Consider the following 110,188-nt stretch of genomic DNA (forward strand, 5'->3'; position numbering starts at 1 on the left):
AAACTGGGGCTGTAGGGGCCCTACACTCAACAGTATTGATGGATATTACAGCATGTCACTGAAAAAAGATATTGCAGAATTTTGAGCAGCAGTGTTATGGAAGTGGACAAAAAGCATGTGAGGAAAAACACTTGTCCTGAGACAACATTTTTGTGAACCAAGAGAAAAATCCTTCCAGTTCTCAGGAATAAAGGGAGTGGCAGCTCTTAAAAACGGAATTCTGCCACTTTTACCAACATCTCCCCTCCAGATAAGGAGTTCAAAGCCCTCTTCATGGAAGTGATGACAACTCAAACCTTCTTTGGCACAAGACCCTGCTGATTCACTCAAATATATGCTGATCATGTTCCACCATTTGTGCCTTATTCATACCCCAGGACAGATAAGGAACTGGAAGAGCCAGCTCACCTTACTGAAGCCAGAAGTGTCCAACAACTGCACAGCTAAAACAGGGTATTTTATAAACCTGTTGTACTAGTTTGAAAACAAACCAGTGGGAGGCATCAAGTCAATATAACAATTTAATAGGGAAATCAAAAAACAGGCAGAAAACACGGGGTTAAATTGACAGAGTCAGGATACAACCTGACACCCTGTTAGTCAGAGTGGTCGTAGCAGTCCCATAAGATGGTGGCTGCAGTCCTCCCGAAGTGATGGATGTGGTTCTGTCGAAGCAGTGGTCCTGTAGAAGGGTCTGCTCCTCCTCGGAAGGTGGTTATGTAGCTCCTGTCCTCTAGAAATCCAGTGGAAAGGGGGCCTGTGGTGTTCAGAAGCTCAGATTATATCCAGGATGGGATGCTTGGTTCCTCTCTCTGGGTGGAGCATCTCACAATGGGGTAATGAGTCATGAGGCAAAGTGTTGATGAGGCTCATTAACAGAAGATAGTCCGGAGGGAGTTATCTCTGAGTCAGGCGGCAGGACAATGATGGGCCATTAACAGCAAGACAGTCTGGGGGGAGGAGGCAAGGAAACACTGCCCCACCTGATTTCAACAGCTCATAAGGAGGATAATAGAATACACTGCAACCCAGGACACCTGTTCACTCACCAGGATACAGATCCTACTAACTTACTTGGGAAGGGATGTTAAGATCCCCAAGGCAGCAGTACACTCCTGGAGAACTCTTGATTCTGTCTAACAACAAATACACTAGCACAAAGTCTAGGAGCGTTCATTTATAATCTTGGAAAGACTCTAGATGTGAAACTAAAGATGCTAATGTGAGGAAATCGTTCACCAGACTCTGTATTTCTGGGTTTGCTGGGTTTTGACTTTAAAGCATAGCAACTTCTTTTTCCCCAAAATGCACAGAGTTGTGCAGAAGGGAAGGAAAATCAACACTAATTGTCAGCAAGTTGATGCTGAAGTTTACAGAGGCGAATCAGACTGTTTCCTTTCCACAGCAGCGCTAATTATTGTCCCAAAATCCAGTGATATTTCTAAGACTGGGATGCAGTGCTTATCCTGCACAAGAATTTCATCAAACCACTTCGAATTGCTGATGTTTCACAAACCTGTGATCAAAGATGATCAGTGGCAATTGATCAACCTTATCTCGGGCGACCCCCACCTCCACCCCTCTCTACACTAAGTTTTGGATGTAATGAACCAGGAGCTGGAACACTGCCATGAAAAGAACAGCTGCCCCTACTCCGTCTCTTGCACAACATGGATAAGCCGGTGAGCGTCCCCCCGTAGCGTTTGAGACGCAGCCGGTATCGCGTACCAGGCCAGCCTACGCACTCCATCGGCACAGACAGCACCTTCCCCTCACCTCACTGACTGCTGTTATCTTGGAGAATCTCTGCTGGGACACCACCACTGGCATTTCTGTACAGCTTTGAAGCTGAGTAACGTTGCACCATGTACTATTCCAACACAGAAGGAACAGATCTTTACAGCTTGCAGGCCACTACTCCCTGGTGTTGTTTAAGCAATTTTAAGAGGTACAAGCTATAGCTGATAAAAACACCAGCACAGTAACAAAGCAAACAAAATAAAATACTAAAATTAAAAATAATACAAATTTTAAAATTAAAAAAAAACCACCCACCAAAATCCAAACCCCAGAGTTATGTATTTGCAAGTCATTTTTAAACCAGGAATGAAGTCAGCTCTGTAGAAATGATTGTGAAAGCCAAGTCAGTAAGGTCACCTAAAGCAGCCTTCCATGTACCAGCCAAGGATCTGTTTTCATCATCACAGGAACAACAGCCTTGATTTTCAGTGTGCTGGTCTGCAAAAAAGTTTCCCCTCCTGCTACACACCCTGATTTTGAAAGATTTCTGACATCATACATGAACAAGGATCAAGAGAAACCTGACCTTCAGCAGCACAAAGTTACCATAGCCCAGCCTATGCTGAGCCTCTTCCTCTCAGTCTGCTTCAAGACAACTGAATTCTACTGTTGAAAATGTCCTATAAAGAAATTACCTGTTTCATCAGGTTTTCATGCCTACAGGCTGCAGAAGACAACAGCACTGAGTGCCAGAAAAAGAACACCTCTTTCTATTTCACGGAAGGAAATACGCACAAGCTTGAGAGGACTTTCCAAGCAAGCAGGATCTGCCCACCTCTATTCACCACTTGCAAGCAATGGGAAAGCCCCAGCAGAGGAGGCAAGACACCCACAGGACTGTGGACAGGGCCATCAGTTGTGCTCAAGTGCCTTTACTTGCAGAAATAGAAGTTAAAACCAGGGAAAGGATGAAATCCTGCTGTTTGTAAGGTCCACTATTTGACCCCCATATGACAGCAAACAGCCCAGTAATTTTGTAACTAGCTCAGTGGTAACATGAAGCAAGGTTCAATCCCTGGCTAAGCAGGATCCTGAAATCCTCAGGGGTCCCTAGACGCAGAGCATTTACCTGCCTGTGTTCAGTGTGGCACACAGCTCACACCGATGCCACCTACACACATCACAGACCATCCCACTCCATGCGCAGCTCTGAGGCGCTCAGGGAACAGCAGAGCCGCGTGCTCCTGCCCCGAGCCCCGAAGTGTGGCGTGCAATTCCACTCACTCACCTTCGTGTTCCATTGAGCTCACAACAGCAACATTCAAACAGCTTCTGAGCCACCTGATTTGCCATGGACTACTGTAAGAGACAATCCTCTGTGCTCAGAGAAAACTAAATACAGCAATTCAACTTCTCAGTGCAAGCCTCTGTGTGCCAGCTGCCAACAGCCAAAGAAGGGATCTTGGGGATTTAGGAGTCTTCTCATGGTATCAGTTTTTCATACTCAGGTTTGTATAGGACTACTTGCTTGGCCTTACATTCAAACTGAAAATAATTCTATGTTGGGCTGATTTTTTGGGGTTGCAGGTTTTGGGGGTTTTTAACCGTTTCCTCATAATAAATGCAAAAAAAAAAAAAAATCTGTATCACATCCATTTCACAGGTCATTTATCACAGCATCTGCTTAAGTGAAGAAGCTTTCCACAACAGCTGAGAAAACATCTGGATGGATAAAGGAAGACAATGATTAATTCTCATTACAGTCTCTAGTTTATACAGAATAAAGGATTATATTTCAAGACTATTGATCCAAGTCTATACACACTCATAGAAGTTTCTATCATACAACTGGCTTAAAAGGAAAATTTGCCCTTGCAGTTGATCCAAACCCTAGAGAGAAAAAATATTTTAGACACCTATACTAGAGATCAATATTAAAATACCAACTTTGAAATCAAAACTGACTGTTCTCAGCATCTCATTGATTGATGTGTCCTGTGGAAATTACATTAGTTCCAATTCAGCCCAGAGTTCTGAGCAGTATTTGATTGACACTTTGATGATAAACAATTATAAGAATTTAACAGTTGAAGAACGAACACATTTTCTGCTTTCAGAGTAGCAGAACAACAATAAGAAATATTCAAGAATGAGTGCTCCAACTCAAGTTCTCCATAAAGCAGTTGCAGTACCTTGAGAAAAAAAATAAAGACAAAAAATGAAGTTTGAACATTAGGATTTACATCCTCAAAGACTTAAAATATGTTTCTGCCTCATTCTCAAAAAAAGGTGAGATGAAATTACCCTGGTGTCTAAAAATAAAAGGCCCCCAAGCAGTTTGAGACTCTACTGCACAAACAACAGATAAAACAGATGCTGCTGCACACATCTTTGCCAGCTCTCAGTAACACAGGTACATTCCTCCATTTATTTCCCACTCCCTATATATGCAGAGCTTTAGGGATGTGAGAGTATATCCAGTAACCTCATTGCTGTTGCTGAATTCCGAAGTGTTTGCAAGACAGGTCCTGTATTTTTAGGGCTCTGTTTAAGTTCAGTGATTCTTAAAGTCATATCACTAAGTAATAAAACCAGCTGGCAACCACACAGACCTTGTCACTTGACTGTCAGCCAATCTGAAATAAATACAAAATAAAAAGTAAAAATGTAAAATATACAGGTGTAATTGCAGCGATTCAGCTTTCCTCCTACTTATCTGCCTTTAAATGCTGTTACTGCAGGGGTGCTGCATTAAAGCTTTCTAAACACAACACCATGGCCAGGATCAACAGGATCAGGTATGAACAGCTGCTTCCTCAGCTCAAACACAATTCACCTTTACAACTGATCTTAAAGGTTCCAAGGAAGGGACAAAAAAGGATCCCTGGACAGTCTCATTCCCAAATGAGACACATCTTCAGCTCCAACCCAAAGTGGTTTTAATCTACACCACATTCCCTATATAAAGGAAAACTCCAGAACTTGGTAATACAGACCAGAAGAGAGTAAGCAACAGATGCTGCCTGTCAGCATTGCAGGAGCCATGGCAAACCTGTATCCACACACAACACGGGGCCACTGCTGCTTGTGTTGAGCAGTTCAGAACAAGGCTGGTAACTTCTTACTTTAAGCGATGCTGAACTTACTACACTTGCTGATCAGTCTGCAATTTTCATTTCCTTTCAGGCTGTAGCAGATTATTTCCACAAAAAGACCATGTTCACTGGTATTTTAGCAGGCACCAGCTCAGGGACAGCCTTGTTCTCCCTGCTCAGGATGGGTTTTACTGTTTCTTCCCCTCTGGGATCACTGAAGCTGTGGAAGTTCAAGAAAGATGCCAGTTTTGCATTGCATTTGAAAATTGTTTTAATACTATAAAACTCATTTGTTCACATATTTTGTACAAAAGATGAGTTGCTTTCTCTTAATTACAGGAGAATCATTTCAAGATTGAGAATTCAGCTAAGTAGGTCCAAAACAAAACAAGACTGGGTTCTACTGGTTCTGGAGGGTCCCAGTTCAGCTCACCCAAGGTCTCTTTCCAGTTTGGCTCTCACAGTTATGGACCACCTTGATGGAAAATACCCCACATCATCATTGACTCTTCGGAGGCTTGTAGTGAATTCGGCACCGCTCGTTAAATACCTGAGACACCAAAACAGAAGAGCAAAAGTGAATCAGCCCCATCCAGGAAATGAGCAGAACTTCACAGACAGTTCAGGCAACTACCTCTTCATGTAGCACCCATCTCAAGCTGCCCAGCTCTGAGGTATCAATGAATGGCACTTACCAAGACATCCATCTCCATTCACCTTCTCTCCTGGCTTTAGTAAACCCAGAGTTTGCAGCCTAATGCTGGGACACTGCATAGCACTAAGTGTTCTCCCTCAGATAATGCAGACTCTTAATCCTGGCAGCCTGTTATCATCAAAAATGGTGGTTTTAAACATCATTTTGATGATGTTATCATCAAATTTTTTTGTTTTTAAAAGGGAGGGAAATAATCAGTGGAAGGCTCCTGAATGGTAGTGTTCAGTCAGGTTCACTCTGGCATTCAAATTTGGGTACTGCATTCCTGTTTTTCCTGAGCAGGCACATTTTAAATTGTCATGACAGCCAAGAAGAGGGGCAAGGGCTCCTGCAAGCCATGTGCACACTTCCAGTGATCTGCCTGCCTTTGCCAATGCTACCAGCATGCCCTGCAAAGGGCACACCACTCCTGCCTCACCTCTGGCACCTTCTTTGGGTAATATTTAGCCTACAGAACTGGATACTGAGGATCATGTATATTTAGCCTGAACTGCTGCCAGCCTGCCCTGAGGAGGGCCAGTAAACGTGACTATTTAAAGTAAGGCAGTCTGAATCCAAAGCAAAACACACAGGCTCCCACCAAGGCTGCAGGTGCTCTTCACAAGCCATTTTGTTATCTATCAGTTTTTATCCAAACTCGTCCAGCACAAGTCCTGAAAGTGACACAAGCACCACCCAACACCAAGCTGAGGCTCTGGCAGGTGTTGGTTGTCCCACCAGCATTCCCACAAGAGCGTATTTTGTCAAGCTGTCCAGGGATTTGGCAGACCCAAGTGCCTGTGATCATCAGGATATGAAGTTTTGCAAACTCTCCAATTGGCTTGATGTGCAAAGTGAGTGGACTTGTAATTTTGGGAAAGTTATCCAACACTTTATATAAATACACTATTTCAAGCTCTATCTTCCTACAGTCTTCTACAGCTGATCTTCTTATTCACAGTTCAGAACCTATGGCAATTTCAGCAAAAGCAAAGCTTGGAGCATGCATTAGTTACAGCATTGGTTCTCAACAATTTTGGAGTAATTTTCAAGTTCCTTTCAAATTTAAAAGAAACAGATACGTATTACAAACTGCTTCATACTGCAGAAAACAAAAGCTGTGATATAGTTTCTTTCACACACAGAAATTGTGCTGCCATTATGTTACCACATGGAGTAGACACCTCTGGAAGGGTTCAGATGAGGTAAAGGTTTGAGATCACTGATAGGAGGGAACTGTAGAAATTAAGAGCAACAGGGGGTTCCAATTCAGAAACATTTTAGTACTAAACAAATTGCACCATTTTTTGTCCGTTGTCTGTTAATGACATTTTAACAGCATGTATGTCTAAAAGGGTGCTGGAAATACTCTCTAAAGCACCACAAGGGTCTCTAGCATCAAACAACGCACCAGCTTGCTTGCTATCATGCAAACTTTTAAAGTGTCTTTAACAGTAACTCCACAACCTATGGAAGGAAGATCAACGCTGCAGTCTTACTAACACTGCCTCCTACTTTTAGGATAATTGAATCACAGATCTCCAGTTACTCAGGCCACTTAACTCCATTGGTCTACCTCTGAAGTGCTGTTCTCATTTTTCAGATATTTTTCAGGAAAATCAAGGGCTGAGAAACCTTAACATTCATGTTATTATGCAGAAGTTTAATTTTGCTGGCTTTTACATATTTGTACAAACCACTCCAACAATAAACTCCAATGTGGAGGTTCTGGACAGAGACTAATGCAAGTGTCTTGTTTGAAAATCAATTCCTTTTTGGTATCATCCAAATTCCACTGCATGCATTTCTGTAAAGTAGCATCCTTCTGTATGCCACTATTGCTACAGTCAGCCAGTGTTTAAAAAACTGTTTCCTAATCAGATTTTTCCAATCAGTTTTCAGTTGTTTAGGGTTAATGGAAATACACAGGTGTACTTTCCAACCACAAGTCTGCAAGAGTAAAACACCAGCCTGCACACCAATAATCACTTCCATGTAACATATTGCATTTGGTCCGCAACCATGACTGGTTCTAATTCCATTAGTGGCATTTTCACAGGCAGCTAAATGAGCCATTTATGTGTATATTCAGAGCACAGTATAGCAGAGCTGGAGATAAAACCCAGAAATATTTATCTCTTCAAGCCCCACTCTGAACACTGGCTGAGGAATACACTAGCAGGCTAAAGTACCCCTGCACCATGCATACCTCACTGTTTATAAACTCTCCATCTTCATGAAAAATTAGACAGTTCTGTCACCAGTAACAGCTTAATGCAGCTACAAGAAACCCCTGGGATCATTACTAAATCTGGTGCTTCAGAATGAATATTAGGGTGGGGGCTGTTCCCCTATAGCAGTGTCGCCATAAAATATTTGCCCCTAGTGACCTGCAGCACATTGCTGTCAAGGCTGTGTCATTGCTTAACCAGATCTGAGCAGGTTTAAAATTAAACTGAAGTGCATGCATAGCTTTTTGGGACAGTCCAGAGGTGTACTGATGGCACAGCATATGAGGAAAACTGTGTAAATGCTAATTTCATCAGCCTGCACTGAGGTTACTGAAAAACACCCAAGACTTAAAGCTGTATTGGTTTTACACTGGTGCAATCTAGGGGACTAAAATCATGAAGTTGGGATTAAAAAGGAAGGTGCAGCTAGTACTAGCTATTTGCCAAAATCCTTTTTGCATTTAGAGAGGAAAAGAGGTTCTCTCTGCCATATTGAAAGCTCTGAAAAGCTACACCAAACCAGAAAAGGATGCCAGATGTGAGATGCTGCAGTGACACAATACAGCCACTTCAGAATTTAAGCTTGGTGTTAAAATCACCAGATAGACTTCGGGGCCATCAATCCAGAGGGTGACCTGCACCCTCTGCTGACACAGGAGAGCAACGGCAAGGCTGCCCTTTGCACCAGGGAGTGTCGGTTCAGGCCTGAAAAAACTCCATCAGGAAAAGGTTCAGCTTCTACAGCCGTACCCTCCCCTGGGCTCTGCTCAGAGTTGTGATCAGCACCAGATACAGGCAAATGTGAAAGACCCATTTCTCTGATGCCCAGCAAAGCTTCTCAGAGAAGTTACCACAGAAAAGCCTACAAAGTCCTCAGCCACTGGGCAAGGGGGAAAAAGTGACATAGGGAATAATCCACAGTCCTTTCTCCCCCCAAAATCAGAAGCTTTTCTTCCCTTGGCAGTGCAACTGAAAAGCTTTGATCTCTGCATCAGAGCTGGGAAAATGACTGACTTTAAGCATTTGCCCCAGCACTGCCCTCATCTATTTCTCGTTAACCTGCTTCATAAGGCACCAGTCCCACACCTGGAGTGCAGGACTGTCTGTTGGGACAGAACATCATCACTGTTAAATCACTGAGTACCTTCCAGCTTCTGTCGTTTACCACTTCTTCAACATTGAGCTCCGACTGCATCAATTTCAACTGCAGGAAGTAACAGATAAAGAGGTTATTGTTAAACAGGTCTCCCTGCAGCCTTCAGTATTTACTACCATTGCAACTTTCCAGCTCCCAACCCCAGCACCAGGTGCACACCTCCTCTGATGGTGCAAACCAAAGGGCACAATGTGTAATCACCCTGGGAGCCTGGCCCTTCCAGTCAGCCAGTGCTTGGGGCACACACAAGTCTGCAAGGGCACAGTGAAGGCAGACTGGCAAAGCAAGCCTGGCAGTAGATCCTGGTCACTCGTGCTCTATTCCTAACTACTGCCCAGCAAGATTTGCTAGCAATTAACTGATTAACATTGATGGCTTCACAGGCATAAATAACTGCACCTAATTCAAGCACTCAGCACAGAGAATGCCAGGGCTGGGGAAGGCTCTGCAGCCTCGAGTTGCCACTCTTGCATTATTAGAGTCATACACGGAGCTGGCAGCAAAGCTAGGAACCCAGCTAGGATTCTGGATTTAAAACTAAGGTTATGAACAGACCCTCTCTGCTTCATTTGCCATCTATTCAGTGCACTGACCAAAAGGGGTCTGCAGTCTGATCACGTGTGCTCGTGCTGTCTGAACCAGTTCATATTTTATGCCATCACTGCAGAATAAATCAGCTCTACACAGATGCAAAAGCTCTGGCAAGAACTACCACAATACACAGTTGTTGAGCACTTACTTGACCCGTGAGAAGGGTTAGAACCTTTTCACACCTATTAGAAACCCCAAGGGGCAGGTGTGGCAGTTGTGTTCAGGTAATCTGGTCCTGAAGCAATAGTAGGAGATACAAGAATCATCTGCCATTTCCTCCCATATTTAGGATGTATTCTTGTTGGAGTCTTTAACACAACAGACTAAGAGTCAGAGTTTATCCATTTTCAATACATGGTTCCAATTAGAGGCCTGGTGAACAAGTGCAAGCCAAGACAGCAATCCCACTAAAAACTTTCCAAGTAAGATATCCAGGCACACAGAGTTGCTACAGCTGTTGGATGGACTTTCCCCAACTCAACAGGACTTCAAACTGTTTGAAATAACAATCCAGCATCCACAGAGTGACTGGATGACCAGGATAAGTCTCTATAAAATAAACACTCAGAGGATCTTTCAAAGAAACTGTTACTCCAAGTTCTCCCATTCAATGCCCCAGAAGTAATAATTTTGCATAAAGTCCTCAAATTTGTACAATAAGCAGGATGAGAGAAACACATATAACAAGGGAAAAAAGATCTGTATTGCAACCAACTGAATAGATATTTGAAATTCTCAGTCTTAAAACTAGGATGTGTTCTGTCAAGATAGCATTTCTGACTTGTAGAAAAACACACCTCTCATGGTGAGCCAAAAAAAAGGCAGGGGGATCACACCTCATAAGGTCCAAGTACAAATCTGAGGTGATCTCATAATTCTGAGATGTTTCTAAATCATGGATTGCTTTTAACATTTGAAGCTACCTCTGATCATAAAACACTATCATAATGACCCTCCCAGTGCTTTCAATGAGAAGTTTTGGGATCAGTAACTAAATGATTTAAAGAATTGGCTCTGCCAACAAAATTTGTAGAAAATATTAAGCTACCATTCTAGTTTTCCAAACTAGTATCCATCCTTGTTAGCAGTTCAGTAAGTGAGGCTTTAAGAATAAAACCACTCACTGCCACACGGTTTTCTCAGTATCCTTTTCCTTACAAAGGGGCCCTGGAATTGGGGTGAGAGCTTCGGTGGGGTTCCTTTCTCCATTTCTGATACTCAATCACCTCTGGTCACCTCTGGTAAAGTACACTTTCCACCCAGAGGCCAGAAGGTTGAGAGGGCATTGGCACATTAGAATTCTGTAGGCAAACCCAGAAGTTTCTCTCACACCATCACAAGGTACTCCAAATATTAATCCAAGAAATACCAAACAGCAAAGAAGTGGTGTAAGTGGAATTCAAGGTTGCCCAGGAGCATCTTGTAGAGGACAGGAAAAGTTAAGCTGTGCCTCAGTGGTGTCAGTCAGTGAAGGTTGGAATCCACCATGGGGAAGAACATGTGTTTTTCTATGGCATTTCTGTAAAAGAATCTCAGAAAATGCTCCACTTGCAGGATGAAAGCAGCTCTCTGCCTTGAGGCTTTGGGATAATAGTTCTCACAAGACCCAACAAGAACCTTGGAAAAAAGACTGCTTGACTCAGGATCCACTTTGGGTTCTCTCCATCACACAGGTCCTTCCATTTGGGAAAGATACCGTCTTCTTTCTCTATAAGTGATGTCTAGAAGGCTCCACCACTCACCTTTGTCTGCTCTTTCCTGAGTTGCTTTAATAATGCTGCATCTTCATGGGCCTTTTCCCTCTCTTCTTTGAGAGTTTTCACTACAGTAGAAGTCTGAGAGATGCAGTTTTTGATGATTCTTTCTCTACTGGTGTGAGCATCCATCAGCTAAGTGGGGAGAGAAAGAAAGTCACAGTGACTCATCAGAGAATAGAAACCTCTGAGTTACAAGTTTAAAAAACACTTTCTAAAGTCATGGTATTGGAATTCATAATCCACATGTAGGAAACAACACTGCTTTGAGCAGCAGCTACTCCCAACTCAGACTATTCTGTGGTTCTTGTTCTTACCAAGTTGATCAAAAGTCAAAGGTAAACATGAGAAAGAGCCTTGCACAGCAGTAGGAAAAGCAAGCATCCTTTTTAAAAGATCCTCAAAGGATCAGTATTGCAGAACAAAGAATTTCCCAGCATGGTTTTAAACTGAAGCAGTTGTTACATACACGGGTGTGTGGAGATGTTGAGCAGGACAGTTAGGAATACACAAAGCAGGATCTACCAAGGCAGTTTTCCTCACACACTGAGGATGCTTTAATGGCCACTGCACATGAGAAAGCAGCAGGAAGGGAGCTGGCAGTGGAAGGCGTGTGCACTCACAGACTGATACAGCTCTTTACACGTCTGGCCAGGATCAACTTTCCCCACAAAGGAAGCTGTTGGAATTGTAGTGTTTAATTCATGGACAATTCTATCATCGATCGTCCTCATCACCCTGAGCAGCTCCTGTATTAAAAAACAGAGAGAGAGATACTTGGTTATGAGAAAAGCCTACTACAAAAAAATTTGCATAGTTAAGCATTTTAATAGAAACTAAACAGGATTCCTTACAAAGAGTAGAAACACACCAAAGGAACAATCCCACATGCAGGAGTATGTGCTGCAAACCACGGAGTTTCCCTGGCAGCAAAGGCCAGAGCAGGGGTGAGTAACTGGTGTCCCCTGAAGTCCCCTGGCCCTGCAGGCAGCATGGACAGGCTGAAGAGCCTCTGCCCAAGTCCCCACCCCCGTTTCCAGATGGGAAACTGGGCACAACCTGCACCAAAACGGCAAACTTTAAATAAAACACCCCACCATTCCAGGGGGAGTGAAGCTGAGCTGGGGGAGGTTTAGATTGGAACACACGAAAAAGTTTTTCACCCAGAGAGTGGTTGGGCACTGGAACAGGCTCCTCAGGGAAGGGTCACAGCACCAAGCCTGATAAAGTTCAAGATGTGTTTGGACAACACTCTCAGGCACACGGTGTGACCCTTGGGGCGTCCTGTGCCAGGTCAGGAGCTGGACTCGATGATTCCTGAGGGTCCCTTCCTACCCAGGATACTCTGGGATTCTGTGTTCGAGGAACAGGCCGGTTCCCACCGCCCCGCCGGCCTGGGCCCTGCTCGCACCGCTGAAGACACGGCTGGCACTTCACGCTCCGTTAAACGCCGCGGAGGCGCCCACGGAGCTCCCGCCGCCCGCGGGGGCTCCCGCGCCGCGAGCGCTCCGTCCCGGGAAAAGGACCCGTGGGGAAGGGGAGATACCCGGCCCCGCTCCTGCCGGAGGGATGAGGGAATGGGAGCGGCGGAAGGCCGGACCCTGCTCCCTTCCCGCCGCATCCCGCCGGCCGCGAGGCGCGGGGTGACCTCGCGCGCGGGGCACGCGCTCCCGCGGGGCCGTGCGCCGGGAGGCGGCGGGAGCGCGCGGGGCGCCGGAGCGGGGAGGAGGGGGAGGCGGCGGCGGCGGCGGCGGAGGCAGCGCCCGGCCCAGCCCGGCCCGTCCCCGCCCGCCCCGCGCGGGTTACCTGGAACTCGGCGAAGTCCTCGCAGCCCGCGGCTCCGCTGGGCGCCGCCATCCTGGATCGGCCGAGGGCGCGGCGGCGCCCAATCCGGCGGGGAGCCGGGATGACGCGCGGGGCGGAGCGGGGCGGGACCCGCCGGAGCGCGGCCCCCGGCGCAGCGGCCCCCGACGGGCATCTCCACCGGCAGCGGCTTCGCGGCCCCTTCGCCTCCTCCAGCTGCTGGGAGAGCTTCGGTCGCCCCCACCGGAGGCGGTCCCGGCCTCGGCTGCCCCGAGCGTCCCGCGGCGCGGCTCCCTCCAATCGCGGGCCCGGGGCGGGGCCCAGCGGTGACATTGAGGGCGCCGAGCAGGGCCGAGGCAGCGCCATGTGGGGCCGCGCCGGTGAGTGAGGCAGGGAATGACCGAGCACCGGGACCGGGCCCGGCCGGAGCTGCCGCCCGTTCGCCTTCTCCCCGGGACCCCGAGGGGCCGCGCCCCGAGCGGGGTGGCCCCGGCCGGCGCTGTGGCGGGGGTGAAGCCGAGCGTGAGGGGCCGTATCTGATAGACTGGCGTTAAAAACAATGATAGGAGCGGGGCTGTGCCCACTTTTCTCTGAAGAGCTTGGAAAGAGTCCGGTTTCGTTGGGGGCGACGCCTGTAAATGTAAATTACTGTTTTTTCAGAGCGGGAGTGTGTTATACCTCGAAAGTAAAGGGCCTTAGGAGAGACACCTTCAGACAGCATAATGAAGGAAAAAAAGAACTCATTTTATATTTTTTAAAGTGCCCTATTTGCCTTTCAGAGTTAGTTTGCTTGTGTCCTTCGGTTTTTTTCCAGAATTTTTTCATTATATTAATTAACGCGTTGAAGTGCCTTCTTTAAAGTATACTTTTGTATATAAGGTGCCCTGGCCTTTTCTAATGCACTACAAAGTAACTGCCTGTTTGCGCTGCAAGATTCTGCTTTTTTGGCTTTTCCCTTGACTCTGTCAATGCTTTTGGGATGTGACAAGATTGGTAGAATGCTGGTGTGGGATCCTTGAAACAGCACCATCCAAAGCATAGGTATAGATGAGTTCCTGGAAATTGTGATGTCTAATGTGTTTTAGAAATTGCTGGTAGGATGCATTCTTTTTTTTTTCCTAAATGAATTTAATTGCATTGACATTTTTCTACACAAGGTTAATGAGCAAGCTCAAGGCATAGCTTATAGACAAGTTTTAATTTCTTTAGTAAGCTGTTACAACTAACTCTGGTACTTCTTGTTAAATATTACATTTGTACCTATCAGTTTTCTTTCTTGTTTTCCTCTTGTGTTAAAAAAACCCCCGAATGCTTCTATTGAAAAGCTGGTATTCCCACTTTCTACTACTCCGAGTTAAAGTTGGCCTCTTTGCTTCCTCTGCTTTCTCTTCCAGACAGGGCTGTTAAACTGCTGGGAAGAAATATTCCCTCAGTTCTGAGGATGACTGAGGGAGTGGACCTGAAGATAAGCAGAAGGCTGTGCATTAAACCCCAGCAAGACCTTCAGTCAAAGAGTAAGAGTCTTTGATAAGATCCTGGAATGTTTCCTGCTACGAAATACTCACATACCCATGCTGCAGTTATCAAACAGGAATTTAGCTGACATAGATGTTCATATGATTTTGTGAGAGCAAGTTCTGATCTCTAGACTGAAAAATGGAGCATTCAATTTAGTAAAGTCTTGTTTTCTGACAAAGCCAGGGGTCAGTATTTCTGCTTGTGACGGTCACAGAGCTTTCACTTTGTAGCAGATCACCAGGACCTTGTCTGGCGTACACTCCTACACTGAGGCTCTTCAGCTGTGCTCTGGAACTGCCTGTTCAGCCCCCTGTAAACTATTCATGTTTAGGAATGTTGTGTGAGCTAAAAGACTTGCAGTTTTTCAGAGTGCAGCCAGCTCCAACTGCTCCAAAAATTGAACGTGCCCTGCAGGAAAGAGTCTGAATTGGTTCATGTTTAAGGGTGGAGCTGGCCAGGGAAAGCTGAGGTCATGAAACATTTTTTCACTATATATGGGACAGTTACTTTGCTCCCTGTGTCGCAGGTTCCTTATGGCCCACCCGTGGCACACAGATGTGAAGCATTTGGCATAATTCTGTGTTAAAAACAGAATTCAGCTGTACTGGGACAAAAGGTATCCTTAAAAGTGTGATGTCTCCAGCAGGGGGCCGGTAAAGGAAGTCCCTTACATTTTTGTGAAGACAAGTGGGAATGGTGACCTACAGCAAGAACCTAAGGAAGAGAATAGGAAGAGGGCTCCTCTATACCACTGTGCCAGAGGTGGCATCTTGGTGTTTAGTAGTCCTCACTGTTTTTTTTTTTTTCCCTACAAATTTGCCCAGTTTCTTGAAGCTGGATGTATTTTTAGCATCCACATTCTCTAAGAATGTGAATGCTAAAATTCTCTAAGAATTTCTTCTCTAAGAAGAAATTCCTCTGCTGAACCATGCTGTGAGAGAGCCAGTACAGTCTTGTGGGTTTTTTTTAACCCGATGTGCACTGTTTTATAATCTGGTTTTCCTTTATTCAGTACCCCTTCCAAAACAGGACCTCATTATAACCCACACTCCCAAAGTCTCTTAGAGTGCTCTGCTGGGCTGAAGAGAGCTTCAGTCACTGCTTTTCCACGCCAGAGTGTCTCAGTCTGTGACACTGCTTCTTACATGGTGACCATTCCATACCTGTGGTTGTCCTTACCAGTGTTCTCTGTGCCTGTTCTATTTCAGCTCCCTCTAAGTATTTCCCATGCTTTTCCAAATGCTGGAGTCACAGTTTTACACAGAGGCACAGTAATGCTCTTGTGCTTGTCTGTGCCTCTGATCATTGCCAGTTACGCTGTTTTCCTTTCTGTTACTGAACATTTTGCCAAAACCACTGTGAAACCCCAAGGCCTTGCTCAGGCTTAGGTAATGATTAATGATAGTGAGGGTAGAGTCTCCCATTTGTGTGTGAACTGGAATTGCTTCCTGTTTATATACTAGGGAGTTCCCAGGCCAGTTCATTGACTCTGGCTTCTGAAGCCCGCAGCATTTTGGGCTCAGCCCTCTTCTTTATGTTTTTGAATAACGTGGCATTGTCAGCAAAACTGTGCATCCACCCCACGTCCTAGATAATTCGTGAAGCCATGAGGGAGAACACATCCATACAGGACACTGCCCCTTGTTTAAAAGAAAAAAGGAAGAAGCTGTCTATCTCTGCACTTTGTTTGCTAGATTTTAATGGTACGTTATATATGAAAAGCTTCCCCTGTTACATTATGAATATTTTGTATATGGAGTTTAAAAGACTGAACTGAAAATTATGTGTCTAATCTTTGCCTATGGTCATCTGTTTATTTATACCTTCAGATAAAATCTTACACTGCCTGAAAAAGTTAACATTCTATGATGTTATATTGGCTTTTCTATCACTGTTCCATTTTTTTTTAACCTTATTTAAATGAAATAGAAAACCAGCACCTTAGGATGCCTAGACACTGGAGCAGCTTCTGCATATTTAGACCTGCAGATACAGAGGTTTTGGGAAGGATTTGGTCTCCCTTACATGGCTTCATTTGAATCTACACTTACACGTTTGTTAATCTGTGGTACGGTTTTCATTCTCTAACCAACTCTAGCAATCCTATTTAGAGTTCTGCATTGCTCGCCCTAACTGGTTTTGTTACAGCCCTGGCCATCCAGCCTCTCTGACTGGTGTTTTTGGTGGTGTTTTGTTGTTTTGTTTTTGTTTGTGTGTTTTGTTGGGGGTTTTTAGGTCGATCTGCTTCGGGGGTGCCTGGATACAAGCCTACAGATTGGGAGAGAAGGTTTTTGTTGTGGGCAGGCCATTTCAAAAAGCCAGAGGATATACCAGAGACTGTCTCGTAAGTGTCGGTTTTGAAGCTGTAAAAGACTTTGTGCAGAAATAAGTTACATGAATGCAACTCCAGAATAACTTTTCTGAAAAAGCATGGGTTTGCACAGCTGAAAAATCTTACCCTGCTGTGTTTGGTGTACCATCCTTGTAGATGAAATGACCTGAGCAATTCTCTTGTGCTAAGATAATGTGTCCCTCTTGATTTTTTTCCCCCCCTTTTTTTTTGCAGAGGGATGACCAGTATTTATCAGTTGTTTCATTACAAAAATGTGGCAGATCCGTTCATTTTCACTCTTCTCTCACAACTTGAAAGCTTTTTTCAAACATTAGTGTGAGCTTTTTCTAGTGTTTTTCATTATATGTCAGTCTCCTGCTGTGGGAAACTTTCATATATACAGCTATAAAATAACTGAAACTCATAAGAAATACTTATTAATGAATACCTAAAGGGCACGGGCCAACTTCTTTACAGCTGGAATTTAAACTGACAAACAGTGTAAGGGCTCCCTAACCAGATAGAGTCAAAATTTCCCTGTTGTTGCTGAGTCCAAATGTCAAAGCTTTGTCCAGTGTGAAAAGTGGAAAATAAAACTGGATATTCTGGTTTGCACATGAAAAATAAAGATCAAACTTATCAAAAATAGACAACTATTCATTTAAAAAATATTCCCAGTGGTAGTATAGTTATCTTTTAAAACATGCTCATAATGCTTTTAAATACATGTATTTATTTAAATTAAAAAGAAACAGTAAATCTTGCACTACTTGAGTAAGAAAATGACATAGCTGCCCTCTAAATATTTTGTTTGTCTGGATGCACCACGTGAGAATTGAAAATCCACCCCTGTATTTAAATGTATCACAATGAATGAATTCTGTTTAAGTGGAATCCTTCAATTCTGTATTGAATAATTTCTCTTAAAATTACATTTGAAATACATACAGGAGTAAATTATTATTCATATATATTTGTATACCAAGCACTTGTTATGAGTGTTTTTAAGAAAACAGCGTTAGCAAGAGTGATTGATTTCAGTAGTTTATTGAAAGGACAAACCAACTTCTGATAAAAGCTGACCATTTTTGCAAGTGCAAAGGGAATTCTTTTTATTTAGACAAGTAATTCAGCCAAATCTGAGAAGACAATTGAGAACTATAAAAGCACAAAAACTTGTTTTCATGTTCTGAGATTAATTAATCTGAGGTTAATTGTGGGTTGTAAGGGCTTGTGATATAACTCAGTAATCTTGTAAAATGTGGTGAAGCAACCTATTTATTAAACAAATGTTAAACTTAGCTACTGAATTGATTTAAAATGCAAGTTTTGTCCAGATATCTACCTTTTGCTCTTGTAAATTCTTAACACATCTAAGGTATTCCCAAAATTAACTAGCAAACTTTTTTTAATCCTACTACTGTGCATTTCAGCTTAATTGCAGCCTGCACTCAAGGCTTTCACTGCAGATTATTAGCAGAAGCAAATAACCTGGATGCTAAAATTAACCATTAGTTCATTATGGATGGATGTGTTTATTCCCTACGATCAGAAATCTTGTACTCAAATCAATATTCTGACAAAAACAAGAACAAAACTTCTCAGCTCTCAGGTCCTGTGGGATATACCACACTGAACTATCATGGATCCTTAAGTATCTTTTTTTTTTCTTCCAAATATAAGGGTCAAAATTTAGTAAAATATTCCATATTCACTCATGTTTATGTTCAGTACTATTTTCCCAGTTCCATTGAATTCATTTTCCACGTTAGTTTTGGGGTATAATTAACCTAGTTTGCCTTTCATTCTTTTCATCACACTATGTTGGTGCTTTTCTAGTCTTCTGGAATTTTATCATGTGCCAAATGTAATCAGTGAGAATATCAGACCTCCTTGAGAAGGGAGCCATCTGCTCTGTTCTGCAAGGAGAGTTAAATATACAGGGTGTAGGTCTTTGGTTATTGTGGAAAGCACTTCTAAAAAGCATTAATGTTTCACTGGCCCTTCTTGCATTGTTCTCTCTAACACAGACTTGAAATCTGCTGTAACCAAGATGGCATTTGAGTAGAATGTCCTTCAGAGTTTAACTCAAAATAAATGATTTGCTTTTTACTCTTCACATGTACAGCTGGAAGGTGTTAGTAACTGCTACTCTTCCAGTGGAAGACTTCTGGTTTTTAAAAGACAACAGCACAATAGGCAACAGGTTTCCCAAAAGGGTAGTACAGCTACTGCTGTGGCTAGGTAAGCCCCCTGGAATTAAAAAAAAGTTAAAAAAATTTAAAGAGTTCCTCTATCCAAAGCTGATGTTGGAAAGCTGACGATCCTCCACACCTCCTTAGCTTCTCAGGAAAGCAGGTCACTTTAAGACTATTTACTCCAGCAGGAGTGGGAACCACTGGTCTTTTACCAAGTTCTCTTCAGAACTTCTCAGGAGTGCTGCATTCAGCAGCCTGTGTGTCACCTATAGCACTGTCAAGTCCTGTAGCAGAGGAAACACCTTGCTGGAAAATAAGACTGCATCATAAATGAAACCATTTTGAAGTTCAGGCAGAAGGAATTGCAAAGCTGTGATAATGCTTCCCTCTGCTCAAGGAACTCTCAACTGTTAAAACACCGTATTTTGGGTTTTACCATGCTTCTGCTATTGAGAGAAAAATGCATGTTTTACAATGTTAAATACCTCAGAGTTATAATAAGGATGAGTTCTCCCTGACTTTGCAAGTATTGGAAGGTGGTAGTGAGCACAGAAGGAGCAGACAGTAAGAAAGATACTGCATTAGTAAAACCATCCCTCTCTTTTTCCAGTTCTTTCCATAATGAACGTACATACTTAAATACTGCAGCCTTCCTGCTTTGCATGGCAGTCAAGTGGTCTGCAAAGGCAGTATTTTAACAGCTGAGTAACCAAAGCTTAAAACTGGGTTTGTTTCCAGCTTTGAGAGGAATGCCTTTGTGACCAAGGATCTCCCAAGGTACTTAGGGATCAGCGTCTCCTGTTCTTGTAAAACTTTTAGCATTATACAAACTACCGAGACAGCACGCTAGGAGAAATTAAATAATTAGCCAAGTGAGTTATTTGGGTCTCTGATAATGAGTCTGTTCTTTTATTCTTTCTCGAGGCTTGAAACAGTGAGAGCAGCAAAGACCACGCTGCGTGTGAAGTTCAGCTATGTCATGATTGCCTTGACAATACTGGGATGCATCATCATGGTGGTCAGAGGGAAACAGGTAAGCACAGAATTTGGGCTGATGAGGGCAAATAAATCTTCATATAAATTTCTCAGTTCCTCCATGGATTTTTAGTCCTGTCTTGCTTTGGGGGTTTGGGTTTTTGTTTGGTTTGGGTTTTTTGTCACTTTATCACTGAACAAAATTTTAACAAGTCCTCCTGGTTCCCCAGAAGTGACCCTCATTGACTAATTCCCATCAGAAAAGGATGATGGCACTGTTAAGATACTTCCTTTAAAAAAAAAACCAAAAAAAACCCCTGAGTGTAAAGCATTTGCATGGCAGAAGAACCTTATTTGTTATGCTGCCTTTTTCTGAAGCCTTTCTTCTGATGACAACGTTCAGGTCTTCTTTCTATGGACTGCTAAGTGTTCTAGAGAAACCTTAGAAGGAGTGACAGTCTTAACCCCAGCACTGTGAACTACTGAATGTCACCTGACATTTCTGTCAGGATTTGTCTATTAGAATGAAAAGGATGCAGCACTCTGAAATGAAACAGTGGAAGGATTTTTCCTGGTTTTAACAGCAGAGATCAAACACTGATGGTTGCCAGAGCATTTTCCTCTGTACTGGAGTAGTATGAATGCAAACACCAGGAAGAGAGGACAGCTACTTCAGAATCCTTTTCAAAGCAGCTGGAATTGTTTGTGTTTCCTGAGATGAGCTCAGTTGGCCAGGTGCTAATAATGCCAAGGTTGCAAGTTTGATCACCCTGTGGGCCACTGACTGAAGAGCTGGAATTGATGATCTGTGTGGGTCCCTTCCATGTCAAAATATTCTGTCAATCTGTGATTGTTTAACTTTTGATTTGTTTCTAGTAACTCTGTCTTGTGAAAATCAGATCAGTATTACATTCTGTGCTTCTGGTCATTATTTATCTGCAAGTGCCTTGACAAAAGGGTTTACTTTATTCCCAGAGAAGTAATTTACTTTCAGCCAAAATAATCTCTCAATATTTTATTTTAACCCTCTTGGCTTCCTGGCGTTAAAACTGACAGAACTGTGCCTTGGTAAGGACAGGCCAGGTATTCTGTAAGTTATTGATTCATGCTTCAACTCTGTGGTCCTTCAGGTGATAACTGATGATCTTATCATGTTGTAGGCTATGAAAAGACATGAATCGCTTACGAACATAAACTTGGAGAAGAAAGCCCAGTGGAAAATGGAAAGCACATCTGCGAAACCTTAAGAGGAAAAAATGAAGAGACCAAGCACTGGGGTAAAAAAGCAAAGTCCTTTTCAGCACTGAGAGGAGGATATAGTCACATCTTTCTTGTCTGTTAGTTCTGTACACTCATGTTCAAGAAAGAATACGTTGTCCTGTAATCAATAAAACCAGAACTACCTATTTTCTTTTCCTAATAACTGCCCCTTTCTTCCAAACTCTTTTCTTCATGGTTAATGGGACAGGACACATGAGCACACTGAATAAGCAATGTAATTGTTTCCCACGTGCTGTGCACCAGACCAAGCATCTTTTGAACTACTGCAGCACCTGCATTCTTGGTACCAAGCCCCTGCGTGAAGTCTCATGTTCTTACTTACCCCTTACAGAAAGGTTACTGTAACACAAAAGGACAGTCCACTTGGTTTCCACTTGTACATCTGTGCTTGTACAAACAAAATACCTTCACTGGCCAGTCATCCACTATCACTGGCTATTTCAGGTCCCCTCAGCAAGAATGGAACTGTATGTATTCTGTACTGGTACTGGCTACTTCAAATAATCCACGTGTTCTTCTTTGTGCAAGACAGAACAATTATTAAGGGAGCCCTTGAGCCAAGAGTTAATGCAAGTCAGACAATAACATCAGCAAAATGATCCTAAGTTATTAAAAAGCCTGCTTCCCTATTGTAGGTCCTATTATTCTGACTCTATTTGTTTAAGTGAGGATAACTTTCTGTGAAGAACTGCCTGCCTTCAATAAAACGAGAGGAAGAGTGAAATAGCATTCCAGAGACCCACAGTGGTACAGCTGACACCCTAAGAGTGGTCCCACCAGAGCTGGCAGTGAGATGAGAGAACATCCAAGCTAAGGGAACAGAGATGACTATTTTGAGGAATACTGAGCAACAGCTTCAACTTGTACTGTCAGATTTACTATTTAGAGGCACATTAGTATCAGAAAGTCAGTCAGTTCCTGCTCTCTGCTACTAAGTTCTTTCTTTACAAATGTCATTTAGATTTATACGTATTTTGCTCTTTTAAATGGTTTAAATGTGCTTTCACGATGCTAGGCCCACCTAGAGATCACCTGCCTCAAGAGTGCTATTTCTGGCATTGAGCCCAGTCACACACTTCATGTTGAACAGCCTGCAGCAACCAGGGAAAGTATTTTCCTTCTTCCTTTCAGTTCATTTGGAAGGAAATGTAGAGTGGAAGTGTCAGCACTGCTCAAAACTATGTTCCTGCCCAGCACTGCCCTGCTGACTGGCCCTGGGGACTCCAAAACCAGAAGAGACATATCAGTTTGCCAGAATTTTGAACTTTCTCATAGTGGGAGGGGGATTATTTTTATTGTACGCCTAAAAATTAGCAGTATTGCTGAATAATCAAAAGCCCTACAAAAATGCAGGGTAAATCTTCAATAACTGCTGCAGTCCATCTATGAATTGCATTTCTGAGTACCACAATGAGCTGTAACCCATCAGACAAGCTGTGTAGTCAATTCCACCACAGAACTTACAACCTTTAGGTGATACAATGACCTGTCATCAGATTCTCTGGGTGGAAATTATCATAAGTACACTGTCAATCAAGCAGAGCAGGATTCCACAGGTTTGTCCACTTAATCAGCACTGAATCCAAGCCATGTTTAATTTCACTGCAGGTATGTGAACAGATTTTCCATGACAATTCTGGTTCTTTGCCACACCAGTAGGCAGACAGGTGGGAACCAAAACAAAATCTTGCCAGATTACATGCCTGTGGTCACGTATGTACTAAATGACAGCAGAAAAGAGAACGTGCATTTCAGACAGCATTTCAGCTTTCTATGAAGAAAAACTTGATTTATGCTTGGTGATGGCAAAGCTTTCAACTGTGCATCTCAAAAATATTACCCCTTCAATACACACCTCTGAATGCACTCTGTGAACAGAGCTGGATAGTACCTCTTCTACTTTTGGAAATAAAACTATTTGGACTCATCCAGCTGGTAAAGTACTTCAAATAAAAATATGCAAAATACCATTTAGAAAGCAACACTTCAGAGCAGCAAGTCACCAGTTTTTCGTTTTACTTGAATTTCTGTAAGCTTTATGCCATTTACTCAAAAACTGGTCCAGTGGTTTGACGAAAGCTCCACATATCTTTCTGTCACCCTGGTATCTCCACCATTTCAGTATCTGCCATAAAGACTGCATCACTGCCCAACTTTGTGTTTTCTTTCAGCTTCTGTGTAGGCTCGAGTCTCAAACAAAAGCCCAAGACAAGGAGCTTTGTGTGGTCTCCAGCTTGCTCCCAACCACTGCACTATTTTCTTTCCAAGTAGCTGGGTACTAAAAAATAATGTAAATCTTTCTCAGAGAGGCAATGAAAGGAACCACCTCTTTCCTGGTGTGAGGGCTTCCAAGAAGCACTTCTAAACACAGACAGTGGTTACAAAACCAGCACACAATTCCAGCCAAAGCAGCCAGTCCAGCTGACCAGAGAACTTAACACCCCTCAGATCACTGACAGCTCATAGCTTCAGCCCAAAGCCTTTCAACAGTGCAGGATGGAAGGAACATCCTAAGCCCTTGAATGGTATTTCATTTTCTTTTTCCCCTTTGGCTTGGTCTGTAACACCATTCCCCTTTATCCAGAACAGTCCAATTTATCAATCCTATACCATGTGCCTTATTGCTGTACCTGGTCCAAAGGCAACTGAAACTTTCTAATGCAATAATCACCTGGCAACTTCAACACTGCCTCAGTGGAACGTGCAGGAGCCCTATGGACACAGCTATAGCAGTACACAAAGAGGTCTTGCTTACTTCTCTACTAAGACTCAGGCAACTGAAGAAAGACCTTCATGTCTAAAATTGGCACGGGAGAGTACTAATGGTGTGTTGTGCCAATTTCCAGAAGCAAAAAATAATCATACTGGAAGAGATGGGGATTTATGTTAAGCTGACATAGAGATCGAAGTGCACAGAGGTAAGACAGCTGTTCTGGAAGTCCCCAGGGAAGCAGAGAAGTGTATTGCCAGGAGCACTGTCACATGTAGGATGACATTGGGCAATCTAGTTCTTCAATAGCCTTGGTGCTGACAGCAAAAAAAAAAAAAAAGCAGGTACAAGAACATGTAGGTCCAGGGCCATTGCCTTCCTCCCTTCTTTTAACATTAGGCAAAGGGCCTTCAACCACCTGTATTTGGTTGGCATCACGGAACAAACACAGGAATTTAAGAACAGGCTGAAGTCTTTAGGCAGCAGTTGCCTCAAATGATTGTGTGGTGTCTTCAGAGGAGCCCCAGGTGCTGGTCCTGGCTTAGTTACTGAGCTTTCGATAACCTGCTCCATCATCCTTTGTATCCAAGACACTGACCCTGCCTGCCATGTTCCACTGGGAAATTCAGCAACAGAAAGAACGATGGCTCCTGTCTGCTGCCCCAATAAAACCACAACTTTAATGGCATTACAGATCTGTGTGCTGGACTGCTAGATAGCAACCCCAAGCAGTCCTGCATCTTCCTTTCTCCAACACCCCATTTAAAACAGACATTGTTAAAATCTCAGTACAGTGCTTCTACCTCATTACTGATGTTTCAAAAAGCATTGAATAAATTCTCATTACCAGCCTGTGGGGCTTTTGGAAGGTGCTTAGATTGTGTCTCCACAAGCAGACAGAAACCAATGAGAGGATTTCAATTTTGAAGAAAATATGAGAACACTTTTCTAGCATTACATGCTGTCTCACAGAGCTAAGAGAAGAACCCAGGAACTCCAACAGCTCCATCAACGACCCTCTACATGAGACCACGCCACCTCCTGTTTAGACACAAACCAACAATAGGTCATTCAAAACAGTGTGACCTTCACACAAGTGGCAGCTAGAGGTGTTCTCTGAGATGGTCCCAGTCTGAGCACATCCTTCAGGAGAGCAGAGAATACTGGTTTCAGTGTTCCTAGCAGGGGACACAGCCACCCAGAACTGTGCTAGGAAGCAGTGTTCAAGCAATATGGTATAATGATCCTCATACTTTCAGTGGCACTTTTCCTCCAAGAGAGTCCTTCATCTGTGGCCTGAATGTTATTTATTACATGGGTAACGTTACACTACATGTTTGGCTCTGTTAAAATCCAAGTAGTTTACTTGCCCTTGGCTTACCAAGTAATTCTGATCAGTCTGTATAAGTGAGTTTTTCCTTTCATAAATCACAAGTCTAATCTTCCTTCTGTACCCATTTAATTTGCAGCCTTTGTTAGAAAGAGATACTGTTTCTTTTCAACCTATTAATAAAGCTAAGTAAAGCAACACCAAGAACTGGTTGCTGGAAGATCCTGATGGAAATACACTCAGTTAAGCACCATTTAAAATTACATTGAGACCTATGAGTTAGCCACATTTTAATCTGTTTAATGTGTGCCATGTTGATTCTTGTATTGGTGTGGTTTTCACTCAAAATATTATGCAGTACCAGTCAAATGCCTTACACAGTCTAAGTACTTATGACAACAATATTACCTGTGTCAACCAGGCCTGTCACTTCAAACAAACATACCAAGTTTAAAGGTTTATACTTATCTGCTCTGAATTCACATATCCACGGCAAAAGTAACATATACTGGCCAGGCTCCTTACACAGGAAGGCACACCAGTCAGCTTAAATGGACTCTTTTTTAATTCACTCATTTAGAGGCAATTGTCATTACTTTCTTGAGGGGCAGGGGAGGGAAACGCCAATGCACCACATTGTTTTCACTAGCCTGGAAGAGAAAACACTTATATATATAGATATATAGGTATGTATATATATACACACACTTTATGCATGTGTGTATATATATGTGTGTGTGTGTATATATGTATATATACACACTAGTGTATATATACACAGAATATACATATATGAATATACAGAATATATGCACACACACTTTGCTCAGATTTGTTTACAAAATATGTAGCATTTTTATACCATCCAATAAGAGGTACATGGTTTTAAACAAATCTTATAGAAATGACATGTTATTGGAAATTTACACGTAAAAAAATCCAGCACAAAAAAATCCAAAAGCTAAAACAAGATTTTGCTACTCATCAGTGCTTCTATCACCCTTCAAGAAAAGAGAAACACAGTTATTTATATGTGATGTAAAGGCAACACTGAGGGGTTTTTTTTCTTTTTTAAATTAACCACCAAATTTAACCCCTAAAATTACAAAGAATTGAAGTCCATTTACAGATCAAGTGCAGTAAACTAAATGTTCCTTCAGCACAAAGCAGCACTAGAGAAAATAACTGGGAGAGGGAAAGTGGAGGCCAACTGGCTTAGCTAGGGAGGCAGCAGGTGGCTTCTGCAGTGGCCACACAGGTCAGAGTCTCCATCCTGAAGCAGAGACAGAACAGAAGACTTTATTTAAATAATGGTCACACAGAGCTGATGTTCAGGCCTTTACCTAGCTTCTTTCAGCAGTATGACAAGTGACTTATGTGTTTTTATAACTCTGTATCCAATGGGCTGGTTTTGCTTTTGCAGTGGCTTATTACTGAGAGGAGTCATGAGGATCTTGACAACAGTTCTGCCACAAACATTTACCACAGGTACGTGACGCTGCAGTTGCCAGTGGCAATTTTGAAATGTTTACACTGGACAAATGTGTGTTCCAAGCATCCAAAATGGCTTGAAAGAACATAGCCCGATGCAGGGGGGAGTGGACGGCCTAGGGAATCCATTGCATTCTCTGACATGGAACTACCACTTTCAATCACGTGGCATCTCCCCAGTTGTGTGAAGAGTTTGGTGTCAATGTCAGCTGAACTCAGTGAGGAGTGGCTGGCCTTTGCATCAGAAGTCTGTGATCCAAGCAGGTTGCGGAGCCAAGAACATGCTGCTAGCAGAAGGGCAGTCTCCAGCTGCGCGCAGCAGCTGCCATGCAGTCAGCGACGCCTTACAGATGTCACCTGGAGGAACCATGCGTTCCATGCTAATTCACCTGAAGTCTCATAAACAGCAGAAGGGAAAAGTGAAATGAGAGGCCAGGTGGATCCAGATGTAATAGTACTATCCTGCGAATGTAGTGTCACTTGAGTTGTTAAATAAGGGCCTTGACCAGGAGGACTATATTCCATCAGGTGAGCTGGAGAGGAAGCTCTTGTCTCGTGAAAATGAAAAGGAGACCTAACGCTCCTTGTGCTAAGTTTTACAAATTAAGATTTCTGTATTCAGAAGTTAACTTTTCAGAAGACAAATCTGTTCAAGTCAAGCTGTGTAAAAATGTAAAGAGGCAGACAGGAACTTTTCAGCCATAACTAGAATACCAGGGACCAGACTCTGGAGCATGGAGCCAGAAAGGGCTTGATTTTTAAGGAAAGGTCCAGCTGGATCATACTGTGCTGGCAAGCAGAAGTGGGGGCAGTTTCTCCATTCTAGAAGCTGTTTTGGAAAGTCATTTCTGGGGAGGTGTTAAGAGTGACCTATTCACAGGTTCTTTTTTTGTGGATGGAGGGAAAAAACTAGGAGGGTATACAAATCTCCACAGTGGTCTGCAATCCAACTTGGGAGCTCAGTGTTGAGACGGGATGGGGCCAGATGTGTTCAGTATTCCTAAGAACCACAAAACATGTCCATTGCAGCCTGTTGTTGCAGGGGATAGAGAACTTACTCCATTGTTTGTAACGTGTTCCTCATGCCAATAACCCCAGCTGGCACATACAGCAAGGTAGATACATCACGTGTGAAGGTTTAACGCATCTCTCGCAGCCATCTAAAGAGGCAACCATGGGGGATGAATTCAGCTACGTTCTCACAAAGGCTGAATGTCTCCCTGGACTGCAGGCACACTCTGCAGCAAATACAAGAGAAAGGCAGCCTTCTCTTGGATGCCAGGAGTGAGGGGCCAAGTGGAGGAGGGATTACTTTCCTGTAATAGGAACAGGGAATTTCTCAAAGTATAGAAAGGTGCCTCAACTCCACAAAGATGATAGTGGAGAGATTCAGAATCTAGAGGAGAAGGGTGATTCTGGTGACCCCTTGCCAAGGAGGGGACATCCTGCCACGGAGAGCCAAAAGTTTTCCAGACGTATGTAAGAGCATGTGCACAAGGCAAGCGAATGAGCGCAAACAGGGTTATGGAAAACATTGAGAGAATCACTCCACGGGTGGCTTGTGGCTCGACAACAGGATTGGCTAGGTAGAGGAGCACACAGCACAGGGGCACCTCAAAGCTGGAAGCCTTCCATGGGAGCCTCACACTGCTGGAAGATGTACTGTTGCTGGTTGATATCCACTTGTGGGGCAATGCTGCTGTCTTCATCCTCTGTTCCAAAGTAGTGCTCAATCAGATCAAAGGCCTTCTGATAAATCTCTTGATTCTCATGGCTCTGCAGGAATTCGATCTTGTCTAGGCCTGCAGAGAAAAGTAGTACATAGAAGTTACAGCTCAGCAAAAGGACATTACCACAGTAATTTTCAGTCTGTTCCATGATTCTCCCCACCTTCAGAAAGAACAGGCCCCTCTACGGAGACCTGTATCCAACTTGTACCCTCCAGAACCAAGCAAAGCCAGTTTGAACTACAGAGATCTCTGTAACTGTGTTATGTCCTTCGTACTTTGTCTGCCTCTACCCTTTCACTCAAAAATTAAATCAACAAGCTTGAATGGGTAAAGAACAAGGCCTCAAACTCCAAGACTTTTTCTGAGGAGACTTTCAGGACTGTGTTTCCTAAAAGTGTGTTCACAGTGCTTTCTTTATGAAGATTGTGACTACAGAATCACCTAAGTGTAAGCTGAAATAGACTTCTGATAATCATCTAGTCCAACCTGCAGCCCAGCCCAGCCCAGCAGTACTAACCAACACCAGATTAGATCTGATGCGTCTGAACAAGTATTCCAAACTGCCAAGGATGGAGACTCCATTTCCTAACCTGTATAGTATATATGTATACAATGCAGTTAAACTCAGGCAACCAGTTTTTGGGCATGCATTAAGCAAATGGGCAAACTCAAGCCTTGTAGTCAGATACAAAGAAAAATAATACAGCAAGGAATGATGCTATAATCCAAGTGTTAGCCATTCTAGTAAATCTCTACTATTGGGAATTGTAGTGGTTTTCTTGTTAACACCTTTTACTCTGTATCAATCAAGAAAAGAAGATCTGCACATTCTGTCTCCAATCTATACACAGACAAAGATAATGGAGAAGATGGATTACACTGGAGATTTATCAAAGAACAGGTTATTTTCAGTCACAGTGATAACTGGGCCTACTGAGATTCCAGTGGGTTTGTGACCATTGCTGTATCCCCTGAGTCCCCCAGGTGTTTTGCTCCTACCATACGCTTCTTCAATAAGAGCGCAGTAAGGATTAATGCCGGTGCCACTGCGTTTGGATTCCTGCTCTCCAAGCCTCAGGATGTTCTCCAGCCCATTCAGTGCTACTTGCACAATCTTTGAGTCCATTACTGTAAGGAGGTCGCAGAGTGGTTTGATGCACCCCAGTTCTACTAAATACCTGAAAAATATCACATGGAACCCAGTAAATTGTCTGCAAAATTATAATTGGTGTAGCCATTTAAGTACTTAGCATGAAGGTCTAAGAATCAAAACAATCAGATAAAATATCAATTTGACTGGAAAAACTAGAGAAATTACACACATCTATTTCTATCTAGTCAATTCTGCTGAAATGATGACAATAACTTTAAAAACCTTTCTCTGTCTCACTCTGTATAGCTATGAAATACTAATTTATTTTTTGTACCATAATTTATATTCCTATCATGGTAACTTATACATATTTTCTATAAAGAGCAATTATATTAACATGCTTACAAAGTAATTTTTCTTTATACAAAACTGCATGGAAGCATAATGTACTGGTATAAGCTAAACAGGAGAAACAATGCATGTCATGCCATTGTCCAAGGGGCTTCCTCTCCAGACTGTTACTGCACTGTTACACTCTACACCACTCAGAAGTTAATTTAAAAGTTGCATTTAGTTTTTTCATATAAGACAAATGGTTCAATTATTTAAATAAGTATTACAGCTGAATACTTTTGTGACTTCTCCCTGGAGGGATGAAAGGCTCATTCATAACAAGGACATGGTCTCTCTGGATACAACACTGAAAGCATACTGAAAGGTTTTGCAGTTTCTAGGCTGACAGTTTGTTTTCTTGCACAAACACTAACTCAGTCAATTGCATTGAAAGATTTAAACTATTTCATACTTGATCTGTTCGGCAGAGCCTCCCGATGTCGCATTTGTGATTGCCCAAGCAGCTTCCTTCCTTGTCCGAAACTCAGCTGTTTGCAAAATGTTTATAAGAGCTGGGAAGATATGGGCGTCTATGACTGTCTGCAAAAATAAATGACATAGCAGGGTCATAATAAAAATTAGAAATAACTGCTTTGTCCTGAGTTAATGTCCATGCCCAGCACAACATATTAAACAGTGAAATGTCACTTTATCAAACGTCAAAACTGATAAATCAGTTTTCAGCTTTACTTTCAAAACCTTAGTTATTCCTGTAGTCTATGCTTGTCCTAAATGAATTCAAAACACATTCAGACTGAAGTGACTGGCATATTTAATGAGTTACTTAATCATACCCTGACAGCAAAAGAATGCTATACTTCCCTTATTTTATCAGGTAGTAAGCCACTCAGCTATGAAGTCAGTAAACCATTAAGTCATTAAGATCCCCATAACCTCATAGGGCTGTGTGCTATAATACATTTCCACTGGGAGAGACAACGGAGCAAAGTTGTTCATGTAAGAACTGCTCAAAACAAGCAGCCACCTAGTGAAAAGACAAAGCACTGATGGTTTGGCAGTGGGTTGGCTGCTTAGCTCTACAAAGTGATAGAAGTCAAATAAGTGTTTGGGCAGCAACTCTAAGTTTCTAGTAACTCCTTCTGAAAATGGCCTTTTGCAATAAGATAAAAACGAAACCAATTTTGTTACACACCTATGACAAAGATTTGAAACACTTGGATAAGGATCACTCAAACAAGCAAGATCTCAGGAATACTTTTTTAATCTACTGCTTTACAAGTATAAATCATCTCAGAACTAATGAAGGAAAATTTGAAGAAAGCCAAAAAGATCCTTTTCACAGAGCTCTGTAGAAGAAAACAGATTACATACAGCAAAAAGCTACAGTCAATTCACAATGTGAATGGCTAACCCGGTAAAAAAACCCAATTGTTTGATATTTTTTTTATCCTTCCTGTTTGTCTGGGCATCTACACTGCCTCTGCTTTGTAAATCCATACAGCCTATCACTTGTATCAACAGGCCCATGAACACTGTCTCCTATGCCAAAGAATCCACACTTCTAATACAGCAATCTGGGGTCCTTAAGGAAAACTATTACTTCCATCATGCCAGGTTGTATTACACTTGTACATTGCCAAGAATATTTGAAAAAGTATCCTTCACTGAAAGTTTTGAACATGACTGCTGAAAGTGATAGGTAATAAACAGGAGCCAGCTATTAAAAAAAAGAACCCTAAAAAGATAAAAGAAAGCATCTTGAAAAGAGATGCCTTACCCCCTGACATATTTTACTGCAAAAAACCCCAACTGATTTGTAAAATTATCACTGTAAGGGTATGTGGAACACAAGACCTCCTGTTTCATTAAGGTTAAGAGATCAAGGACCTTTCCAGCTCAAAGGCAGATACAAATAACAGGAAGGTAATGAATAAAACACACAGCTACACAAACCTGATAGACAAGGGATAAGAGAAACAATCACAAAGAAAAAGTTCCAGTCACTAATTAATAGGTCATTAGGAAACTACAGGCAAGAGAGCCAGCCTGGACTTTGTAACTGATGACAGGGACAAGTACACCTGTGCGAAACTTAGTAACAAATCTTACCTTAACTATTTTACCGTGTAACCACTCTCTCTATCCCACCAGAGCACTCCAAGGATTACGTGCCAGCAACCCAGCACAACTCACTTTGGGCCAGGAATTGGACCAGACCTCAGGAGATCCCCTTGTGTCTGTAGGGCCAGCAGCTAGAGTGGGTGGGTAGATGTCTCAGCATCAGTAGCTGGAAGGGCCATGAAATCAGGTCCCATAAAACGTGAATTTGGGGCCAGCAACTGCTGTCAGGCCTTGGACGAAAGGGCCCCTGCAACTGGACCAGGTGAGGGTCCCAGCATCAGCCACTGGGGCAGGATCACAGCCTACAGGGCCCATGTACCTGGATGCCAGCTAGTAGAGGGACTGGAGCGAAATTAAGTGAAGATCCCAGCACCTCAGCTGCCATGGGACTCCAGGTCACAGGACCCACATGCCTGGGCACCACCTATGTGTTATCCCCAAAAGCAGCAGTGGGTGTGGAAGATCCCAGTGTACTTAGTTTGCTGGCAAACTGACTGAGCAGCAAGTGGGAGGCCCAGGATCCAGGCATGGACAGAGGGTTTGTGCTGATATTCAATGGGTCCGCAAGTGTGGAGATACCCAAGACAAACGTGTGCATCTGTTTGTTTGCCAGTGAGAATCAAGCTGAACCAGGCAGTGAGTAGAACCCCAGCACGGGGAGTTAAGGGAGCTCCTGATCCAGCCATGGACAGCAGCTGAGCAGAGCCCACACTGGTACTTGAGACATCTGTGACTGTGCATCTAGAGAGTGAGAGCATGAGTGTTTTCACTCATGAACTTCAGTCCTCATCAGATGGAGAGGAGAAAGGGGACTTTTCAGTCTACACTTTGCTTTATGTCAGTCCAGAGAATTCTACACAAGGGTGTTGTTGAGGCAGAAACCCTCACCAGAACAGTGTGTTACAGGATATCAAGCACTGCCTACTGAAAGATCTTGATATGGATCTAGGATAGGGATATTTGAGGGCATTAGGATTTTATGATTTTGGCAAAGAACAAGTCAAAAACATCTCGTTATCACTTCTTAAATCCTCTCCCCCAAAACACCCTTCTACAGGAGATTTATTTCCTTAGAAAATGTCTTCTTGAAACCAATTTCTAAAACAAGTACTAAAATCAGAGTATGTTACATGATAGCATGGAACTAAATCAGCATACCTTACCTGACAGGCAGTCACTAACACTTGAGTCTTCTTACTGCCAAAAACAAATGTTACCTTAAAATGTTTCAACTTAAAACTTGTAAAATAGTAAGCAAATTCCACAATAAAGGGAACTAGCAACAAGATGGCAATTAAGTGGGGAAACACAAAAGATAATTACTGTTTTTCTTCTGGCTCAATCAATTTTGAACTCTGCTTCAGTGCTTGGATGCTTCAGTTCAGTGGGTAAAATTACTCTTAAAAGCAGAGAAATGTGTATTTGAACCTTCTTAGAAAGAACTGATCTCACATTTCTTGGGTGAGTACTCTTACTTCTGTTTCTATTGTATAAAAGGCTATGGGGACCTTGCTTAGTTTCTGCTCTACAATGAAGTTGACTATCTTTACCCAAGCAGAACAAGTTAATGCACCACAATGAATCACAGCTTCTTGTAAGGCACTCCTCTGGAGGAGACTGACTCAAGAGAGATTACCAGTCAGTGTATTTTTATGTTTCCTACTGCTTGAGAGGCAACACAAGTGCTGGCACCTCGCCCTAGCACAAGTATTAGTTAAAGGTTCTCAACTGTCTGTAACAGAGCCAAGCTTTTCCACTAGCACTCTCTCGACAGTTGAAACTCTCAGTGCTTACCTTTAAGGAAAAAAAAATACATTAACTAGGTCAGAAAATGGTCTGCTTTCTAGTCTAGTTAAAAGTCTAGTTAAGCTCAGCAAGGGTGGAAACAATAAAGTACCAATACAGAGTACGTTCTTAGCAGCATCTATTATTTATACCCTGCAGACTTGCAGCCTGCCCACAGCAGTTACCCTTGAATGCCTAAGGATTCCTATCTCTATGATATTTTATGTGGGAACAACTGTTACTGTGGAAACAGGTCATGTTTCCCTTTCAGTTAAACTTCTTTTAAGTGATAAAATAGTAAATGCTAGAAGACAATTGGATTTCGTTGGGGTTTTTTTCCTTGAAGAAAAGCAAGCCTCAGGCAGAACAAAACCTTAAAGAGCTGTGGCAGGATGAGGCAACTTAAAACTTACAAGGATTTAGATTGGCTTAATTCAAATTACTTTTTTAGCATTCCTATTCTGCATGTGCCTGACGTGGAAGTGTGTTGAAGACCAAAGTAGTGTTTGTAGTGCATAGAAAATACTCAAGATAAGCATAGCTTTCAAACAAAAGAAACAGTTAAGGGATTTCAGTTCAACAAGAACTTGAAAAACGTGAAGGAAATAAAAATGTTTTAGGCTGCTACTACTAGGCACTGAGGTGCTATCTACAAAATACATTAGAAATCTCTTTTTTGCACAATAGGTAATCCAAAGCCCATCCTTCAATACATTAAACTTAACACTGAAGCTTTTGTCCAGCTGCATCCGTTGGTATTTGTTGGAACTGAACCCCCTCTTGAGTTGTAACCACGAGTCTTTTGGAAAACCAAAACTGAATTTTAACTGAAATTGAATTTTTATTGAAATATGGACTTTCAGATTTAATTTGTAATGCTCAGTACTTAGCAAATCTGGCCCTCACTTCTAAAGTGTCAACTTTTCTATGTTTGGTTTGGGATGTGTATGTTTTTTTGGGTTGGGGGCGATATTTTTAATAGTTGGTATCCCTGTGGTGTAGTCATCCAAGAGGGCTGCCTGTCTCTTGGAAACATTCTACCTGTCTTATTTTAATCAAGCTTCTTCACAGTATTTGATTTTTAAACAGTGAAGCTAGATTAAAAATTGAATTTTTGAAGTACCATTACACCTGCATGGATGTTTAATCTAAATATGTTGTAGCTGCTGTTAGGGAGGCCTTCAGTTATAGTATATTAAATTTGTATTTTGAGCTGGTCAATACCATGTGAGAATTTGCTTGTCCCCCTTTGGGTTCCCACACCTAAATCACTTGTGATATGCAAACACACACATACACATTTAGTGTGCACGTACTGGCATCACATGTCTACATATCATTCATCACATAAATGTGAAAGCAAACAAGTCTTAGACTGTGACTGTTTCCCTGCTCCTGCAAGCTCTCTCATTACCTTTAACAAATCTAAATTACAGTCACCATATAACTGGCAGCTGCAAATACAGCCCTACTGCTATGATCCCCCCTCCTGGCTGGAAATTTTAGTTCATAGAGGCTTCTCAGTGACTTATTTTCCAGTTACCTTGTTTATTTATTCAATTTACAGCTCCTTTATAAATAACATAGCAAATATTTGTAAGCTAAAACTACTTCACACTATGGCATGAGTACAAAAAACCTCTGCCTTCCTAGAGCTGGAGAGGAAGCACTTCAGATCTCAGTTCTAGTGAACCTTTATGTTGTTGACACAGACACCTAAGCCTATATACTCCAAACTGCCTATAAAGCAAACTTCTAGCCAGTTTACACAAAGCTGTTATTGCTGTCAGGAAGAACCTGCAGTATAATGACCAGCACCTTGTTGAGCTCTCTCCTGCTTTTAGGGTTGGTCAGTCGTAAAAAAACCAAAACAAAGAAAGAAAAAACCAACCAAACAGACCAACCAACCTCCCAAATGCAGTAACACACCACTGACTGGTGTGGTTTTCAGCCAGAATAAAGGAATTAAAGATATTCTAGCTCTGCTGCCCTTAATGTGGTATAAGGTATGTAGAAGCCTGAAAGCAGATTTTGTACTTAAACACAAAATTAAACCTGAAAGAGATTGATCTTTGACTTCCACTAGTCTGCAAACTAACATGGCTTTGTCAGCAATGCCGTATATATACTTTTTAAAGTTCTACTACCACAAAGAGCATGTTAAGATTCTTAGATTACTTATGCAAACTATGACATAAACTAAACACACTTCATATTTCAGGTAACTTGATGCCTGTGTAAACCCCAGCTCTGTGTGAACCATGTCATACCTTTTCCATGTCCCTAGCACTAGTTTTGGAGTGGTCCCCAGTGGTCCTTTTGGAGAAGAGCCTCTGACAACTCTGAGCTTGTAACTTTACCACATGTTGTAAAAATGCATTTCATTCCAGAGTTTTTAAAACTGACAGGTAATGTATCATTTGCTACATTTGCCCATGTCACCCTTCTGCAAGGTTAAGAAACTCTAGAGGAGGAAAAATATGGCACAGATCCCATTGCTACCATGCCTAGCCATACTCAGACTTCCAGATGTTCTTGTGAAAATTCAAGGTATGTTAGAAAAGAAGTGATAAGTTTCTTAACCTGTCAAGAGCAGAGAACTCCTATGATGTCTTCACTGTCAGACATGGAAGATTGTGTCTGATGTACTGCCCTTCATAGCTTTTCAACGGGTTGCGAAGTTAAGACACACAGAGCATTTTCTGAGGTATGTGATAGCCTTTCATACCCTTCAGAAGGGTCGACAGTCAGGATTAAGCTTCAGTTGTGCAGTTCTCCTTCTGACTCCCAGGAAGATGTAGTTCCCCTTCTCCCTGACTGGGGAAGCTATCCACTGATGTACAGCAAAGCTGTATACAAACTAGGAAATTAACAAACAAAAACTATACTTAGTTTTTAGTGACAATCACGACTGCATCAGGATATACACATCCACCCCAAACCTTGAAAGCACAGAAATAAAGAGGGGAAAGACTGCTGTATTCCACCACATTTTTCTGTTGCCTAGGCACTGTTGATAACACACTCTGAAAGGCTTTCACTTCCACCTTTGGTGGGGAAATAAACCCAAACCTCCTGTGCTTTAGTAAGAGCCACCAAAGAAAGTCCAGCACGCACTTTCACACATTTCATGCATGTTAATTTACACTGTCTTAACACTAGAAAGAGTTTACTTGATTGTGTTGGAGTGCAAATCTAATAGTGATAGGCTGCTGCCTTATCTTTTAGAAATGGCAGTGAAAGCCTTTGGAGTGTGCCACCAAACAGCATCATAGGCAGTATGGAGATGGATATAGAAGTCCTTCCCTCTGACTTTATATTTCTATACTTTATAGTGGGTGGATGGAGGGAGTGTAACCCAATGCAATCTTAAACACTAAATATAGTTCTGTCTGTTAATATTGGTTAGGTAAAATACCTGTCAGATCCACCAAAATATTTTAATGTCTCCTTGGTGTGCAGAAGGGACTGTTAGATTATGGCTTGAGCACTACTCAAAGTTTCCATAGTATTTCAACATCCCAACTGTTCTGGAGCAACAATCCACTAGTTAGATCAGCTGGTAACTCACAAAAATGTGGGTTACTATGCCAGGCAGATGTGAAAAAAATTATCATGTGCTGAAATCATTCTTGTTTGATTTCTAGCTAAAGACCGTGCATGTTCAAAATCTGGTAAATATCACAGATAGGGGAACAGACCTGCTCCAGTTTATGACCTCTAGTAGCAGCTCTTTAGCAATTTGGAGGGACTGGGAGGAAAGGAAAATAAATAATTTAATTTAGAGCTGCATCTAGTATCTTGGAATTCCTTCTGTAAGGAAGACCAGTTCTCAAGAAGTAATGTTTTAATTCATCACAACATGAAACAATGTAAAGACAAAAAAAAAAAAATCCTCAACTCACAGATGAAATAGGTTCACCCATGAACTTAGTTAAATCAAGTATTCATCCCGATGGGAATTGTCCTTTATCATCACTGCTATTAAAAACAGACTGCACTTTTATTCTCCATTTTAGCATATGACCACCTTCAAGAAACATTTTATCAAACAGCATTTTTCAACTTCAGAAATTCTTTTTTCAAGTGCTTTTCAGCTCAAATGTTTACAGTGATTTTGCCATTAAATAGAAGTTGTCTGAAGTAATACCTCAAAGGCATTTTCTGAGAAATGCAGACTTATTAGCTCTGGAGCTGAAAGGAGATTTCATCACACCTTGTATCTCACTCAACATTCTCTAAGTTGAGACTAGAAACTAAACAATCAAGGGTCTTTCTGGAACTTGTTACACATCTGTGATTGAGTTTCAACAAAAGGTAATCACTGCAATCACACCTGCAATTGCCAATTTTACTTCCAAGAAACACTGGCTTTGAGCTCTCCAATCAAGCACGTTGTAAGCATTCTCCACTGTGCTTTACTTCACAACTTTCCTCTAATGGGCCATCTTCTGCAGTTCCAAAAATCAAGGCCTGATGACGGACACGACTTGCAGTATGTCGTCATTACCAGGATAGTTATATTCCGCTCACAGTCAGATATACTGGTTTTTAATTTAATTTTTGTAACTGTCAGTATAGATTAAATTGGGTATGCACTTAGGGCAGTCAGTGTTTCACTACAAAGCCTGTGTGTGCTTGGAGTTTGAAGGCAGATCAGTTACTCTGAATGGGGCCCAAGGGACTCTTAAATGAAATACAGCTTTCACTTTTGAGAAGATGCTTCTTACATTCTTTTTCCCTGGACTTGCATAACACACCAACACACTTCCAACCTTGTCTGTGACATATCCTAAGGCAGCTGCTTTTAAGCTGGACTCTTTTAAATCCACATGTATTCTGGTGATTTGTTTCACACTGTTTTCTTCTTGATACAAGACTCCTGAGAAAGAGAGCTTCTATCCACATAATCACAAGTATTTTTCTATGCATAGTTAAAGAGCTTTTTATGCACTTGCAAAGAGCCACTGCTAGAAATGAAGATGCAATACTAATGGCTCATAGCATTAATTTCCCTCTCCCTACCTTCTGACCTCACCTTTTCAAGTCACCTTGCAATTCTAATCTGTTCTCAATAGCACAGCAGCTGACCCATGATAGAACACCCCAAAACATTTAAAAATTGCTAAACACACACATGCATAGACTAACAATTTTGTTCAGGTAGATAAGGCAAATTCTGTTTTAAAAAAGGAGATCATTTTATCCTTACTCCTTTTCAAATAAAGATGTGGTAACAGTTTAGAAGACCAAGGATTACCAGGGATACAGTTAAGACTCTCCAGCTAAAGCCTCACTTATGCCTGAGTAATGGATACCAGGTGTCAGAGTACTGTGCAAACAAGGACATTTCATTTGAAAACATGACAGTGTGGTACAGTGAATACTTATGAAGAAGTTACAGAAGTGAATACACTACTGCAGTAGTTTCTGGTGCACTAGAATTCAAGTTAGCTCTATGACTCTTCATAACTGTATCTTAAGTAGATCAAGAATATGAAAATAGAGAGCCAAAGTTTTGAAAAAATGTTCCAACAACAAACTACTTTCCATTGTCACTTCTGATACATCTTTATTGAATGACTTGTATAGATATCTGGCTTTCTAAAGCTCTTCTTACATTTGGAACATCTCCATACAATTACACATCCTGAAGCAACCCTCCAACAGACTTGAGAAAAAACACAAACTTAAGACAATGTATTTGGCTGGACTGTTCCTCAGAAAATACTCTTAGACTTTCCAGAAAAAGCAGAAATGCCCTTCTAGAGAGCAAATACTGGGTTTCAAAGGTGGTAGTTGAAAGGATCAAGAGCCAAAAGACTCTCTACTGCAGGAAACACAAAGGCAAAAACATTTTTACCTTGGTACAAGCAGCAGTAACTACCTACTCTGCACTGCTACTTGCACAGCAATTACAATTGCTGATGTGGGAAAAAAAACAGTGGTACAGCTGCTGATTTTACACAGCACTTTTCATTAGAAATTCAGCTAATCCATGGATTAACACACAAACCACAATAAAAGCAGAATCAAAATTCTTGGAGCTCTACCAAGGTTAGAGTGAGTAACCGTATCGTTCTCCATATCTGACAAAAAAACATGAGCTCCAGTGGTAAATACAAAATCCTGACTGAGAAAGCCAGAGCAAATACCACTGCAGGGGGTTCCTTTCCTCACAGTCCCACTTCCATCTTAAGTCACATCTTTACATCAAACAAGAAGGACCTACAGGGCTTTCCACCTTCACAAGTTTTTGGGCTTTGCCTACTCATTTTCTAACATAAGGATCTCTGAATGTTAAATGAGCATTCGCTCTCATTTTCAGGAATTTCAGGTAGCTTAGCAAAGACTGAAATATCTTTCACAAAAGTATTAACTTTATTCCCTATGCTTTCTGAGATGAAGCCCTCATTGAAGTTATTAAGGCTTTATGCTACCCCTTCAGCAGCTGAATGTTCTTTTTAAGGAAGAATGTAAACCCAAAAGATTCCAAGTGTCACCTGCAAAGGGTACAATACACTTATTCCTCAGGAAAAATATGCAGCCTTTTCATAATCTTGTGCAAGTTTTCTGCAAAAAGAGAAGTAATTCCACCCCATAGGTGGAGAGGGTTAACCACTTCATGCTAATTATGATCATATAGAATGACTAATCCAGACTCATCATTATAAGAGCAGCAATCAGGCTGCCTTCCAAGGAAAACAGAGCTAACAAGTACGCTTCGGCTACTCTGCCAATATATTAAGAGGCTTGATTCACTTTCTGTGTAAACACTGTTTCTTCCAGGTTACTAATGAGTAAGACAAGTATTTCAAGAGTCTAATATTTCTGACATTTATTGCCATTCCTCAAAGAATAAATGTCTCCACCCAGACTTTCATGCATCCTCTGCAATCCCTGAAAATACTTTCTGTATCCAGTGAGGGACAAAAGAATTGAAAAATGTAACCTCAGAACTAAATTTGATTTACATAAGACTGTTATTTGACTGCCTTGATGGAAACACTTGTATTTATCAGATCAAGCCTCGTTTCAGGGCCAGGTTGAACGGGGCCACGGGCAACCTGATCTAGTGAATGGCATCCCTGCCCATGGCAGGGGGGCTGGAATGAGATGATCTTTAAGGTCCCTTCCAAACCAAGCCTTCATGATTCTATGATTCACTACAATCTCTTTTCCCAACACTTCTGCAAAAGAGAAGGAATGAGGCAATGTTCTTTGTATTGGGTTTGCATGGCAAGGTTTTGGCAGCAGTGGGGGGAGCTACAGGACTGGCTTCTGTGAGAAGCTGCCAGAAGTTTCCCCCATGTCTGACAGAGCCAATGCCAGCTGGCTCCAAGATGGACCTGCAACTGGCCAAGGCTGAGCCCATCAGTGACAGTGACAGCAGCTCTGTGATAACTTATTTAAGAAGGGGACAAAATTATTGGGTAAAAGTAACTGCAGCCAGAGAAGAGAGGAGTAAGAATGTGTGAGAGAACCAGCCCTGCAGACACCAAGGTCAGTGCAGAAGGAAGGGCAGGAGGTGCTCCAGCCACCAGAGCTGAGATTCCCCTGCAGCCCCGTGAGGCAGACCATGGTGAGGCAGGATGCCCCCCTTGCAGCCCATGGAGGTCCATGGGGGAGCAGAGATCCACTTGCAGCCCACAGAGGACCCCAGAGCAGGTGGATATCTGATGGAGTCTGTGACCCCATGGGAAGCCCACAATGGACCAGAGTCCTGGTCGGACTTGTGGCCCTGTGGAGAGAGGAGCCCACACTGCACCAGTTTTGCTAGTGGGACTGGTGACCCCAGAGGGGCCCATGGTGGAACAGCCTGTTCCTGAAGACTGCACTCCATGCAGTTCATGAAGAAATGCAGCCTGTAGGAAGGACTCATGTTGGAGAAGTTCCTGGAGTACTGTCTCTCATGTGCGGGACCCCATGCTGGAGCAGGTGAAGGACTTCCCTCTCTAAGGAGGAAGCAGCAGCAGAAACAACCTGTGATGAACTGACTGTATTCTGCACTACCAAGGGGAGGAGGAAGAGAATCACGGATAAAGCTAAGTCCAGAAAGGAGGGAGGGGTGGGGAAAAGGTGCTTTTAAGATTACTTTTACTTATCATTATCCTGCTCTGATTTTGATTGGTAATGCTATTTATTTCTCAAGTTGAGTCTGGTTTTGCCTGTGACAGTAACCGGTGAGTGATCTCTCCCCGTCCTTAACCACAACTCATGAAATTGTATTTACTTTCCCCTGCCCAGTTGAGAAGAAGAGTGATAGAGCAGCTTTGGGGGACACCTGACATCCCACCAAGTCAAACCACATCCCTGAAAGACAAGCAAAAAATTCCCTAGTACAGCTGTTCTTAAACAGAACTCCATATTCAGGGAAAACAAAATCTATTAAGCTGTTTCTTCTTTATCTAGCCAAAGACTTTTCTCTGGGGAAAAGATGTTCCATCTCTCATTTATACTACCTGGAGACAAGTCCTGGGAATTCTTCCTGACAACTGACACTCAGTCCAGACTCAGAACAATGATTTGATCTTTTGGAGCCTAATTATAATGACTGATATAAGGGAGTGGGACTCATTTGCTTCTGCGTGCTATCACTTAATATGAAGGGATTACAACATTTAGTGTAATCAGAAAGGACAAATCCCAGGGCAACATGTTAGATAGCCTCCATTATTGTTCAGTTTAATAAACAGCAGATACAGACTTGGCTAAGCACACATGCCTAGGATGGGGCATTATAAGGCACATTTATGGAAATTATACAAGGAATTTTAAGAAAATAGAAACAGAAATAAAGTACTTTCAAATATAGGTGTCTGTATCTGATGGTGAAACCAAGAAATATGTGAAGTTATTTGATTCTCAAAGTCTGTAGAGTATTCTTTTCATACTTGAGCATTTCTGTATTTTAGTTATTGTCAAAAGCACAAAGCAAATTATTTAAGACGAAATTTTCTTGAGCTTAGCCACATTTTGTCATTTTCTACCATGACAGTCTTCCCCCCTATAATGTGCAGATGACTAGAAAATGAAATTATTTTAATTTAGAGATGACTGGGACATTGAAATATTCTAATTATACACAATAATATATTTCTTGTATGTAATAATATATCTGTGACAGTGCATACACACAAATATGCATTTTATACACAAAAAACCACCTGTGTTCCTTCTAGTCTGAAAGACAAAGATTACTGATCATAGCTGAAAAGGTTACCTGGATCTGGGCTTTGTTTCCAGCTGTTATATTAGATATTGTCCAGCATGCTTCCTTTTTGATAGATTCTTTTGGGCTGCTTAGCAAGTGCAGTAAGCTCTGCAGGGCTGAACAATTCAGAATTACCTGAATACAACAGAAAAAACAAAACAAAACACACCTTAGAAGAACTTTAGGATAAAGAATCACAGGAACAAGGAATACAATGTCTTGAAAATCTAAAAAGCATACCCCCATTAGATGCTCCCAGAGTTTGTTTGTTTTTTTTAAACCACTAAATACACACAAAACAAAAAAACCTGCAAGAACCAAGAAATAAATGTCTGCAGGAAAGCTAAAGAGCAAAACTACCAAGTCATTCAGGTAAGAAACCACACCTTCATAATGATTTCAGTGTGACCTGAAAACAAGAAGATACTAAGCACATTATGACCAAACAAAAACAAGATGATGGTATTTTCCTGTATTTTTGTACACTTGTAAGCTCCAACTACTTCTGTCTTCCCCATCTGCTGGCACTGTGGTGCATACTGTGACCAGTGTTGTATCCAGTGACATTATGAATGGACAATTCTTATTTAAAAAATTACAAAAATTGTAAAAACCCTGCAATTTTACAGTGCAGAAAAGGTGCAGCAAAATTTCCATCTCCTAAATAACCAAAGTACAACAGAAAATGCCCCAGAACTTAGATGTTGCAAGACAGCACAGTCGATTATGTCATGTGTGATAGTGAAGGACTTTTTGACCACCTAAAAGGGCCTAACAAGATTCAAAAAATGAAAAATTAATGACTTATTTTTTTTAATTCAATTCCAACTTCTAACAATTAAGCCAAAAATTGGGAGAGTATACCAAGAAGCACAGTAGTTTTGCCTTGTGTGGCAAAAGCAGACACCTTAGAAAGAATAGTGTGCCACAGAATTTTATGAGAAATACTCCAGTCAAGCTGAATCATGGTCATGACTTCTGATCATGGAATTTGAGGACTTAATTCCCTTGCTTGTATCCTACCGGCTCCATATTCTTAAAATCTTTGTATTCCCCACTAAGATTAAAGAAGAAAAGATTATGGTTCAGGATTTTATCAGGTGTCTGCTGGGACAAGTTGGTTTTTTTTCTTCATGCATACTATCTATGGTTTTGGCCATCTCCAAGCACTCGCATTGTTAATACCTGAAAATGAGACAAAAAGTAAAAGCAAGTTTGGGTCCCAAGGTTTTACAGAGAAGTTCTTGAAGAACTGTCTTGTATGTTGCATTCATATTCAGAAATGGATCAGTTCTCAAAGCTGGCCTCTTCCTTCTGATTACTGATTTTTATATTCATCCTGTAACACTTTTTAGCATACAGCACAATCTGCAGGCAGGACTATCAAACTATCCTACTTATACAGTTCTCTAGAATTTTAGGAAAGCTCATGGTATGCTCCTCTGAAAACATCACGTACAACAAAAACATTTGGACTAATTTTTAATTAAAATCTAAGGTTTATGCAATATTTAATAACCTGCATTGCATGTGAATTAGTGATCCCTTGTGGTTTTATCTTTAACAAAATTATGAAATCACACCTCAATCATTCTTTATGACTGATCTGCGAAACAAATGCCACTGCAAAAAAATAGAACAATGACTCTGCAATTCAGCTACACAAAATACATTGTAACAATCAAAAAATCATGTTATCTTCCTCCTAGCAATAAGACATTGAAACAGTGCCCTGGTGCTGGTAACACATCTTTAATTCTGGTCTCAGAGTCACAGAACTACAGAAGCATCCCAGTGACAACCTAGTGCCTCTGAAGAAACACATTTACTGCCTTCCAATTTATATCTAATACAGTGGTGGGAGTCACTGCCTCCTACTGATGCTTCTCCAAACAAATCCCCAGACACAGCTACACACCATCCAAAATCTGACCAGACACTTGTTCTTCCTCATAAATATGATATATTTTCATCATAGATACGATATATTCACCACAGATTGGCAATAGCATTGAATGTGACAGGCCTTTGATAGCACTACCAGGGTGCATCTCTCAGCATGAATTTCAGCCTAAGAGACAGATTTGCTTTAAATAAACCAAAAACATCCCACCCTTGAGGGGTATTGCACGGCTGCCCAAAAGTCCTAGACACAGCTACCTAAGAATCATCACCAGTTCAGGACTGAACAGGAAAACTGAAAACCACCACATTTTGAAGTAATTAGTATCATTTACCTTCACTTTCAAACTTCAAAAGGAACAAGAGGAGGTGCTTGTGCACAGGTTACCACAATTAACAGAAAGATGAACTGTGATACAACACAAGAGAAAGGTAATCCATACCTGGGTCTGGATATCGTCTCCTGTAACGATGTTCCCCACAGCTCGTAAGGCAGGAGATACGACTTTGTAGTCATTGTGCCTAAAATTGACAAAGAAAAATATAAGTATTAACCTTCCCAAAGCATCTCCATCTTCACGTTCTCAAGGAAGGACCATCTATCAGCCAGGGGAAAACTTCCCTGATAAATCTGACTTTCACTATCTAAATAAACACTGATTTTCAACTAATGGTAAGCCTTTCTAGGGTTTCTAAATATTTAGACCTTTAGATGTCATTCAGCAACATAAAAATAAAATATTAAAAGGATAAAAGTACTTCAGAGTACTTCCAAGCATCCTTGGGAGGAAAAAGTAATTAGCTTTAATAATAAAATACACTTAATGTAGCACACACAAAGGCCAAGAATGAGACAGAAGAACAGGGGTAGAAGTTGTGTGTTTAACCCATAGAGCTGTTTGATCATCTTCTGTCATCATATGCATCCCTCCAGCATCATCGTTAAATCAGGACTGGAATAGGAAAGGTGAAGTAAGGAACTTGTTTCTCAAATGAAAACACTTCTTTACAAAAAAGCTACTTAGAGGCAGTATGTTCCATTAATTAATCCAGCATCACATTTGCTCTAATGTTAGAAACCTTAACAGTCTTTTTATTTACATCACTGAAAACCATTATTCCTTGCTCTTAGGCCATTGAATGGTCCATGTCCTGACCTTGGATCTGAAGCCATGGCTCTGAACAAGGCCAGTCTCAGCAACCCCAACTCTCACAGCTACACTTTACTGACCAAAGTGTGCGTATACTCTTCTACAGCAAGGGTTGAGGAAATTACTTATATTTCAAGTCCCTGGTACTGTCAATTCTAGCAAATTGAACTATTTCTTACATTTTTATCTTTGATATCCTTAGGTAATTTCCTTGTTAGGTAACTATAATATGGACTTCAATGACACAAGGAAAATTCCAATGTATACTATGGATTTTACAAAAATGTAGCTCTTAGGTGCAGGAAAAAACCTCTTAAGAAACAGCAAAACTAGCACAAGAAATGTTCCATTGCTTTTGTTACTCATGACAAATAGAGAACACTGAACAGACGGGTAAAATTACATCTGGAAATTACATCATTTCAAGGCATATTTAATTAAACTCCTTATTGGTATAATCTTGATTTCAAGGAAAAGAGTGACGCTTGCTTGCAACAGATTTCTTACATCAGCAGTTCCACAAGTCTTCTGCAGACTCCTGCATCAATCACAGCCTGGATTTTATCATTGGGGCCATCAGACAAGTAAGACAAAGCCCAGCAGGCATCAGCTAATACATCTGTATCATTGACAAAGAGCAGCCAGGAAAGCACACTAAGACAAGGTGAGACCTGTAAGACATTAAGAGGAGATACATACAATTAAAAGGGCCAGAAGATCTCTTATTATGTCAGCTCATTTTGTATATCATTGTAGGACTAGGCACTGGAATCTTAAGATTCAACACTCAGAAAACTTCAGACCTAGCTAGCACTTCTATGCAGGACTGTAGCTATACAAGCACAGAGGAGCATTACTGCAGAAAAGTACCAAAGCAACTCTTCAGCCTCTACAGAATGACGTCTGCCAGTGAAACTCAAGACTTGTCCACTCAGATGTGCCACCTGCTGCTCTACAGCAGCCAAGATGTAGAGTTTTGTTCTGCTATGGGACAGTCGTCTCCAGTACACGAACAGGAACAAAAAGTTACAAGGCAGCTGTGTTAAAACAGTGGTTGTGAATGTCTGCCCAAAGGACTAAACAAAAAACTTCAAAAAACTTCATCTGTAAGAAGCCCATCAAATATTTCAGAATTTCTCTGAAACATTACTTCTGTTTAGTTTAAGTTTCACCACCTGAAACTAATAATTTGGCTATCACCACTTCACAACACATTTTCATTCAAGCATCTCTTACCTTGGCAAAATCAGGAGGTGGATTTTTCCCTCTGCAGAGGTTGGACAGAGCCCATACAGCATTTCGGGTCATAGTGAGACGATTCTGTTTTGAAAGCAATCTAAAACAAACCAACAAAAAATTCCAACCCTTGCTTTTAAAAAATCAAAGCCAAGCAACCCCATCAACTGTATGAATCATTAAAACAAACTCTTTTTAACATATACCAGGGCAAAATATGATAGATTTTTTTTCCTATAAAAATACACCTGAGGAAAATCATTCTTGATGGCTACTAACACACATGCTAGATACAGGAATCTAGTATCCCAACAAGAACAGTAAAGATTACACTAAATTTCTCTTAAATGCTTAGATACTGACGTGGCAGATTAACAGTCAAAAGCTGCAGGAATTGTGACAAAATTACTCTAAGGAGGAGGACATGCAGGTAGTTTTGGAGAGTACTCTCTTAGCTAAAATTGCATTTTTATGACCGTCTCAGACTATGAGTCCTACTTTGGCCTAGGAAAATGCAGAAAGGAAAGACCTAATTTCCCCACAAGTGTAACAATTCAGGGGTTTTTTTCTCACAGCCATCCCCCACTGTACCACTGTCTATGACAGCACTGGAGAATTCCCCTGCTGCAGAGTCTGCAAAGGACACAGACTGAGTAATCGTAATTTGGACATGACAACACAAGATGGTGTCACTGTTTCAGCAATAATATGCTTCTTAAGCAGAGGACCATCAAGATAATTAGCAGGCTAGAGAAATGACACACAGTGGGATGTCAGTGACCTGGATTTGTTCAGCCTTAGAAGGAGATGGTGCAAGAGGAGATACAACTGCTGCCAACAACACTTTAACAGGTAGATACAGAAAACAGGAAGCCAGACCCTTCTCAAAGGTGCTCAGTGACAAGACAAGAGGCACTGTCACGAGGTAAAACACAGAAAATTCTGATTAGGTATCAGAACACCATGTTTCACTATGCCATGGTCAAATACTGCAACAGGTTACACCAGGTAGTTATGAAATCTACTTTTGATGTTCCAAATTTGACTGGTTAAGTAGTTGAGCAATCTAATCTGATCTCACCTGCTATGAAGAAAGGCTTTGACTAGATGACCTCCAAAGGTGCCTTTCAACTTAAATTATTCTCTGACTCTAAAATAAGCCCAGACATTCACCAACACTGTAGAATAAAATAGTTCTAGCTTAGCTGCTTCTAAAGCATGTTTCCATTTTAGCTTCATTACAAAAGTAGTTCAGGACTCCCCATTAAAAACTCTGATCAGTCCACAATAAAAAAACCCGATATTATTATTCTTCAAGGCAAAACCCAAATTTCACTCTTATCAGACACTCAAGCAAAATTCTGGAAAACACATTAAAACATACTTACTGCAATAAAGGGGGCAAGATATTACAGTCCAAAACATAGTCTCTGCACATAGTGCTGTCTCCAGCAATGTTGCCAAGAGCCCATACTGCCTGTAATGAAAAACAGAATAATAATTGCTTTTATTCTCAAAATTCCACCAGTTTAACATATGTATTAGAGTTGGGAGACAATCTGTTCTCACTGTTAGGTCCTGGACAATGTACAGAAGGGGAATGCATTCTGGTTGCATATTACATGTATACACTCAAGCTCACTATATGATTCAGGAATATTTATGGAGATCTAAGAAGAACACCATAACAGCAAACATGTATGTCTCCAACGATTGTGCAGGCAGACATACCCTTGCTCTGTCCACAATATAAGAGATGGGCTCAGCTCTTCAGGCTTATGAACACTGTAATTCTACACTCCTTGTTCACAGCTAATTTAATCCCAGATGTTCGTAGCACAGGTCAAGCAAGTCTGTATCTACCCAAAAATGTTTGTGTGGAACAGCCCATATTAGTATTTACTACAAAGCCATAAAAGCATGCATTGTTTACACAGTCATAGATAAAAATGAGAATCTATGTGCAAGATAAACCAATATTCAGAATTAAAGAGTTCAGATGGGCATTGACATACATTCTTTAAAATAAAACTACATGAGACAGAACCACTGTTGCTGATTAAGTCACGTGCATGGCAAAATGTAAGGGTTTGGACATCAGTACTGCCCCTAACACTTCATTTTGAGAAGATCAAAAATACCAGAATTAAAGCAACATGAAATCCATCTTCTGTAATATGATGAGAATAGAAGATTTAATTAGTTTTGATTTATACATTTGGGCCAAGTGCTGCTTTTTGTATCACTGTCCACTAGAATGAGAGCTATAACTTAAAAATTTACAAGTAGTCTATGTCAAGTATGAAAACGATTTTACTAATTCCTTGCAAATTACAATATTTTGTCACACAAGGAAGCTTATGAAGTTCACATTTGCTATTTATTTCAAGTTAGCAGAAGACTAAGCGTCATATCAAATAGATACATGTATCTGCTTATTCAGTTGGTTTATTTGCCTTTGGGCTTTACAGATACATGGATCTGTACAACCACTGGAAATACTTCCAATTATGCATACAGAGGACAAATGCAATCCTATTTGTCATGGATAGCAGCTGAATGTCCTCCCCAAATTTCTCTTCAATTGAAGGCTATGTATACAGTTGCAGTAGAACGTGTTAGAGTGCATAACTATTTCTCCAATTGAACAAAGCAAGTTCCTCACACAAAATGAACATGTTTTTTTCCTCTCCCTATACCTATTTGAAATAAACTGCTCCTCTAAAAAAACTGACAGAATTGCCAAATTTTTTACCTAAAGGAAATTTTTTGATAACCTGAAATAAACATATTTATTCATTTTCAATATGGTGTCAATCAATTTATTGCATTAGGTTTCTCCTGTAACACGTTTTTAAACAGTGGCAAAAAAATGCTACTTGAAAAACAGACTTCAACCACTCTAGAGGCCCAAATTCACTAGCAAACCCTGCAAAACGAATACAGCTAGAACCAGAAGTATATACAGAATGTAGATAACAGATGTCAGCCTGCTAGATACAAAATAAAGAGAGTCCTCCTCTGTACCAGTACTACTGACAACAGCATAGGATTGGAGCCATTAAACAGGGAGTTGTGAAGAGAGTAGGCGACTGTTCTGGGGAAGGATTAGTTTGTTTTGTTTTCTACTGTTTTCCAGGCTTTTGCTGTCAGCCACAGTCAGAGGCAGGGCACGAGACTATACTGACCTTTGCCATGAAACAGCACAGCCATTACTACTATGTAGTGTTCCCCCAAAACTGATCTTCATCATTATTTTTCATTCTAATTCTTATCCTTTTTACAGCTGTTGTGACAACAGTTTATCTAAGAACCTTGGGTCTGGCAGTCTCTTGGACTTAAGGCACAGAAGACAGCTACCAGAAAAATTTAGCTTAAGAGACAGAATATATGCCACCTCCTGCAAAATGTCAGTCGTGTTAGAACTTTAAGGAGCCACACCTGTTGCTCACCCCAATGTTTGCATTTCTGCAGCAAGAATAAGCCTGAGGAATGAGCCAAAGATTTCAGACAGTTCTAAATAAACTTGTGAATCTTCTGAAAACATTTAGTGAGGGGAAAAAGTTAGAATTTATAATAATTCCCTTTCACTGAAGATGTGAGTAATTTTGTATGAAGACACAGTGTCTTTTGCCTGGACACCCTTACACAGGTAAAAAACAAGGAAGCCCTATTCCATCTGCCTGTGGTCTTTGTTTCTGCCATTATAACAATATCTATTTTTAGGGTTGACAAGACTGATAATCACTTAATCCAAGAATCCATTCTGACCCTGAATGACTGACTGGTTTTGCAACAGCAAATCTCACATCAAAAAGTCTGACCAGAGAAGTCAAATAGCACCTCTACTGCTTTCCCACTCTTCATTTTTTTTATGGCAAGGAAAGTCTGGCTGAGTAGTCTGGTATCACAGGACCTGGTAAGAGAAGATGTTGCAAGAAATCCTTGTAATGCTAATGACTGATAGAACACAAGATGCCAATAAATTGAAATATCTTTAGAAAAATATGCATTTCATTCAATAATGAAGATGTCTTTCATTAGGGAATTACTTCAGCCCTTCAGATAAGTAAGGAATGCAAGTTAAGCTCGTTTAAACTCATCAGACACTGCCATAAATGCAAAGCTCTGTCATGGTTTTCACAGACAACACATGAACAATGACAAGTTTCTTCAGAGTTTGTTTGAATAATGTTCAATGGTTTCCATTTCTTCTTTTGAGCACTCCTCAAGATGCAAATACTTGCCACAACATTATGGCTTTGGCTTCATTCTACACAACTCAAATGTTTTCATCTTCTTTCCTGCATAGTTGCAGAAGTAAAAGGATATTTAATTCCATTAAATTTCAGAGCTTATTAAATTAAAAAAATATTTGACCAAAAAAAAATCCATTTCAGTACTTTCTACTATCTAAATCCCAGCTTAAAGACGACAGCAATTTTGAGATTTGTAGCCTGGTTTTTTAACCCACATCTTAGGGAGAAAGCTGTGTGCAAACTCAAAGTGCAAATGTTGCCTTGTTAATTGACAGCACCTATTTTTATACACGTGTATAAATTTCCATTTATTGCTAACAGTGGAGTAGGGCTTGTTGCAAATCTTTGGTTTATTTTACTCATCACTGACCTCCAATGTTTTTTCCTGCAGTGCTGGACAACTTCAGTAGTCAGCAAAAGTAAAGTCTAAGTCTTGTAGAGCACTGTTGAACCATATGGTGCCTTCTGTGAATAATCCCTGTGCTTTTTGACAACTCTCCACTTTCCCCTGGATTCTGAGGATTCTCAGCCATTATTTCTTCGGATATTTAAACTAAGTGCTTAAGCCAATCACCAACAGTGTGCAGACTTTGCCTCTCAGTGGAGAGGAAATATTATAAAGAATCAGCACTTTCTCAACATTTGGATGCTGACTTGGGAAAAGGATCTAATGCTGGGATGAAGATGATAAAGATTAGCTTGCATACAAGTGTGATTGGGTAAGTGAACACAAGGAAGGATACCAGAAGGACACATTCCTAAGAGATGACTGCTACTTTGTCCTACCACAGAAAACATCTTTCTTTCAGTGGCTGGAGTGGTCCTCCTTCTCACATCTCACCTGCCAAACAGAGAAAGTAGCTCAAACTCATACCTTGACTGTTTGTCCTGATTGTGATTATCAAGAGTTTGTTAATAGGACTGCTGACGTAAAAGCCTAACAGAGCCTGAACACGACTCACAGGTCAGCTCTGCCAAGCAAGTGATGGTGTCCTGGTTTGAGACAAATTCGGAGGAACGTCCAAAAGGAACATCCTCTGACAGAAGGCAGGTTACAGCCACCTCTCCCCCACCAGATTCAGAAAGAATGTTTCCTCGGAGGAAAGTGAAAGGAAAAAAATTTATTTAGCAAACACAGTGCACACAGACACAGGAAAAGAATAATGCTAAATAATAAAAACCTCTCAGTGTGGAGAGAACCTGGGTAGATCTCAGAGTCCCTTCTGTGGGTGTGACTTTCTCTCTTTCAGAGCTGGGTTGGCTTGGGCCCCTCCGGGCCAAGGCGTAAAGGTCTCCCAGATGATGTTCTGGGGGTAGCAAGTCCAGATGAGAAGAAACTGAAGTATCAGGAAAACTCCTTGCTTTAGCTAACGAACAAAAAGCTAGCTACAAAGTGGGAGAATGCCACTCTCTTCCCTGCTGCAGAAAGCCAAGCTGAGCAGCCAGGCAGGAGAAGCCAGCAAGCTGAACTGCGTTTTGGAACACAGTGCCAAAGGAATTCCACTGGCTTCATCCCGCTCTCTCTTAAAGGTCTGCCTTAAAGCCACAGAAAAGGACACAGGGTTCGTGTCTGGGCATAGAGCAGGCGATAGGGGATACACATCATAAAGTCACCCCTAGACATTCCTCCCCTCATCCCATATCATTGGCTGAATGTCCAAATTAACATATTCTAGCTCTACACACACACATTAATACATACATACATACGTATGTATGTATGTCACCCCAAGATAGATGGTTACCAAAAGGAATAGCAATACAACTAGAAATGGAAAAATACCGAGGGAGAAGCATACTGGTTGTGTCAGCTGTGTCAACTTTCCCAAAGGAGAGCAGGGCAGCTGGGGATGCTCATGCCACCGGCTGTCCAGCGCAGCACGATGACACATATCTGTCACTGTGAGACAGTATCAATCCTCTTCGACAGGCAGCACAATGCCTTGCATGGTTTTTGAAGGAAATTCTATGTTCATCAAGGAAACTCGAGCTGACATCTGGGTTTTAAGTACCACAGAACGGGAAGTCAGGAAAGAATTGCAGCTAAGACACTGCTGAAGCCACATCAACCTTTAAGCATGTCTAAAGGGTTTTGATGGAGTCTTTCAATATAATTAATTTCAGGCAGGAAGATCAAAATTTCTAGATGTCTTATTGAAGAAAAAACCCATGGTAAGTGGAAGAGGGCTAGGACATATGCCACTGACTAAACCTAAAAATCAGTACACCAAAAACAGAAATGGGGAGAAGCAGGGAGATGTAGCCAAGGTGTTTTTCATAAATAATACTGATGTAGATTCTGTGATAAATTCAATTTCTCTGATGGGAAAAATGTATGCCAAATGGTTTGACCACTGACCACAAAGAAAGACTGACACACAGTGCAAGTAATTAAAGAGTTAAAGGATGGTAGGCTAATTAAATGAGGCCTGCATAGCTTAATGGGAAACAGATCTTGCAAAAGTACGTAAGGTATAATTTCATTAACATGCATGTTGCTTATTAAACATAGCTATAAAGATTCCCTCACAGACTTCTATAAAACAGCTGATTTAGAATCTTCACTAGACTCAGAAACTAGCATACGCAAACGGAAAAAGTGCCTCATGTTAGATTAAAACTGGCTTATAAATATGAAAAATACATGTTGGGAAAATTGTGATCAGAAGGTAAGGTAAACTGGTATCTGTTCCTGAGCCACTGCTAAGGGAAGTTAGAAATAAAAGACAAAGTAAACATGTACATTTTTATGACTGACTTACTGTAAAACGAAAACAGTGGATAATGACTAGCCAGTAAGTAAAATATTATACATATTTTTTGTTTATGCTAGGATACATATTCAAAACTATGTTATCACCTAACATTTCCTTCTATAGAATTGCTATCCAAATTAGAACAAAGAATGACTTCCTAAACACAGCCTTCAATACTTCTTTTTCTCTTCATATTTTACTATATGATTATAGGGTTAGATTCTGGCCCCTGTGCCCTGAACATGTCATTATATTTTCTGTATTTTGCTGTATTTTTGTAATTTGTTACAAATGCAGTTGCTTGCAAATAATCATCTTCACAGTACTACAGTGAGACATAATTAGGGTGATCATTTTAGGAGAAAATCGTAGCCAAATATCACCCAGTTTCAGAAATCCAACTAGAGAAGCCCAGGATCAGACCCGCTCAAAACACAGGCCTAACTATAAAAATCACTACTGAGTTGTCCTCAACTACGAAATGAAAAAGAAATATTTCACCTTGAGCATTTAAAAACCACAGAACAAGTATCCACCTACTGAAAACTGATAGAAGGAAATCGTCCAGCATCAGACACTAAGCAGTAGAAACATTTTTCTCACAAACCTACAATCGGTTTAATTGTAAGAATTTCTTTCCTATTCTCCTCCATGCACTATAATTTGTTCCAACTTCAACAAACAGGGTCACAGTGTGACAAATAAAAGCCTCCTTTACTACCCACTCATCTGTTCCCAGGGCAACAATCTGTGCATATACTGAATGAGACAAGAGTCATCTGGAAAAATACTATGGAATTGTGTACTACTGCTATCCTGCAATACAGAAGTACAAAAGCTAACTTCTCAGTGCTTATATGCTTTTAATTTTTGTTTCAGATGATACTATGGTGAAGTGCTTGAGGCTTTTTAAAGCTGTAGGGAAAAAAGCAGAATTCCTCTTATGTTGACCTGCATGAAACCCCAACTCAGCTGTGAGCAGGGCTGCCATCTCCAGAGCTGCAGCACAGAAACCCACTATGAAACAGTGTAGGTAACACTTTGCCATGGTACATTTTCCTTCTTCAGCACAGCTTACTACAAAGCAATTTGTAACTGGTATTTAGAGATTACCAGCAAGACAGAGATTGTGAATTTAGCAGCACCTGAACGGCACAGAAGAATATTTTCCAGTAATGACAACCAAGCCACTCTGCCTGCCTGCAATCTGAATTTTAACACATCAGCAGTTCATTAGGAGGCACAGAGGGGGGAAGGAGCCAGATAAACTACTTAACTGTGGCCCCTAAGCTCTTTCGTTAATTCACCCATCTTAAGATCGAAGGCCACACAACTTAATCTACACAGGTTTGCTCTTCCCACCTGCTCTCTGAACATCAGCAGGGATGATAAGAACCTAATAAAAAAAGCAAGTTAGCTCTTGCACAGAAGATCAATCATTAGGAGAAAAATAAGTAAGAGTAGCCTTTACCATATACAGAGCACCAATCCTTCTGCAGGAAACAGCACTCTTCAAGTGATGGCTGAATTTGGAAAGCAATGCTACCAAGTTCAACCCCCAAAATACAAAATCTAAAAAGCACCATATAGCTAAGTCTGGATGGATTTTCACATGGGCAGAACATAGCACTTATCTGCCATTTTGGCAAGTTCCCTATCACATTTCTGATTTCTACAACAACAGCAGACTCAATTCCTCAAAGCTACAATAATGGACAAAACATACCTCTTGTTTTCTTTAATATTTTTTCAAACACCTCAATCAATTCCTCTTTAAAAGCCTTCTCAACAGTAACTCAGCCTGAGACAGAGCATTGAAAATGGAAAGATACAAAGTGGAATAACTTGAAAGCTACAAGCAACTAAGAAAAAAAAAAAATCTGTCTTGTGGCAAATGTTAGGCAACCTTAAGTACAGGTGGTACATTCTGAGCCAGCTCTACAAGAAAGAAAGGCAAGTTACACAAAGCAGTCCAATGTTTATGAGTTGGGACCCCTCCAATCATGCATCTCAATACAGCCAAATGCAAGGTCAGACATCTAGGAACACAGAATAGAGGTCACACTTACAGGATGGAGAACTGAACCCTGGAAGTCAGTGACTCTGAAAAGAACAATGGATCATATTGGATAATCAGCTTAAGCTGAGCTCACAGCCAGCTTCTGTGGCAAGGAGTCCGCAAAGACACTGGATATTTACACACCAAAGTATCAAGCGGAAGTGAAAATGAGGTACTATCTCTGCAAACAACAATGCCAAAAGAGTGCTACTGCAATAGCCAGTGCTCATTATTTCACCACCACAAAAAGATACAGAAACTAGAAGAAATGTTCAGAAAAAGCTCACCAAAAAACAAACCAACCACCACAGAAATATTCTCAAAATGAGAATTCAGTGCTTCATTTCATTTACTCAAGTAAAGCTTAAGCTATGGTCTGCAAGTAGCTATAGGAAAAAACACAGAACTTACTAATGGAGTAGAGAATGTAACAAAAGCAATACCTGGACCCAAAGCCAGTCAAATTTGTATAGTAAAGGTACATACTTTCACATTAGGATTAAGATTGGCTGAAACTAAATTTATTAACATCGTTAATGTTTCATCACCCTAAGTCTTCCAAGCAAGATTATATGTCTGAAGTACATCCTTGTTCAAATACAAGTTATAGACCTCAAATGGAAACTACTGAATCAAATGTTTGGTCTGTGCTTTATACTGATCCCTGTGGGCCTTGAAGAATATTCATCTATGCTGTAAGGAACTTGGAGAACAAACTATAACTTCCACTCATGCTTTATCTTCAGGAGAAACAGGCATGAACTTTCCATATCTAAAGCAATTATTCAAACAAGGCTCCCTGAATTCCTCCATACACAGAAATATACTAACCTGTTAGAGAACAAAATGGATTACCCCATTAGCTATGTTTAAATACATAATTTCCAGAAAGAGAAAAAAACAATATTTGCTTAGATAACTTAACACATATTAAGCACAAAGCAACTATTGTGCAAAATTGCCAAATACTGCATTTTCTCTAAAGGCTTTCTTACAGAATAGCCTTGTTCCTTTCCAGAAAAGGGAAAAAACCCCCATCAAAACACCAAACAAACAAAAAGTCAAACAAAAAAGCTTCCAACTCCACAAATTAACACACACACACAAAATTCAACACTGCTCTCAGTCTTTACCTGTTCTTGTACATCTTCAAACTCTGAACTAAGCAGCTCTATGAAGATGGGGACAGCTCCTGCTTGAATCACTATTCGAGTCTGAAGGGAATTTCCCGAGGCAATATTTGTCAGCACCCACGCAGCTTCAAACTGGAAAACAAAATACAAGTCAGTTTACCAGGAGCTTTCTATGCCACACCAAACATGGAGACTAAATGTCTTCTAAAACCAGAGAGATTTGGCATAGGACAAATGCGAGATATGACTAATTAACAGACAATTTGCAAAGAATTAGAATCATATATTTCAGGGTTATCACTATCACTTGAAACAAAAATTTGCAGAAGTTCCTTACGAGAACATCGAGTTTGCTGTGGCTTCTCAAGTCTTTTTGGTTTTGCTATGCATTTATGTTACCTTTGCCTTTCTTAATGGCTAAGAACCTGTACACATAACAATGTGCCTTCCCACGTGACATGACACCTGCATTCACTGAATCACCAGTGATATTCCTGAAGATGCAGGAGAAGACATTGTTTGACAAAATTTCATGGATGTGAAGCAAATAAAAGATCTAAAAGAGATTAAAAAAAAAAAACTCAAACAAAACCAGATTTCTAAAAAACAACTCAAAGTACTTCTGTCCAACTCTGGTGATCAATGCCAAATGTTATTAGAGTACGATGTTCTTATTCAAGACTTGAAGCAAAAGTGAGATCCTGAACTAATACCCTGCATCTTTTAACTGTTTTTGTCATTTATTGTTTTAATTTCAACTCGCAAAAGCATTAACTTTTTAAGATGAAATGCAAATTTTAACCCTACCTGAGACCTCAGGCCTCAGAAAACGCAGATTCTAGAAATCCAAATCTGAGTAGGTTTCTGCATGCTTTCAGCCCAAAGATTATTACACTACACTAGTGTAATAAATCTAAATCTAAATCTAGCAAATCTAAATCTTATCAGGTCCATCCAGAATCTATAGAATTAAAAGACTGCTAAAAGGTGAATGAAAAGTAAAAATCAACAAACAGTAAAAATGGAAAGTTGTAAACTATAAATGACCAATTTTGACATTACCAAAAGATGCTGATCCATCAGTATTCCAGTGAAAATACCAACATACCTTCAAAAACTATCTGTCTCTCTCTGAAGAGCAGCAAGGATTTATATTTCAGGTTTAATCATAAAAACAACTCCTGCTAAGGAGTTGCACCAAATCCTGAAACATGCCTGAAATAGTAACTCGAGAATTAAGCCTAGACTTCCAAGGCTTTTCATTTTTAAGTGTTACTAAAGACTTTGGTTTTGAAAGTACAGTTAATCCTGCCCTTCTGATCAACTGAAGAAAAAACTATCTTCTTCTAGTAAGATGTGATCAGAATAAACAATTCCAAAACCAACCAGCTTAAATCTGATACATGTTCTTAGTTACTGTCCACAGACTCCTCAAAGGAAGCTAAGAGACCTCTGAAATTCTGTGGATAACAATTTGAAAAGTAATACCTGTAAATGATTTCTCTAATGTATAAGAAAACTGTAAATTTTTTGCATATTTCCAGTCAACAAAATTTGGATTTCGCATGGCATTCACAAACCTGTTGCCTTACGCATTTTGAAAGAACACCAATTCTAATTTAAGTGTTGTACTTAATGGTTACATGTTAATATATTTTTTAACCTAGATGATTTGTTTTTAACTAGGTGATTTGTTTTCTTTCACATTCTATTAGCCAAGAAAGACTGACCAGAAAAATGGACAGCTGGAAATAAGACAAAGGTCCAAAAAAATTAACCACCATTGTAGCACACATAATTCCGTTTTTTCAAACCACAATAAGGTTTCCAGCTTTCTATGCTGATCATTACATATTGATTTCTAATTCTAAACTTTTTTTTTACTTTAATCCAAAATTTAAATCCTAATTCTGAAGATTTAAAACTGTCTTCAATTAGTACAAAGAAGACAAACATTAAGGTTTTGTTTAATAGCTTTTCATCTGCTAAGTTCCAAATTTCAAGCTCTTGTTTTTGTTAAAGTCTGAAGACCCCATCCTATCAATCACTCAGTGCATGTCAGACATCTCTCTCTCTCTCTCTCTCCTGTAGCCAGAGGTCTTGCCAGAAATTCTGAAGATAAAATAGTTTTTTTAACATAGTGAAGAAAGAGAGGAAGTACAGCTGAACAAATCCTTAATTTTTTTTCCTTTCTAATTTGCATCACCCAATGCCTTCCTAAACTAGAAGACAGATACATTTATATTTTTATACCTGTAATGTACAATTTTCTTTTCTCTTCAGGAACTCCACAAACCTGGCCACCACTCCCTGTGTGCTTATGACTTCATCTATTGGAGGATTTGGTTCTGTTTAAAATAAAAAGTTAAGTTAGATACATTCATTTCTTTGTAAGGAAATTCTCAAATTACTGCATCAAAACAATATCCAGTGACATACTGACTGCTCTTTTCTTGGAGTGTGTTCTTTTTCTACAACACTTCACTAAAAGGCAATGGACTCCTGTGTGTCAACATAAGGAAACTCCAATCTGAGTTTTGAGGTAATAAGATAACGTGATTCAAAGCACTGATGCACTCAGTAGTTTAGGCAGACTGATTCCACAGCAGCAGCTCTGTGCAGTCACTCGGGCATGCACACATGCAGAGGAACTCTGGTATATCAGCATATTTGAGCCACAGAGACACTGCCTACAACATTTAAACTTACATCCAAGAGGAGATCTCACATCTGCAACACTTAGTACAGATTTCAAGAAAAGAAGTGACTATTACATACATCAAGCTGACATTGTGTAATGCATAGCTTGACCCAGAAATTTCAGTGTGAAACTCAATTTTTATTGCTGTCAAAGTAAAACCACATGCCAGGGAGGCTTCTACATTTTTCTCTAAGTAATTTCAGCCCTTACCTTTAGAAAGCAGCTTTCGGAACTTCTGGGTGGCTGAGAGCTGCTGTTCTGGACTATTGGAGAAAATCATCTCAATCATATCAGAGGTGATGACTGCACTCTAGGATTTAGGTGGGGAAACAGAATGAAGGTGATAGAGAGCCAAAGGGGAAAAAAAATCAGGGATTAGTGATAAACAGGTTACATTTGCTAAACTAGTATCAAGTTTATCTCTTATTGAATAAAAACTTAGGTAAGACCATTATGGACAACAAAGGAATCGTTATACATGTACATCCACATAAGGCAGCATCATTCTTAAGTGCAACTTTGCTTTACTGAAAGCCAAAACCCAAATTTTCCTCAAGATATAGCAAGAAAATTGCTCTTCAAAATTTTTCACTGGTATTTTCTCCCTTCCTCTAAAATAAATGTCAAATTGTCAGCTTCAACAAAAAGTAATTATGTTAGCATTTAGATTTCCCTAACATGTACCTTTTGATTTATTCTCTTACACCAAAATGTATAGGACCTGTCATTTCTAGAAGAGTTGACAAACCTTGATAATGCTTATCATCATTAAGGAGTATTAAATTTTCCATAATACTGATGGTTTCCAATAATATTACTAAATTAAATCTGCAACCTCTCCTTATCCTAGGTAAAATCTGACATTCTGTTCACCACATGTGTACCCATGTAAAAAAGTGTAAGAAGTGTCAGATTTTTTTCTTCCACTTCTAATCTAAATCCTCAGATACATCTGATCCCAACCCTTAAACAGACAGGGAGACAGATGACAGTGCTGAAAATACTTAAGCGTTGTCTGTAACAGCCAACAGCTCCAACTGTTAAGAGCCTGAAATTAATGGCAAACTGTGTAATGACAATATCTATCAATTAGGCAAAATCCTTTTCTTACTTTTTACTATCTATCCATTTGTTTCACATAAGCTTCCACACAAATGATTAATGGTATTTAGGACTTGCCTGATATTTGAATACTATCTTGAAGAGCAAAACCATACATTCTATTATCTGTTTATGAGCACTTCTCTGTTTCTCAGTAGTTTTCAAGGCTCATATAACCACCAATAGTTCAGTCTGATTTCTATGGAAACATCACTTGCATACTCTGAGCACAGACACTGTGAAGATCAGCGACACTTTTAAGTGAGAACTGCACTTTCCCTTAAATCTTCTGTAATAGAACTGAAACCATTACCATTTTTCTTTCCAGGAAGAAAGTAAAAAAGTGTAATTCTAACTAAAACTGTTTTTCTGTAGTATTAAATTCTAGCATGGGAAGGAGTTCAAGGCCTCACGCACACAGTTAAGCTAGGTCTAGCAGTGTTTCCAACACTTTGGTTCAAAATGGTGCCACTTGAAAGTCTTCTAAGAAAGATTTCCACTGAGCCCCTTTTTAACTTTGTGAATTGCAATAACACACTGCCTGATTTATATTTTCGAGTTTCAAGCATTATGAATTTCAGATTAAAAAATCCCCAACAACTCTGGGCAACAGTTGATAGAATCACCTGTAATGGTAAACACCAAATCCAGAAAGTGTGATCAGCCTGCCAGGACAATGAAATTTTATTTAATTTTCTTGACCACATATCCTCTGAAAAACCACTTGCTGTATCCCTGACATTTTTCTCTCATGTAATCTGTTTCAGGGCGGTTCACTGAGACAGGTGTCTCAGAGCTGTCCATCTCTGAATGCATTCTTCACGTTATTCTGGAATTTCATTCCCATCACGTCACTGCACAACAGACCTGCCCAGTTTCAACAAACACTGTATTCATTTCTCATCACTTACAGAAGTCATCTCCATGTTGTTCATCTGAGCCTCATGGAAACCCCCATCGGACATCACTTCCTCCTCTGCTTCTTCCTCGGCCGTTGCAACATTTCGGCGTTTAAACAACTAAAGAGATAAAGTGTTTAATATATATATGTATTTAATATATATTGCATAGCCCATATTTACACAGCATGTTGTGTTAGGCTGCTATAAAAATTATATATGCTATCACCTGAAAGAAGGTAGTACACTGGCTACAGGACTTCAACTGACAACACACGGAGAAAGTTTGGCCATGGAGTAAAGGAAAACAGCAACCTGCTAAAATACCAGTTCCTAAAATTTCTGAGAATTTTTCACTAATATCCCCTTCTCTTCTTCACCATCTGCCTCCATCTACAAGCTGTCTAGCTTCCATACCATCGCTTTCTTGCAGAGGATGCTGGGCCTCAAAGACCTGATAAATTCCTGTGTATTACACATCTTCACAGAAAACATGCAGGGGCTCTGACAATCGAGTTACAGTGGCAAAGAGAGGGCTTTGGATGATGATCATACATAGGATATTATACTGGGATGAGCAGAATTTGGTTGCTATGACTTTAAAGAAGGTATCCAGTTCGAGATGTCATGAGGAGAGCCAGAGAGGCTTAGCTACTGGTCAGTTTTGTTCAAACCCTCAAGCTGCTCTGGCAATGTTACACTTGAGTGAATGAGGAGCACTCACTCTACGTCTTGTAAAGCCTGCAGAAGAGGCAGTGAAGTCCGCAAGTGATTCTGATTTCAGACTATGTATGAATGTGGAGGGCGGGAACAACTAAGAAGGGGCTTGGGAGAAGCAGAGAGCCAGACACTGCAAGACAGGACTGTTTAAGGACTGATCCCAGATATCAACTGCTGTGCATTACCTGCTCCTCTCTCTTTTGCTTCCGTAGCTGAAGACCCTCTTCCTCCCGCCTGCGACGCATCTCGTCAGGGTTTAGAGATTTGTTCTTGTAGCTCTTCAGCCGGAAGTTCTCTTTTCCTGAGGTCGTCATGATTCCTTCACAACGCAATTTAAAAAAGACAGAATTACTCTTCAACAACACATCATTTTATATACTGTCTCCACTCCTTAAATTCTGTAGCCATGAACTTCCAGCCACTGCCCCCCTATATTCCATCACCCAACTTCCAATAAAGTTTAGAAGGTAGAAAGTAAAATTTCACAGAATTGTCACTTTGGTGTGTCAGTTCTTCACATCAGTCTAACAAGCTTTTATTTTTTGAGGCTTCAGAGAGCAAATCTAATACTTTATTAAGAAAGAACTAAGGTCTATAAGGCAGAGTATATAGCCTGGGCTAAAAAGAAAACTGCACTTTAAAATTTTAACATTTCTCCACACAGAGAATTTGCCAACTTACATACTCTTGTCTTTACTCAGAAGTGAAAGTGTCTTAGCTGCTTTTTAGCTTAATTTACTTTGCATGTCAGTACAGGGGCTTTTTTTTTGCACTTCATATTCATGTTTTCAGTTAATTCAACATAACCCTGTTGAAGAAACCCTGTGTTCTTTCTATCCAGACAAGGCCTACAAGGAAATTGAAATGAAAAGAAAAATTTTACGTGAAGATGGTTTAACCATTGAAAATGCTCAGTCCTGCAAAGAAAGCAGTGCTATTGTTCCCCTCCTCCCCACCCCAGTCCCTAATCCCGCCACTGTTTATGCAGAGGGGCCTTTCTTCAGTCTGTGATTTCCAAGTACCATCTGTCTTATGTAACTCAGTGGGTCAGCATTTATAGCTGCCCATGGTGATTTGCACATGTACAACACCGCACTTTGGAGCCACTTAGCATAAAACAGTAGGTAAAGAACTTTGTGGAAAGAACTCATCCCCCTGAAAACAATGGGTGTGGATTAGGTCTCTACTCTTAGTGCTCCATTCTGCTGCTACTCCTCTCCTTACATCACCCCTTTAAATCCAAAAGAGGTTGGGAATCAAATTCTCAACATGTCAGTGTTTCCATGTGTCTTCACAGAGATGTAGAATCTCCAACATATTGTAAATCCTGTAACACAAAATTTAGGAAACTGCACTATATAAAAAGTTACTCTACAGGACTTTCAAAGCTCTCTTTCAAATGCCCTAATGTGTTGCATTAAATAAGCTACCTACCTCAAATTCCATAAGCACAGAATCACCGGATGATAAACGATCTCCTGTGCACTTTTTACTTTAAAATGGAGCAACATGGGTCTATACAGATTCTCAACAGCTTAGGTTTCCTATTTAAAATACATCAAATGTATATCAAGTCTAACTACTTTTCTTTCAGTTAGCACAAAGAGTTGTAGGAGAATTAAAAAAAAAAAAAAAGGATACTCAAATATGCTTCTTGTTAGAGCCTCTTTTTAAGTTGCTGCTACCTGACAACCATTTATAAGAATTCTGACGATCAGAACTGACTTTCGCAGAAAACATTTTGAACATCACTTCAAGTGTTACTGTGTTCTGAAAACTGAGATTTAAAAAACTGTTCAGGGACACAAAACTACTACATTGATTGTCAGGCAGTCACAGTTTGCACCGAATGCAACATAAAAACCTGAGCATAAGGTAAGCAATTCAGCAGCCTCACTTTGCTGAAAAGGCTCTCCTGAAATGGCCTTTTTTAAATAAAGGTATGACAAAAAGATAAATCTCAGAGCACCAGAAGTTCCCTACTTCTTAACAGCTTTGAGACCCCTTTCTTCCTGTGTTTACATGTTTGATCTTCAAGTGTTAGTGTTTCTTAGAATATGCTTGGCAATTATATATTCTTCACATTTTCAGTTAAAGTGACTACTACCTATACTAAACACACACACTATTTGAAAAAGCCTGGGATTTTAACTGTAAAAAGAAGTTCAGTCAAAAAATACTCAAAATTTCTTTCATTCCTAAAATATTTTGAACAAAGTATTTTATATATTTTAGTATAAGCAAGTTGAACTCAAACACCAGGTGGACAACCATGAGCTAGAAGGACATTCCTAAAAGGAAAACAGCTTTGCAGACACTCTGGTCATTCTGTCCCTGACCATGAACAACGCAGGCATACACTACAGCCCAGATAACATCTCAGGCCTTCCATAATGTTATTAATAATTCTCCATTTTTGTCTGAAGTCTGTCTTCTCCAACTCATAAGACTGTATTTGCCTTTATTTGGGATTTCAGGACTTTGATAACTGCTTTGATAAAACTCCTGTGGTCATTTCACACCTTCACTTTCAATAACTACAAGTTCTTAATTTAATTGAATTCTTGACAGGGAACATCTTCCTTCCTTAATACCGAATTCATCTAACTTCTATTATGTAGCCTCTCCATATGTTCCAATGTTTCTAAACATCAGTGACACAACCAACTTCATTATAAGTAACTTTCCTTAAGTGTATTCTTCCTTCCCATGCTTTTAAACTAGTTTCCCCTCCATCTCCCAACTTGCATATTGACTTTCTTTCGATTAATTTTGCTTCTGTCTTTAAGGTAGTAATTTCCATTTTCCTTTCAGAGTTCTCTCAGCTCCTCCTGTTGCACCTTATGCCATTGTTTCACTTACTGAAAATACAGGTACAGGATTTACTTGAATTCTTTCTCTGACTTTACCACACCCCTCTACCCAACAGCTTCACAAGAATTCTCCTTCTTACACCCTCTACAAGCTGTAGCTGCAAGTTTTGGCTATGCTCATTTCTGACTTTGAAGACAGCTCGCTTTGCTGACTAACCCCTTCCTCTATTTCATGAGTAAACTCTACACTTAAAATCCTTTCAAAATAGTACATTGTCTTTTACCTGGGAGTACAAACGCCTACCACCAAATGACGGGGAAGAAAGTTTCTCTCATTAAAGGTGAAAAGATTGAACTCCATCACTGAGAAGTTACCAATTCAACTAGCGATGGGTTCAAGAATTTATTTTATAGTAGGCTGTCACTGGTAGTAAATAAACAAAATCCCAGCACATAGCCACATACCTATTTTATACACCTGTCTGTCTAACCTGTAGAACTGTTAAACCTATAGTTATTTTCTAGAAGTAGTTCTTATATCCCCATTGTATCTTTAAATCAATTCTTTCTTCACCATTCTTTCACTGGTTTCCTGACTACTGGTGAAAAATTCAATGAGCACATCAAAGATTCCATCCAGCCCACACACACCGCCAGCATCTTTGGACCTATTCAAATGTGTGAGCACACAATGGCTTTTTAGGACTAAAAGTGTAACAACTCTATGTTAGTTGTTACAGTCATCTAAGTACTGTTTGTTACAAATCTCCTCCTCCATTTTCAAGGATGTAGCTTTTTCCCCAGACTAAACCACGGAAGCAAAACAACTTCAAATTGTCTCACTGGTCTTCAGCAGCTTTGGTGTGACTTAGCTGAAAATCTTTCAATGGTCACTTTAAGTTCACCCATGCGGCAAATGGCAAACCCTGGATCTTCTCTGTATTGTCAAAATTAACGCTACTTCTGGAGAAAATCTGTGGTGGTTGTCATGGAAATGTTCTACCCATCTTTTCTTTCCTAAAGATAGCACAGTATTGTCCACATTTTTTGATATTCCTGGCTACAGATAAAAACCTCTGGAGACCTGGTAAGGAATTTTCATTGTGTATTTCTTGGGCTTTTGTGTAACACCACTCAAACCCCATATGACACCTTCTCCTTCTCAGTTTGTCTGCCATAAAAACAAATTTTAGCAAAATTAATCCATTAAGCATAATTAACTATTCCTAAATGTCTGCATTTCCATAAGGAAAACATCATCCCAAATTTTTTTGCTGATTAAGACAAGAACCCAACCAAATGTGGATGTGTTCTAAGCACACATTTCTAGGGGAAATAAGATATACTGCATTTCTCCTTGCTCATCAAGTCAAAGAAGCTCTGAAGCACTGGGAAATACAGCGTCACTTACTGCCATGACCTACCTTGTCCCAAGCAATCATCTAGATAGGAAGAAAAATGAACTCCCTGCCTTCTTAAATCAGCTATCACTGTCACTAGACTTAAGGGCTTTGCCAGAAGGAATACCATGTGACTCTTGGATATTCCACACGTCAGAGGTACCAAGAAGTAAAAATAAAGCCCTTACAAATCAAGAGCTGCATAATTATATATATATATATATATATATGTCACTCCGTATTTTTTTACACATGCAAGAGCATATATGTACCATGTATATATAATGAAAATAAAATTACCGAATACATCCTGATACTAAAGACTGTTAAGAAACAGACTTTCCGTCTTTGGAAATAGAGGCAAGATTAAGAAAAAAAATGTATTTCAGAAGTGTAGATCTATACATGACATTCTATCTCACAATGGGAATAGGTCAGAAGGGGAAGTAAAATTAAGGCAGAAAATCAAAGCAGAAAAGGAGTTTGAAGATAAACAATGTGATTAAAAACTATCGAAATATCCATGATTTGCCACACTATGAGAGTATGTTTCCTAACTGAGGCAGTTGTCAGAAGGAAAGGACTCACTGGAGGCAGACTTGGGAGTTCTGCTGTGCTGTCAAACTGCTGTCTCTCCTTTAGATTGCTGCCAGAGAGACACAGAAAAGATACAGGAGGCACTGTCAGCCCTGAAAGGACAACTTGTGTTAGAAATGGCACTGTCAAGACAGAACTCCAAGCAGTGAGAGAAGCTGAAATTATTCAAGGGAAGAAAGCACAAAACCTTTACTTCCAAGGAGATTTTAGTTTGTTTACTGGCTCTGCTGTGAAATTCTAGATGTCCTAGAGAAGAAGTTTCCTCACAATCACACTTCTTGACATCAAGCCAAATACCTACAGCACAGCCTGGACAGATGTTTGAGCAATTCCCTGAGCTCTGATTACAGGATACATCACCTTCTAACATTCTTCAGTATGAGACTAGGAAACCTATCCAATTTAAAAAGCTAACCTGAAAGCAGCACTTGGTCTTTCATTGCTCTCATCAACACGCTCCCAAAAAAATCAACATTTTGGCCACAAATGTGTTTGGTTTTTCTCCCTATGAAGTGTAGATTTTGGAAAGTCCTTCTAATTTGCTTTTTGGTAATTCACAGACAACAAGTCAGGATGCTAAGGGAAGTATTTAAATCTCATAGAAGTAAATGTCAGCTTTCTTGGAGAGGACAGACAACAAAAGCCCTTCATAACAAAACCATGAATAATACAAGGCATAGAATGACAAAAATATCACCTGGGATTAATGCTACCTCCCTGGAAAAACTTCTAGAGCAAAATCCTGCATTTGGCATCATCCTACAGAGATGAAAACACATCCACCAAGTGTTATCTGTTCTCAGTGTTATCTGAGAGAAAAATGAAAATAAAGGAAATCAACAGACGGACTTCTCTCTTCACTGCCATCTCTTGTCGTTTTAAAAACCAGCTCAGCCAGATAAACACTTTGATGAGGTTGTACCTACTTCTTTTGCAAAATTATTTGACAAATCATTCTGGCTTATAGGGGTCTATGGGAATGCCCACCAGAAGAAACACCCATATCATCTGAGGGACAGGGGTGTTACTTTCTCTCTGTCTTCAGACTCTTGTAAAGCTCAGGACATCTACAGGAAAGGATGTTTAATCATCTCAACTATGAAAAGCTATTGTCAAGCAAAGCACAGCCAATTTCCAAAAGCTCTGCTTACCTTCCTCTAGCTGTAAAATGGGATTGGGAAACACATCTCACAGGCCCTATAAAATTAGCACAGTATCTGTAAAGACCAGTAAAGTAAGTTTTGCTGATGATATATCAAACCCTAGCAATAACAAGGAAACAAAACAACCCTGTGAATTTCATTTTCTGTGGTTCATGAAAGCTGCAACAGCCAAACAGCAGGGATCCACACTCCTAGGGAAACCAGCACATAAGAACAATGGAGAAGAAAAGAACCACCACCCTCTGCTATCCAAAAGACCAGAAGATTAAAGGAGCTTCAAATGTAACATAAGAACTGCAGCCAAACATGAATAGAACATATAGCCTTGAAATAGGGTTCAGACTTTAAGGGACTTTCTGTCAAGAACTGGTATTAAGAAGTGGATTTCTTCATGGAACTGCTGCCCATCTCCATGTCTTTCAAATCTGCTTTATTTTGTAGGCTTTCTAGTCCTCTAAGAGTTTTTTCCTGCCCAGTGGTATGCCTTAATTCACAATTGTTTCTGTTCTAGCACTTTTATAACTCTGTGAAATAGCAAAACAAGTACTAACCCACCTAATCTATAGCTCATTTGGCATGTTCTAGCTCTAGACCACTTGGCAAGTTGGACTGGTTCTTGCTTAAAAATAATAATAATCTTAAAACTGAAAATAATTAATACAAGACCTAAAAGACAAACAACACTGCACAACATGGAATGTGATATTATAGACAAATTACACATTTAAATATTGACTGTTGCTCAAAAGCAAAAAAAAAACCACTGTGTGCTATCTGAAGAATGTTGAGACACCTATGTCAAATCTGCAGGGATGTCACATTTCAACACCTCATCTTGAGTTTCTCATCCACAAACAAAAAAAAAGGGCTGAAAAGGTGGCTAAAGTAAAAATAAACAACTACCATATCAAAGGTATTTCTGCAAAATTACTGATCTTTAAGGGTAAATTGATTATATCTCCAGGTAACATTCAGAAAGATCTTCCAAAAGATCTTACACGGTTCTTAGAAAAAAAGTACCTATTTTTTAAGAGATGTACTTTAAATCAGACCAACACCAGCTTGCCAGACTCCTGATATTCTTTATACTAAAAAAAAAAAAAAAAAAAAAAGGGGAAAAGAAAACAAAACAAAACAAAAAATCAAGGCAGTATATCTCTGGTTGCAGAAAAAACCCTGACCACTAACAGAAACAATTACCTGACACTTGGTGCTGTCTCAGAAACTGATCTGGCACATCAGCCTGTACTATTAGTAGGACCCACTGACAGCCACACAGCTGTACACTTAATTTTTAAAAGTTTGAGAATTATGTGCGCTTTTTTTGGCTCTTTTTTGAAGAAACACTGTTGAACAGATTAAGAAGCAATGCATTTACGAGGTTTATTGGAAAACAGTTTTAGCAAGGGGACACACCCACCCCACAATAAAAGACTATACACAGTGCATCTAGCACTTCACTCTACATTTACTACCATGAAGATATTTACAAGATGTTTTGAGTTCCGTTTTTTAAAGGTCCATCTTGACTTAACAAGGCAGCAGACACAGCTTTCAAAGTTCCAGAAAGCTTTTAACTTGAGTAAGAGGGCAAAAAAACTGTCAAAGCCAGGTCAATTTAAAATGAAAACATCTTCACATTTGTTAACTGGAAGTTTCTGACCAGAGTTGAAAACACAAAATTCCTTTACTGCATTCAAAGACACTGCAGTGTAATAAATCTGTTTCAATTAAAAACCCCTCACCTTCATTTCTATAACCCCACAGTCCACAATCAACCTGAGACCAAAAAGTTCCCACGAGTCATAAAACAAAGCAGCAAGCGATGGGGAATTAAACTTTTCAGTCACACAGGATTATACTGACATTAAAAAAATAACCTCATATTATTGCGCCCATCCACATGAAACAAGAGAAGTGATTATTCCTGTGTGCCAAAGGAATTTTAAAGAGGAGATACATTTGTATTTTGATTAAGATTACAGCACATCCTCTCTGCACTTACAGAAAGGGCTGGCCAACAATGTATTTTCTGTAAGGTCATATCTGAAAAAGGGACTGTATGGAGAACCACATTTAACAGTCATCTATCAGAAAAAAAAAATCACCCTAACATTTCTAAAATCCTAACATGCCCTAAAAATTCTTTATGAGTGAACAAGAACGCACCTTTTAGAATTTTGTATCATGTAAAGGAGAAATCTCTGACACTTTAAAACAAAATGGATTAAAAATACACTAAATTATTAATTAAATTCACTTTGTAGCTTCAAGAAGCTTTTGTTTGGGGTTGGGAATATCAGAAGGCACTGAAACTAAAGCTACCCCATGCTTCCCACGATGACAAATCTGCCTGCAACAATTGTATTATTTGCTGTGACTCAGCACTATGGAAGATACATGTGCAAACCCACAAAACAACAGTAAGTCAAAATTCGACTGATTTCATCCTAGCTTTGGACATCAGCAATGAAAGAGTCACAAAACACTGAGGTATCAGCCACATCAAGCCAAAACCCAGAGGCACTTCAAAGCTTCGTTATGTTCATTCTGCCTCCCTCATCCCATTTACACCTAATACCCCTCCTACCAAAAGCTCCTGAATCCAACAAACAGCACATTCACAGAGACACGTCTTTTCTGATCACTTATCAATGCAAAAAAAGGTAGAACAAGAACACGTAGGCAGTTGAAGACAGGATCATATGGAAGCTCTACAAGGAATCCCTGTATCTTTTAAGAGGCAATCTCACCCTACTTCAGACAAAAACCACAACAATCTAATGTTAATCACAACATTATTATCTGACTTTACTTACAGTTTGTGATCCACTAATAGGTGGCTTGTTTGCCAAAATGACATTTTCATAATTCAACTGGTGAATTTGCTTTCAAGTATAACCTTAGCACTAAATTTGGTAGGCTTACAATGCCTAGTTTGGAGATACATTCAGGATGTTTAGCCACAGGGTATTTATTTTATGGTTTTAGAATCAGCACATCACCTACATGTAATCTCAACTCCATATAGAATAAAATAAAGATCGGTGTGTGCCAAACCCGTTGGTTTCTCACAGAACATATGAATCCTCCTTCTGAGACTGATACACACTCTGAACTACCAAATAAAAACAGAAAAAGAGAAAATAAATTCTCTGAATCACAGGGAAGGTGTCAGCAGCAGGTGACTGGCTGAATCTTATGTCACACTCTGAAAGCTGAGAGTCTTTTACTCTCTACACACATCCAGGAACAGTCGTATTTCTTTCAGTTCCAATGCGTTTCAGCTCCTGTCTCCTCATGACACTAAGCAGTAATTATGTTTCAAGAAAGTATTCACATTATTCCAAACCAAATTTCTTCTGTCACTGAACTCTATTTACTCCTGTCTAACATGAACAGACCAGCAGAACTGACCCTGTGATGTCCAGTCTACCATTACTTTCTAGCACTTTTTCATACCCTCCTGCTACTAACACCCTTTATGAATCAGTTCTGGTGAAAGGAAATTTACTGTCACCCGTCTTAGACTACCTCCACTTTTTATCCTCAAAATGAATTATTAAGTCTGCACAATGTTTAACGCAATTCAAGATATTCAGGAGGTGGCATAATATAATTTCCAGTCCTACTGCTCTACAGATTTTATATTCAGTAGAGGTTTTCACTGAGTGTTTAGTTTAAAATTACCTTTTCTGTTTTTCCCAAGTTCCTTTACCTTGTACACAATAATTTTAAAATACTGATATTTCTACAGGCCTTGCATTCTACTGTGGGCATTTTGTATCTTGAAAACGCCACATTCATTCCTGGAAATAACATCGAGCAGTTTAATCCACTTACTTGCTTAACAGACTTTAAAAACTGTAACAGACAAGATTTTTTTTTTTTCTTCAGAGCAGAAAAAAAGCTGACTTGCTATCATAATGCTGCCTCTTTTCTCTGCAATTTACAACAGCATTTTAAAATTTGTATTATTATATTATTTAAACAAGTGCATCCATTATGCTTTAGCCCCTTAGTATGAAGCTGAATAATTTTTCTATCAGTTCAGCTTCCACTTGTTCTCTGAAAAAAAGGTGATCTGGTCTTTCTAACTTGTTTGTCCATTACATCCATTACATCATTCCAGAACCTCCTGTGCAGGTATTTCAGCCACTCAGAATATTTCATCAAGTGTGTAATTCCTTTAATATCTTTTTCTTGACTTGCTCACAGCCCACTAGGCTTGCTCACTATTCCCTTTGGCCTTCAGAAATATTTAAACAAATACAATAGATTTAGCTATTCGCTGCTGCTCTTCTATTTCTCTTATGTTTCAAATTTACGTTAAAGCCCCTAGCCCTAAATCACATCACTCTTTTTTTAATCTGCTATATGCTATTTTGGAAAAACTTGATTTCAGTTTTGGGGGGGCACTGTTTGACATCTATTAACCTCTTGCCACAAAAGTTACATTTTCCAACTTAAGAACTTGCTTAGTTGCCTTTAAAGGTACACTTTTCTTTTGTGCTCTTAAAGATACAAGTTAAGCCCCCTCAAGAACACTTCAGAAGAAAAATTCCACAACCTTGTGGAGGGACAAACAAAGATTTTAAAGCAAGCCTGCAGAAACAGGACTGTAAAACAAAATGTACCATTCTGTTCACATTACCTTATTCAACAGAGGGGAGGAAATGAAAAAAAAAAGAAAGAAAGAAAGAAAGAAAAGAGCACTGTATAGAAACACTGAAGTTGAAATAAGACTATCAAATAACCAGCTTAAAATAAACATTTACACTTAGAAGTTTCTATAAAGAACCTTTCAGAAACTGCTCCAGCTGACTGTAGGACTTTTTAGTTCTCATGGTGACTTGGGCCAGTGCTGCTGACATGGGCTGTTGCTGCCTTTCCCTTTCTAAATGGACTAAACTGGGACTTCTCCAGGAGCCTGCACACAGCTGAATATACAGGACCACATGAGCATGCCAGCTCTGAAGTCATCAACACAGAGAACATAGCATCGGAAAAAAATCAACACATGGCACACTGACGGCAGAAGGTGAACACCCTGGTACAGTGTCAGAATGAGATGGGATGTAACAAAGACTCTGTTTTGAAGTTGGGGGGCAGTAGGGGGATGCCAAGCCCCCAAAACAGTCACATCTCTCAGAACTGAGGCATCACTGAATCTGTTTGAAAGACTATGACAAGGAAAGTCATGCTGAGAAAAACCTCTACCTCACGTGTCATCTTAAGTTACCATGCCTCAAGCTACGATTCATTTTGCCTGTGCGTATGTCTAAAGGGTAATTAAAAGGTGCAACCACAGTTCAAGTAGAAACTTCAAAACTTGTTTTGAACGAGCTAGTTCACGTGCAGGCAGTAACACTGAAGGGAGAACACAATGAAGTTACAATAAAAACAAGGCCAAATACACAAAAGATTAGCTTGATACAACCTATTAATTTAAACAGTGCTCCATTAACTATTCTGTTCTAACTACAAATTGCCAGAAGTATATACAAAATAGCTTTAAAATAGCTTTTAAGGATAAAGTTGCAATCCCATTTCCTGAGAGCTCATAGACATATCTCAACTTTGTTAAGTCTTTCATTAACATCAAGCAGTCAGAGCAGAAAATACGCCAGCAAACAAAAAAATCCAGAGGAACAGCAGCTTGAATAAAGGATAAAGGGACCATTAAACACAACCATTCAGCACCATTTGGGAATTCTGCAGAAACAGCAGCCCGGTATTTTCACAGCTCATGACGTATCTTTTCAGCCCGGAGTTTCATTTTCATGAAACGCCCTCAAGAGGCAAAGCTGAAAATCATTGTTACATGGACCGCGCTACGGGCAACACAGATTTAGACACTATGAATGGGACGAGTTTCTGTTGCATATAAAGTCTCCAGAACAGGACAACTGGAAACGGCTACCAAGCGCACACCTTTCATCGTATACAGGCAGTCAGAGAAATTACGTTGTAAGTGAGATAATGCGAGGCTACGAGATGATGTTTGCAGACAGAAGGCAGAGCTTTTTTAATATCAACTATCATCACTAGGGGAAAATTTTTTTAAAAAGCACAAGCTTGGAAGATCCAGGAGAAAGTTTCCCTTCCCCTCCTCCTCCATAGACTCAATTAGGTTCGAAAAGACCTCTCAGATCACCGAGTCCAACCTATGACCCAACACCACCATGTCAAATAAACCATGGCAATGAGTGACATGTCCATCTTTCCTTAAACACCTCCAGGGACGGTGACTCCACCATCTCCTTGGGCAGCCCATTACAATGCTTAACCACCCTTCTCGTGAAGAAATTCCTCCTGATGTCCAACTAAACCTCCCCTGGCGCAGCTTACGACTATGTCCTCTCGTCTAGTTGAGGCCCTGCCTCTGCTCGCACCCCGTCCCGCCGTGGGAGCAGCGGCACCAGGACAGCCCGTCCCCGCGCCACGGACTTGTCCGACTCTGCGCAGTCAATCCCCGCCACTTCCAAAGCCGGAGCGCGGCCCCGCCACCGGCACAAGCCAAGGGACTCCCTCCAGCCACGAGGAGCCTCTCCCTGAGCAGGGCACGACCGGCCCGTCTCTGCCCAGTTCCCCGGCGAGGTGCCGGTGCCGGTCCCGATCCCGGCCCACGCGCGCGCCGCTCCCGCCGCGCCGGCCCCGGCCCGGCCCGGCCCCGCCCCGCCCCGCGCGCGGCCCCCGCGCGCCTGTTGCGCGCGCGCGGGCGCGGGCCGGGGGTTCGTGAGGGGGCTCCCGCTGCGCGCGGCACCCCCGGCCCGGGCCTCCCCTCCCCTCCCCTCCCCTCCCCCACAACCCGAGCCGCCGGCAGCCGATCCCCACCCGGTCCCTCCTCCCACGGGGACGCGGCTCCGCGCACCGCCCGGCTGCCGTTACCCCCGCTCCGCCGGTGCCGAGGCAACGGGGCTCCCCCCCGGCCCCCGTACCTGCTGCCGGCCCGGCGCGGGGCCGCGCTGTCTCCTCTCGGGCCCGAGGCGCGCGAGCGCCGCTCCCTCCCTGCCTCCCTCCTTCCCTCCCTGCCTGCCCGGCGCTGGCTGGAGGAGGCACTGCGCACGCGCGGGGCGCGCCGCGGCGCCCTCTGGGAGGAAGAGCCCTTCCGGAGAGAGAGGCCGACGGCGGCGGCGCCCTCCTCAGGACGGCGCGGTCCCGAGTGAAAGACTACGGCTCCCGGAAAGCAGCGCGCGCCCCCGCGCTGGACCGGGCGCGCGTCTCCCGCCACGGGCATGCCGGGAGATGTAGTGCGACGGGCGGCGGAGCCGCGCCCGGGAGCGTCTGGGGAGCGGGGAGGCGGTACCGCGTCCCCTCCCCGCCTGACGGGCGGCGGCGGCCGACCCGGGGGGTCGCGTGCCGGGACACGGAGACGGTGGTGGCGATGGCGCAGCAGGCGCTAGTGTCACCGCAGTGTTAGGCCCCAGCCCGCCGCCCGCCAGCGCCGCCGCCAGGGAGCTTCGTGCCGGGGGGCAGTGAAAGGGGCAGGGGCGCTCCCGGGGCTGTTACGGCCCAGGATAGCGCAGCGGGCTGGTATTTCCACTTTAATTAATGCAGGTCCCGTAGCGGTGGCCTCGGTGTCACCGCAGACCGCGTCACTGCGGGTGCGGCTCACGGCGGAGCCATTTCGCTTTGCTGCGGGCAATCCCGCGGCAGCCACAGACACCGGGGGGCCGCTCGCCGGAGAGTCAGCACGAAAAGCCACCACAGCTGCTGGTCTGCCACGGTGTATGATGTGACAGACACGTACATTATTAGATTTTGTGGCACAAGCGGGCCCGCACCCCCACATAGGAGCACAGGGCGATGATGGCAGGATGGGGAGCCCAAGCAGCACCTGCCAGGCTGCTTCCAGGCCCATCCCAGGAGCCATCAGCCCACTAAAGGCCCATTTCGAGGGGCACAGAGGCACAGTGGCAGGTGGGAACCCAAATTAAGGACTCAGAGAAAGGAACACCCTGTCCAGCCCCCTCCCAGGGGAGCCTCAGCCCCAGAGCACCTTTAGGACTGGGGGTGTCACTGAGTTCAGGGCTGTGGGACACAGGACGGGATGCAGGGGAAGAGCACTGGGGAATTGCACTGGACTCATCAGGGAGTGTTTAGAGCAGGAACCAAAGGCAGGAAAGGGAGGGATCTAGGTGACTTATAGGGAAATGCATGTGGGATACAGGAGTAAAAAGGGCCAGCCACATGCAAATGGTTTGTGATGGTTTGTTCATGTCCTGCCCCTGATCAGTGCAGCCTGTCCCGTCTTCTCATTAAACTTTCACACTTTGGCCTGGGTGAGGAACTTGTGGCCAGAGTACCACAGGGAGTTGGCTACTGGGGGGCTGGAGAGGTTGGGATCGAGGGACAGCTACTGGGCAGCGCCTGAGCCCAGCTGCTGGAAGGAGACACACTGTACACGTGTAAAAACTTCTGTAAACACACAGATGCTCACTAGTGCTCCTCCATCCTGCTCAGCTGGAGCAGGGGGTGGGATGGCTGCCAGTGCTGTGTGGGAGTGCTCTGTGTGCATGGATGTGCAAGCTGTGTCCATGTGTATTTGCTTAATTGGGGAATATGTGAATTTGTGCATGTGCCTATTGGAAATACAAACTCAGCCTGGCTATTGCTTGGACATGGGCATGGGGCTGCAGCAGCCTCACCTCTTTCAGGCTACCAGACCTCAGTCAATTTTCCCACATCAGTAGATACATATATTTGTGTACATATATACACTGGTATATTTCATAGGGCTTCATATAGAAGCACGGCTTTTCTACCCATAGAATTGAGATAAGATAGATTAAAGCAGACAGGCAACAGCTTTCTCCCAAAGCATTTGGGCCAAAAAATAAGTAATAGTTCTGCTTTTCTTTCAGGGATTTCACATTTCTTGCACCCTATCTAAGCACTTCTGTAATGCAGCAGGAGGTCTGGTTACAGCAATGGTTGGCATTCCTGATATACCTTGAATCAAACGAGCACAGTTATGGGTGGCAGCAGAGATCTTCAGGTTCTCCTGGTTTTGATAAAAGTCTAGTTTCAGGTGCAGCTGAGCTAATGCAATGCAGGTACAAGGATGAATTCCTGTTTCCTCTCTCTCTGCTCTTCTGCTCCCTTCTCCCCACCAAGTACATATTTTCAGGCACGGTGAACTATGTTCATTTTGCATGTCTTGTGATAGCCTGCCCTTAACAGCCACCACAGATGACACCTTTTGGATCACAGTCATCACCTGCAGGCAAGGATTTGCAAAACTTGGGGCCTTGTGTGGGGTGAGGCTGTGAGGTAGCATACCAGATAGAGAGAGAGGCAGGTCCAGGCTCTCTGGGTCTGTATGGTCACGGAGCAAAGCATGGAAACAGCAAAAAGCATCACCAGAGTTCAAACTGTCTGAAAGCACAGAGATCTGAGACCAGGCTGACATTAGGTGCTGGTAAAATTGAGACTGAAGCAACTTCTGAAGCCCTGAGTGTTTTTGTAATCTGAGTTAATTCAGCTGGACAGAATTTACTCTTAAACCAGTAGTACACAATTTTGAGAAGAATTTTTCTTCATGCAAGAGCGAGGTATGCCCTCAGCATGTTTTTAAACACAGCCTCAAAAGATGACGACAACATTGAAGGCTGACAAATGACCCTGAGCTGGGGGATGAAGAGTGGAAGTGGACAGAGTGAACAGATCAGCCATCATGCTGTGATTGGGTTAAATTCGAGTTTAAGCATATTATCCCTGACTCTTGTTTCCCCAGTGCAATGGGATGCCAGAAAATGGTATCACGATAATACAGCCCTTTCTAAAAAAGGCCACACAGCCAGACTGCTGACCATATTTAGCTCTACTAAATTGCAATTGGCACCAGCAAGCCTTGGTTGTCACCCACTGACATTTTGTTCAGCCCTAAAAATGAAAACAGTTGCCTGCACTCTTTCAAGCCATGAGAGCCACTGGGGACTCACAGATAGGAAAGGAAAAAGACAAAGTAACAAGTTGATCATGACTTAGGATCTCAAAGTCACCACAGCCAAAAGGGTTGTTCTGTGTTTCTGAGGTGGTGAGAGATGTTTGTGTACAGCAGCAGGGTCACAAGGGATGTCAGCAGCCAGACAGGGTGAGCACCCACCAGGGAGAAGCAGCGCCTGCCCTGTCTGCACCCTCGAACCTCAGTGGCATGGAGGACCTGTCCATACTCACCATCAGTATGAAATGCTCACCATGGAAGTCACCATGAGATGCTTCAATGGGTCCATGCCTGCAGTAAAACATGAATGCTCTCCTTTGCTCCTTTGCTTCCCCAGGTTTGGCTGAGGAAGGATGGTGCTGGGAGCTGTACCCTCAGGCTTACACTTGGTGACTGGTGGGACCTTTTCACTGTGCAGTGGAGGGATTGAAGTTTGGGGGTCTCCGGGGGTCCCCAGAAGGAAGGTAGGCACATCTGCCCAGCTGCTCAAGTCAGGGCCATTCCCACTCTCTTTATGTCCCTCCTGCCTGGACAGATCAGGAACCCACCATTGCTGTCTGTGCCAGCTGCCACGTCTGGTGACAATGGGAACTGGGTGACAATTCCAACTGCAGAAACCACAAACTGGTGTGGACACCAAGGGGGGCAAGTTGTAAAGGGCAAACCTCCATCAGAGAGCAGCTGGGAGCTGATACAGGGCTGGGGAATGGGTTTGATCTTTTTCTGTCATACAGGGGGCATGGAGTATTATTTGTTCTGCCTCTCTACTTGTCTGTGAAGTATCACTCCAGGAGTGACAGTGTTAACAAATACAGTGGAAGAGACAGCTCTGTAAGCTGAGCTACATGGTCACATGCACAGGTTTTATTTTTAACATCCCAAAACTACTTGATGTTTCTGCCAGGGCTTGCTCCGTGTCCTTCTGTTCTCTTCTCTTTCTTTGCTTGCAGTTCTCCCTCACCCACCTCACTTCAGCCCAGCTGAGCACAACCGGGAGAGAAGTGTTTGGTACGTGCACAGGGACTCTATGATCAAGGTAAGGCTTTGTGAATAGAGCTGGAGTCTTTTTTGGACAAACGTTATGCAACGTAATTGTTACTGTAGTGAGCTCTGAAAATCAAGATATCTTCAAAACAGCCTTAGTAATTAAGATGAAACAGAATAATCATGAGATGTCTTAAATGACACTCTAGAACAGAGGCAGCTGGTAACTGAGTGTTTCTGTGACATACTACTCTAAAAAAAAAAACCTTCCATAATGTATTCAGTGAATTAGCTGTAGTTTGCAGCACTGTATGCAGGATTTAAAAAAACTAAGATGCTGATTGTAAGATGGGAGCTTCAGCAGCAGGTCAGATGATAAATCAAAAATTTAATTTCTATTATTTTCAGGAACCTCAGAGAAGACAAGGAGATACAGTAAGGGTCAGAGGAGAGGCAAGAGCAATCTCGTGGCAGAACTGCTTAGACTTAAAATCAAATTAGTTTTGTAGATTGAGACTGCAAACTTTATGTTGGCAATCTACACTGAATGAATGATGAAGAATTACAAGAGTTAAAGGTACTACTGTACCATTTAGTCTTGTGACTGCTCAGCAATTTTTACTCATTAATGTCTTTTATTTTATTATTTAGATCTTAACCAATAGCTCTGAGATTCTTTATGCTGGGCACCTTTCAGAAAAGTATGTTAGTGAGATTGTTACCAGAGCATAATATAGAACCTGAGCCCAAAGAGAAAAAAACATGGTTTGGACCATTACTCAACCCCCCCCTTTTTTTTCTCAAACTGCAACAAAATTGGACTATTATTTTAAAGCACTTGTTGAACTCAAACCAAGACCAAACCCATTTCCTAGTTACCAATGCAAAGTGAAAGTTTGCTTGACTGTGTGTCTACCAAGGATAGCATTGACATGTCTGAGGAGCAGCAGAGCAGCTCCATGTCACAGCCTGCTGTTCTGCCTGTCTCCCACATGACTCCCCAACATGCCCAGCACAAGATGCTGTTGCTGGGCTATTCTGCACAATGCCACCAGCCCAGGGGACCATGTCAGTGCCTGGAATTTTTGGGTGGCTTTCTCTCAGGTGAGCTGTGGCTAGATTGCACCAGGTAGGGAGGAGCAAGAAACATTGCTGATCCAGGTCTTTTAGTGGGGAGTGCAGTGTGGGGTTCCCACCAGCAGTGCCCTGTGTTACCTGTGCCTCACTACTCTGAAGTCTCTCTGCTCCTCCTGTGACAGCTCTAATGCATTTCACCAGTCAGAAACTGCACAAGCAAATTTTGGTACCACTTTACTGCCTGTGTGCAGCACAGATTTTCCAGGCGAGGGGGAGGCCTCATGGTGCAACAGCTTCTCTTGATCTCCATGGTCCTGCATGTGGTGTGTAGGGAGCTGAGGAGAAGCTGATGTGCTGCTGTGAGAACCTGAGCAACAGGCATTCTCCAGAAGAAAAGCAAGGAGCATGGATTGAATTCTTTGCCCAACTGATGCACTATACTGTGGGTCTACTTCATTCCTGACATTTTCAAGCCTATTTTTGGCAGTATAAAGCAATTCCAACCTGTTCAGTAACTCTGAAATAGTGGTTATTGCCATGAAACACCACAGCCTCATCCAGATGATCTCCAGGTAGAAAATACAGGCAGTAGCTCCCTAATTGTAACATCTTCATCCTTTTGTTGTTGGGCTTATCCAACAAGTCAGTTGTTTCACAGAAAACCTTACCCCTCCTCACATCTTATACTAAGGACCTGAAGTTCACCAGCATTGCCCTGTAATCAAAGTGCCGCTATGAAATCCATGTGAACTTGTTCAAGGTCACCTCAAAAGTAGGTCTTGCTCACGCTCACTGGAATGTTATTAGTGTTATTGATGAAGATTTCATCTACACCTTTAATTGTCCCTTTCCACCTCCCCTGAGCCATACCATTACTCACTGCCTGCCTCATTTAAAGCCTGGCTGGCAACTTGTGTGTGCAGGATCAGTCCAAATGGCAACTGCAAAGCAGGAGCGCCATGAAGGACAGTGACCCACAGTGCTGAGTGCCAGGGGGTCACTCAAGCTGTACCGTCCCTGCTGTGGGTGTTCAAGTGGGGAGTTTGACTTATTTAGAGGGCCCTGTGATTCTAGGTGGTGGCAATCTTGGATTTGCTTTTTATTTTGTATCTAAGGAGAGGACTCAAGAAATCTTGGGCTGCCAAGATTCATGTACAAATGCAGTACAGTATGGTTTCCAATGGCATAGTGATTTTTTCCTCAGCTCTAAGAAATAAAAATATCTGTTTAGCAAAAGGAGACCCAAGCTTGATTTCTTGACAAGGTTGTTAAGCAAGCAGTGATTGAGGAAGAGCAGTGCATGAAAGGAAAAGAAAATCACTAGTTTAAGAAGACTTACTTGGTGTCCTAGAAAATGTGATTCTACAGCTGGCTCTGCCAGGGTTTTTATGCAGGAGGCATGCAACTGCAAGTGAAACATCAGAACCTGAGCATCTCTATGCTTGGCATGTATATTTACATATTTGTATAAATGTATATTTAATTCTATATATTTTCGTCTTTCTAAACTTTAATTTTACATCTTCCAAATAGAAGCAATAGTATTTTTCAACCTCAAGTGCACCTCTAGTACTGCAAAGATAGATTCATTATTGTGAACATGATCAGATCTAAGATAGTAAATATACTGAAATGAAAATTTTTATACTGTAAGAAAATTAATAACTGTATTCTCCTCAAGATTTCAATATGATAAAGATGAGATAAACACTCTATACTAGGTAAGAAGGATTATAAGAAATAGAGAATATTGCCTATATGCCCTATACACTTCCCTGAAAGTACTCCCATTCTGTCTGTTGTAACATTATATATAACTTCAGCATTCTTGGCTCCAGCATTTGGATGTGAACTTCCATGAGATTTTTTAGGAGCTTGCTATCATGTTGTAAAATTTAGAAAGACTGTTTTATGTTCATTTGGAATCTCATCTCAGAGGCACTCTTTAGGGTCCTTTATCTGGGTTTCTGGTGGCCCTTTTTGATGTTTCTTCAGACTGGGAGGTATCCCTTGATTCTGTGCAAGGAGCTCAGGTACAGTGTATGACCTTAGTATGTCAAATGATCAGTCACGTGTAGCACATGCCAAATGAGAAAACACTTTTATTATTTTGGCTCATTGTCTGCGACTTAATTAAATATATATCTCCTGAGAATAAATTTTAATTGGCTTATAAGCTGTATGTTATTATCATGGAACAGGTCCACTCCAGACACAGACTTAGCTAAAGTTAAAATAGCAGCTGTATATTTTTAAACCTTACTTGATTTGCTGTCATGATGGTCTAAAAATAAAGATTTACCGAAGTGGACAGACTGTGGACTGTAATGTGCATTCTTTGTTTACACAGTAGCTTGAACATGATTGAAGTAATTATTTCTGGTTTGGTTTTTTTTGGTTCCTAACCCAGACCTTGAGACATTTTGCAAGTTGCAGGGAATCTGTAAGTTTATACATGTTTAGAGAAATGTTTTGTCACCTGACATATCTGTGTGTCACCTGCCTCTGGATGTTATGTATCAAACCTACTGAGGCAAAATTTGCAAACTTTCTGCTGAGTGTTTTGAAAGCTTGTCGTTTGTTTACGTGCAATAATATCATCAATTAAACCACAGAGCTAACTAATTATCAATTAAAATACAGAGCTCCTGATTACTGTCATGTCAGAATAGAAGAAGCATTCAAGCCCTGATAAATATCAGAATAAAACTCTCTGTCCCTACTTCCTGTCCTCTATGTTCACAGATTTGACAATGAGAAAAGAAGCATAGATATCTTTTGTCTGAAAAGAACGGCATATACAAGTTAGAGATGAGGTAAACTAAACTAAAAAATGCCTGAATAATGAGGAAGACTGATTCTGCATCTGAATGCTGTGATATGGTCACTTTTCATAAACAAAGCATGTATTTTCTTTCTCTACCATGATTTGGATGGGGTTTATTTCAGCATACAGCAATGTGAAAGCAGGCTCCTCTCCAGAAACTTTGCCATCAGTCCTTTCTGTGTTTTGGAGAACAATAAGGTCTATGCCTCTGATGTAGTGTTTTTTGTTTTTTGTTTTTTTTAATCAATTATTTCTCCCCAAGAGTTACTTTTGCAGTGGAAAGTATTGTTCACTTTCCAAAGTGAAAGTCATGTTTTTATTGCGGTGTAATGTACCCAGCCTTCCTCTGACCTTATGCAAGTCATGGCTGGGACTATTTTTAGAGATTATATTTGCAGCAAAATGCTACAAGAATGAGAGCAGCAAGGATGCCACCAGTGTGAAATAAATCCATCTGTATCTCCTGCTTCTCTGAGCTGCATAGAAGTAGATGTAACTCAACAGCCTAAAGCAGGACAGGTGCCACCCCAAAGCACATGTATTTAAGGGCTTGGTGTGGCTGAGGCCACCCTGGCCAGTGCCCTGGTGTCACCTCTCTGCAGAAGCCAGTGCTTCCCAAGGCAAGGCAGGGATGTTAAAGTGGGAAGTGACAAAGTTTTATTTTCGGCATTGCTGTCTTCAGCTCTTTCCCTGAGCCTTATACGTGAGAGTGTAAGTTTGTCTCTGAGGAAAGGACCACCAAGGATGTGTTCCTTTACTCTGCAGGGCCAAGAGGGAATGGGATTGATTCATGAGGAGGTGTAAGCAGGTATTGATCAGCTTTGGAAATTGCAAAAGATGGAACAAAGTTGTGTTGAGCAATTAATGCACGTCAAATTTTCAAATGAGTGTTGGTATTTAGTGCAGGGACACACAAGCACTGCCTTTCCCAGGCATCTTTCCTTCTCCGGTGTTGTTCATGACTTCCTCTGCCAGGGTGTAAAAGTGTGAAAGACAGAAAGTTAAGAGAATACCTTCAAGAAACAGAGAGGACACTCTTCACATAGCATCTCTTCCCCTGGAGCCTGAGCCTACTTCCACAGCAGCACAGCTCTCCTCAGGGCTAGGTCACTTAAGCCTGGGGTTGCAAAAGAAAAGACATCTAGGTAAACACTGTTGTGTTTTCTTTAACCCTAGGAAAACTGAAACAAAGTCTAAATTATTTTACTACCAATATCTGTCTTTTCTCAGCGCCAAGTGAGAGTCTATTTGGCCTATGGTAGTTCCTACTGCATGAAATTTGTGGTGGGAAGATTTGTCAAAAATATTTTTCCTATTTTCACATAAAAAGAAAAGCACTCTGGGTTCTATTTGGAAACAAAACTCAAGTTCCTCCTTATCATTAGCTTTTTTTCTTTCACAAAGATTCCCAGTGATTCCAGAACGAGGCTGGAATGCAGCTCCTATAGTAAGGAGCAGGAAGTCAAAAGTTGGGAGGTTGCTACTTGCAGCAGGTCTTTTTTGGGCCAAGTTACAGATCCAGTTGAAGGTGTCCAAGGAAGTAGTTCCAAGTTATGACTGAGCAGCCTTTAGTTCTGTAATCCAACAACTGAAGTGTAAGAGTAAGTCAGGAAAACAGAGTAAAGAAGCCCAAGGAGATTAGCTCTTACCCAGTTTTCCACACTGGGAACTGGGATCCTGAAGATAATCCTCACTCTTGACCTTGCTGGTGTAGAGCAAAGGGAGGTTCATTTGTGCAACATTCACGTCTTTGTGGGGAGATGAGAAGATGCCTAGGCCACATCTAGATAGGAAAAAGGAATGTCATTTTTCTTACTCAGTGTTGAGGAAGTGGGATGCTCCTTCACTGTGCCCCTGGCAGTCTTGATTTCAGCATCTTGGTGAAATATAGGGACAGAAAACATCTCATACCCTGGCTGCCTGGCCTAAGGAGTAAAGACCTTATCTATATCCGTGCTGCTACCAGGCCATGCTGTACAGGGGATCAGAGGTGGTACGTGACTGTATGGAGCTGGCAGTATCACTTTCTCACAGCCTTATTCCCACTAGAAGTGCGTGTGAGCACCCCATGTGTGGAAACCAAGTGTGGGCATGGAGGGTCTGTGGCCGTCCTCGCTCCTTCACGCAATAACTCTTGTCTTCTTGTCTTTGCTACACACAGCACCGGGCCCAGAAAGCTCCCCCTGGGCAACACAGGCACTGTGAGCAGTGCTTCAGCCGGCACTGCCACGCACCCATTGAGGTCTCCGTGTCCTGCATGGTGATCAGCTGCCGCCTCCACTGTGGGGCCACCTTCCACATGTGCAAGGAGGAGGAGCACAAATTGCTCTGCCCCTTGGAGCAGGTGTCCTGCCTCAACTCAGCCTATGGCTGCCCTTTCTCCATGGCCCGCTTTAAGCTGGGGAAACACCTCCAGGTCTGTCCAGCCAGTGTTGTCTGCTGCTCAATGGAGTGGAATCGCTGGCCAAATGTAGATTCAGACACAACCTTGCACAAGAATATTATGAAAGAGACTGTGAACGAAGAATGTCTGGACATAGCTTTGGCACTCAGAGACCAGAAGATACTTTTCAGGACTTTGAAAATAGCTGAATTATTTCCAGAGTGGAGGAAAAAGGATGAACCGGAAGAACTAATGGATCAAGCCATGGGTGGTGAAGCGGGTGCTGTGGGGGGAGCTGCCTGTGGTTCCCAAGAGGGCAGTGACCAGTCTGAGCTCAGCCAGCGTGAGCGGGAAGATTTGGCAAAGGACAAAGAGGGAATGGATCTGGGGAGTTACAAAACCTGGGAGAATATTTTCAGCAAAGAGCTTCTGGCTTGCCAGGTAACAGGCTCAGCACCCAGCACAGGACGAAAGACAGAGGATGCTTCCAAGAAAACAGCATCAGCCCCTCGTGCTGCCAGCTCCACAGAGAAGGCAAAGGAAGGACCTGATGGTGCAGAAGAGGGAAAGGGCCAAAAGTCTGAACAAGTAACACCGAGTAGAGAACTGAATGGACTGGCTCCCTGGCAAGAAGGGGTCCTGGAGAGGCTGAAGAAGGAAGTCGGTGTAGCTGATTACAACATGTATCTGGTACATCACGGGGGAATGCTCATCCGCTTTGGCCAGATGGCTGCTTGCACTCCCAGAGAAAAAGACTTTGTCTATGGGAACTTGGAAGCCCAGGAGGTGAAGACTGTCTACACCTTCAAAGTGCCAGTTAGTTACTGTGGCAAAAGAGCACGACTAGGAGATGCACTGGGCCACAAGGTGCCAACTTCAGACAAGTCAGTGGATACCTCAGAACTGGGAATAAACATAGAAGAACTACCTAAGACAAACATAGTTGAAGCCACACTACTGTGTGCTCTGGAAAAAGAGCTGAAAGGCCATGAGATTTCTGAAGCAAGAGGTATTGATGGACTCTTTGTGGATTTTGCAACACAGACATATAGCTTTCCTTTGGAGCCCTTCTCCTCCAGTGCAGTTCTAGCAGATATTCTGGATGAAAACAGCCCACCGGAACTGCACATGGAACTCTACACTGAGTGTGTAACCAGAAGACACAACAAAAGCAGTTCAGCTTTCACGTTCACTTGCAGTCATTTCTTTAGGAGGGACGAGTTCCCATCCCACTTCAAGAATGTGCACGCTGATATCCAGTCATGCCTGGATGGATGGTTCCAGCATCGCTGCCCGCTGGCCTACTTGGGATGTCCTTTTGTTCAAAATCACTTCCGCCCCGAGGGACTTAAGGCCAAGGTTATTTACAGCAAGCCTCTCAAGACATTTGCTATTAAGCCAGAGGTGGACACGCTTCTTGCTGAACCAGGAAAGTGCAATTCCACAGTGGATAGTCGAGGGGAAAACAAGGACTTGCTGAGCAGCCTCCCAGTGGAAGTGCTCAAGTACATTGCGGGATTCCTGGACAGCTTCAGTTTATCTCAGCTGTCACAAGTGTCAGTGCTCATGAGGGACATCTGTGCCACTCTTCTTCAAGAGAGGGGGATGGTCCTGCTGGTCTGGGAGAAAAAAAGATATTCCCACGGTGGTACTTCATGGAAAGCTCGCAAAAAGGCAAGTGACTGTGACACTGGGAAAAAGAGTCATGAGCTCTCTTCAGATAAAACACAAGAATGGTGAGAAAAGCTGCATATAAACATGCAGACGTTTATATGGGGGAGGTTCATGAGGTTGTGAATTTGCAGAGGGCTTTGTTGTCAGGGGCCAGGGCCGCAGAGTGCAGTACATCTAGCAAAAGGATGAAGGTGTAACTAGACATTTTCTGACTAGCTGAAAGTCCCCACCCAAGCTCAACTTGGGTAACCCATTTGCATGTGCACCATTTCTAGGCACTGAGAACTAAGAATTCCTGATATTTAAGCATTACACATGGATTTTTGAAGAACTTGAAATTCATACTTTTTTGTTGTTTTTGTTGTTATTTACAAGGCAATCTAGGGTATGTCAAAATGCTTTAGAATGCCAAAAAGATAAAGATCAAAGAAAAATGTCTGTGAAAGGTGCTCAGGCATTCACATCAGTCTCCAAGGGCTTTCATAATTAGTTTTCATAGGATTACTATGAGTGAGGAAGCAGCTTAGGGATAGAAAACTACCTTCTGCAAAGCTGGTCTCCCACTGTTTGTGCTGGAACATTACCACTCTTATAGGCTGTTTAGGTTGTTTAGAAAGAAATATGTAGACACAACTTAGTCTAAGTCCTAGTTGAACATTAGTTTTTACAGGGATTTCTTTAGGTGATAGCCCTGCAGCTGCTCTAACACTGAATCATAGAGTCATAGAATCATTTAAGTTGGAAAAGACTTTTAAGATCATCAAGTCCAATGATTAACCTAACAGTGACAAGTCCACTGTTATATAAAACTGTTCAGAAGAGTAGCATGAGACTTCAGCCTAACCAAGATGACAAGACAAAGACCTAGAAACAAAGAATTTAGAGATCCAGGAAAGGCTCCCAGAGATTATGTAAGGATCTGGCTTCCAAGCAGAGCCGTGAAGATATCTACCTATTGATTCCTATCAAATAGAAGCTTATCGATTAATGACTCCTTATTAAGATAAAGAACTCTCTGTTAAAAAAAGACATGAAACGTGGTGAATTCAAAATCTGCGTAACAAAGTCTGGTGGCTGCAAGTTGAATTAGCCCAATCCAAATCAGGAATTAGCCACTGAAATAGTTTACTGGAGTATGTGGCTTCCATCAGTAAAAGGAAGACATTCCAGCTGCCCAATCATACAACAACTAACTTCAGTTATTGTAGCTCAGTTTCAAACCAGCAGCATTGAATTTAAGGACTGTCTAACCCTTTTCATTTTAGCTCTCTGTACTGGCCACACAGGGATCTTGTTTCCAATGCAGAGACTCTGCTTGAAAACATTGTAATTATTCCAAATTTCTGTACTACTGTGTGTAATAGCTATGATCACTTAGGACTAGGAGAGGGTCAGGCAATCTTAAGCAAGGAAGAAACATTTTTAGGGAGAAGAAATCTACTCTGACTAAAAATTAACTTGATTTAATGGTATACAGCAAATATTAAAGTCAATCACATGCTAATATATTATTAAATGGTGCATGATATCACTGCAAACAGAATCGGAAAAGTTTAACAGCACATTTCTATTTTCTATGAGCTTATACGTCCTCTAGGAATAACTTTAACCTTAGATTTCCCAGACTTTTCTGGGGTGGGGTGAATAACAGCAGTGTTGTAATGTTAATTGCTTTGTAGGTGCCAATAGATGCTTTGGAAGGTCCTTATGAAGTCATGTTTCTTTGAGATATGTGTCTTTGAGATACAAAGGCATGGTCCTTATGAAGTCATGTTTCTTTGAGATATGTGTCTTTGAGATACAAAGGCATGCTGTGGTCCCCTTGCTTTACAGACACCTGGGATCACACTGCACATGTGATGGAGTTTTCTGTACAGGTGCAGTGGTCAGGTATCCTGAATTTCCTCATATCCTGCTCTGGATTGACACCGAACTGTAGGATACTTCCCCATTAAAAATGGCAGGCGATAACTAAAGCAGCAAAACCAGCAAGTACGAGGTACATAACAATACAGACCCCATTTTCACTTGGTATGCCAGGCCTGCACAATCAGATGTTCATTAGAGTGTCCAGGGTGAGTAATGCACACCCACTGTAAGCACAGACAGATATTTTAAATCCTCATTTCCTCTCCCCAATTCCTTTCCCCTCTCTTGCATTAGATCTGGCAGTTCAGCAGCCTGTTCTCCAGAGTTCACAACTGGCAGTGCAGCGGCAGCCCGAGCATGTCGGAGCACCTGAGGAATTGTCCCTTCTACCAGGTGGAGCACAGGACGGAGCCCGTGCTGCTGACGGGCATGAGCGAATCTCGGGAGCAGGCTCGAAAGACTTTGGTCTCTACTTTCAAGCGCAGAGTCTGAGCAACTTGCTTCCCCTCTGCCATGCTTCCTTCAGGGCTCTTGAGATGAAGATTTGGGAATTCAGGTGTAAAGATTGTTGCTTCCAACTCTCCTTTGGACGTACAAAATTGGCTTCTCCCCAGCTGCATTTGAAACATCTGCATCGGTTTTTTCCTGCATTAATTTGTTAAAACTTCATCCACTGCTTACTAATACCACATGCTTTCTGTTTATGTTTCTGTTCCTGGTTTAATACAGCATCTTGAAGAAAGCAATGAGGATCTTACTTGAAATCAGCATTTTCACATCCTTGAAGGTAGGCTGCTGCTCCTGTACCATGTGCCTGAGAGAGGCAAGAGCAGTTAATGTACTTAGCTCAAATAGGTCTGAAACACCTTCGTTTTGTCTGGAAAGCCGAGTTCTTGGAGCACAAGTAGATGCCCTCCTGCCTGGCAGACCTAGGGACTGCTAACCTGCTCTGAGACGGGGGCAAAAGAAAAGGACACCCCAAAATTACGTGAATTAATTAGAACTCCAGTGAGAACTTGGGAATTACTGCGCAGGCACAGACCATCATTTAGGACCCTGACTCAGGCAAGCACACCTAGTTGAGTGCAAGCCTAAAGCTGAGCTCATGGGAGCATTCAAACCAAACCAAAGCAAACAAACTTGCTCTTTGTTAGAAGTAATCAAGTAGCAAACAATTTTAGAGACTCAATCGACTTTTTATATTTTATGGTAACAACTTTCTGTGTTTTATCTGAAAATTCATTAAAGCTATTAAAGAATATTTGAAGTCATTTTTAGAATGCCTTACCAAATCACTTTTGCAGTTGTAAATTGCAAATTCTAATTGTAAGCAATTGAAAACAAGATGTCAAAGAAATAATATTCTTTCTCATAAAAGAAAAGTAATTCAGCAACCCATTCAGTAACAGTATGGGTAATGTTTGCTTCAGTTAAATGGGCTGGAGCAGAGAATCTTTTCTTTTTTTACACAGCAGAAAAGTGGCTAGGATTTGGTTTATTTTTTAATAAATACACTAACTTAAACCAGAATGGGCTTGCTGAGGTAACAGATGAGAGAAAACAGGCAGGTTACCAGCAGTGTCTGTCTCATTACACTAATTGAACCCATTATCAGTGGTGCTAGTCTGAAATGCCATGGATATGGTGGTGGGTGAGATTCCTCTGAAATGCCCATAAATTTATTTGTCAGCTTAGGACAGTTTCCAGCCACTGCACAGCCACAGGGTGCTGACTCACCCCCTTTCTTTTTTAAGCTTGTAGCCAGAAGTGTGAGCTCAGGACTGAGGTCTGGCTTTCATCTCTCTGTCTCAGGCAGGAGAACCTTGCTGGGAGCCAGGATATTTGCTGGCCTGGACCACTGTCCTTCTCACCTGGGCTGGTCAGGTGAAAACTAGCTCAAGCAGATGGATACATGCCACACTTGCCATCCTCAGTCTTGGTGCAGACCTGGGATGAGGTGGCCATGCAAGAAGGAGCCCTCTCTTACCCAGAGAGGTTGCTGATGAACCTGGGCTGAGAGCTTGGTAATCAAAGGCATGAATTGGGTGGTGACCAAAACCACCCTGAGTGCAGCTCTGCCTTGTCTACACTTGCAGCTTAAGTGGTGCCTGTGAGATTTTTAACCACATGAGGATGTTTTTAGTCTCCAGACACACACCCTCAGGAGCATACTGTCTGAGCTGTGAGGACTGTGGAATGGTCCCAGGAACAGGAGAAGCACTTTTTTTTTTTTTTTTTTTTTTTTTTTCTTAATGCTGCTCTGTTTTCTGCCCCTAGAGATCCTTTCTGGGAAGTCTCATAATGCTTTAGACATGAAAATAAACTTCTCTGCACAGATATCCTGCAGAAAATGCAAGTAGCATCCCAGGTTTATGAAGAGGGAGCTGAAGGAAATGAACACAGGGAACCTAAGCTGGGCCAGGAGCAGTTAGAACCAAACGCTCTGATCCTTCATCCTGAGGCTTAAGCCACTGCACAAAAACAAACTGGCCATCCTTTCAAGCTGCTTACAAAAACTCACCTGTCCTCAAAACATTCCATATAACATGAGTTGCTCAATATTATCACCTTCTTTTACCCAGCAAAGTTGACAGATGTGAAAACATACAGCCAGAATTCCTAGACTTCCTAGGCCTCTAGGAATTCCTAAGAGACCTAAAATTCCTAGGTCTCTACATCAGGGCCTCATTCTTCACTTATCATGTACCTGATTTTCAAAGATGCTGAGCGTGTAACTGTATCTGCAGACTGCAGTATCTGCAAATGCATGTCCAAAAATTGGGTGCCAGTATCTATGCTGGGTACTAAATGGAGCCACATAATTTTATGGATAATTTGGGGGGGGGGGGGGATGTGGAAAAAAAGTTGCTTAAATAATAAGGTCTTAGAATAAGTCAATGTTCAAGGCTGGCAGGAAACCATGAAAAATTTCAGCCTGTGAACAATCTCTCACATGATCAGCCACTTAGCTGCTGTAAACTGCTGTGGCTGCCCTGAAATTTTGGCCTATGTTAGGTGTGAATTTGGCTCATTTTACCTTTAGTGCCAGTGTACCAGCACCACTGCTATTCTGCTCCTGGCTTCCTTCTGTCAGTTACAGAGGATTTTTTTCTTATCCCTCCCTGCTCCTGGAGATAGCATGACTTCAGTTCCAGCCTTATTGCAACAGATCCTGCTTCTTCCCTGCACAGGAAGTGCCTGAGTCACACTACAGGGGGATGCAACCTTTGGAAATATGATGGTTGATGGTCAGAGTTAGGAATATTGCAACCTCTGCCTCTTGGGATCAGCCAGGGTGTGCATAGGACATCCAGGAGATTGGATCATTTTCCTTCTGGTGTTCCTACAGAGCATGCTGGAGAGACAGAGGGTGTTCATTCACAGAGAGACATATTGCTCCTGTGAATATATAGGTGTATTTCTGTAAACTGTAAATTTGATTAAGTAACCTTCAGCACACCCAGTGAAAGCTGAAAATCCACAGCCATCTTCAGATTAGTCTGGTTAACCTGACATGGGAGAGGCAAAGCTGTACAGGGAAGGGGAGATCACACTTCCACCCCTGCATACCCACCTGGCCAATGTCAGCAGGGAGCTGCTTCTCACTTCATCTCACCCTTACCAGGAGTGGAGAGGTGTGGGCTGGTGTCAGATGCAGTTTTATTAATCTAAGGGTCATGCCAAGCTAGCTCAGTGTTGATGGTCCTGCCCATTAGCAGAGTCAGCAGAAGATTTAGGAGCTGTAAGGAACTGAATTTTCCTGCCCTGTGTATCTTGGTGAGCACAATGCTGGCTTGTTTAAAAGGTGAGAGGCTTCAGTTTAGGTTCAGCAAGTTCCTAGCTCCTGGTTTAAGTTTGTAATTTGGCCAATAAAACTTTAGCTAAATTTCAGCTTGAGGAATTTGATTAGAAGAAACTGAGCATTTGGTGTTTTTCAAAATAGTCTTTTGTTTTGGCAGGGTCTGAGCTGGAAAAGGGGATCCAGCTCCAGCAGAGCACTGAGGTTGTTCTTAATCCAGCCCCCACACTCTGGATCTTCATGACTTTAATCTTGTTTGTGCTGTCCACAAGTCCTGTGAGGGGCAAGAGCAATACTCCACACACTCCAAGCTGATGTATTTTGCAGTGTTTCCTCTCACTGGAAAAGTGGAAGTGAAATTAAGGCATCATGGAAATCAGAAAGGTCAGAGCAGGGCAAAAATACTCAAGACAAGAGAAGACAGGAAACAGAAAAGATAATGAGTTTGGATAGAGAGACCTGCCTCTTTGTAGGTGTTGTGAGGAGAGACAAGAGGAGACAGGTAAAAAGGCAAAGGAATGAAAGAAGTTGGGATGTGCTGCCAAAACCAGAGGTTTTCTGGATAAAGGCATTTCCTTGAGAAAGACTCTGGAAATTCCCAATTGGTGCTATACAGTAACATGGGGCAGATGATAATTTTTAAGGGTTGAAAGGGCAGGTGACCTACTGACATGTATCCTAAGTCTGGGTTGAAGGAAGGAATTTTTTGATGGCCCTGCAACTCCCAAAACTGAGTGAGTACAGATACAGTGAAGTTTATCTGAACAGTGCCTGTTATTTTGTGAAACTCTGTAACTCTTTGTTGCTTTCTTAAGAATAAAAATTACTGTGGTTTTAAAAAAATCCATCAAAATTCAGGTCTTAGCTTGTTTTCTTAGTTTCATCACATTAATGTATGTTTTGCCTTCAAATCAGGTGTGGCAGTTCCTGTACCCTCATATTCATTATGCTTCTGTCCTCTGCTATACTCTTCACTATCATTTTCCTGGTTGAGGACTATTATTAATATATGGTTTATATTTATTTAATTTTAGCAAATATTTTTAGGTTTGACCCCATCCTCTTTGCAAAGCCACTTTCTCCTTCCTGGTTCAGTTACTTACTTATATGAAAAACTCTCTCTTCTTTTAAAAACCCATTTTCCACATTGATGCTACATTATATCTACAAACACTTGAAGAAAAGTTTTCTCCTTACCCTTCACTTTGGGGCTATCCAGGTAGCTACAGAAGGGCTTTTGCTTCTTTACTTTGCATGTTCCAGAGACACTGCACATCTCTGTCAGAAATCCTGGGCGTCTTTCCCATACGGTTTCCTTACCACTGCAGTCCACACTAAAGAGTCTCAGATTCTTTGGGGTTCGATTTCTTTTGAAACAAAGCATGCATATGCAGTGCAGGCTTATTCTTATTTATCTTCCCTATCTATTCTGAATTTATATGTAAGGAAATTATGATCATGCACTCCAAATTTATTTTTGATGGCCACCTGCTCTATGACTTAATTGCTATTTACAACCAACGAATCTTTTGTAGGTTCAGTGATGGTTTTGTGAAGGAATTTGTCATGTCATGCTGAGAATTATAGGCCTGAGGCCCATTATGATGATGAGAGATGATTCACTGGTCCATAACTCTAAAGTTAGTTTCCCCATGGCAGCAGAGTTCTTACTGGGGTTTATCTCTTTTAATATTTGCTCTCTCCCTACATATCCATGTATGAACTTGAGCAGTTCATGGCTGACACTGAGCTGCGCCAGAGAAAAGCCTCTTTTAACTTTCTGGGTTCCACCTAAACAACCTGTAACATCATACATGTGAGATTAATGGACTGTTTTTCTTTTCCTTTCTACCAGTCCTGAACAGCAGAATTTTTAATACCAGGGATGACTGTTATGCAACCAGGTTCCTGGTTGCATGATGTCTAGTTTACACCTTATATTGTTTCCTACCAATATCTGGAAGGTGGTTACAAAGATAAAGGAGCCAAGACCTTCTCAATTGTAACAAGTGATGTAACAAGGGGCAGTGGCAACAAGCTGAAACTTGGTAGGTTCGGGCTGAACTTCAGGAATTACTTTTTTACCAGAAAGGTAAAAAAGCAGCACTGGAACAGGTCCCCAGAAAGGTGGCAGTATCTCCACTCTTGGAGAGTTTCCAGATTTGGTTGGACAAAATTATGGTGACCTGACTGAGGTTGGACCAGAGACCTGTGGAGGTCTCCTCCCAGCATAACTTCTCTGATTCCACAGCATCACTTGAGATTCCCTGCAGTGCACCGGCATCTGCCACTCTGGCCTCACCTGCTTCTCTTAGCTGAGCTAGGTTGTCCTTTGGCTACGGCTATTGTCTGCTGCTGTTTCTCTCAGCACAATGAGTGTATTCTTTCCCCTTGCTGTCTAGGCCTCTGCTGATTGATACCTCCTTATCTGTCATCACATAGTCATTTAACAGGTTTTCATCTCCCTGAGTAGGAAAACAGATACACAGCACTCTCCCAGCAGCTGTAGCACCACTGAATGGCTCTCTTGAACTCGATGCCTTCATGGTAAAGCTCTGCTTTGTTGAAATATGTGGGTGCTCTCTGAGAGCATGGATAATGCTGGACAATAACGTGTAGGGCCAGGGGAGCACAGATGAGTGCATCTCAGACTGGCAGGGACTCACAGGGTGTGCTGGTTGGTGTGATATTACCCTGGAGAAGCAGTGGGCATGCCAGGCAGAACAGCTTGGCCATGTCTGACAGCTCAGGGCTCCTAAACATAGCTTCTGCAGGAAGAGTTAATATTCCTTGTGAGGCTTTTCCAAGAAGGACTGAAGTGGTGAGTGAGGATGGGACTGGAATGGAAAAGGTAAGTCTGTGTCCAGAGCCTGTGCCTGGCCAGCACAAGCTGGGTGTCAGGAGGTTGTACTGGGAGAGCTGTGGCTGGGGGTTATCATGGTTTCTTGCAGGTGTGTATCCATGATTTTAGCTGGCCATAGCAAGTGTGAGTTCTGTTACTGTGAGGAGAGGAAAAAGAGCAGCAGAGAAGCAGCCAGCTTCTCTCCGTGTGTTTGAAAGACAGGGAAAAGGCAGTAGTTAAATACCATCAATACCAAAACCAGTTTCATCAGAGCTCATAGGTTTCCTTTCTCACAGCTTTTTTTCCCCCAGTGATATTTCTTCCTGCAAAGCCAGGGCTGAATTGGCAGCTGCTGGTGGCCCTACATGCCCACTGGGCTAAAGGGAGCTGGAGGTGGCTCATGCCACTGCAGAGCAACCGTCTTCTTCCCAGTTGATGATGGTTTTGCACAGGGAAAACAAGAACAAAATCACAAACAAACAAACAAACACACACACCAAAAAATAAACAAAAAAACCCAAACAGCTTTAAAAAAAAAGGAAAGAAAAAGAAAGAAATCATCTTCAGCCTCCAAGTCTTTCACAAAGATGAAGTAGTCTAAAAAGCAAGTATGCAGACAGGTGATGCTTTCAGAGGCTGCAGGATGGGAAGCGCTCCTCGATCCCAGCGGTTGTGCCTCATTTCCCGGCTGCCTTCAGGCTCCCAAGCTTGGTACAGGAAGAGTTAATGGGTTTAAATGTAGGGGTTTTTTTTCCCTTTAGCCTTGTCAGAGTGAAAGTGAAGCAGCTCTGGCTTCTCCTGCACCCCCACCCCTTCAGTGAAGGTCACTCAATGAAAATAGGGTCCTCCTAAAGGTGAATGCTCTTCCAGAGAGGAAAATGGTGCAGGGTGAGAGGGGTCCACTGGCAGTCAGGATCCATCCCACACACAGAATCCCTGCTGTGGACGGTCTAGGACGGGGAGGAGGTGGACCCTGAGATCCCCACACACCGCTTCCAGCGGGCTGGTGAGGGCCCCCTGCTGCACATCCTGGCTCATGGTCACTCTGTGGCTCTCCAGCAGGGTCAGCATCGCCCTGCTGTTCAGAGAACCCTGCTGCAGCAGTTAAGGAGGGAACATTGCTGACTACAGGTGACCAAGTGACGAAAAGTCCATGTGGATGTATCAAAGCTGCTGGGAAGTGGGGACCCAACACTTGGCTGCAAGGACTGAGCCTGGGAGACAAGAGATGTAACATTTGTTTGTGTGACCACCCCATTACACCAGGCCCAGCAATCACCCAGCTGAGTATGGCCAGTGAGGAAAGGAAGTGCCTGGGGACAACAAGAGTCCCCTGTCCTCAGGCACTGAAACTGCCCTGCACCCTAATCCCACTGCTCCCAACACTCATCATCACAGGCTGCTCATCTTCTTTCCCTTGTGGACAGACTTTTGTACTGTGCTATCAATAAATCAATTCCCTCCAGAGTTTCCAAGAGTTGATGTCATTCCAGCAGTGGCATCATTTGAGGGAGATGTGATGCCTAGTCTGGCCTGCCACAACACAGAAATTCCTCTCCCAAAAACACATTTCTCCAGCCACTGGCAAAGCTGAGATGGCACCTCCAGCATCACCTCCTGCCTCAGCATCAGCTCAGTCCCAATGCAGGCACCAGCCACCTATAGCTGCCCTGGCAGAGCCCATGTCTGTGAGTGCCCATCTCAAGGCACCAGGTAGGTGTCAGGGGCAGAGGGACGAGTTCTTCATCCTGCCCAGACCTCCTCACACCTCATCTACCCACCACAGGGATCAAAACCTCTGAGTCACTCCACATATTCCTGGTCCCCCATGCTTTCTTTCTGGTGTCCTCTCATACCCATTCTCTCTGTCCTCCTCTTCCCTTTCACTTCTTCAGCTTTTATTTGACTCCCTGAGGTTTTGAGGGAGCAAACATCTCATTTCCTTCAGGGGAAAAGAGATTTTATGACTGAAGGTGAAGCAACAGAACAAAAGGCTGTAGCAAGTGGGCTGGACCCCAGTGGACAGGCACTAGAGAGCAGCCATGCTCCAAGGAGTTAGACACACAGCTGGACCCAGTGTTCAGCTGGAGACTGATGCTACCAAAGAACTGTAACAAAAAATGCTTCCCCCTGTTGGAGCTGTTGGGGTTCGCACTCTCCTTGCTGATACGAGGTTGCTCCTGCATCTCCTCCTGACCCAGCAGGGAAAAGAAAGCCAGACCTGCAGTTTAACGAGTTATGAGACATCAGTGCAGCCAGTATAACTGGCCCTGGGCCTGTGTGGCTTTGGCTCACTTGTTTCCTGTCACACGTGTGTGCCTGGCAAGAGCACGCACACGGTCAGCTGCTGGGGAAGCGCGGTTGTTCAGCTGTGACAACTTGCTGGCTACTCAGCTGCTCCAGGCAACACAACATCACTGATCCTTCTCTTCCTCTGCAGAGCAAGGGAGATCTCAAGGACAGGTGGGGGATGTCGTTGCTGCTGTCATCTTCTCATTGACCTCTTCATTGTGCTCAGGAGAAGAGCAGGTGGGAGTTTAAAATGCTGAGCCACTTCCCTTGTGGTCGAGATGCAGAGAAGAGCATCTGCCTCTCCCCTGCACCGCTGCTTGGGAGAGATGGAGGTCAGGATATCCCAGGATCCTGCAGGGAGAGGCAGGGAGTGGATGAGCTGGAGACTCATTTCTGAAGGCAGCATGAGGTGATGTTTTGCATTGCTTTGGTCTTGCTGCATATTACTTCTTTTTTTTCTCTCCTTTTCAGGTAAACCAAAGCCTCAGCAATTTCTAAGGGCTTCAGAATAGAGGACACCTTTGTGCCACTCACCTGCAGTCCTTTGCCTCCTATCCCTTGACATATCCTGCTCAGAAGAGCCAGCCCTGTCCAAACATTAACAGAGCCCTTGGTTGGTATGGGAGAGGGAGGTCTGCCCTTGGTGGAGAAGCTGAATGACCATTCAGGGATGGACTCACAGGAAAACACATCTTTGTCCAGGGAGGGCAGCCTGGACAGCCTCAGCTCCATGCTGCATTGCTGTGTTACAGGCAACAGGCACACACTTTTGGAAATGCCTCTTCTCTGATTCCAGAGAAAATTACATTGCATGTAGATGTGTTTGTATGACTGCACATATGATGTGCATCTACAGGTACGTGCATGTAAGTAGACACACAACATGTATGTAGATGTAGATGTGCACCTGTATATAAGTACACTTGGTCAATGTCTACAAGGCATTAACCAAGATCTTTATGTATTTATGCATTTTATGTGTGAAGCTGAGCATATATGTAGGCAAAAATCAGTACTTCGAAATGGTAAATCCTCAAGCAGGGGAAGTTATGGGTTAAACTGAGAGCAAATCAAGCAATCAGAAAAATAGGACTCTCCAGGAGAAAGCTGCAATAAAATTTTTATTTATAGACGTTTCACTGCTGGGAGTTTACAAGATGAAGAAGATCTGTGGCTCTGTATTTGTGAAAAAGAAGACAGACATGATTAAACGCTTTTCTGGCCTAACAGGGAATTTGAAGGTTAACACTTAGAAACCTTGTATAAAACCAACAGGGGAAAAAAAAAATAAAAACCAGAAGGAAGGGGTGTATGGAAAGGAGGTATATGGCACACAATAAAAGTGAGAATTTATGGAGCATACAAGGTGATAAGGAGTGTTCAAAATAATCTGGAAAAACTGGATTGCTGCAAGTGCTAACGGCACTTGGAGGCAGGTTTTTTTCAAAATATATTGAAAACTAAGAAATAGTAGTCACAGTCTAGGCTCTTACTGGGTGGATATAGGTAAAACTGTTGATAGTGAAGACTTTTGATGGAGACTTCTTGATACAGAAAAGTTACTTGTTTGCATACAGAAAGAAATGGGTTTATGTACTCACACTACATGAGGATAGTAAAAAACTTCCTCATCTTTCTGCAAACTAAGGAAAGTTTTAACAGCGTCTATTAAGCATAAGTATTTTCAGATCAGTAGCCAAGCAAATTTGCATCTCATAATTGTAAAAAATTTGACTGAGGAGGCACCTGGCTCAATGGAGTTAGGCATTTAAAAATCCTGGTATACTAGAGAAATCCCAAGGTCTTGGAAAAATATGTGCCAGTGTCCAGAGAGAGAAAACGAGATGACACCCGACTGTTAGATGGTTCTGCAGTAATAATCACAGGTAAGAGAGTGTCAAGTTATTACAGGTTAGCTAACAGGTGGTCTAACAAAATAATTTTAATAAGTTAGTGTTTAAAAAAAAAGTTGTGAGAAACAAACCTGACTTCATTCTTTGACAAAATAATACATTTGGTTGATGAAAGCACTGGTGTAAATTTAATAAATCAAGAAATTTGTAAATTCTGAAGAAAAAAGAATGTATGTCTGTATACATCACAATTTGCATGGATTAATTACCATCTAACAGTCAAAACTATCCAAAAAGAAGCAGCAATCACTGCTGAAAATGTGTGTCTCTCTGTAAGGACTGTGCATTTTAATAGTTGCACCAGGAGATACAACTGTAAAAACATTGTTGATAAAATTTGCAAATGTCAAGGTCAGTAGGTAAAGGAAAGGGAATCCTTCAGGTGAGCACAAGTCACCCAGCCAGGTGAACACACTCAGCCAAGACAGGATGCTCACCAACGTTAGTGGAGTCTCTTCAGGTCCTGGACCACCATGCTCCCTCAATGCTGTTGATCCATGAATCCCTCTGAATTGTGTAACCTGAGGGAACACCTGAGAGTGACCAGGGGCAGAGTGTAACTGCTGCTGGAAGCAGTTCATGCTTAAATCCTTTCCTCTTCACTTTTGATGCTGCTGTTCTGGCTCAGGACTCAAGGAAGCTTTGTGAGTGGCCCACTGGCCTCAGACACCCCCAGATAAGCCCAGATGGGTGTGTGACCGCTGGCTCCTGTGCAGACAGCGAGGAAGGACAAGCTGCCAAGAGCAGGAGCTTCACTGGCAGCCCCTGGAGAAGTCACAGTCACCTGTGACTGACAATGTGGATTTGAAAGCCCGGCAAAGCCTGAAACTGCAGCACCCACCCACAGAGCAGCCGCCCACACAGCTCTTCATTATCCTGAAAGCCTGGAGAGGGTCCAGAGCAAAATGACAGGAGCAATTAGGAGGGTCAGAAAACACCTGACAGGGGACACTCTGAGGCATTACTCTGGTCTCGCTAAACCAGTATCTCTTAGTCACACCACAGAAAATACAGAGTACTGGTGGCACCATCACCTGCAGAGAAAGGCTCGGGGACAATCAACTGCTGCAAGTTGTATTTAGGCCCCTTCAGACTAGAATAAGACATCACATCCTCAGCAGTGAGGATGACTGTCCTAGCTATGAGTCAAAGGGGTAGACTGTCTTTGAAGGTATTCGAATAAAGGTCAGGTTCGTTCTTTCAAGCTGTCCTTTCATAGTAATTAAAAAAAGAAGAAAATTAATAACTTCAGTGAAAAGAGACACTGGGTAAAATTCCAAGGCCTGTGTTACACAGGAAATGAGAGCTGGCAGTTTGTCTACCTTTTTGGCCCATAAACTGACTTGGAAGGAAGGAAGGAAAAAATAATGGAGATATGGAAGAAATGCATTAGGAGTGGCCATATTCCTCATAAGGAGAAATATACCGTGGCATTTGATTTTATTTTACTACCTGCTCTCTGATATTCCCCACTAGAGTCTACAATTACTGTGTCCCTGAAGGTCTGAAGCTGGATTTAATCCACAAAAACAAGTGAAGCAGATACTCTAAAGCAGAAAAAAGTAATACTCACTGATAAACAAGGTGACCTTGTGCTTAACAGCAATGTTTGTTCCATTTTAAATATAAAACACTTATTACAGAAAATGTCACTGAGACTAAGAGTGCATCAAATATAAACTTGACTGCATTAAGAAGACAGGGATAAATAATATTAGGCGTTCTGCTTCTCTGGGAGACAGCCATGCTGCCTTCCAAGGTCAAATGTGCCGTGGCCAAGTGCCACATGGCATCACTGCCTGGCCACATGGATCAAGGAGCAGGAATTTGGTCATCATCTGATTAGCTGCTGGGCACACCAGCCCATTGTAAGGCACACTGTGTCAGTGCAAATAAATATTAAGTGTAGGTGTTTAAAACTAACCCTTTAGGAGGATTGTTGGATATAAGACACAATATTCTAATACATGTTTTGTCAACCTGCAAAACGTAAGATTAAGTTCTTTGCACTTCAGCCAACAAAGATTACTTGGAGGCTGTGGCTGCATTGTTTTGTGGATATGGACAAGCCAGAACTTCTAAGGCGGTGTTGAAAGAGCAGATATTTTTCAAAGAATAAAGCCAAGCTCAAGATGATCTTTTCCCCATAGGTTCCCCTTGTTTGATTACGCCTCTGCTCATTCAGTTTAAGTTAGCAAAATAGATTCAGCAGTCTAACTACATTGGTTTAGAAGCACTTTATGAACGCAGCTGAAGCTCAGCTGCCTCCAAGAGAGCATGCACTGACTAGAAGTAAAGCATTTAAACAAACTGTGTCTACCTCAACCTCACATTATATCACAATCACACATTCTGCAGTGCCTCCAAAGCAACTGTGGGCATTGTTTCTCCAGCACAGGTACAGCAGCACAGGCACCATGTTCAGCCAAAGCCCTTTTGTGGAACATGGCAGACACAGAGCAGGAGAGGCCACTCCCGACCCTCCAGCTCAGTGTGCCGGCCATCACCAGCGGAATTCAGTGTAAGTGCATCACAGGAAATACTTACCAAGGATTGCTTTTTAAGCCATAGAGATGTCACTCTAGAGGTGTGTGAGAACACTGGATGGAGCTCTGAGCAACCTGGTCTAGTGAAAGGTGTCCCTGCCCAATGGCTTGGAACTAGACGATCTTTAACGTCCCTGGCAGCCCAAACCATTCTCTGATTCTTTGACATCCCTGAAAATGTCAGAAGGCCTGAGAACTGTGCTCACCCCACATGTAATTCATCACAGATCAGACTGCAAAGAGCCCTTTATTGGGTCTGAAGGGTTACAAGGATACAGGTCCCTGAAGAGTACAAAATGCTGACCAAAGACACGTCGTCACTAGTGCTGCATGTTTGATTCTCCTAGTGACACCAACCTTCTGCACTGAACACTTTCTCCTACGTGTCCTTCACCTGCACTTCAGTAACATGAGCAATGATAAAGTACAATGGAGACAGCAAAGTGCCTGTAACATTCCACATTCTCCACCTCTCAAAAAACCCACAAACAAACAAAAACCACACACAAAAAAAAAAGAACAAAAAGAGAAGGAAGAAAAGAGAAAAGGATTGGTCTTTTCTCAAGGCCTCCAGCTCTATTATAACCACCCCTAAACTGTGTCCCAGACAAAAGCATGGGACTCATGCTTCCCTGTGATGTTTCACACTAGGTCTGTCCAGCTCCTGTCCACTGCATAAACATGTTCCTCCTCCCAGGTCAGTTGAAAATTCCGCTTCTCCCAGCACACCCAGGTGGGTTTCCATGCACCTCCTTCAATGAGTGATGAGCTGATGCTGAAAAATGACAGATATTCCCCCGGATGAAAAATTAACTGAGAAGCTCAAAAAGCCCATCTGGAGTTGACAGGGTTGATTTCAGGCTCCAGGACTGGCAGGAGCTGGCAGCAGCCCCTGATGAAGAGAGACAGCAGAGGAACAAGGAGCATCCCCAGTCATGTCCTCAGGAAGTTGCAGCATTGAGAGCTCCTTTTCATGAATCAGGAGAGGAGGAAGGAGAGGGTCAGCACCAGCAGCTTCACTTCTGGTGCTGACACGAACACACCCCTCTGTCACTGCTGCTGTCACCTTCACCAGGAGCTGGGTCAAAGCACCTGGACCACCACATCCCTCATGTCCTGCAGCAAGAGCCAACAACTCCACCAGTCCTGGCTGGCTCCAGTACCACCAGGTAGCATTCAACCAAGCACACATCCAAACCTTCAGGAGGTGGACCAGAGGGCACATACTGTCAGGTTGGCAGAGGACAGTATGGATTTCACAGCCTGCTGGGGATGTAAGCATCATGGAGTGGTGTGACAGGCTGCTCCAGACCCTCTTAGTCTCTAGCTGTACTAATCTCACATCTTTTTATTCATGTTATCTTCATCTGAAGCCCAGACAAGTCCCAGAAACTCTTCCACCATCTGCCCCTGGCCAAACTGGGGCATCACATTCAGCCCTTTCCCCTCCTGAGGTACCGCGCCGGGGTAGACGTGGGGTCACGCACTGCTCGGAGCAGTTTCAGCTACTTCATCCCGGAGATCCTGTAAGACTCTTGGACAAATGCCATTGCTCCCAGCAAGTTGTTACTGTTTGCTTTGTCAGTGTGTTGAACAGCCTATTCCGCAGCCGCTTCAGTTTCAGACATGTTGGCTGGCAAACCCCACCCTGCTGAAGAATGGGTTCTGCCACCCTGATCTCATCACTCAACGCTTCACACACGCTGCAGAGGTGTCTGTCATGGCCTTATCTCTGCTGTGCGCTCCCTGCACAGCTTGATCACTGTTTTGCCCTTCAGAACATCTGGCAGGTGCCTGATGCATTTCAAGAGAGCCATCTTAGTTTTGATTCCTTTTGCTAGCTGTTCCTTGTTTGACCTGACTTGCTGTCTTTCTATATGCAACCTTACAAAGTTCCTCTAATTTTCCAGCTGTAGACAACTCCAGATGCTTTTTGTAACTTCCCTTACCCCACTGAACAACTGTTTCTGTATCCCACAAGAAAGGTGTTCACCCCATTTTTCAGCCCATGAGCATGCCCAGTTAGTAAGGATGGCAAAGCATGACAGGAGTGAATTCAGGGAATGAAAATGTGAAAGGGGTGACACTTTTCTACACACAGAAGAGAACAGTTGTAGCAGGTGCTGTTATGGGCCATCAGTACTGGGCATTGGAATGTCAGAGAGAGAGTGAGAGAGAATTAAGAGGGAGCAGCAACACTGCCCCAGCAGGTACAGTGATGTGGTGACATGGTGTTACAACCTGAGGAGGCAAAAGGGGTTAGGGACAAATGAAGGGCAGAGGCAGAGGTGACAACACTGACTTCCCACCATATCCAGGTGCAGCTCGCAGAGAAGGAGGGCAAGTTTTCTTCTCCTTTTGAGTTCATTCACTACTCTTCTTTCCATTCAGCTCCCTCTCCTTCCCTTGTTTTCAACCGTACTTTTATTGTTTCCTTTTCCCCCTTTTTGAAACACTTCTGAAATCCTGTGATTAGTTAGTATTGGTTTCTTTACAAATTGCTGGTTTTCCTTTCTTATGTGTTTCTGTATGTACCTAAATCATCCTCACAGACCTGTCCTCCCATGAAATACCACCAACATCTTATTAAGTCCTTAGCAGGAAAGATCAATTGCCTCAGCTGATAAATATCCACATCCTCATACCAGGAGCAAATACTTTGAGATTCTTTACTGGCAGGGGATATGAAAGACAAAAAGCCCTAGACCCCTTGAAGCAGACCATTTTTCAAGATACAGGGGAAGATTCTTTCTCTAAAAAAGCAACCTATGTGTCTTACTTGATGAAAATGCCCTCCCAATCCCAAAATTTACCCAGGAGTATAAACTTGTTGGTACGTGAGATGTATCTGAAGCAACTGAAATCTTGATACAGAGTTAAGAAATGACAGAATGGGACAGTGACTATAATGAAGAAATCTCACTCTTCTCAGTATCACTAGAAGTGGTCACATGGCTTGACTAAGATTCATGTTTTGTTGGCCAGCCTTTTCTGCTTAAAAGAAAGGATGAAACAAAAAAAAAAAAAAAAAAGAAAAATAATTAAGATATGAATCCAGATATTCCAAGTCCTACAGAAGACAAACCTCAGACTACTTCATTATAAAAACCAAGACAACACCAAAGGGTATCTTGTTACCTAATGCTTCACTTAAATTTATCAAGCTACACCTTGAACAAAATTTAGGTTCTTTGCCTCCTGGACCATTCTAGAGCTTTCAGACCATTTCCAGACCACTGCGTCACTGCTAGCCTGAGATCTTGTGAGGGAAGACATAAAACCTCTCAAGCAGAAGAACGAATTGAATGCATTGGAACAAATAAAAGGGAGACTAGAAAGTGGGGGTGATGCCTTCTGCTCCTCCTTTTGAGAAGGGTGTGGTGGGAGGTGTTCCCTTGGGCCATTTGGCTGTGAAATCTGGCCTTGCCCATAAAATAATTGGGATTTATAGATTAACTTTTCTTCTTAAGGGCCTAATTCCATTTGGATTCCCTTTCCAAGGGTATAAGTTTTGGCTTGTATTCCAGAGGAGAAGAGATCACCATCAGCAGAGCAGAGCCAAGAAGCAGAAGCAACATGAAACCACTGGGGTGGGAGTGCCTGGAGGGGCATTTGGAGAACTACATGAGGCAGTGTCAAAAATCAAGCTGAACATAAGCAAGGTTGTCCTATCACCAGCTCTCGCACAGCTGCAGGCAGGCAGCAGGGAGCACCTGTGTCCACCGAGCTGTGCCGAGGGGGGTGCTGCCTTGGGCTCACAGGGGACCAGCCCCAACCCTGGCATCTCTGTTGGCTGGGGAGCAGCAGCTGCCGGAAAAAAAACTGGTCTGAGGTGGCTGCTTCTGCCTCCGATTTCCAGGAACAGGCAGGAGAGATCAAGAAAGGGGTGGGGACAGAGAGCCGAGGAGTCAGGTGGCTGTGATAATGGTTATATTGTTAGGGCTGGAATGAGGAAATCGAAGATTTCACCTGGAGAGAGCAGGGAAGGGTGGGGGGACATCAAAGAGACTCCATCTTGATTGCCCACTTATTAATTGCCCCTCAGGACAAAGCAGATGGAGAAATCAGTCCTATAGCTTTGCTGCTGTTCCAGCCTGGACTGTTCACCCAGCTTCCAGATGTGTGTTAGCTTAGCTGTGCCAGTGGGTGGGAATTTTCATCTGGCCATTTCCACACTCGGTCCCATTGCAGCAGGACTGGACAGAGCAGTGTCTGTTGAGCTGTGGATCTGGCTGAGTGATCCTCCATGAGGGAACGTGCAGCAGAGGTAGAGCTTGGTGACTCTGATTCTCTCGTGCAGGACAACGGGTCATGAATAGTGAAGATGGCAGCTGGCTCGGACACAAAGTAGTGTGGCTAAAGGGTCTGGGTCACTGGGCTTCTTCAACACCCTGTGTGATATACACCATTTCCAGGAAGCAATATCCCTTACCCTGAAATATGGACAACAGATGGGAGTCAGCCACACTTTTCAGAAGCTAATTCAGGTTTGCCAGCTGAGTCTTCTGGGCTCCACTCATCTTGGCTTCATTCCCCTAGGAAGAGAGACTGCATTCCCTCTATGCAGTCTCCAGCAGGACTTTCTCAGTCCTACAATATTTTATTTTCACGATTCTAGCCAGATTCTTTCATGCTGAAAGGTAAGGATAACACATGCAGCTCCAGTTTTCCCCCAGGGCTCCCTTTTGCTTCACCGGAATGGCTCTCTGCAGCCACTCTGCTCCTACAAGGTACAAATGAAGGCATGCATTGAAAATCAGCCTCCTGGGGACACAAAGGAGTAGAAGCATGTACATGGACATGCTCTTACTGCTGGGCTATCACTGGTTATTTGGAACAGACACCACTGCTGCCTTGGCAAGTTACATCAGTAGCAAAGGAGAAGGCATTCAACAGCCCAGTAGATTAGTTTGCAAATCCCTGCTGGCTTTTTGATAATGACCCTCTTTGGAGATCACCACCTCTGCCTCAAGGAAGTCCCTGCACCCTGGGGAAACACCTCCCTGCTGAAGACAGCAGCCATTCAATGTGTAGCCTCGCATCCACCCATCTTTGCCACCTACTGCGCTGGGGCTTCTTTGGCCAAACAAACTTCCAGCAACATCCATGATGATATTCCTTGACTTCTTGGGTCATTAGTTTTAATGGAGAAAAATATAAGCAGCTGTAGGTAATCCAGACATAATCCCAAAATAATTACTGCTTTCTACCTTGCAGCAGAAGGAAAGTACAATTTCATTTACAGATATAAGAAAGAATTAAACTCATCGAAAGTCTTACAACTAGTTCAAAAACATGTATAATTTGTTACACTTGGAATCCATACCAGACAGGGAGAGATTTTTCTTTTTTCCCAGCACAGTAGCAGTGTGTAGAAAAGAAATTTGTTCTATTTTAAAATGTTGTGTGTACTACAGATCATTATCAAATTCCTACCTGGGCAGATAATCGACATGGCTGGTAAGGGAACATTTCAAATTTGGTGCCATAAAGAGTGATTCATGTTTACTCAAAGGTTGTTCAGTAGCAATAAAGAGCAATCATGCATTCAGAGCTTGTGAAGATGTAATACACAGAAGCACTGCCCAGAACAACAGGGCGCTTCCCATTTCACAAGAGAAGGAACTAGTGACAAGGATCTCCTCAGCATAAAGCTCCTTGGATTTAAAATGTTGTTAGAGGTGGAGTAAATATGATGAACCAAAACTTCCAAAGAGGATTTGTAGTGCTTGATGGAAGATCTTTCATTCTATTGCAAGACTTGGGATCTCAGAAGACAAATTATCCCGTAATTGCTGAGCCTGAATGGCAGTGAGGGTAATAACCATCAGTGTCAAAACCAGTTCCATCAGGTGTGACTCACCTTGATAGGTCAATGCCTCAGTACAATGGAAATATCCAGAAAGCTGTGGATGGGCAAAATGCTCAGAAGACTCTTGTGAGAGGAAAGCTTGAGACAGAAGTGAACCTAATCACCTAAATGATCAACAGGAGCTGCTTTTGCAAACTGTACTAATTAGAACTCCTTACCACTGCTTCTGTTACAGTGCAGTGTGCCTGAGGAGAATGGTACCATCTGTGACTGACAGTCTGGGTGAGAAAATGGTCACTTCAGTGATCTACTTCATGTACACACTAGGAAAAAAAAGCAGCACCAAAACTGGGAAGATATAAGTAGTAATTTAAAAAACCCAACCCTGAAGTGTTAGCAAGTTCTGACTCCTTCTGATGGAGATTGAGACTGGCAGTTGAGCTGGCAACAGGAGACTTGTTTGCACTGTTTCTAAAGTATTTGGGGAATCAAGTGGTAATTGTAGCAATGTTAAAAATAAATTTTTGTTCCTTTGTGCATTGGCAGTTGATCTGCAGCACACCTGTGAGACCATGGGGACGCTGGGACTTTTACAGAGCCACGGCCAAAGTGTGATATTCGCATGACTGAAGCAACTGGGAGTCACCTCGGGGCTGATGCGTGCTCCGAGGTGTGCCACAGCAGCAGATAACGCACGGCAGCCCAAGCAGCACACCGCGGGGAGAAAGAGGGAAAGGGGAATTGCTCAGAGCACAGCTGTCACACCCACTGAAAATGGTCAAAGGGCTAGTAAATGGCTTTTTCATTCTTATAAAACCCCCAAACAACACATGAATGGACAAAGTCTTCTGAAAAATAAGTTTAGATGTGAGTGTGTATATAGAGATAGACAGATACATACATATTATAATTATCTGCTGTTCTTGTCCAAGCTTTGTCAAAGGCCGAAAGTTCTCCCAGACAACGTGGTGATGGAAATTGTTGGCCATGACAAAATGCTGAGAAAATTGCTTTAGAATGTCACTTGGATACAGCAAATCAGTCCAGATATTTGAGGTTTTAATTATTCCTCAAGCCAAAAGAAACCAAAAAATGTAAGTTACCTTTGTCTCACACCAAGATCAATTGAAGACAA

At 42.1% G+C, this 110,188-nt stretch overlaps 4 protein-coding genes across 4 annotated transcripts; 2 read left to right on the forward strand and 2 right to left on the reverse strand.

The window, feature by feature from the left end:
• Positions 1-3,403: 3,403 nt before the first annotated feature.
• Positions 3,404-13,438, reverse strand: MIX23 (mitochondrial matrix import factor 23). Its single transcript, XM_082277889.1, has 5 exons — positions 13,068-13,438; positions 11,885-12,010; positions 11,250-11,396; positions 8,905-8,964; positions 3,404-5,385 (listed from the first exon to the last, which is right to left on the reverse strand). Exons 1-5 carry the CDS (start codon positions 13,428-13,430, stop codon positions 5,335-5,337), a joined length of 747 nt encoding a protein of 248 aa, XP_082134015.1. The 5' UTR covers positions 13,431-13,438; the 3' UTR covers positions 3,404-5,334.
• Positions 13,439-13,569: 131 nt separating this feature from the next.
• Positions 13,570-21,510, forward strand: FAM162A (family with sequence similarity 162 member A). Its single transcript, XM_082277890.1, has 5 exons — positions 13,570-13,704; positions 14,459-14,578; positions 16,818-16,926; positions 20,037-20,145; positions 21,248-21,510. Exons 2-5 carry the CDS (start codon positions 14,506-14,508, stop codon positions 21,332-21,334), a joined length of 378 nt encoding a protein of 125 aa, XP_082134016.1. The 5' UTR covers positions 13,570-13,704; positions 14,459-14,505; the 3' UTR covers positions 21,335-21,510.
• Positions 21,511-21,665: 155 nt separating this feature from the next.
• On the reverse strand, positions 21,666-76,126 carry KPNA1 (karyopherin subunit alpha 1). Its single transcript, XM_082277888.1, has 14 exons — positions 76,028-76,126; positions 63,299-63,432; positions 62,406-62,513; positions 60,604-60,703; positions 59,946-60,040; positions 57,693-57,824; positions 48,874-48,962; positions 47,486-47,585; positions 46,757-46,920; positions 45,542-45,620; positions 43,206-43,331; positions 30,528-30,655; positions 29,629-29,807; positions 21,666-28,701 (listed from the first exon to the last, which is right to left on the reverse strand). Exons 2-14 carry the CDS (start codon positions 63,425-63,427, stop codon positions 28,514-28,516), a joined length of 1,617 nt encoding a protein of 538 aa, XP_082134014.1. The 5' UTR covers positions 63,428-63,432; positions 76,028-76,126; the 3' UTR covers positions 21,666-28,513.
• A 3,859-nt stretch (positions 76,127-79,985) lies between these two features.
• On the forward strand, positions 79,986-91,120 carry FBXO40 (F-box protein 40). The gene is made up of 3 exons (XM_082278414.1): positions 79,986-80,071; positions 86,085-87,980; positions 90,144-91,120. The coding sequence occupies exons 1-3, from the start codon at positions 80,063-80,065 to the stop codon at positions 90,339-90,341; spliced, it is 2,103 nt and encodes a 700-aa protein (XP_082134540.1). The 5' UTR covers positions 79,986-80,062; the 3' UTR covers positions 90,342-91,120.
• The last annotated feature ends 19,068 nt before the right edge of the window (positions 91,121-110,188 follow it).

This window comes from Coloeus monedula (assembly GCF_965178545.1).
Source record: "Coloeus monedula genome assembly, chromosome: 3".
In the NCBI taxonomy this organism is placed as follows: Eukaryota; Metazoa; Chordata; class Aves; order Passeriformes; family Corvidae; genus Coloeus; species Coloeus monedula.

Bases quoted from the DNA above. Each gene is read 5' to 3' on its own strand.
- MIX23 (XM_082277889.1), bottom strand. From the start codon at position 13,430: ATGGCGCTGCCTCGGCCCTGCTCGGCGCCCTCAATGTCACCGCTGGGC. The intron at 11,397-11,884 runs GTGAGTGCACAC...CTCCCCACTTAG, and splicing joins GTAAAGAGCTGTATCAGTCT to CTGATGGATGCTCACACCAG. The intron at 5,386-8,904 runs GTACTCAGTGAT...TTGGTGTCTCAG, and splicing joins TAAACGACAGAAGCTGGAAG to GTATTTAACGAGCGGTGCCG.
- FAM162A (XM_082277890.1), top strand. From the start codon at position 14,506: ATGACTGAGGGAGTGGACCTGAAGATAAGCAGAAGGCTGTGCATTAAA. The intron at 16,927-20,036 runs GTAAGTGTCGGT...TTCTTTCTCGAG, and splicing joins GATATACCAGAGACTGTCTC to GCTTGAAACAGTGAGAGCAG. The intron at 20,146-21,247 runs GTAAGCACAGAA...ATCATGTTGTAG, and splicing joins TGGTGGTCAGAGGGAAACAG to GCTATGAAAAGACATGAATC.
- KPNA1 (XM_082277888.1), bottom strand. From the start codon at position 63,427: ATGACGACCTCAGGAAAAGAGAACTTCCGGCTGAAGAGCTACAAGAAC. The intron at 47,586-48,873 runs GTAAGTATGTTT...GGTTTGTTTTAG, and splicing joins ATCTTGCCCCCTTTATTGCA to ATTGCTTTCAAAACAGAATC. The intron at 45,621-46,756 runs GTAAGAAATCTG...TGTCAATTTTAG, and splicing joins AGACTTGTGGAACTGCTGAT to GCACAATGACTACAAAGTCG.
- FBXO40 (XM_082278414.1), top strand. The intron at 87,981-90,143 runs GCAAGTGACTGT...CTCTTGCATTAG, and splicing joins CATGGAAAGCTCGCAAAAAG to ATCTGGCAGTTCAGCAGCCT.